The sequence below is a fragment of the Lonchura striata genome, chromosome 6 (assembly GCF_046129695.1).
Source record: "Lonchura striata isolate bLonStr1 chromosome 6, bLonStr1.mat, whole genome shotgun sequence".
Classification (NCBI taxonomy): Eukaryota; Metazoa; Chordata; class Aves; order Passeriformes; family Estrildidae; genus Lonchura; species Lonchura striata.
Window position 1 is genome coordinate 10605512 of NC_134608.1, and position 119389 is coordinate 10724900.

General features: G+C 41.8%; 1 protein-coding gene across 6 annotated transcripts; it reads right to left on the reverse strand.

Annotated features, from left to right (window-relative positions):
• Nucleotides 1-2168: 2168 nt before the first annotated feature.
• Nucleotides 2169-66222, reverse strand: TRAF3 (TNF receptor associated factor 3). Of its 6 annotated transcripts, XM_021541368.3 has the most exons (15): nucleotides 66079-66222; nucleotides 65709-65843; nucleotides 65016-65071; nucleotides 51442-51582; nucleotides 45151-45294; nucleotides 31037-31293; nucleotides 27766-27817; nucleotides 25424-25528; nucleotides 24393-24560; nucleotides 20106-20186; nucleotides 17389-17463; nucleotides 15508-15600; nucleotides 10974-11114; nucleotides 5911-6085; nucleotides 2169-4668 (listed from the first exon to the last, which is right to left on the reverse strand). In XM_021541368.3, the coding sequence occupies exons 6-15, from the start codon at nucleotides 31276-31278 to the stop codon at nucleotides 4097-4099; spliced, it is 1704 nt and encodes a 567-aa protein (XP_021397043.1). In that variant the 5' UTR covers nucleotides 31279-31293; nucleotides 45151-45294; nucleotides 51442-51582; nucleotides 65016-65071; nucleotides 65709-65843; nucleotides 66079-66222; the 3' UTR covers nucleotides 2169-4096. The 6 variants fall into 6 exon arrangements, with proteins under 6 accessions (XP_021397043.1, XP_021397040.1, XP_021397046.1 ...); XM_021541365.3 differs by lacking the exons at nucleotides 45151-45294; nucleotides 51442-51582; XM_021541371.3 differs by lacking the exons at nucleotides 45151-45294; nucleotides 51442-51582; nucleotides 65016-65071.
• Nucleotides 66223-119389: the final 53167 nt, after the last annotated feature.

Consider the following 119389-nt stretch of genomic DNA (forward strand, 5'->3'; position numbering starts at 1 on the left):
CATATCTTCATCTTTCCTTTTCCAAGTAGAAAACACAAGAAAAGGAAATAAACTGCATTTCTTTTTTTTTTTCCCCATGTTTTTAAAAATCTAGCGTGTTTTTTCCATCAAAAGTATGCCACCCACCATTCCCTTTTCCTATTGCACATTCTCTTTGTGAAGAACAACATTTACAGTACAAGGCTGAAATCAACATTGCATATTGTAAGTCAGCAGTTGAAGGTGTACCGTGTAGACAGTAACTGAAACAAGACCCCAATTAATTAGTTTAGAGAAGCAATGCAGACATGGTCATGCATCATAATTGCAGGTTGGTCTTTAAACACCCAAACAGTTTCCTGTCTAGGATTCAAGACTTTCTAGGTAATAGGTGCACTCACTCTGTGCTGAAGAGTGCACACAAAGGGCAACATCCAGATTGTCACACACTGGAATCTCCCTAGAGGAAGCTGGAAACGGAAGAGGTTTGTACACAACTTGGAGCGTCACCGTGAAGAAAGAACACCAGCAAGAGACTTCAGCTGTGTGCTGCTAAGAATTACTACTAAGGAGAGGACAATGTGGTTTCACTGAATAAACTCTGTTCAAAGTAATGCAAATACTCTGGGACCCCCTTGCAACAGTGGCACCCCGCAGGAGTTTGCCAGGATTCAAGAATATACATTACATGGGGGCAGGGTGTTGTCCCATGAATCACTTTAAACAGACAGTCCCTAGAAAACTTTGGATATCTCAGTCAGGAACAAAGAGAAAAAGGATAAAGGGCATTTCAGCGATGAAACAGTTAAATAACTTAAAAGTGTTGAGTAAAGCACCAGGTATCTTTTCCTTTCAACTTAGAGAATATACAGTGGCCTTGTTTTCACAAAATGCTACATACTCCTTGCTGGAAAGCAGAGGAAACTGATTTCTATGTACACAGTAAGAACTCTACAGAGATGGCCTGTGAGTTCTGCGGAGAAAGGGGTGTTACAGTCAAGGCTTCAGGTATTCCACAGCAGGCGGTGTCTACATTTGTGTAGCAAGATCCTGGATTTCACAGTACGCAGGGTTGGCAAACTGGAAATTCTCTGGCAGCTTCATGTAGTTTTAAAAAATAAGTGCAGTAGGCCTCCGTTTTATTAACTGTGATAAAAAGCACATATGCAAAAATATTTTTATATCGATAGCACATTACTGCATTATAAAAGCTGCCCAAGTGAAGCTGAAGATTCTGGCAGCTGGTGCTTTTGGCACTTGGGAGATGTGGAAAGCAGCATAGAGATCTGTGAAATACAACAGTGACTGATGTTTCTGCTACAGTGATCGGCATTTAGAGAGTTAGCAGTGTTCATATTTAAACTTCTCTGTGAAGTTTCTGAGTCAATATCCCACCAAGACGAGATATTCAGATCTCTTAAAGCTACTAGTTTAGGCTGTGTGCAGACTCAGGAAGACTTCCCTATTGGTTTACACATTCACATGTTTCAAAGTCCTCTTTCAATCACCAAGGCTGGAAATGGTTTTTTTCCTCCTCTTTTATAAAGCTTGGATTTAGAAGCGCAATTCTGTCACAGAAGTTGGAAACTGTAGTCACAAATCTGCAGAATATGCCGGGCCCTGCTTATACTCAAAATCTCCTCCAAGTCCCAGATTGAAACAGGATATAAACTGTTTTGAGATGGCCAAACGATTTCATTTAATTTTACAAGACATGCATTAGCAATGGGAGGAGAGTCCTTTGGACATTTCCACTTGGGAATCCTGTTTTCAGTAAAATTCTGTGATGCACAAACACAAAAGCTTAGCTGCCTACATTCACAATTATTAAAATGACACAAGTTGAGCGAACCTTCGCCCTAAAGCGTAAGTGATGGGTTTACTTATGCACCCTGCATAAAACTGCAAGTGCCATACAATGATATCTAGAGATATAGATGCAGGTATATCTATAGATATTTATCTCTTGTGCAGAACATCCTCCTTCCGTGCTAGAAATTAAATGCTAGCACGTGCCTCCATATTTGAGCTTGCACCTGTTGACAGCCACGTACCATAGAGGGAGTACAGTACCCAGACAATGGAAGGCAAGGAAAGGAAGACAAGTTGCTGCTGACGGTCAGGACAGTCAGCAGCAGGCAGTATTCTAGCAGGTGCCTGGAAAACCCATGAAGACCACTTAGCATGCATAAATACTTCTTGCAGGCACTGTGTGTGAAGGCACAGCCAAAAAAGACAACGGCAAAGACAAGCTGAAATACAAAGGCATGAATTCAACTGCACCTTAGACAAAAATTGTGACTATGCCTCAAAAAAGCAGAAAACTGATACAACCTGACATTAAAGGCTGAGATGCAACAGTTTTTTTTTCAAGCCCACAAAGGCTGAAAACACAGTGGTGCAAGCCCGCTCTGCTTAGGCAGGAGTTTAAAGAGCACCACAGTCAGGCTGTGTCTCTGGACTTGCGTGTCACAGGCTATTAAATAGAAGCAGATGAACACAGCAGGTTGCAATCAGCATGTTTCAGGGCTAGCAAATGCTTTTCACTACAGTTGAGGCTGTTACAAGAAAGAAGCCCATGCATTCCCCATTAGGATGCTTGTCTGCTATGAGAAGCTGCCACGAGCATCCATATTCACAGCCCCAGAGCTCTCAGATGGATTAGTTTCAAGTGATGCCACCTTACAGCCACAGGCATTAGAGGAAAAATGTCACCTGCCTTCACAGTGGCCATGGAGACTGTCTAGTCCAAGCTCCATAGGAGCACTGAGCATAATGTTTTGGCACCTTAATAGGATGGATTCCACCATGGCCAAGTCATAGAAGTTGCAGAAGCCAAAGGAGTGGGCTTTGGCTTCTGTTTCATACATTGCAAGGTACCTAAGGGCTCTGAAGACAAGGCTAAACATTATGCCTGAAGTCCAATTAAACTACCATTTCAGATATCAGAATTAATCTGAATAAAAAGCTATGGTTTATAAGCAGCACAGCACATCTAAGGCACATGTATGCATGCAAGCCACCATCACTGTATTAAGACATTGCTGGTTTGTCTTGAAGCAATGGCTGCTAGTACAGAACAAACATAGAGGCTTTTTTTCAGCACTAATCCTCCTCCCCAATACTGAAAACACTATATACTGCTGACAGCATAATGTGCAACATATATAGCTTGATTGGAAAGCATGGGGCAGAACTTTAAAAAATGTACAGGATTCCGTTTAGAACTCCAAAGTTCAACAAATGCCCTATTTTAGGGTGAAAACAATTATAAATCTGATAATGATGCACAGCATCCATGAGTGATTTTTCCTTAATTTTGAAATAGTGTCATTAACTACGACATATATTGTAGGTTTACATTTCTAAAGAGAAATAACAGAATTGAATAGTTTTTTTTTCCTATCACAAGTGATAACCAGTGTTTGATATCTTCTATTTTTTCTTCCAAGAAATATCAGTCTATCAACAGTTTTAAAATAAAATGTTTTCTGTAACAATAGAACTTTAAATAAAAATATGATTTTGATTCAGATACTTTTGAGAAGACATGGATACTTTTCCAAGATCTTCTGACAAAGTAATTATTAAAACAGAGACCAGATGAGGCCTTAAAAAGACAATATACTATATTTCAGACAAGATTGCACCTCAGTTTTTCAAAGAATATCATAATTGCAACATTACTTCATCTTCTTTTAACATGCTGACAATTTCCAGCTAGCCCACATGTGAAGGGTTTTTCTTGTATTCTAGCTTAAAAGAAATAAAAGTCAGTAATTGATTCAGCACATACTGTATATGTCTTTTCACCTCCAATCGACTAGATCATTAATAAATTAAAAAAATCCTCTCTGACCATAATCACTAGCCTGACGAGGGATAAGTGATTCGTCAGAGCTCAAGTGTTGCTAGTTCTATTAAAAAATATACCATGGTATGATTTCTTAATGTGTTGCTACTTTCGCAATTGGACCCTATGCAGTTATGCCTTCAAACTCTTCCATCTGTTCCACAAGGTGGTTCTGTGAGCTTTAGGACCTCTGATTGAAGACAAACTGATATAAAACCCCCAAACGGAGTTGCCTTCTGTTTAATCCGCCTCCCCCAGTGTATGTCAGGGGTCTGGTAGATCCGATGTATCCACTATGACTTTAATAAAAATAGTATCATCTTTAATATACGTTCCATTCTCTAGAACAGTTTGAGCCACAAAGACTGGGCAGCCAGATGCAATGTTCATTTCTCCAGTTGGCTTCTTGAAACTGCTGCTGTTGGGATCTGGCTTGAAAGCATCTCCCAAGTGGCGTCGAGACGGTCCCTGATCCATGAGCATGAGAGTCACTTTCTGTTTGAAGGGCCAAGGAAGCAGAGCATCATATTCTCCACGCATTATGACAAAAAACAGAGACAAGTGCGTCCCCTTTCCCATGCCATCTCCGTTCAGGTAAACTCTGGCACACATCTTGTAGCCAAAGTATCCAGTATAAAAGGGTTGGCTGTACAGGGACAGAGTCTTCCCCATGACTGCTTCTTGCTTCCGACGTTTATAGTCTCGGATTTTCCAAATCAACACTCCGTTGTAACTTGCAGTTTCTAGGACCTGGAAGCGGAGGTCCATGTCAGCCAGGCGGATGTCATGAACGCTCAGCATCTGATCGTGCCTGCTCAGCTGGGTCTCCAGCAGGCCTGGCAGAAACAGAAAGGATGGGGGTGAGAAACCTGCAGTTTACTGAAGACTGTAAAAAACAACCACCAGTGCTGCTACTGTGTATGAAAACAATTTCCTCCTCGAGAACCAATTTGGCCACTGATGAAGCAATTCCTACAGGCTCTAATTTGCTGGCTGGTATCTATATTAGTTGGGATTTTTACAAATGTGGGCATTAATCGTACATGCAGTAAAAGTCAAATATTCAAATCATCAGATTTTTCCTGGTCACTAAACAGTATAACTAAAGGCTTCCATTTTTTGAAAGGAGACTTGATAGCATTATCTGCAGATTGCTATTTAGCAGGTAAGACCTTGGAAGCAGTTACACATCCTGTGTAATCCATCTGAAATTCAGAAGCATTCCTGATCACTCAAAACATTCTTTTTAGACACTATTTGTCTCAGAAGCACAGTGCTGTTGCAATGTCTAAAGTTCTTCATAAAAAAACCACAAAAAATCCAAGCTTAGATCTGTACTATATGCTCATTTATTTAGTTTAGTGTGAGAGCTAAGTCTTCTGCGTCCCCTTTCCCTCTCACGTTACTCTTTTGTTTTGTTGGCAAAATTGGCCAACACACAATACTGAGAAGCAGATGAATTAATAAAGCAGGTTTACCTTATATCTGTCTATTTAAATTTGTGACAATCATTTAAATGCCTGCATGTGCTCACTACACTGATCTGCTGAATTCCAGTTTTTATTCAGAAGCTTATTCTTAAGCAATAACCTTATTCTTAAGTAGATCTTAAGATAATAACAATAACCTTATTCTTAAGCAGATGTCAGTCTCCTTACTATCAAATACACCTGTCTAACAGAATCAGGATGGGTGGTTTCATGCAGATAACCAAACACAAGGTATGGATCCACTCACAAGGGAGAAGAGTAGTAAAAAATGTCAATATACCAAGACGGTATTTAAAGAAGTTGCTGAAAGCTATTAGCTATCAAAGATCAACTGAGAAACTGTTCATAATGAGCTAACAATGCAGTCAAGACAAGAGTCAATAAAACAAAACGGAAGACAATAATCAAGCCTAAGAAAAAGCACGGAAGCAATACCACACTATTAACAAATGAAATACACAATCTCCTACTAAAAAATCAGAAGAATCATCATTATTGATGTTTCCATATAAAAGTCACAATGGGAGCGCCACTCGAGGGACACCGTTTTCCTTTCAACAGCCCCTAGCCTGTTGTGCCCACACTCACTGGTATTCCGAGCTCCTTGCCCTGCAGTTTTATCAACACTTTCCAGCTCAGTCACTCTGTTCTGGAGGGATTCCACGCTGCTCTTCATGCTGTCAGCCTCCTCCCAGTTCTGTCGGAAGGGACGGATTTCTTTGTCCAGTTCTTTCAGTTTCTCTGCTTGACTGTCTATCACTCGCTTTACAAAATAACAGCACATGAGTTAAAATAACACAAAGACATTAATTTATGCAAATTAAACAAAGATTATATTATAAGTAATAAGACTGAATTCCAATATAAACAATTTTTTCTTATGTCTAGTATTTTAATTACACAAACTCTGAAAATTTAAAGGAATAGCCCAGGTATTAATGAAACACTTAAATATTTAGTGCTGCATAGGTAGAGCACAATCAGAATTATTTTAAAAAAGGGACTTGTTAGTGTGTACCTCTTATCTAAGGTAGTTTGATTTTTGGGGTTTTTTTTAAACTTTTCAATATATGAACAATTTTCTGAATGTCTCTACATTGGTATTATGGGCTGATACCTGTTGAGTTTCATGTGACAGTACTTAAGCAAGAAATTATGGGCACAACTTCCTGTGGTGTGGATCAAATGGCTGCCCATGTGTAGAGGTTTATATTGGTTTACAGCAAAATAACTTATGCCTGCAGGAAAATATCATTATTCTTGCACACATGGAACACGAGTACACACATGTGCAAGCTCCCAGCTCACATAAATCAGTCATCAAAACCTAAGTTATTATGTGCCCACAACCATACCAGAAGCCCTCAAGAATGTAAGCAGAATTACCACTTCTATCTCCTTAAGTACCTTTAAAATTCCCACTCTTACTTCCTAAACTCAATAACCCATGCATTTTGAAGGTATTTTCTGTTGAGTCCTTTTTAGAAAACAAACAAAAAAATAGCCCAGCTGGTTTTGGAAAGGCATGAAATATAACACTCAAGAAAGAAACAGACAGAAAGGCCAATATTCTCTTGAAGAAGGACATTGCAAGCACCTTAGTATATTAAAATATAAAGAACATATTTCCCAGTCTATCTGAAATCTGATGCAAGAAATACACAGCACTTCACATTATCACAGCTAATTTGGACTAGCAGGAATTTTAGCCAGAACCCTATAATCAGTTGTGAAGTTCAAATGATAACAAAAATATCTGAGAGAAGAAACTACTTTTGCTACCACCTACAGTTAAATTCCAAATCTAGCTTTATAGCTTTGTAGTTTCTCATCATATAGAGCCAACAAATGTAAAAATGATTTTTCATTTCTTCACAAAAATGAAGTGGCAGTTGAGTACAAAACAAGAAAATAAATTTATTTTGCATCTTCCTTCTGGTTGGCCATGTGGATTCAGTGTTCCCCACTGATGGGGAAAACCCTTCTGCCTCATGCAACTTCCATTTCCCCTTTGAGCCATTTGCTTTTAATCACATGGTTTCAGTTATACTGAAAGTCTGCAACCATTAATTGAAGGTTGTCAATTTGATGAGCCAGCTAGGAACATCAGGTTCTAGGAGTCTTGTTTTTCGTGTCGAAACAACTGGGCAATCGAACATATTTCAGGATTAATTATTTATTTCTATGTTTGTGTTTTAAAACTAGTTATGTATCTCTCACATCCAGAATTAGGGCTTTGTGAAGGAAAGCTGTGCACTGAATCATAAATGCCAGGGGTATGGGCCCAGTAAATATATGAAGCAGCTTGCCTGGACTTACAAAACAGCACCTACCAGCACAGTCACACCCTCCCACCTGGGCTGATGGTATCAGACAGCAGAGCAGGGAAGGGCTGTTAGCCATATAAAGAAGGAAACATACCACAGCATGGCCTGACTGCATGTTGTGAGAGCAGAACCAAAGGATTTGGCCACTAGTTCACAGTTAACATGCAAAAATAACTCACAATATGCCCAAGTCTGATATTTTTCCTTTACTCATATCAAACATGAACTTTCCAAGGCACAAACAGTAACGTGGCTGGGGTTTGCACAGTGCCTCACAGCTTGCATCTCTTTGGACTAGCATCAAACAAATTAAATGATCACATTTTTGTATGAAAGGGGAAGTGCTAAACATGCAGAAGAACTGTAAGCTATTCTTTTGGGAGAAGATTACCCAAAGTTGTTATTAGGGACCCACTTCTCTCCATCAACCTGTGCAACATTCTACCTTTGTACACACATAACTAATTCTGGTTTAGCTGCTTCTGTTTCACATTGGCAAATGTGTAGCATTTTTATCTACTGTACCTTACCATGAGAATTCAAGAGATATAAAATAATCAGAAGTAAGACTTCTATTTAGTTTTTAAAAAGCAGTGGGATCTCTGTCTTTTTACCCTACAGGGAGTCAACCTCCCTCCTACTGGGAGATACTGCTGTACTAAATCTGAATTTAATGCAGCAGTGGCGATTTTCACTCTAATTATTCCATTAGAAAGCACACAGATGTCTCACACTGTACTCATAAATTTTCAAGTAGATATCAATTTTCCGCATGCACTTTTCATTCTAGCAACTGACCTCTCTAGATCATTAATCTTGAGTTATGTGCTTGGCAAACCATTGTGAGTTTCTTTTGATGTTGATTTTCATACGGGGTTTTGTTTAGTATTTCTACCAACTTCCAGAATTTTAGCACTATACTTAATAAAAGAATTTCAGAAAATGTCACAAGGATCTGAAGCACTGTAATGACCTTTCCATTGCAACTGAAACTGAAAAGCTAAAGAACAGACTAGAAAAGGTACTGCTTGACTTGGAAAAGAAATCACGTGTCCTTCTCTGAAGGAATGTATTACTCATCAAATAATTTTATGTTCATGAGGCCACTGTTTCTTTTGTCCCTCAGTATCTCATGTCCCCACCCTGCTTACAATGGGCATATTCACATGCTTCCATTTCCATATGAAAGACTGGATGTGAAAGCTCCTCTCCACATGACAGCAGCCAAAAAAGTACCATGCACTGGTAAAAAGTACCAGTACAAACACTTTCCCTGGAGACCAATATATAGAAAACTCATCTGAAAACAAAACATCTCTAGGCTGAGGTTCCTGCCAGTGCCCAGACTCTGATGCATTTACACTGGCTGTGTCAGATGCCTCACAGTGCAAGTGATGCTCAGTGATGCTGTTGCCACTCTCCAGCCAAAAAAAGTCACCCCACAGCCAATACTGGAACTGTACTCGGCATGGGGAGCATTTATACATCTTGGGGGATGAAGCAAATACCCCGTGCTCAGACCTGAACTGGTTAGTGCAGCATCTCTGGCTCCCAGGTAACCACAGCTGCTCAACACAACCCAGGGAAAGAATGGCTCACAAAAGGTAGCTAATTCCTTCCACTCCTGGTGGGCAACAGAAGGAGGCTGATCATGCTGCCCATGAAAAACAAATTGAGGGGTGTTTCCAGGATACCCTTAACAATCAGAAGGGATCAGGAAATTCTGCTAAGTGGAAGGAAACAGGTTGAAATAGCATTAAAATACAGTTTGGCTTAAAATAACTAAACTGAAATAGCTGGCAAGAGGAAGTAAAGAGCAGGAGGAGGGAAAAAAAGGGGAAAAAAAAAAAAGAAAAAAGAGCAAAACATTTTTCTCCAGTACTTATTACCACCACAAAGCCACCTGTTGGAATCTGCTGCTTTGTAGTGGTTTGGGGTTTTCTTTTTTCCTAAACCAATCACTCGAAAATTGATTTTGCTAACACTTACAGCTCAAGGAAAAAGATATTGCAATCTGTCATTTAAGACAATAATGAAAAACTCTGCTCTATATTTTTTTTTCCATTTCCACTCTCACTGCTGGCCATTGAGACAGCATGTGTAAGAACTCCAGGCTTACAAATTAACTTACCTCCTGGTAGATTCAATCAGCAATATCAGTACATACAAGGATTAGCTCCCCAGTGTCAGAATGCAATATTGCATGCAGGCAGCCACATCCCACACTATCAGACAAGTAACAATGACTAAGGCAGGCTGAGCTGGTTACTAAGTGGGCAGGTCATGGAAAGAAATTACTGCTATAAGGAAAAATGTTGCAGTTTCCAAACTTGAAGGCTTCCTGATAAACCATCATCAAGGGTCTCCAGGATCTGAGCTCCTGAATGTGCCACCCTTTGAATTTTAACCACACACTGGTTTGATTACCTTTATCTTTCTCGAGTTAACAACATTTGCAGTTTATATGCGACGTGAATAATAAGTGAAAAAGATAATTTTATTTACATTCCTTTAAGATGGATGCTACAACAAGTATCTGATATTCTAGCAACAGACATACTACATTAATGTGTAAATGATACCTCCACAATTCCTCGCTAAATATCTCCTGAGGTTTCCCTTAATGTGGTTAGTATCATGCAAGCTAATACAAATTCCCAGCACCCACATCCCAAGTCAGCTCTGAATACAGAGCAAGGAATTTCAGCCTGGGCTAACCACCATGCTAGGGCATCCTGAGTATTCCTAGTTTCATGCTGGCTTGTGGCCAGGTCATTCGAAACACAGAACATGAAACTCAGAGTTAAGAGCAAAGGAATAACTACATAAATTTTCCTCAGGAGGACAGCAGAAATCTGGATTTTTAAAAAGTGTATTCAAATGCATTATGCTATGTTTCAATTAAATCCACACCAGACTGATCTCACTCATGATTAGTATTTTTTTTCAATACCAGCAAGTAGAAAAGGAATATATGTACTACTCGACAATTTTAAGGTACTAATCTTGTCCTTCAGTGGGACTTCCTTAAGCAGTTTCTTTAAGTAAAAAAAAAGATTCTTCATACAAGAGTTTCACTTTGTTTTCAATCTTTTCCCTTTTTAAATATTTTTGTTTTAACATAGGTTAGGTAATTGCAGTGGTTTAGTGAAGTATCTTACCCCATTAAACACAACAAACCAGAAAAAAATCAGAATGGCTCCCTGATAATGTAAAATATCTCCCCCCACTTTTTAATTAGACCACCTCACTTCACAAGTGTAAAGGCACAGAACAGAAGCTACTACCATTTCTGCTTTAATGGGGAGAGTCTGTATTTCTTACCTGTAAATGAAGTATTTTAGATTCATTATTCCGCAGCATTTCCTTCTGTCTTTCAATTTCTATTTCAAAGCTACAAATCTGATTATGTAAAGTTTGTATACTCTTGTTCTTTTCCAAACTTTCATTCTGGAGCAAGGCCACCTGGAAAAAATTCTACAATTACTCCTGCCAAAGTTTATTAAAATACTAAAACACCTGTGTTAGTTTAAAACTATCTTAAACACATGAAGGGATAAGATCCTAATAAAATCTCTCTTCATGTATTGCAAATAAATAAATAAAACCCAACCTTCTGATAGCTATTTTTGCACTTCCAATGTATGGCATTGGTACAGCTTTGGCTTAAGAAAGTGCAGATGGGATACAAAACCAGCAAAGAACTTGTGTCTAAATGTAACATTTTCTTTATTCAGTTGTTGTTTAATGGCTTGGTTTCCTGGTTTACATCAACTGACTTGGGAGTTGCTTGGAGTTTGGAAGAAACAACCGAATCCACTCTAAATTGGTGTTAAGAACTCGAGCCCTGCACAGAAGGGACACCAGAGACAAGCTGAGCTGGTTGATCAGGGAACACTAATCTTCACCTACTCCAATCTGTCCTGATCTCTAGCAAGTTTAAGGAAAAACATCTGCATGGGACAGACTTGGCTTAAAAGAATGTGATGGCGATGAAAACTCTTAAAATGAGTGAATATAGACGGGATCCATGCATTTGAAGGACAATCTAGTGGTGCATACTAGTAGAAAAGACCAAAGAACTACAGGCTGTGAATTATATTCTCTCTCTCTCTGTACTGACATTTTATGAATTTATTCATTAGTGACTCATTCTGTTTTTAAAACATGAGCCTTGTTAAAAGAATATCGTATTATACATCTCCTTAGGGATGAAAGTAATACAGTAAATATTTTCTGTCACGCTGCTTAGTGCTTGTTCATTAATGTAGTTTGGAGAAAGGGGCTGCCTGGTGGTGGTGCATTGCTTTTTTGAGAAATGTAGTTTTTGCCCAGGCAAGATCATTCAGCAGCAAAAATGTAGAAAACAAAACACTTGGCACAAGATAATGTTTGGACATGTCCTGACTATTCCATAGATAGATCTTAAAATGGATATGACACAGCACCATTTCAGACCCCAAAAAATATTGATAAATGTTTCACATCATGACCAATTACTTGATGTTACATGTTCTCAAAAAATATACTCCTGGCCTCTATTACAGGTGCTTGTTTAAGGCTAAGCCATCTTCACCTCTGATGTGGGTGCCACTGCAGAATTCCATCCCCCTAACTGCCCTCTAATCAGACACCATCACCAAATCCCGTGTGTGTCACTGCATTCCTAGCAGAACCTAGCCTATTTGAAAAGGTAATTAATCTCAAATCTCTGAACCAGCCTGAACTAGACAAAGGACCATTTAAGCCCTCAGGCATTCAGCAAGTTCATTAGACAGGGGCCCAAAAATACAGAGATACCATAATATGTGTGGGTATCTACTTTTCAATATAGTATAGTACAGTACATGTGCATATACACACATAGGTTGGTTCTATACTTTATACATTGAAAAACTGGCAAAAGAAACTCAACAGAAATGAGACAAAGCAAAGTCTTTCAGTGCAGAGAGAGAAGCAATACTGAGACTGGAGGAATACCTAGGTACCAGAAAAAAATTAAATTTAAACTAGTACCTCTGCCTCACAGATATTTATGATCTGCTGGGTGGATGCTTCATTTTTTTTGCATTCTCCATTTCCTTAATGAATCAGAGTTCTTTAGTTAATTGTGATCTTTACATTTCCCTTTTCTCCCTGTTTCTTCCTGAGGCCTCCCAATCACAAGGCAGTTATGCTCTGGGCCACTAAGCATTGCATCTCCATTTTTGTACAAGTTATAAAATGTGGGCCTGTTTTGTACAGAGATTTTTCTACACAGCTTTACAGAACACAAGAAAAGTAGAGTTATGTCCTGCAGTCATTAATTGTACAGAACTTCATTGCTTAGTCAGCAATTGTAGTTGTGATTTGTGAATTAAAAAAAAAAAAATCAGTACAAAATATTTCCCCGACTATAGTTTCAGCATAAGTCTTTAGAACTTCAGTTTAAAAAAGGGTGAAGGAAACACACCATCTAATTACAAATTGCATCAGCTTCCTTTACTTAGTTGGCATATTTGAAATATTCCTAGGAAAAAGCATGCTCTTATTCAGCAATTTTGCAAGTTAAGCTGTTGCTTACTGAAGAATAGAAAAAACCATATGCCACAAGAAACTGTATTCAAACAGGTTCCATATTTAAGTCTCGTATCAGAAAAAGATAAGAGTTTATACCAGTTTTCTGTAAGAATGTGATGAAGACACAAAATTACGTTCAGCTGATTATTTCCAACATTACAAAACTGTGGGAGTTCAGTCTGCAATTCTACATCATCACAGAGGGGGAAAAAGCCCTGAATTTTAATTCCCCCTACAAAGTTTTGATTCAGGATTTTACATCTGACCTTCTCTTACTGCTCTTTGCCACCAGCACCATTCAATACCAAACTCCTAACTTAGCATGAGCTTTGCAGCGCTGAAGATCTCCAGTTTGCCTACTCCACATGCACTGTTAAAGAATGTGGTGACTGGGAGAACTTCTCCTTTCCCCTCCAGAGAGAACCCCAAATGAAATCTTGACCCTGTACAAACTAAGAATTCCACTGGCTTCAGTAGGGCCAAGATTTCTGAGATACCCATCAGCCAAGTTAACTTTGCACTGTTGTTCTTCAGTGCATTGATTAATTTTTTCCTCAAAGAAGAGCACAGCAATGAAGTTACAAATCATTTTGTTACCCTTCCCTAGAATAAAGTCACTGACATATGACATGTGGTTAGCTATTCTGGTAACTTGGCACTGGCTTGGGATTTCCAGTGATTCAATTCTTTATTATGAATAGGAAGAAGTCTATAAAGCAGGAAGTAAAAAGAAAAAAAATGGACATATGATGATAAGCAGTTATGTCCTAAATGAAAGTTGAAACAGAAGTCAAGCATAAAACAGTAGTGAAGTATCATCCCTAAGGTCTGTAAGAGACAAACATAGAACCACTGGGCATTTTTTAAATGACAAAGCACCTCTCAGGACACTGAGAAAAGGCAGAACATGATCTATTCTGCAAGTCAAAGGGAAGGTGGGTTTTTTCCTATGATGTGAAATAAGTTGCATAGTTTTCATCAGACTAATGAAAAATGAACTAAGGATATGAATCTGTATCTCTCAAAACTGAAAAATGTAAAGTTCCTAAATTGACAAAGTTTCAGATGCAAAAGCAAACTTATGTTAGGGATCATCAAACTAAGACCTACCTACACATGTAGAAAAATTTGTCTAAAAATATTTGTATTAGAACTCTGCCAGGTTCAATGGCTTCCTTAAGAGGCTTCAAGTTCAGTTCAGGAACAACCATGCTGGGGGCAAAAAACATATTTACACTATTCCAGTTAACGTCTGCTTTAAAACTACAATTCCTGCAGCTGCATGACCTTGCTGGAGACCCAGGCAGAAGAGACCTCTGTAGGACAAGAAAGGAATGTGCTTCCTAGACAGAGTTTCTTGTGATCTAGCTTATGATCTGCTCTGAGATGACAGAAACCATACCCTAATGCCACTGAGCTTACACTGGAACTGCTACTTGTGAACTCATTTGAGAAAAGTCTGAAGGGGGCTCCTCACTCTTGTGCCTGCATTTGTAGAATACTTTGGTAATTCTGGGATCTTTTTTTCCCCTAAAAATACAGAAACATCAGTTTGATGTCCATATAAGATTTTTTTTTTTTTCAATAGGATTTAAGAAAACTGCAATCTGTTCTGAAGTTTTGCATTTTTTAAATCAAAGGCTTGAATTTTATTCACAGAACATGTGGTTAAGTCATTCAAGCTTATTCACAAGATTATAGATGATACAACTCCCAGCATCTCCCAAATCCCAAACAATTTAAAACCTGGAGTCCCAAGGAAACACTGCAACATGAACTTCATGCTGGTCTAGCACTAAAGCAGACATCATCATGCCCATGAGTAACAGTATATTTAATTTAATTAAACTGTGCAAGTCTTAAGGTTTGGAGAGCAAGAATAAAAATAAATAAAATAAATAATCAGTTTATTACACACTTCTGAAGTTATGTCAGGAAAAATTATTAGCAAGCAAAGATACAGCTCACAGTGCTGCCATGGCTTTCTGAACTCTGTTTTGTAAGAAGACAACTCAGAGAGGAAACATAACACTGGACTGTTTATTTATCTGAAGAAAGTGTTTTCATTAAGTTATCAATAAGGAAAATTATCCATGGAGTTGCGAAGCCAAGTTTCTCACAGCATTTTATTATATAGCAAAGGTACAAAGACATGCTAAATGGCTTGATAGCTTTTGAAATCTACTAGTGCTTTAGCTGTAATGTTGAACAGCTGTAAAACAGGAAAAAAGTGCTTCTTCCAGTACTTTTGTATGATTTAAAGAAGTCAATGAAAATTAGAAGTGAGTAGAAGATATACCTTATTTTCTAGAGCATTGCTCCACTCTTTCAATAAGTTAACATGCTGCACTGCTGAGCTGGCTTCATGTGCTTTAATTTGTTGGTTTGTTCCCTGTGACAACAAAGAATTTATACATTTTAGCCAATTCCACTTCTTTTAAACCTACAAAGAAAGAGTATATAAAGACATTGAACCAATACTACATATTTTGGTTCACAGGTCCTTGTTGCAGAACTGTAGAGAGGAGGGAAATCTACTTGGGAATTTACAAAAAATCAGGAATACATTTAATATAGCAAGTGTTTTATACAACTGCTATGTATCTCCATCCAGTGTGCTTGATAACTCAGAAACAATAAAGATGAACAAGATTTACAAAATGAGTTGTATTTTAGAGTCCTTTGTGTAGCTTAGAACTAAACAAAGCACAATAAAACCCTTGAATCATACAAAATCTGAAAGTTCCAATTCCACTAACAGTAATTTAAAACTTCTGTTCTATTTCATTAACAGCTTCATAAGCATTACATTTTCCTTCAGCTGAATATTAAAGACAAATATTTAAGATAAATTTATCATCACTGGAAACTGCCAGCTTTATAAACTACACTGACTTATTACAATGCCTGTTTTGTCATGTTTATGATGTTACCATGATTGTTCCATGATATTCAGATATGCTGCCTCTGCACAACCTATAAGTGCTGTTACAAATAATCACTATATAAAGAGTTTACAGAACACACATAGATTCTATACAGAGTACATAAGATGCAGACCACATTACTTACTTCGTTTGTATTGTGTTGCTTACACCTACTTCAGTAAGTGCTTTGCAATGCAGAGGATAATTAGCTTTGATGGTAGATAGTACTGCAAAGCAACTGAAAGGGTTTCAATGATCCTCAAGGTATGTACTCTATATAAAGTACTAAAAATATATATGTGGATATATGTACATATATGCACACATATACATACATAAAATGAATGGCAATACGTACAACATAACAGTGGGCAGGGTTACAGCATTGATCAGTTCTACCACTAAGAGCATTACTGTTAACACTTAAAAAGATGAATGCTCATTATTTAAGAACCTGGAAATACCTGCAGGACATCTATAGAGACATGTTGCTCTTCAGTGAGTCCTTGTACTTTTAAATAACCATGGGCTAACAAATTAATCACTCTATCACATACACACCATTTTTTTCCTGTCAGCGGTTTCTGAAATGTCCTGACTAATATTTTCATTACATAAGCATCCAAATTCCCCAGGATTTATGGTAAGGGAAGCAGAATATTGGAAGAAACTGGAAGAATACTACTGAAACTAAACTCCCAGGTTTGACTTTATTTTTTTAAATATTGCAGGGATTGCCAGGATTAAAACCTAAAACTTTTTTAAAAAAATAAATTTCATGCTTTGATTATACACCTATGTGCACACAGACATATTAATGCACATAAAAATACATGTTTTAAGTGTGCTAACCTATATGTAACTTCAATTAAAACACACAAATGAGAGAAAATATAAACATACTTAGTTCAAGAAAATGCTTTAATAGAAAGAACTGAAGTTACTAGTCTATTCTCCGAAGAACTAAAGAGACTTTCCTCTTATCCTACATTAACAAGTTCTTCAAATGTATCATATTCCTATTTTGACAAGATACACCTAATACCTGAACTCACAAACCACTGCAGGAATGTGTGGGCTTTTCATGTAGTTTATTTTTAAAATGCAAAATCAAACATCTCCTGTATAATCACTTGGTGCAACTGGATGATTTTCTTAACTGAAACTAGAGACGTCCAGAACTTTAATGTCAAAGAATTAGGTTCTATTTGCAGACTTTCATCAATTGGGAAGTATAATTGTTATATACTGACCTGAAAAGTGCAGCCATAACGCTTAAAACTACAGGTACTTGGGGCATTAATACATTCTGACAAATGTGCATTCAACTGCAATAGGAAAAAAATGTGAGTTTTGGCAAAAAGACTTTGGCATGATAACATAAAGGGCAGAGATTATCAGGTTTGTATTGTGTGCCATTTGCAGAACATACAACACACATGTGTATATTTTCTCCAGTCTGATCTCAAGTGCTAATTCTGTATATACACATATGTAAACCACACTCACATGCCAATACAGTATACAGCATGATACATTAAATATACAGTGAAACTTCTACCAAAGACTATTTCAATGGGCAACCCAATTTTAAAAAGACCAAAACAAACAGAAAGAACATACTCTATAATTGATTTCATTTGACTTTAGTGAATGGCTAATATTTTCTCAAAAAAGGATTTTTTTTTTTACTGGTGCTCTGAGCAAGTCTTAAGATCAGTTTCACTGTAATAAGGTACATTTTTTTCTAATCCTAATTTCATGAGGAACCGACTTTTCAAAACATAACATGCAATTCTCCGTGCCTAAATTTAACAGTTAAACTACACAAAAAAGACTAAACAAGTACTGCATGAAACAGACAAAATTTTAGAATAGGTACAGTTAAGTAACTTTTAAAAAATGCAGTACACAGGATTAAAACTGATTAGTAAAATGCCTGCATTTTTCACAGATTGAGATTTAGTCCAATATCTTGGATTATTATGAGCACAGACCACTTTTCATTTAAAAGTAAACCAATTCACAGAAGCATATACATATACATGGACAGCAGCAGCACAGATGGCAGCAGCTGGATGCATACTGCCTAAAAGTTGGAGCAGAAAGACATTTTTGGAAAGGACAGCCTAAGAAACACTCTCTTTTCAAAAACAGAGTCTGCAGTTTGTATTTCCCACAAATCAGACAGAAGCCAGAGCCTGGCTCCTCAGCTGGCATCACTCTTTTGGGTTGCAGAATCTCATCTGAAATTCCCACACCTTATGCCCCACATGACTCAGCTCAGCCACCTCCCTGGAAAGAAGTGGTGAATCAACACTGCTCTCAATGTGTAGCTCTGGAACAGACAAGAGAGTCTTTAAAATCTCATACTGAGATGCCATCAGTCACTCATCTCTGATTCACAACTATTGTATTCTAAACACTACCTGTAGAAATTCACAGTATCGTTTCAAAAGACACGCAGTGGAGAAAAAAAATGAAATAAGAAAGGGACATGTGGTCTAACAGGTTTTACAAGAATGCCACGTTTTTCAACTTCTGAAAACCAGAAGTCTGCAAAAGAGTTATGAATTAAACATGAAAATTGCCTTTTACTCTACAGTCAGATATCCACTTGTACACTCTGGAATTTTCTCAAACTGTTAGGCAGGCATTTTCCCATTTTCTGCATTAGACTTCTTGTCCCTAATCATGCAACCAAGGAATACATATATTTTCACAGTATTAGAAAAAAAAAAAATTAAGCAACATACAGCAACAGATGATGCAGGGCAAAGGGCTGTTTAAAGTTCTGTTTCTACCCATGGTTTCAAACTTCATTCTGACTCTGTGTGTAACAACCCAGCCTTTAATGGTGCAGCCCTTACAAGCACTCAGACACATCTCTTCTGAAAGTAACTGCTGAAGTCAGGGTTTAAGAGTAAGCCAAAGTGCTCCAAAACCAGGATCTAATCTTGGCAGTAAGCACTGGTAGGGTTGGCCAGTATATGTATTTTCTCTTTTCTTAACAGCTCAATTTCTCTTAATAAATACAGTATCTATCATATATTTTGTATTTCATTATCTTGGAGGAAAAGACTGCATTAAACTTTGGCAGGAGTCTTATGTGCCTTCTGCACTCTGCTACAATTAATAATTTACAAGTGCAACTGAAAAATGGTATGAATCCAGCTTGGGAAGTAAGTAGCACAGGAAAGAGAAAATCTCATCCTCAGATCAGAAACTTCACTTTCCTTAAAACAGGCTTACTGAGTGATGAAGACTTCAGTAAGTTCTTAAGGGAAAAATTAAGTACCTCAAATTTTGACACATGCTACTTTTATCTTTTCATGTACAAGAACATGGATCTCTTCAAAGCCAGGCTTGAGGGTTTTTTTCATTTACATATAACTGGAAGCTTCTACACATCAGGAGAAACTTTTATGCATTGTTGCATCTGCTGTTGGAGTGCTGTACTCAACCTTAATCTTATGCCATTTCTCTAAGTATCAGTTACTATCCCCCCCCCCCCAAAAAAAAAAAATTAATAGATTTAATAGTAATTTAAGTTTTTCCATGAAATTTCACATCTACATTTTTATAGTCTTTACTAACTCTTGTCAACGTGAACTGAATCATAATTGTGTATTTTAATATAAGCTAACTACCCCAAGATGCTGCTTTATGGTGCTGAAACGAGGGAAGGGCAGGGGGAAAGATAGTAAAAACAAAAGCAAGAAGGACATGCACTAACCTTGGACAAGCCAAGTGTAATAATGACTCAAATTAAGAAATAGTTTCTTTTTAAAAAGTTTTTCAAGAACTCATTAAAAATATTTGAGTGTTATCACACTTAACTGTGTGGTAGAAAAAGCTTTTCCTTAGATCTCACATTTTAACAAGAAAATGGCTTCTGGCAAAATTCTTGCGAGATCTTACTAAAGACATTATTTAGTTTTTCAGCACAACACTGGGCATGACTTCTTACCTCGCTCCTCATGAGTGTTTTAACACTACATTTATGAGGACATGAAACCATGACACATGGGCAGTCTGTATCTTCATGTTTCTACAGAGGAAAAAAGTAAACAAACCACAAATCAGATCTTACACTTTAATTAAGAAAGGACTTACCTGCAAAGAAAAGCATCCTGCAATAATTAAAAATCCCACAACATTTTTTCAATTATTATTCCCAATTGCGCAGTTAAAGAACTGCAATTGCTCAAACATAATTTTATACTTTTGATGGAGGTGTTGATATTCTGAAGCAAAACCAAGAGGTTCGTTGTCTTCTCCCATGCAAAGCAAATCTATTTGCTTCCCATTTTATTGGTTTTATTTCATACAATGAAACAGTAGTTAAAGTCAAACTTTAACCCCCAACAATTACTTACAAAATTGGGCATCTTTAAGAGAAAGCAGAACCAGTGCAGATGTCCTTTCTAGAAAGGGCATATACTGCATGGAAAAGTTCATCAGAAATGTACACTATCCACTCCCAGAGATTCTCTTCCTATTCTTTTCTAATTTTGATTCCCATACACCTGATACTAGGACTCACTGTTACACATCACGATGCTGGGCAGGGAGGGATTTTAAGATGACAGGTATCTCAGCATAGCTGTCAAATCCTACCACCCCAGTGAGGGAAGAAAGTCAGACCCAAGATAACTGAATTTACATTTCCTCTGTTTTCTCAACAAAATGAAAAATCTGTTTCCTGTCAAGTGACACATCCCATTCAACTTGAAACACACTGCTTAATTTCTGGTACTTCAGGAAAGCAAAGGAAACAAAGCTCTAGATTTACAAGCCTGTTAGAAAGGGAAGAACAAATAGCATGGCCCTTTTTGCCCAGTAACCAGGTCTATTTTTTGAAAGAAAACTGCGAGGTAAAGGAGATCTGATCTCCAAGATGTGAAAGGCCTTGGTGGGAATTCTGGCATAAATCTGCCACCATCTGAAGTTGTGTATCTCCTCCTTTTAAAGCAGGCCATCAGATGCTGTTCTGAGCCATCTACCCTGCCATGCTCCCCATTCACACTCGCTCACTTGGGACGTGGTGCAGTCCCAGCCACAGGAACCAGGGAACCCTCAGCTGCTCCTCAGCCAGAGAGCTGGGACAGCTCCTGAGCCATCTGCAGTCTGCCCCCCGCAGGGTACCCACCAGGAGCAATGCCACCCCCTCTCCTCAGAACAGCCTGCCAGGGTGACAGCGATGCTCTTCTGACAAGTGGAGCCCCAAAGCACCAAGAGCTGGACCTGGGCCTCTCATTCTGAACACATCTGGAATTGTGCTGAAGGGAGACATCTCACACAACCACTTTAGGAGCCTAATGCCCTACACACATCATTAATTATTTATCAACTACAAAACCAGAAAAGTAATACTCCCTTCTAATGTTCATTCCCTAATTTTCATTCCCTAACCCTGTTCCCTAACTTACCCAAACCATCTGACAAAGGCTGTGACACTAAGTCTTGGTTCATGATAAAAAGGCAACATGCAACTCCTTAGCATTCTCTCCTGTTTTCCTCCTTGCTCCACATCCCAGTGTCCACCCACTGAAGCCACAGCAAGCCTTTCCAGAGACTTCAGGATATACTAGAGTAACCCCAGTCCAGTGGCAGAACTCTCCCTCCTAACCTCAATTCACACAGTGGAGTACATAAAGCCAAACACAAAATGCAGTACAAACCACAGGTCATAGCACATGCAGGGCTCCCAGCACAGGTGAGGGCAGGCCAGGATATTAACACTACTCACAGAAGAGCCAGTGCCACATTAGGAACATGTCTGGCTCCAGAGCAGTGACAGGCAGCAAGGGACAATGTCTGGGGTCTTCCCTGATGCTATCCCAGTCAACCCAGCTGTATTTCAGAGCACTGGGCAGAGCCCAGACTGTCCTGGCAGGGTCTGGTTTATGGCCAGGGTTTCAGGGAGGAGCCCAGGCATAAAACAGTGCTGTCCTTCCAGATCCGTGTCACTCTGCTGCTGTCTGAGGATCAGTGTTACAGGACAAGCACTTCCAAGCAGCTTTGTGGATTATATACAGAAAAATACAGTAATCCAGAAGCATTTCATACTACTAATTTCCATTCTAACAATGCACCATCTTTATCTATCATGGGGTAGAGGATGGAAAAAGTAGGTTTGTGACAAAAAGAAACCCTAAATTTTTAGACTGTTTGAACAAAGGACATTAAGAGGCGAGTGAGCATGCAGGCAAGAAAAATACAATCTACAAAAGCACTCTACTGACATTGTTAACTTGTTGGAGTCTGCCTCCAACAACGGGGATTTCCTACCCCACGGGTCACGGGATTCTATGAAGACATGAACCACATGTTCTCCAGTAAATTTTTTTGTTTCCATTTGCATACCTTTTTTCTCAGTCTGCTCCCCCGTCTCCGTTTTCAGTTCAAGTCACTGAGGCCAGCTTCAGTCATTACATTAGAGAAAATTCCAGGCTGCAGAACCCAGAGATGAACTCAAGTTCATCTTTAAAAGTCCAGTTTTGTCAACGGGGCGACAAAACTTAAATGAGAAGTCAAAAGAAACCTTACAGTACTTAAAGGGGCCTACAGAAAGCCAGAGAGGGACTTTTTTTACAGAGGCATGTAGAGATTGGACAAGGGAGAAGGGCTTTAAGCTGATAGAGGGCAGATTTAAAATAGATCTTAGGAAGCTCTAGACTGTGAGGATCATGAGGCACTGGAACAGATTTTCCAGAGAAACAGTGAATGCTTAATTCCTGGAAGCATTCAAGGCCATGCTGGATGTGGTTTTGAGCAACCTGGTTGAGTGGAAGCTCTCCCTGCCCACAGCAGAAAGGTTGGAACAAGAATGATCTTTAAGATCCCTTCCAAGTCAAACCATTCTGTGATTCTAAGATTCAAACATACAGTGTTATTAAGCTTCTGATTCTTATTACTAAAGTATAGCAAGATAACATTTTAATCAGGTCACAACAAAGAAGCCACGTCTGCATTTCTATGACCACTGAACTTTTAAAAATCTAGGAGAAAGCCCCAAAAATATCAGCCTATCAAGTTTGCAGAACATAGTAAAAACTCACTGATTCTGTCTGTTAAGACACCACACATTTTTTAATATCAGTTTTTGCCTCATGCCAATCCCCAGCCTAATCATAATTCTGGGAGAACAGCATCCATAACCTACCTAAATACATTTCACCTCTGTATTGGAATGTACAAGAATAAATACAGGACAGACAATTTTTTCTGTGTATTTTCACATCTCAGCCACCTGATTCTAGGTAAGGCACAGTTATTGAACTACCAGCCCCTGCAAGTGTGCACTCAGTTAATTGAGAGCCAAATCTAAACCAGAACTTGGCAAGTTTCTACCTATGCCTTTTTGTAACAACATCTCCAAGCAAAGAACACTTCTCATCGTTGTCACACTTCACCTAACAAACAACATACAAGAACACAAATGAGAATAAAACTTTTGTCAGTCTTACTGTAGTACTAAGGTGTGAAATCCAAGTCCATCAAACTACAGAAACTATATAGACAATTTTAAAATACTTCAAATCATACCAAGATAGATTCAGTATATTTTTCCATGTCAAATAACATAAACACAGTCAAAGTTAAAATTCAATGTGTAAAAAAGCATGACTTTCTCAACCTCTGCTCTGTAATTCTAACCCTCAATATGCTGCCTATCAGACAAGCTACTCTGATGCCAAGAACAGCAGTAACTCATCCTTGTCCTGTCATGTACCACTGCTCATTATGCCAAGGTACAATTTGCTTTTGCATTCTTCCTTTCCTCTCATAAGACAGAACTGGTTTTACACTCTTCCCTTCCTCCCATAACAGATCACACAGTACCCAAGAAGGACGACATAGAAGATGTTATTTTTCCAGTCAATTGCAATGCTTATGCTTTTCTTACATAATATGTGATAGTTATTATAGTAGTTACATTTATTATCAAAATTGCAAAAAAAATCTAAAAAGCACAGGAAAATTAACTTCAATATCAATACCAGGCAGTGGATCTGAACTTTTTAAAATAAAATATCTGAACATCAGAATAAAGAAAATATTTCCTGTTCAATGCACTTTTTTTTTCAGGAAAAAGACATGTTTTGAAAGTCAGCCTATTTTCTTTTTTGAATTATTAATTCTGGCTAAAGGGCTAAAGCTCTTTTGGCAGCTACAGAAGGTCAAGAAAAGTTGTTATTATTCTACATTAATGTAGGGAATCTTGATGTATATACACAAGAAAATACTGCACCTGCAACATAATCATTGGGACTTGGCTTTTACAGTATTTACAGGTTGTCTCCCGGTATTTACAGGTCTTCTCTACATGGTCTGGCAAATCTTTTCTCAGTATTTTTTCTTTGCAATCAGCACGAGGACATGGGAGTTCTTCGAACTGACAATCAGTCCTCAAATGCATCTGAAAGATTAAAGGAAAAAAAAAAGTCAATCCAATTAAGTTTTGTGGATGCCTTCCATCCTTTGAAGACTTCAGAACCAAAGTAAGGAGAGTTATTTTGTGAACTGCAACCCACAAGAGCAAACACTGATAAAACTATTCAGGAATACATTTCTGACTGTACAGTCCCTTTAACTGGACAGCTGATTTCACTGCATTACAGATGTACATGAGCTACTCCTACATTAAAAGCATTCTAACAGCACAAAATTCTACCCAGGCCATTTAAAGAAAAAGTAAGCCCCTTTTTTAAATGGGTATTATTCCACATAAACACAGATGCTGCTTTAAATTGTTTAGGTACCTGTGCTTGCTCACTCAAAGCAAGAATCTACAAATCTTACTGCAAACTGCTGTGCAGCCATACCATACAACTGCTGAATTACTGCTATCTCATGCCGTCACCAAAACTGCTACAGCTTATTTTAACAACTCTGGAGAAGCTAAAGGTTTAATTTAAAATATAAACACCACATGAGAGGATTAAGATAAATAAAAACACACAAAAATAGAAATCAAATTTCTCACATTTGTCAAGTACACACTAAGATTCTTCACTCTTCTATTTCTCTTTCCAGTTCTCATTTGGTTCATACGTTTATATTTCCAAGCTTTAGTGCCAGACAATCACATGATTCTTTTAGAATTCCTTACAGTTTATAAAAAAGCTGAGTTTTAAAACAATTTAAATCTATCATAACATTTCTAAATCACATTAACCACCAGTGTGAGTAAGGTAAGAAACTGACTGTTATTTTAATTTGCAAGAATTTTTAATCAATCTCTAACTCAAAAGAAAGTTTAAGACTGTTAGATTAACTCACCAGTAATTGACCCAAAGATAGCTGCTCCTTACAGCCCTTGTTTTCATTTCTGCAATATATCTGAAGGGCAAGTAGTTCTCTCCTGCAACAATTATCTTTAAATACCTGAAAAATCAAAAATCACTTAATTTTATAAACTGAAAGCCATTCAAGGATATGCAAGTTCAAATAAAGTAGAAGCCATGCAATTCAGCTACAACAGTGTCAGTCAATTCTAGATTTATATGCCAGAAATAAAATCTTGCTATTCTATTTTTCTAGAATGTGCACAACACCAAGGTTCCTCAGCAGCAAAGCAGCTCAATGAAAGAGTACTTGGACAGATACTCTACTACTGTTTCAGCTGTACTGTAAATACAATAAAGGGAAAGGTACAAGAAAGAACCAAATTTGGTTTTTGCTTGTCAATATTAGGCCTGCACAGGCTAGAACTCTCCCCATTGTTTGGGGAGCTGCTGTATTAGGCACAATACCATAGGACAAAAGAGACTGAAAGCACAGTAGTTTGGGGAGGAAGCGTTTCATCAGTTGTGGTCCCAAAATTAGGAGACTGGGTGGCTGGAATACCTACCTGCACATCAGTGGTGACAAATAATTACAGATATTTTCTAAGGTTTTGGATGGAACCTTATTCACAGATAAGCAGGTTTTAACTATTTCTCAATTTTAATACTTATAAGCACTTTCAGCATTTTTGTCCACAATAAAACTGGAAGAAGTTACAGCTAGAAAGGTTGGGGTTTGAGTTTTACCCCATGAGAGACAACACAACTGAACTCTCAAGGAGCCAAACTGCAAAAGGCAGGAACTAGACAGAGACAAGAATTGAAAACCATTAATGCTATTTTAAAGTCCAAAACTAAAGAGATAAACTTCTAATTGTTTTTCAACTGCTTTAATAGCCATTAAGAAATACCTAAGAACCAAGCCCAACCCATGACTGCTTTTCTGATAAACAGACTCCTGTGATAATGTGCACACTGCAGCACACTTGCAATTATGGAATGGTTCTGCATGCTAACACTTAACCAAGAATTATAATCCACCTGCCCACAGTGACTATGAACCTATTCCCAGTATCAGTGAAGGAGGGAACACTGCAATCACTCATCTGATCCCATCTGACACAGGTCACTGATTTCTATTTACTTTTCAGAAGCGTGTGGGAAGTTTAATGAATCAATAAGTCTCATTTAAATAATCAATTGGCTATGCTGCAGTATCTCTTCCAAAGTAATTCACAGGGTCAGTATGCAGAGTTTTGCTGACTGAAGGTAAGGTAAGAAGACAACCTTTCAAGTTTTTCAAAGACTATCTAAAAGCATTTCTGTGATTTAGGACTTCAGCATTTTGTGGAAAGAGAGGTTTCCAGTTTCATGAAAAACACTAATTTGCAGAGTTAGTCTAATAAGTATTTAGTATACATCGGCCTTCTTGTCCTTTTTTAAAGATACTTGAAGTTTCATAATAAATGTACATTTTTATGTATATTGAGAGCCAGAAAGTCAAGAGTTAAAAGAACAAATAAATTAGGCATCAATATTGTTGGTCTGAGCATCTGGAGAGTCCTTTCATGTCAAAACTAAATTACACTGAAAACTGTTCAGAGAACTGTTCTGGATTAAAACAAAGACAGATTAATGTACCCATCAAACTTTTCTTCAAAATGGTTATGAACACAAGTATTCATTTGGGCAAGAAAGACTACTAGCACAAAAACTTTACTAAACACTTTAGCAATAATGTAAAACCACATAAACCATGTACTAAGTCAAGAAGTTTTTCTACCTTCAACGTTTCAAAGGCAGCAAAAAGTTGTGATGTGAAAACCAGTGAAGAGGGTATCACTGAAATAACTTATGCATATAAAAAAGAATCTGAGTCCATTACCATTACTGTAACTCCCCACTGTCCTAATTCCAGTGGGGTTCACTGAACACCACACTGTAAAAGAGATGAGTGAAACAGCAGCCAATGGTCCAGAGCCAAATCAGTGTTCACCTAGGCCTGTCACATCCCTGCATCTACAGGAAATGGAATATTTTCTTATCCTCTTGATTGATGGGAGGACAACTGCAATGTGTTGCTGCAGCTCCCAGCTATGAATAAGAGATGTGACACCTGTCTCGACATTTTGGGATGAAGCTGTCATGTTTTCTACCATGAGGTTAACAGGAAAAATGAGCCACCTACCTCTATAAATGCATGGCTTAGGTTTTATGACAAACCTACCTTTTTAGGCAGCTTATTAGGTCTATGAAATAATTACCACATAACAGTAGCACAATTTGTGTATGCCACACAGTTCAATACTCTTGAATAAGAAACAATTTTAACAATACCTTATCTTTTACTATGCTTTCTTGACATGCTGTACATTTTGGACTAGAAGACCTGAAGAGAAAAGAGAAAAACTATTTTAGCTCATCTGAATTTTTGTAGTACAAGAATTTCAGTTTATGAAGCACTTAGTTTTGATTATTCAATATATTCTAAAACCATTAAAAGTGGATATAGTTAATTGTAAGGAGAAAATACAACATTATTTCAATAAATTTGAACATTTGAGTTTTCAGTGTAAATTGGAAACTTTACTTTGGGCATATGGCATGCTCAAAGTAAAATGACCACAATGTCTCCAGACAACTGCACAGTGGTTTTCAAATTAGCAAAACTCATTCCCTGTTTTTCAGTCTGCATCTGATCCAAAATAGTTGCCATTTCTCAATCTGTGCAAACAGGCAAAATATTGTTTCTTCAATTATTGTTTTTCAAACAATACCTAATGAAAATTTACTTTCTCTGACAGTCAATTATATATCCTTAGGGTAAAAAAGTATTTATGTCCATCTCCTTCAAGTCTGTTCTGGTTTTAGCAACTGTTACAGATGCTTGCTGCCTCCTCTATCTGAACTACTGCCTTATAGGTGTCTTGGTAAACTAATTATTAAACTTGTGACCTTTTGGACAACAGGCAGAATCAGGAGCAGGGCAGATTGTGAAGAGAAACTGGAGTGCAGAAAAAGCTGAGTTTCTACAGCTGTTTCTGGTTCTGACCTGCCAACTGTTGTAGTGTAAACCCCTTAGAATCATAGAATGGATTGGGTTGGAAAGGAGTAAAGCTCATCTGGTTCCACTGCCCTGCCATGGGGAGGAACACCTTCCACCAGAGCAGGCTGCTTCATTCGTGGTGGAGTCACCATGCCTGGATGTGTTTAAAAACAGACTGGATGTGGCACTTGGTGCCATGGTTTAGTTGAGGTGTTAGGGCTGGGTTGGACTCAGTGATCTTGAAGGTCTCTTCCAACCTAGTGATTCTGTTCCTTTTTAGTTCCTTTTCCCCACATAAAATGGGAACAGTGAAAATTATTTCCCTTCTAAAGCACAGAGTCAAAAAGCACTAGGTTAAAGCTGTGTGAATTCTTTCATAAAGCAACTCACTGACAGGCTACCTAAGCTGTGGCTGCCAGCAGCAGTGCAAATCAATGTCAAAGGCTGAAAAAGTTAAATTATGTTATATATTCTGTATAGTTATTTCAAATCATCTTGCTGGCTTCTGCTTTTCAAACCAGCCATTTTGTGTTTCATCACATTTCTGAGCATCTTAAGTACCTTGAAGCTTCAGTATCTATAATGCTTTTTATAAGTCAGAAAAAAAAAAGGAATCTAAACTACATCAGGGCATATAGTGTTTAATACAATGATATGCTTTCCTTGTTCTTACTGAATTCATTCAAGCATCCAACTTGCTTTTTCAAACTACTCTTGCATACTGAGCAGACATCTTTACTGCTTTAGCTCCACTAACTCCCAATTCCTTGTCCTCAAACAACCCTGGAACAGAAGTTGCTAGCATATAATTACTGTGTTTGTATATGCAGCAGAGTATCAACACTGAGTGAAAAAATTTAGTGCCAAATACAGGAACAACATAAACCCATTTTACTCTCAGTTTTAAGGTACTCTATTTGTTAAAAAAAAAATAAAGGGGGGTGTGTAAATTTTATTTTAATAACGGATTTGTTTACAACAAGCACTTAAATAAAGTGAAATAACTCAATGGCCTTAAGCACGTGTCCTTTTCAGTAACAGACTGGCCGGAAAGTCAGAAAGATAAAATTACACATATTCTGGCTACACTGTAATAAACACATGTGCATGTCTCACATTCCCGCACAGCAGGGAAGGAAAATTGCCCAGACTCTAGCAATGCCAGAATTGTTACTGCTTAGATTGTCAAGGATCTGCTCTGCCAACCTGTTCACATCCAAGCATGGCAGGTGTTTGGTTTTTTGCAGTCACTGTTATTAACCAGATAAGAGTCTTCCAAAAACACATACTGAATAAGAAATAATGGCATTTCTTAAATACCACACCTCACCTCTCACTGTGTGTCAAAAGAAAAGTTGGTGGGTTTTTTTGTTGTTGTTTTAAATTTGAAATGCTGTAGGCACAGAACCTGCAGGAGTGCATTAGTGAGCTATGGACCCTTATGTTTGCCCAGTACAGAGATTACTCCTTATCAGGAGATTGAGTATTGCAATAACTTCCATACTCTTTTGCCATACTGCATGTAGCCCTGACTTATATATCTAAGTATTAGATATCAGATTACAGTATTTCCAAGTGGCATATAAACCAACATCTAGAGTCAGAGTGGTCACAAAAAGGAAGCAGATCACCAAGGCTTCCAAAGTTAAATGCTCTCTCTGATAGTAGTCCAGTATACAACATTCATCCAGCCAAGTATCTTCTGTATTTCTGCTTTTCCAGTAGTAAATGAACATATTCGGTGCTTATGTACCCCAGGAGACTGAAGTGTGCTGAATGGTCTCCAAACCTTACACAAAGTTTTGAAATCACATTACTGAATACAGCCAGCAGTAATGCACCAAAGTTGAGAGGCAAAGAAATCTACTGATGCACAGGCACTTAAGACCTAGATACTGCCTGAATGATTGCACATGCATTCTTATATAGACTGGGAAAGATTGCACTTCTCAGTACTCATTTTACATCTGTATCATTCACTCACCTCTTTGCACTCTGGCCCAAACAAATCTGTAATAGAGATGCCAGCCTTTCTGACCCTCCTGCAATCTACAGGACATGCCAGTCCCATAACAAACAGCTGGAAGGGCTACAGGGAAACTGCTCCACAAGCAGGTACATTTATCCAAGGGTCCCATCACCCATTCCGAGGCTGGGTCCACGCCAGGTTAGGTATCACCTTCCCAAGCAACATGTACAAGCTCACTTCCTCACACAACTACTGTATGTATTTGACACCAGATTACCCAAGTTAGAGGTCTTGTGAAACAGCTACTCCATTTGGCCTCCACAGGGAACTAAATTCTTACCTAACACATTTCTACACAGGATTGCACCACCTTAACAACTGTTCCAACAATAGTGATGGAAAGCTCAGTTGTCTAACCCTGACGCAGAGTAGAGCAAAAATGTTTGCACCAGCACACAGATGATAACAAATACTCAAGCAAGTAACAGTGGAGGGCTCAACATATTCCTAAAGCTACAATGGTGTTCACAGTAATGGCAGTAGTTCACAATATTTAAAGTTATCAACATGCTCTACCAGAACAAATGACATACCTCAGCAAGGCATTCATGCAGGTTTCACAGAACCTGTGTCCACATTCAGTCTGCTTAGGATTGCATAAGATGAGGTGACATTTTTCACATTTGTACTTATCTTCCACAGCATTCACAAATTTCTCTTTGTAGCCACCTTGCTCTGGAACATAGATGGATGCTGATGGACTGCGGTCAGGATTGGCCCTCTGCTGTACCATTTCTACAGATAAAGGGGGTTCTGACTTCTTACTGGTGTCCATGCTCTAAGATAGTTTCTGTGAATCAAAAGTGAGAAAAACTGAGAAACGAGAACCTCTTTTGCCATTTAAATAAAACAGAGCATTTGAGAGATTGCATAAAATCAGAAAGCATCAAGAACAGATCTGTGTCCACACATCACGTGAATGTAATACTTGCATTACTGCCTGAGTATATTTAGCATAGCGTATCTGTAAAATAGTCCACCTATTCAAAGACCCTAGAAAGCAAAGAATCAAAACCTGCTCCTGAAAACAAAATGCTAATTATGTCCATGAGTCTAGGAATACATGAAGGGATTCTTTCATAGCTTTCTCTCTCTCTGGAAAGTATTGCTTAATGTTGAAGTCCAACCATTTCAGGCAGCAAGAGGTGTAGTGAGGAAGATGTTCTGGTACAGTACTGCACATGATCCTGCTCTAATCTACTGCAAAAGCACACAGCCACCAGTGTCCTACACAGGGTACCCACAGCCTGCCCAATTCCCCTGCCCACTTTTCCTGTCTATCCCTTTGCAATAGCATAGTGTAAGACAGGCTGCTTTAAGTCTGCTTTACAACAGAAGGGTTTACCACAAAAGGGTTTTACACATTAGATACTTTCCAACCTTTTCATGCCACATCTTCACATGAAGAGAGCAGCTGAGCAAAGTCTAACTGACAGCAGAGAAGGACCTATGTAATGTGGCCATTTGATCAATTTACCAGCGCTAAGCACAACTGGCAGGTAGCTGAGAAAAGAATTAATCCATTTGAAGAGTAAATTACAGTACCTATTATCTTGGACAATCCATCTTCTAGGTCAGCATGCAAAGCTTCAGCAGAGCAAGAGGAATAATATCCCAGATTATGTTTTAAAATTTGTTTTCAATAATTTCCTAGCTAATCTTGTAGTCACACAAATATAAATGCTCTTAGAAAGGCTCTGCATATCCAGGAGAAAGCACAGTTGGAGGAAGCAGAATGAAGAAATGAGGCTCAGTTCACTTCTCAAAGTATGTCCGCAAACACCACAAAAGGAGTCAAATGCCTCACATTCCAAACACACAAACCCTCTCATACACTGTTTTTGTGGTATCTCACCTTCCCTTGCTAAGCCCAAAACCACACACTTGTAATGAAACATATTTACTTGTAGGTAATTTCTGCATCTGTAATTTTGGTACAGAATTCTCCATGCAAACTAAACGGATACAGAATTTTCTTTATTTCTGATGCCATTATTGACAGAAACAAATGACAAAATCATTGACTCAATGCTGAGACTATTTCATGTTTTTACAACACCAGCTGAGCAAGGGTAGAGGTGTTGAGGGATGAATTCTCACTTCATTACCCCCTTGCCCAGGGGAAAGCCTCTCTCATCTCCACCAAACTCAGAGAGAGCCCAAGTAACCCATCCTTGTAACTTGGCACACAGATCCAGTGATTGTGTCTTATTCTAAACCAATAAAACAAAAACACACCAAAGGGGAAAAAAAAAAAAAGAGAGAGAAAAAAATAAAAATAAAAAACCCAACACATTCTATGAACTGCAAAGCTACTATAAATTCTGATCCAACATTTGTATTAATGTTAGTCTATTCCTTGTCTGCTCTTCAAAGACTGCAGAGACTTATGTCTTGACTGAACAATATGTGAAAGAACTGAAAAAGTCTATGCTGAACTGAAAGTGACTCACACTTCTCATTAATGAGGAAATTCAGATTATTTCAGACCTTAGCTAGAGTTTCACCACCAAGCCTAAAAACTCAGCAGGTAATAATGACACTGAAGAGGCAAATCAAGATTGTAACCAGCACAAAGGAAATGAGATTGATGTTGAGAACATGATTCAGACAAGGAGGTTCACAGAAGTGCCATGAATGAGAAAGGAAAGCAGCTTACAAAAGTAGTCTAGATTTAAAGGCTGCCCAAGGTGTGAGTGCTGCTGCTGTACATCAGCGGCTGGACATGGGGAAACGCAGTCATGAGCTTAGGACCTAACACTTTTCTGTGGTTGTAAGAGACAAGATTAGCAAGGGATTGAAAAAAGTGCAACTCCCTAAGTATTCATACTGTTGAAACTTAGCTACCTAGGCTCTCACTTCCTATGTGCGACTGGAAAAGCTTCATGTGCTTTTCATGGAAAAGCTGCAAGTGGCACTTGCAGTTTAGGAATCTGTAAATGTTTCAGTTCCTTTTATAGATACTAATACCTCTTTCTCTAGAACCTCTGCAGCTGCATATTTTTTTAAAATAATATTTAAGACCTCCACTGTTCTGGCAATTCTTGAATTCAAAAGCCAGTTTCAAGCATGTTGATTTGTAAGACCAACACAGGGAACATTACTTTCCTTAAAATTACAGAAAGAACAAGGTATGACCTGCTTCTAACTCACAAAAGAAATATAGAAAAAGAGGTACTAAAAGAGATGCTGACAAGACAATTGTCAAGTCAAGAGAGCACAAAGTTCCCAAACTTGCAAGTTACAGTCCACAACTACTGAATGTCTGCTTCCCCATTAAGTTTCTTCTGAACAAAAAGAAGCTAAAGATGATTGGAGATGTGAACTCTTCCAAAAACATTATTTCTTCAAGGAAACTGAATAATTAGTCAGAAGGAGGCAGGCAAGGGTGACAGGAGAATATTCAAGACTTAACAAAGACAGCACTGAATGCCAAATGAGCAGCAGGTGAGAGTTTCACAGAGATCTGAAACTGTTCCAGGCTGGACTGTCAGCTGTCAAGACAGAATTCACACCAGAATAAAGTGCACAAGGTGTGACAGGACTCCACTTTTGGAACTGACATCTTGGATATCTTGTCACAGAAAACAAGCAGAAAGCACACTGACAAATAAAACATACTATGTGACATGCTTAACAGATTTGTCTGACTTGAGTTTTGTATTTATTTTATGAAGAAGTATGTCAGACCAGAAAAGCTAAACAAGCTCAGCAATAAAGCAGCTAGATTGGTGAGGAATTCTCTTCCACAATACTCTGAATGCCAGCATTTTCTTGTGTAGCAAAACTAGGAAGCCACTCATGAAGTATTGTCATAAAATACAACAGAGCATTGAGCCTGCAAGACCACCACCTTATTACAATGAGCAAGCTGCATTTAACAAGGGGATGGGGAAAAGTGATATCTGTCTGTCTGCACAGAGCTTTGCCCTGATGCATATTAGTTACATGCTTCTGCACCTGCATGTGGGATCAGTGGTGAACACAAGCACAGAAATAAAAACATTTCAGCTGCCAACCCTTTGGAAACAGCATCCTGTTATGATTTCCATGCCACTACAGAGTGTCAGCAGCAACTCTTCCTTTGCAAGAACCTTTAACAGCAGGACTCGGGATTATTCCCCCATAATCATGTTTCAAACTGCCAACAAGAAGCAATTTTGAAGTCACACCTCAGTAAGGTACTCTGCACTTATGGCAGTGAAGTTAGCATACTTCCAGAGAGCAGGGAGAGGAGCCTAGCCAGCTAGGGCATCCAAGATGGGCTAGTTCTGGTGAGGGTCTCTGATTCCTAAAGGCATGACAAGGTGCCATCCAGCCAAAGACTCTGGTTCTAGTTCAGCAAGCTAAATATTAATGCCTTCTTAATCACCAGCTAGTTCTTACACTCCAGTTTCTTATCTGTGGGAAAAGATAATCACAATCAAAAGTATCTGACTTTGAGATGTCTTTTAAAACTGTTAAACCTTGGACAATCACTTTTCAGTACAGATAAGCACATAAAAAAAGAGGCACAGTTACCCAGGTTGGTTCTGCCCACTGTTGTTTGTCTTTCAGCCACCTCTCCTGCATCCAGCACATGCTAATATTCACACTTAAATGGGCATTGTTGTGGCCATCAGACAGGTGACACTGTGACACTGCTTGCTCCAGTTTGGTCACTACTCTTGTTCAATACAAATGATCTTCAAGCAACTGGGGCTGAACCCCAGCTGGTCCTTCAAGGTGAAGGTCAGAACAATTTGCTGGTGCTTAACTAATACTAATATCAGTACAGAAACCTAGAAACTGGAAGCAAAAGTGAGTTTACCCACGGAGTTGTTCCGAGAATTAGGAAGCACGGGAATTCCCAAACAAAAGGCACTTTGCTCTTTCCTTGTTCAAACAAGCATGTTGTTCTCACTGCATGAAGAGTAAACATCCTAAAAATCTGCACTTGTGTTCTGTATTACCACATATCTTTATGATTTGTTCTTTGGGAATAAAGCCAGTTTGTGACATAAAAATACAATAAAGCTTCTATAAAAATTCAAAATAAATTTGCATCCTAAAGAAAACAGAAAAAAAAAAGTAACTCTTCTATAAATCTAAAACACCCCTAAAAATTTGATTGTACTAGGTACCATGGGATTTGGAACCTAGAATACTCTGCATGAAGATAGTTTCAGTATATTGACAATAGGAAGTAAATAGGCTTTTGCCAAAGTTTAAAATTCAAAAAGAGCAAAAAGCTATTAGAAATAAATGTTTTCATTACAGTACCTTGGAAGAGAATAATGCATGACACTTTAATTTGGCTATTACTACAGGACAGCAAAGCTTTTTGATCAAATTACAATTTGCACTGAGGACAGGAGTTCCTCCAACAGAACAGCACTGCATGCACAATATCTAAATTAAGTTCTGAAAGAGAAACCTAAAGTGGGACAGGGAGCTCAAGATCAGAGCAGAAAAGTAACCTTCCCTCTTCAAAAAAAAATTTGTATCTAAAACATGTAAAAGCACACAAACTTCATCTCATCCTAACTAGGTAATTTTTTTGGGTAGTCCAGGGTATAATTTTTCAGTCTCGCTTTTAATGAGATAAGGGATTGTGATTGTGCTGTCTCCTCTCAGCCCCCCAAACCACATCAGAACCAACTGGACAGCATGTCCATGAAAATGAACAGCTATGAGGGGAACAGAAACTCAGCATAGTGTCCCAGTGAGCAAGAGGCTATAAAAGTGCAGCCCATGCTCTATCAGTCAGCCAGTGCACAGCCACATACAAACCAGACAAGGACACTTGCTCCCTCTTATCCCACCAAGCTTCATGGCCTCAGTCTCCTCCTATACCATAAAAGAAGGCATTGGCTGGCAATTTAGGGGTTTTTGTTGTTTTATTGCTTTTTTTTTTGGGTTGGTTTTTGTTTGGGTTTTTTTTTGGTTTTTTTTTGTTTTTTTGTTTTTTTTTTTTGTTTTTTTGGTTTTTTTTTGAGGAGTAGGGGTAAAAAAAGGAATATAGAGCACAGATTAGAAGGAAAACAAACTTCATCAGTTTCACTGCTCTTCATAGAATTTTCTTCCATACTCCACAGGATATCCTCAGAAAGCCTGAGGTACCAGGAGAGAGATTTCAAAATCTTCAGTCTTTCCAGCTCACTTGCTTTCTATCATCAAGAATTATTGGTTCAAGTTAGCACACAGAAACATTTATCTTAAATTTAAATTATTAAAACAATCTGAACTTTTTCTCTGTCTTATATTTCAGCATTTTATAGTTTCTAATAAATTCCTAGAACATACTGAAAAGAACGTCCATCTTTCTTTCACCATCTCTAGACAAGTCTTCTGAATTGGTTCTGCTTTTGAGTGCTATTAAAATATGCAAATATATTGGCATACTCTGATGTCTTATTAAAACAATAATGCAAGCTGAAAGCAGTATATTGGTGACAATACAATATCAGTTTACTCAGGGCTCACATGTCAAAATTATTAAAATAAGTCTGCCACGGAAATCTTTACTCTGGAGCTGTCAAGCATGAAGGGGTCCTACTGCAGAGTATCATTCTCACAGCACCCACCACACCTCAGCCTGGCCTATGGCAAAGCCCCACTGCTGAGTCTGAACAAGAGATAAATAAAATGCAAATGGCTTGAATCTCTCCAAAGAAAGACTCAGGCCATGAATGAGGCAGCACTGGAGTGGCAGGTTTGAAAGCAGAAAATCATCCATCAAATTTGTTTTGTGTGAGGTCAGAGGTCTTGGCACATCCACTCATGTTGTTTGCACAGGGGAACTGCTGATTTATTTATTCTTACCTCCATGCATTTTTCATGCTGGAAGTGCTATTTACTATTTCTCCAGAGAATATATATATATAGGACCAACTAACCAGAGGTTTAGGTATTTCTAGGACATGCTCTGAGAGAATATTCTGAGGAGGGTAAGGAAGGGTTGCTAAGTGACCAACACTGATACAAATTTATACAGTGAGAAATATGAGACCACTCCTCACCTTCTTTTATACTTATACTCAAATAAAAAATCTAATTCCTGTACAGGAATGAAAGCACTGTTGATATTTAAAACTTTTCTTCTCCGTGCTAAAACAAATAGGCTATTTTAACTACTTTAAACTTTGCCTTGTGATTTCATAAACATGTACATGGAGATCACACATATAATAGAACAGACCAACAGGAAATAAGCAGATATAAGGCCAAACATTTGAAAACACACAGAAGACGTGCACTGAGTATTCTCCACAAAGGAAGCTCCTGCCACTTGCAAGCTCTGCACAGCCACTCCTCAGTGCACCCCCAGCTGCTGAGCTTGGAAGGCACCTCTGGAGGGCATCCAGCCCAACCTCCTGTTCAGAGGAGACCATCTTCAAGGTCAGGTCAGGCTGTCCACTGCTGAGTTTTCAAAACTCCCTGGGGGAAGAAACTGCAACCTATCCCAGCACTTAACATCCCCCTGTCAGGAGTTTTTATTGTAGCAATTATGATCTGATATTCTTAGGTAGCAAAAAGGCCTGCTCTGATACTTGAACTGCTGTGATCTCAAGCAATTAAACCATATTTCACCACAATCTCCACAAGCTCTAGCCTGTAGAAATTATTGAACAAATAGGAAAACTATTTTTGGTTTGGAAGGTACAAACTATTCCTTCTTTTCCTATCTGACCTAGAAAATCAGAAGCATAATCAAAATATGCTATCATTATATTATTGCAAAAGAACAACCGTGTGTGTCACTTGAATCACAAACATTGTGTATTTCCCATGTTCTAGTTTGCAAGATGACTGAAGAGCTGAAAATAAAAGGTAAGTTATGCTTTACATTGTTTTATTCTTTTAACTTATTTATTTCCTTGGTTGTATTTCTTTCAAAAACAAGTCTACACACCCATGTGCAATGTCTTAGAGGATTAAACAAACCAACATCCCCATACAAGGGATCTCAATTTAACAAGTCTGCTCGACTATGCTGTCAAGAAAAGAGTAACATATACTCCCTCCTGCTTAGTGTAACAAACTTCTAGATTCTAAATAAAGGACAGATATGGAAAGTAATTACATCAGCACTAAGAAGTTATATTAGTAATAGTTATAAGCAATAACATAGTATTAACATAGTTCAGAATGCCCAAGAAGCCAGGGACCGACACTTTTAGTAACTATCCAATAATATGCTGAATACAATTAACATCCAGTCAAACAGGTATTTCCCCGGATCAGAGAAAAGAAAAAAAATCACAAATTTAATGGGCTTAAATTTTATCTATTAAAAAAAAGACAGCAGAAAAGGTAAGTCAGTGCAATTAAGGAAAGCTCATTTTTATGTCACTTTATGTTCAACTCTTATTTTTTTGGAAGTTTACAGCATTCCTTTGAATCATGACACATGGGTTGGCAAAAACAGCTTTAAGATTCAGCCTGAGGCAGCAGTAAAAATAAAGTGTTTGTATTTTGACTTACACTTGCTATCTACAGCTCTCAGTAATTACTTCCTAATCTCACTGGGCTACCAAGATACTGTATAAAGTAATCTGAAGTGCAAGAAATCAAAAGCATCTTTTAGGAATCAAAAGACCTCTTAAGCTTTGAAAGCTTGGGTCACAAGACAAAAGATAAAGAAAGGCTGTTCAAGCTTACAATGAGTATTCTTCTGCATTTCCAATTCCAATTTGGGTTCCTGTACATTTCCTCTTTTCTCTTGTGCACTCCTAGACAAAGCTCTTGCATTTCACCTATGAAGTTAACCCCCAGCTGTGATCAGTATTTCTATACCAGGCTTTTAGTAGAAGCAGATAAAGAACAGAAAAGATCAAAAGATAATCAGATGATCACAGAACAAAGTATACTTTAATCTCTTCCTCTGCTGTTTAGGGGAAGTCCATGATTGAGATACATATGACAGTCCTATGTGAGGGAAGTGGCTGAACACTATGAATTTTTTATTTTTTTAACTTCTGGCCCTGTTTACAAAGGAAACGTTTTATCTTCTGCAGAAGAAATATACTCAGATAAAATATTCCCAGAAACGCCATGAAAATCATCATATTTGAAATTAAAGGTAATGTTCTCTTTTAAAATGGTTTTATATGTGCTTTGAAGAAAGAACTATGAAAAGCCAGCTTATATTTGCATTCAGAGTACTCTGTTTTTATGGAAAGCTATTTCCATCAATCCAGATTTCCTCCAATTCCTGCTTTACTGCAGGTCTAACGCTTCCTTTACTTTTGCTGCACAGCACACAAGTCTTTGGTTCACATGATACAAGTGTCAAATGACAGTCACCCAAAAGCCCCACTGCCCACTGTGATTGCCACTTCTGCCTCCTGTGACAAACCCCAGGAAGGATCAACAAGGATAAAGGCAAGCAGCATGTCCCAGTCATTCTGACCCTGGCATACAGTCCTAGAAAATGATGTCTCATCTTCTAGTGACCTTAGTCTAGTGCCCTTTTCCTCCCAAGGTGTGCCTTCAAAAAAAATCTGCTGCATGAATAATCAGTAACAACTTGCTTATAGCAACTTAAAGACAACAAGGTCTCTTCATCTCCAAAATCACCAAGTAGGAATCAAAAAATTGCAGTATTTTGTCAACCTTTTATTTGTTCTTAAACCAAGACCTACTGATCAATGTTATTCTTTTACTTTCTGTTAATCAAAGAGATCCTCAGCTTCATATTTAACAAAATTTCAAGTCTATCAGAACAGCAGAAGATATTCCTCAAATCAGAGTCTACCTATCTACACTGCTGTCTGCCAAGTACAAGAATATTTCTGTATTGGCAATTCCTGGCAGATCTGTGCTGTCTCTTAATGAATCCAGCCTTGAAATCTCAGCAGAGGTAAAAAATAGGACAGGTAGTACCTTATCTTTTACAATTAGAAGAAAGTATGTGAAGGCAAAGGTGTCAGAGACCAGCAAATAAAAAGAAAAAAACCCAAAGCACTTCAAGAAGCTTATTATAAATAATTACTGCAAAACTGCCTTCTCAAGAATACCTACGAAATACAACTTAATTAATTTTAAAATGCAACTCATCTTTAACAAAAATAGTCCTCCCAGGAAATTCGGAACACAGCAGAGTTTAGAGGAATCTGGTAAATGAAACAGAATGCAACTTCAAGTATGGCTTGACACTTTTTGAACTCAACACTGAAATGAGGAGCTGTGCAAGAAATGACCATACCAGAAAACTAAAGCCACAGTATCTCACTTCCACATGAAGTTCTTTCCACTCTAACTAAAGTATTTTTTCTAAGCCTATACCCAAAACTCAAAAAAAAAAAAAAAATCTATCTAACCTTTCTTTCATGGAAATTAACCCATTCTCATAAAACATTTCCTGCTCTTCCATTTTATCCAGTGAACATGGCACACTATGAATGTAGGTAAGAAAGAAATACTTTTCACTGCCCTAAATACTAATCAAACTCTAGAAATGAACACAGCATGTGACATCATCAGAATATTCCACTGAACACTGAACTGCATGGAAGACATTTATTCTTGCAAATTCAACCTCTCACTAATCCTGAGTAAAATTCCCCACCATTCTAGATGATGCCTTCAGCTTTGCCTGAATCCACTGCTTCTTAATCAGGAAGGAAAAGGAAAAAAGACAGTAACTCTCTTTTCATTTGCCTATATTTTATTATTTATCAGAATGTGAGGGGAAAAAAAACATTGTTCACTTATTTAATGAAGTGTTAGTGAGTTTAACGTCAGTGATTTCAATGTCTACATTGTATATTTTACTGTTAGATTGTATTGACCAACATCTTAGAGTTTGGGAAAGAAGTGGAAATTTTGTTAAGATTTTTATATTAGATGGGAAAAAAACCCAAACAACCAAACCACATCGGCAAACAGAATGTGGAAAGAAAAAAATACATTAAAAAAAAATTAAAGCCCTCTAAACCACCTGTGCTAGAATTTCTAGTTATACTAGAAATTTCAGTTTCTACAACTCTGGTAAATAAGTATTGCTGAAGTTGAGTTTTCAAAAGAAAGTCACAGACTCTTTACCCAGACTTGTCATAGTATTCATAATCCCAACTTCACATTCACTGCTATATAAATAATTTCTTACCTTTATTAAGGTGTTCATGGAGAAAGCTGTGCTTTCACAGCAATGTAAGAAAGGAAGGAGCATGTAGCTTCCTCATGTAGTAAATACAGACTTTATGAATGTGCTACTGGAAGCCAAGTCCACGTAAGACACAAATGCCTGGCTGGTGCATGACAGTGTTCATTATTCCAACTGTAAAGTGTCATTAAAAGACTTTTACCTGGAACCTGCATACAACTTCCTTGCTTCTCTCACAGTTTCTCCTAGTTTCTCTCCTTTTTGATTACTTTGCCAGGTAACAAACTATGGTATTATTTTGTCTTGCCAACCCCAAGTGTTTTATTTGCTGCCTGCAGGTTTACACCAGCTGCAGTTCTGGAGGTTTCAGATCAATAGATATCATTGATATCTTGAGAACAGGCCACCTCCACAGCCCTGGGTCAGACAGGACCAAAAAACCTCAGGTCCCTTTGAAGGTTTCTCTTGTACTGGATTAAGAGAATTAACAAAAATCAATGAGGATGTTATCCTTCTACAACATACCTAGTGTGGAAGTTGTAAAAGTAATTTATAAATTTTTCTGACTGAATTTCACATCACTACCCAGAACAAAGTGTTTATCACTGTTACACAGCCAAAAAAGTTTAACACAAGTGATAACAACCTTTCAAAGAAACTTCTGATAAAATTGTACAGTACTGCTGTTTCTTCAGAAATCCATTAAAACTGGTGCATTCCACACCATCCACAAGGCCTTAAAGAGATGTGTCTTCAGATTTGGAATATGAAGTTGACAGTTCAGTTGAAAATTCTTTTTGCGTGCTTATTGCCTGAGGGCTTCTTTAGTTAATATTAATGAAATCATGTTCACTTCTACCAAATAAATACTTAATAAAGCAATTCTGTTGAATGTATTAATGGCAATCTAACCTTTAAAAATGCATTTTTATTTTTCAAAATTCAAACCTGAAAGCCTCCAGGTGTTACTCTAGAAACTAAATGAAAATACTCAGATTTCTTGGAAAACTTATGCTTATAAAGAATTATCTGCTTGTTATAAAGATTCATATAGGCACAGTCTAGATATGCAGAATGAAAATAATTATTTACAACTGGAGCAAATGCCAGATTTAAAAGTATGCAGAGGACACTCACTGATAGAGTAAGGAGCTTACATCCTAAGATTAGAGCCTATAGGATTTTGCATAGCTAATACACTTCAGAGCAAAGAGTGTTGATTCCCACTTCTTGCAAATAACTTGTACCTAGGCAATGAAACTTTAAATATTACAGCAGTAGTTTGGATTTTTTCCCACCAATTTTACAGAATTGCTACATGATTTTAAGACTTCATCACTTTGTTTCGTCCTAAACTGTATAATAAGCAAAACACTTCTTACCTTTAATAGCATTCCCTGGCCTGAAGTGTTCTACATCAGGAAGAAGTATTATTTTTGGACTCTTCCAGCAAGATTTGTCACCACTCTAAACCATTCTAGAGTCTGGATAAAAAGAAATAACTTGCCCACACTTCTTAAGTGTACTCTTTTCCATCATTATACAGCATCTACAATACACTATTGGATAGTCAAGAGGAAAAAAAAAAGAGGCAGGGGGAAAGGTAGCTCCAAAGATTCTGTTAAGAATAATTCCTATTTCCTCTGTACATCTGCTAAATTTACAAGCAATTATTTTGAGGCCAAGAGCAGCATATTCTTACTGTTATCTCAGTGAGTTCTACAGGTTAGACAAGCATCATAGTGTCAAAAAGTGATTTTTTTTTTTCTCTTGGGGCTTTTAAAAACAATTTTCTATTTTTCAAGACAGTTATTCAGGGAAAAAAAAAAGAAAATCATTAAACTAGGTATATGTAAACTCACACTGCATTTTTATCTTTATATGGTCTTACTTTGCTAATTTATTCTCCGGGGCATTGACTGCACCAGAGTTATACTTATTCACTGACAGCTGTGCTGGTGATAGCTGTGATTAGTTACAGTGAAGGCTATTCCACTTTGGAACAAGGATGGGTTTTGTTATCAATCCAAACAGCCTCTGTGTCTCAGTGAAATAAGGGACTTCATCAGTGCACTGACACAAGACAGAGGGCTGGAAACAGCTGTAATTAAGGCAAATCCAGAGTATCTTAAGTTCAGCTGAGAGAGGACAATCCTAAGTTTCTCTCACAAGAAAATATTGTATCTTTAATGATATGTCATCACCCAGTTTTTTAAAATCATCTCCAGATAAATTTACTTTAAAAGTGGCCTAAGCTGAATGTAATAGGCACATAAGAAATCATCTCTCTTAGTACAAACTTTTTGTACTCATACACTTTCCTTTATATAGCCCTGTTTTTCTCTCATCTTCTCAGTTTTGACCAGGAATTTCAATCAAGCCCTCCACTACCTCATTAAAGGTTTACTTTGACGAACTACACAAAAATCAACACAGATGCCAGGAGAATATATTGTAAAAATCTATTTTTCATCATATCAGCAGTGCAATGATGAATTGCTGAAAGGATTGCACATGAAAATTCAGACCAAGTTCATCAAAGTAACTGCTCATTCTCGCAAAAGACTGTATTCCATTTTTTGACGTAGAAGAGGAAATATGTGCATGACTAAAATTAAAACCAAAGGAAAACAGATTTTCAAGCACCTACTTCATGGCACTAGTAAGACTGCTTAGGTAAAATGTTCTCTTCTACCCAAATATTCATGCTTTAGGAAAAAAAAGAAAATTAAAAAGAAACATCATATCCTTAATAAATGTAACAGCAATTTGTCTCCTAACAAGTACCTAGCAAGCTTTTGAATTTTGGATAGAGTATAGCCCAGTTCAGCCATGCACTCAAACACAAGGCAAAAAAAAAAAAACAACCATTGAAAGTATATCAAACTGTAATTCCAAATAAATCTCCTTCAGAGTTTACGCAATGCTGTCAATTTTTCATATTTGACAAATGTGAGAATTTTCCCAGAAGCCAAAAAAAAACCTTACATTAAAAACAAAAGGAAGGGTTTTACCAGAGCAGAGCCACAGAAAGCAGTGGCAGTGCCACTGAAGAACAAGCCACATATGTGAATAAAGTTTCAGGTAACACACAAGTTACAAGCATTAGAAGTGTAAAGGTGAGTGTCCAAATTCACAGTAACACAATTCCATTAAATGTATGTGTTTTCTCAGGCTCTAACCTTTAGAAAACGTTCACCTTAAGAACAGGTTACAGGACCCTTTCCCATTTAAATACCTCTTCAGTACCACAGCTGCTGCCAGAACGGCATAAAGGCTGAAATCCTTTTCAGCTCTTGCTCAGCCTCTGTTCTTACTGCTTTTTCTAGCCTCTTCCCCAACTACCTGCTAACATAAACTATCAGTCTGAAAACTGTATGATCCTACTCATGTAACACTTCTCCTTCACAGATAACTGAAGAGACTATATTAAAAACTGAGTTATTAGCCTAAATAAAAGCTCTTGATTTCCAAAGTCCATGAAGCAGCTTTCTTGATCAAATCTGTATACTTTTCTTCCCACACCTCCCCCAGATTTGGAAGACTCTGATTGCTTACTTTTCTTTTGTTTTATTTGAATCTCACTTGATCCGTAGCTTGAGAAGAAAGAAGACTAGACTTTCTCAATGCTCTGATAGAGTTCTTTTTATTTCTGCCAATAAAGGGAGCTTAGCTACAGTCTGCCTGGTTTCTTTCTTTGCCCTGAAGAAAGAAGAAGCTTGAGTTACATTACCTTCATTCAAAAATGCTGTAACAGGCTTCTCAGAATCTATCAAGTTACTTCTTTAGTTTCATTCGACCATCAAACTAATTCTTAATGATGAACTTTAATAACCTACACGTAAGATAAATAACAAAGAACAGTAGACAAAACATATCAACATGATTTTTAAACTATTTTTCTTCTCCTCCCCTACTGACCACAAAGGACTCAACAAAACAGCATTAAAGGAGGACATGCACAGTTAAAATCACAGCTATCATTTCTTGCTTTCACGCACACAAAAACTTCTCCACACAGATACACTGCAGGTCATTACAGACCGTACAAAATCTTCACATTTTCTTGGAAAGTCTGATAAATTCCATTTGAAAACACCAGCTCAATTCTGGGAAAGCATTTAAGTGTTCTGCAGAGCATCTCTTAAAAAACCACCCCACAACAATATTCTAAGAGGTCACTGAAAGTAAGCAACTTAAGTTTGGGGGAATTGATCCTGGAATTTTTACAAGCACAGATAAAAAGAAGAAAACTGTCCAAAAGCATAATGAATACAAATCTTCATCAATATCTACGTGCATTCTGAAACGTGACAGTAAAGTTACCACAATGCCCAGGTCACCGCCACACGAAGCCTGACACCCCCACGGGCCTGTCTCACCCTTACACGCCAATTTTTGGGAGCACACAGCAGCAACCTCACCTGGCCAGGTACAGGAGAGAGCCAAAGCCCATTCCACAGGGATTTCAGCCGCTCAGCTCTTGTCAGTGACTCTGCCCCCACCCAGCCCAGAGTCCGGGATGCTGTGGCCAAGCCGGGCTCCTCCGCGGTGCCGGCGTTCCCGGGGCACCGGGCGCTCCCGGCTGCCATCCCATACACACAGCTGGGGAGGTCACAGCATCACAGAAATGCTTACCTGACCCTAAACACACCAGGCTTTCGCTGAAAAATTTCATCAAAAAAATCCTTACCTGACCTTAAACACACCGGGCCCCTTGCCGCAGCTGAAGTGTGGGACTTCAACGCGAGACCAAGACAGCGCTTAGCCGCAAAGGAGGAACGCCACAAACTCGCAAGGCTATAAAATGGGGTTTTGTGGCTTTCTGATTTTCTTTTTTTTTTTTTTGGATCTTGGTCATGTGCTGCAATTCACCTTTGGTCCTCAGGAAGTGGAAAGGAAAGGCTACTGCTGCTAGCAAAGCAGCAGCAATGCCACTTTGGACCGTAATCACAGCAAGTAACGTGCTAAAGAGTGGTTATGGATTCTGGCAAAACACACAGGCCAATGAAAGCCCAATCTGGCTCATTCTAGAAACACAGTACCTGGAAAAATAGCCATGCACTGAGATTTACAGAAAACTCCAAGAATAAATGCTTACTCAAACAAAAAGGAGATCTGCAACTGTATGCTTTCCCCACCAAAACAGTATATAAATTACAAATCAGCCCATTATACCTACAGCTGTCATGAAAGGAGTACAAATTTCTGTACTAAACATTTACATATTAACTCAGCAAAAAACTGAAGTTCTAAAACTCTTAGCTCCAATATTAACTTCAGACACCAATCATATCAATCACCCTGGGCCACTGCTCCTTCGTATTCTTAGGTATAAATCCAAATTTAGTACAGGGAGTTTTGCACTTTCAGCCTCTCCTTTCCCTCCCAAGACACCAACCAACCCCTTCCAAACCACAGAGAATTAAGGTGCCTCCAAAGTTTCATTCTTACTAAACAAGTGCACTCCACAGCTGAACAGGAGCATTGTGACATTGCTACACCCTTAAAAATGTGGCATGATAAAAAAAATCCAGAGATATTGGTAAGACATAGAAAGGATTGGGGATTTAGCTCCTAAGATTAAAATTTTTAAAAGGAACATTCTCAGAACAATTGCAAATAATTGATGTTGAAAAATAATTCCCTATTATATTGAAAAACCAAAGCAAAAACTGACTAAAAAAGAATCTTTTAATACTAATGAAGTACACATAACTGTTTCTCAACTTGAATGAACCAGATAATTCAGGGGAATTATCACACAGAATTTCAATGTATTACAAGCAATAAAAAAGGCAATCAAAACTTTTACTTGCCAACAAGCACAGTTATTGTTGCATGCTACAACATACAGAAATTACTTCCATTATCCTTTATATGTTAGTCAACAAAAAGTACCTTACCTTATTCTCCACTGTCTGAGCACAGAGGATTAAAAACAAAGTAATAGGCAGAAACTGCAGGTGTTTTGTATCAAGAAGAAAACCCAAGCCACTACATCAATAAGCTTAGTGGCTACCCAGCATGCCAGGCACACTCTAGGGACATTTAAGGGAAACTTATCCACATCCTTTTTTTTGCAAGTTTCCAAATCAGAAACCCAAAGGCAGCTGTTCATTACCTCCTCCAAAATGCAGATCTCAGCAACACCACACTGCAAGAGGAGCCACCACAGCTTGATTTTCCCTCCTGGTAATTCCCTCCTTGCCAACTACTGCACTGCAGTCTTCCCGAGGGCTGTGCAAAATGCAATCAGGAGAGCACTGAAAGAGCCCAGCAAAGAAGCACAGCTACAGGAAAGTTCTTTCCAATCATTTCATGACTTCCTAGTCGTGGGTTGAAAGGCACAAGCTACAGGGTTTGGTGGGATCACTTAGCATTTTCTCTGCTGTTCCTCCTCTCGTGTTCCTGCCTACTTTTTATTTTTCACAGGATAATTTGAGGATAGTATTTTGTGGAAAAACTAGAGGGAATGAGAAGAAAATAATAAACAACTTTATTATAATAAAGCTCCTTGAATTCTCATAACCATAATATTTTAAGGGATTAAAACCAAAATGTCTTTTAAGGTTTAGGATGTTTTGGTGTTTTCTCAGTTCAGGGAAGGGGGAGATACTGGTGGATTTTTTTGATTTCATTGCTTAAATTGGGGACTTTAGTCAATTAACTACTTAGCACTTGGATGCTTTCCCTATACAATTAAAACTGCCGTGATTACACAACAGCAGTATTTGTGAGACAAGTGCCCAGCAGGGGCATTTGTAATTATTCCCCAAGTGTTCCACAACAGCAGCAAAAGAAGGCATCCAAATATTAAAGAAGCTTTCACAGAGGCAGTGGGGATGGAAGGGACATCTGGAGACCATCCAGGCCAGCCCCCTCTGCCCAAGCAGGGTCAGGCAGAGCTGCCCAGCACAGCCACCCATCAAGTTTTGAGTATTTGCAGAGGGACTCCACCACCACACTGGGCAGCCTGTGGCAGTGTTTGAGCACACCCCCAGCCAAAAGCTTTTCTTTTATTAAGATGGAATTTTATCCTTTTTTTTTCTCCCCTTAATTTATGCCCACTGCCTCTCTGGACACTAGAAGTCTAATCTCTGATTTGAGTTATCTCCATCCCCCTCCACATCTGTGTTTAAGAGCAAAGGGAGCAACAAGGAGCCCTAGGTGTCAATCAGCCAGTTGTTGGCTCATTTGAAACAATAGGCTCATCACTGCTTTCCACCCCTTCTTCCTTCTGCATCCTGCAGAGCCAGGCTCAAGGCCAGATCTTTTAGCTCATAGCAGCTGCCTACCATCAGCAACCTATTCTTCCTGGAGATCCAGGTCCTCCTTGGGGGAGCATCCTGCCCAGTCTCCTCTGGTTCAGCCTCACTGGAACATTAGGCAGGACAAGGACCTGGGAAGCTCAGAGACCTCCACAGCCCTCTGGCACCTCCCCACTCCTGTGCAGCCCCAGGAGAGGGGCAGCAGCCAGCAATCAGAGCGTGTTAAATGGGCTTGAGCAGAAAGGAAATGGGAGAGTTTAGAGGGAGATGCATCCTTTGGGGGTTTGGCTCAAAGCTAAGTGCTAAGGCTGGCTGGTTTTAGGGGCACGTTTGAAGGTTTTCCTTTCCCTTAAAAGGCCAATAATGGGCAACATAGGTATAAATCAGATACAATGGAAACAACTACTACCCACTCCCCCACCAACAGATGGGAGAAGATTAATTTCTCAAAGCTGTGCACAAGTCCTTTGCTTACTCTTTGCAGGGGTTCCTGAGTTCCCATGCACTGAAACAGCAACTTTATAGTTTTTCTTCTAACATGGCTTACCTAACATTGACATTCCTATAGTGGATAATATATCCCCAGTTTAGCCTCCCAAAGAAAATTTTACTTAGTTTTATTTTAAATTTTTATCTATTGAAAAGAATTTACCACTAAAGATCATCTTCAGCTTCAAATCCCTTCCTTGGTTTGCAGACCACATGACATACAACATTTTAAAAACATTATCACAATTCTGAAAAGGGGAAAGAGTGGCCTGTGGGCTTTGAAACAGAAGAACAAAATCAGGAAAGCTATCAGTTCTGTGTATTCCTATTCTCCTTTGCTGAGGAACAGATCCCCTTTCTCTGATCTTACCTGGGCACCTACCAAGCTCCCATCTCTTCATAAGTATTACCTTGTATAATACGACTTCAGTCTTAAGCAGGGAACTGTCACAAGTGAAAAAATAACTAGAAATAAGGAACACAAAAACAATTATATCTTGATAAAGTTGGGGAGAAGATGGACCAAAAATATCCATTTCCCCTAAAAATGAAATTAAAATAGGAAAATAAGATCTTTAATTATATTTTTGGTTTCTGCAGTTAGTCTAAGACTAGCACCTTAACACATCTTAACCTGTTTTGCTTCAGGACAGTGAAAATTACTTCAAGACAGCCGTGTACAGCCTAGCTGCTTTCTGGTAGGAACTTGCATTCCAGTAAAGAGGCACTCAACATTTCTTAGGAAAACACCAGCAAACACCTAGCACCAACTTAGAAGATGTGGCCAAGGGGAAAAAAACATCTTCCAGAAAGATAGCAAGTCTGCTTCATAAATTGTTCATGGTCCTGTGTGGGAGAGCAAAAGAGAAAAGGCCAAAAGAGTGCTCAACTATTCCAGCAGACTACTTCCTTTTCTCACATCCTTCAGATGCTACTTCTAGATCACAACCTAAAAAGGACTTGTTATACTGTCATGTGAACCTACAAAAAGAACTTATTGTGACAAGAACATGAACTCCTATATATAAACACCATCATTAATTCACATAATTTATTACCAACAACAAGTTCTTAGGCACAGTGCTTAGCATATGTCTAGTAATAGTGTACCAAAAAGCTTAATTTTTATCCCTTTCCACAGACAATTTTGAAAGAGCCTTTCTACCTTCCAGCTTTATAAAGCTGGACCTGTTCTGAGGAAAATGCCACTGAGTAGTCCCAGAGCATCACCTGCTGCTCCTTGCAAAGACACAACCCCCATCACTCACCTGAAGGACTGACAAATTTCCTGTGATCATGTCAAGAAGTTGAAAAGAGAAAGTTTCACTTCTTTTATCAATTCCTAATTTAAAGCTTAAACTGAAGGCAAACAGAACTAGTTTTTTTTTTTTTTTTTTAGAAGCATAGTTTCTTTTTAAACTCCAGAAAAAGTAGAGTGGAACAAGGAAGGAAAGCACAACCCCAAACATATTTAAGGTACTGTTCTAAGGGATTCAGGATGTTTTCTCCTCTTGCAAGTAAGTTAAATGCTGACTGAGGAAGCAGGTTACCACCTATGAGTTCTAATCATATTTTTCATCTGTTTGAAGTCAAACAACTGAGGGGAAGATTTTTTGTGAAATAGAGATAATAATTTGCTTACCTTCCTTGCAAGTACAACTGATGAAACAAAAAAACCCAGCCTCCATATACAATCATGCAACTTAAGTCCATCAGGCAGAATGCAGAACTTGCCAAATAGTCCATTCTGATTGTGTGCAAGGCACACAATGAGACAGAACAATGCTACAAGAGGATTTATTTATAGAAATGAGAATGAAACTTGTTTTGACTTTTGAGGTATCACCTTCATTCATAACTAAACAAACCCAGGCAGAGAAGACTGTTAAATTAATATCATTAACTTAAAGATGTGAAAATGCAAAGGAGAACGAGGTACTTTATGGTGTCATGCAATGATACTAATACTAAAAAAACCACACCAAAAACAACTAAAAAATCTCAAAAAAATACCCCCAACTCACACTACTGTCATGAGTTTTCTCAACATATTAAAAACATACACAGCGGAAGAATAGTTCCTACCTACCTGTTTACATGAAAAAAATTCACAACACAAACCCCAGTGCCACACAGGACTGCAGTCTGTGCTTCCATAGATTAATATATAGTTTCCCACTGCTGAGAGCTGGTCTTGACTCAGTTAAGCCTAAGCACCCAGGCTTTCCTGCTAGGAAACAAACAAGTCAAGTCGGTTTCAAGCATCTCCTATTAATACAATTATTAAACAATTCTCGAAGCCTGAAGGCAAAAAAATAGTAGGTAAAGGCTACGCTAAACCGTAACAAACTATAGCAAATCAAAAAGCTGCACTGAAACTTACAACTTCACTAGAAAATTCATTGCAAAACTCTGTTTACTTCATGGAGGAAGCCATCAGTGAGTCAATATCTACAAGAATGCTTTACATAATGGGTAATTTTTTATTGGCCAGAGGTTCACAGTGTTCTTAAATTTCCAGAAACTGCAGATGTAAAGATACTTCTGTTAACCTAAACCAAAACCAAGAAAAGAAACTATCCGAGATGACACTCCATTTTGCAACACAGCTCTACTGCTCTTCAACCTTCTCAGCACAGGAAAGACACTCTGATATTAAAGGGTGGAAATGTGAACACTGGAAACAGAGGTAGCTTTTAGACTACCACCAAATGGCATTAAAACGTGTTAGCCAGTATAAAATCTTGGTTAGCACATTGTTGCCATTTCTGAGCTGTGACACTAAGAACTGAAGTAGTTTAAGGAACCAGTTTTAGTCTTGTAGAAAATTAGTGAGCCAGTCAGAAGGTATTTACAAGAAAGCATGATACCATCTTAGTCCTTCCATTTTCACTTTACTTGTAAAAGCTAGTAAGAGAGCCAAGAATCATTAGTCAGTAATGAACTGAAAGGAGTTCCTTCCTTCTTTTAACAAGGAAAATATGCTGGAACACGACTACAGTGTAAAATCCTGTTTGCTCAAACTAAAGTAGCTTGAATGAAGGAATCCTTCCTCAATTTTCAGACAGCTGATAATAATTGAAGGATTATATTTAAAAACCAAAGAGTAAATTCAAAACATTGCACAGGTTACATTATTCCTCTTAATCTGCTAAAAATTACCAATTTAAAAATATAAATTATATTTTAGTTGCTGCTTTTAAAATATTTTGAATGATACTTAATAGTAAGCATTTTCATGACACAACTTTTAGGAAGTTGGAAATTAAATAAATATTTTTGAATTAATGTCATGGATCATACATGCACAAGTATCAGGATTAGAGTTCTAAAAGAGACTTTAAATTGTGAAGCTGCTCATAAACTAAAGCCTATGTGGTAAATTTCAAAAGCACAGAGATCACATTTGTTTTAGTACTGAAGTAGTATAATTGTATTACCATGACAGTGCAAAACAACTCTCCCAGCAGGCTACAATGCATTCAGAAAGTTAAATTCATATTCAGCCAACCCTTAGTGCTGGCGTTCCATAATGCAACATATGAACAATTGCTTCTATAGTTCTTTTTTTTTTATCTGCTTTTGATGATGCAAATCCTTTCTAAAGTATTCTGTTCTACTGAAACATTCTCATCCCCCACAGTACATCAAGACATCCCATCTTATTTTTCTTCTCATAGACAATTTACCTATGTATTTGCTAGCAAAAGCCACGTTGATGGGAACAGGAGAATGAATGAGAAAGGTCTTCTGACTCTAGTAACAATATGCTTCTTTCTAAATTGAAACCTAGTGATGGGGGCTGCCTCCACTGCCCTACAGAACCAACCTGTAATTATGGAGAAAGACAAAAAAGCACAGGCAGAACAGAAAACAAAAAGCATGTTCTTTTCTGTTATCTGCTGATGCATTCATTCATCTAAAGGCCTGAATTCTATGCCTGGAACACACAGACCATGACCAGCAATGCTGCTGCATTGCTGAAGTAAAAAGCAACATCTCCATGTAGTAATTACCAAATCATTCTCTTGAGTCCTCAGCACAGCTCCCCATGTGTCCATCAGTGCACATGGAATGAAAGCAGCAGCACAGCTGTTTCCTGGGATAGTGAACACTGCTCCTCACCTGCAACCAGCCCCTTCTGGCCAGTCTTGACAGTGCTGTACTTACAGGATTTCATCTTTATCCACACTTGCATCAAGTGCTCACCCTCCATCAACTGGCACGCTGTGCTCCTGATTTGCCTTACTTAAAAAACTACAGCCAGAAAAATACTGGCTTTTGTGAGTCTGCCTCAGGTCTTCCACTCAAATCTCAAGAGCAAGCACAGCTCTTCCCATCATGTTAAACATCTGGAAATCATGCTGGAGCAAGCTTAATCTGCTGCTTTGCAAGATGGCCCAGCAGAGCTCAGAACCCTTGGAGCTACTCTTATAAACTAAGGTAACACCATAAAACACCATTGCCTCCATTCAGATAGGAACATAATGGCAGAGAAGCTTCAGTAATTCTTGTCTAATGCTTTATCTCCACATGGTACAGGGAAGAATCTCAGTACAGTAATCGGAAACAAAAAACCTCACAGTGCAAATTAGGAAAAAAACCCCAAACAAAACAAAATAATCACACAAGAAATAAAATACTAATAAAAAACTTAGAGCAGAGATAAAGGATGAATTAGAAAAACAGATCCTTGCAGAAGCAACAAACAGCTGTGTTCCAGCCTGTAGCCCAGCCCCTGCTCTAGGCCTCTGGTGAATGAGAAAAAGGAGATGATGAAAGCAGGCAGAACACCACTGCACACCTGAAAGACTCCTAATTCTGTAATGAAGACTTGTGTCTTTCTACAGCACTCTGCCTGCTGACAATGTGCCCTGTATGGCATATTGGCTCCCCAGACTTCACACCCCCAGTCCAACTATCCCCAAGTCTAAGTACACACTGGAGACAGCCCTGAAGCCTTCTGTGTTTAGACAGCCACCAGAAACAATTACAGCTGGGCAGACTGCAGGCAGTGGTCACTGCTGGAACATGTGGAACACTCCAACATCTCTCCCCCATGCATTTCTCCCTCATTCGGTATTGGCAGTAGATCAGTTTTATCAGTTAACATTAAAAATTCACCAGCCTCATTTCAATTCTCACACTGCCTGCTTTTCCCAAGTTAGTTTGGATTGTCTAACTAGTTCTGCCACAGTCACAGCAAAGCTGTGATACTGACAAAGAGGACAGTGGGTATCTGCAGGAAGAATGACCCCAAGTCACCACTCATCCAGATTCATAGCCTACATCATCTTAGAACAATGGAAGCTGAACTCTTCTGTATTAATTTGCAGCCATTGTACACTAACCTCTTCACTCTTGCAGTGAACATCTGGATAAGAAGTGTAGCTGTAGGGAAACACCACCTCAAAAGTCACTTGTATCCAAACATTAAAGCTTTCTTAAAAACATTTCTATTCACAGGAAAATGAGTAGACACCAGAAGAACAGAGAGGCATCAGTTTTAAGGAATGCATCATATGGGCTCAGGGAGCTCTAACAGGGAATAAGGCCATACAGAAATCTTATTAAAACACTCACTAAATCCTCATTTCTATCTGATTTAATGTCTGTAATACTTGGCAATAGGCTATGATGCTTGAGCCCTGGTAACTGACTACAATATTAAGATATTTGTACATCTTTATTTGGCCTTCCTACCTCTTCCTTGGAATTTATTATGCTTACAGTAGCGAAAAAAACCAAAACAAGACAAAACAAAACCCAAACTAAAATAATTACAAAATCATGTTTTTTACCATACACTTCAAAACATCATACAACATAGAACTCGTGTTCAGCAGTGATTTAAACACTAGGTTTAAAGGTAGAAAGTGAGTTCCAGTACTATGCAGCTCTGAGTGATGAAGACAGACAATTTCATTTTGGTGTCAGTAACAGCATCAAGCCTGACACATCGCATTTAGTCTTAACATCAGGCTCTAGAATTTCATTTAATAACTCAGGGCAGCCATCCACATTTATTATCAAGAGCTTTCCTCTACATCAATAAATTCTTGCCCAGGCACACAGGACATGTACTCATTTCTCAAAAGATACCTGTGCAAATACAATCCTCCATTTATGCAAAATCTTGTGTTTGATAATTTATTTACTACTTTTTTTTTTAAGCAGAAATATACCATCCCACTCATTTTTGGTGGATATACCACAACCCTGCTCTTATCACACCCTAGGCCTCCCCTCACTTTCATTCTTCACCTAAAAAAAACAAGGCACAACCTCAATACACTACAATATTTTGTCACTACTTCTCTGTCCCATGTCCTCTCTGATCAACGTGACAGTGAGACATGCTGTGGGATGCCATTTTGGCTGTAGGAGCAACACTCCTCAATCAAGAGTCTAAGCACAGCAAAATGCAGTGACAAATCCTGCTAATTGCCAAATCTTAGCCTGTAAACACAATCTCCTAACCACTTGAAAGTCAAGGTAGGAGGAAGAAGCAAGGCTAGGTTTTGTTAATTTTTAGGTATGTACTAAGACAGTGCAGGATACTATCAGCCTTCTCTCCATACACTATCCTGGACAATGTCAGAATCAAGGCTTTCTATTCAAGGTGACCAAGCACAACTTTCATCCTTCCTGATTGGTTTCCACCTTCAGCTTTGGCCTCACTCATCAAACCAATCAATAACCAAGCAATGACAAGCTCACATTTGATACGACGTCGTATGGCTGGACATCATAGCTGCTGTCTTTTAATTGCCCCTTTAAGGGTTATTATTAGCCAGCTCTAAGTTATTATTAGCAAACTGATAAAACACTAATGGCCAAGTTCTCTCACGTGACAACTTGTCCATTTTTCCACTTATCACACCGAGTTATTCCAAAATAAGTGATGAAGAACGAGGAGAACTATCCCCCTATTACTTAAACCTGCTGTATTACTTACTGTTATGTTTTGAGGAACCAATAGCATCTGACAATCACACATTTTAATCCTGGCCAAGGTTAGAAAGCCAACAAAGATTTTTGCAAACTCCTCTATTTCTCTTTAAAAACAGAAAATTGCATGTGATACCCACTGGCTCTCTCACACCACTTCAACAGCTGTTAAACTCAGGTCAAGACTGTTAAACTAGGCTTCCAGCTGTTAGATCTGAAATAATTTAAACTTTCTAACTCTAAGAAGTGGATTTTGCTATGCTACATCTTCTTCAAAAGAAAGAAAAAAGGATTAGTCTCAGTTTCTTATGAAAAATTGCATCTCTTGCATTTCTTGCTCAGTGCATTTTAATGCTACTGAACTTTTTTTGCTAGCTGGTTATAGTTACCTTGATTCTGTAAATCACACTAAAAATACTTCTACCTGTAATGAAAAGAAACCAAATGTGACTAACTTAATTGCTCTTGGCTAAGATCCTTTCTAATAATTAAGTTTGGGGTTTTTTTTCCTACTCACAGCTCTGTGGTCTGGTAGAATTCAGCAAGACCTCAGCAACCTCATTCCACTATCTCTGAAGCAATCCTACCAGCAAGGAGTACTTAAATTTACTTTTAATTTAGTTCATATCTCAGCTCTAACTACTGCAGAGAGAGTCAAAGGTCTAATCACAGGTGTTTAGTACAATTCCAGATGCCAAGTCCTGTGTAGAACTGGCAGATAAAGAGTTTAGCCACATCTCATACTTTTTGAGCATCAACTTCACACCACAGAGGCCAACCTACAGCATTTAAGATGGTACTCAATGCCTCTGTGTGTGTAGGCACCATCTTTGTTCCCTTAGGTTCTTCTAAATTCAGTAGTCAGTCAAGGCTTAAGCAAAGAAATACCACCACGATGTGTTTAAGTTATAACAGAACTCTTTAAAATTAAATGCTAGTAGACAGGGTAAAAGAGATCACAGGAACTCAAAAGATTCACAAGAGTGTTTTTGCTATATTAGTCAAATTAATTTTGGGATTTTAAAATAAAATATTTCTTGAGACTGCAGTTCTTTAATGCTACAGTATCCCCATCTACAAGGCAGCAGGGTATGAACATAATGGAGTCAACACTTGCACAGATGAAAGCTACAACAGAGGCAGCTGCTAAAATCTAAATCACCCACACAAAAAGCATATGATTGATTCCTTCCATTCCTCCTTCCCATGATGACAGCCTGATTTTTTAGTATTTTATCTAATCACTTCAAACTGAAAAAACCCCATACCTTAGCAAGTATTCCTGCCTTTGAAAAGTTTATTTTAATAAAGACCTTAAAAAGAAAAATACAGACATGGAAATAGTTCTAGGCAGAAGCCTGCTTCTATTGGGTATATAAATATTTCAATCCCAGCAGCACCACCTAATGGAGAGCTCACCAATTTTCCCCATTCTTTAACATAACAAATATTTGAGTTTGGAGGTGTTAACAACTGATACTTTAGCACATGGCCTAATTATTCCCCTATAAAATCCGATTAGCAACAAGAGAAGCCAAACCATTTCTCTATAGACAATCACGGTCCTTTTTTCTGCACACACCCACATTAGTCATACAGAAATTTCTTAAGTACACAAGACCTTTGTTTAACCAGGAGATAAGATTTTAGGAAGATTTTAGTTAGAATTTATAAAAAAACCCAAACAACAATAACTGTGCAGTAGTTCCAGCTACCTTAGGCATGCTTCAGCTTGTCCTCAGAAAGGAAAACATAGATGTCACTACCTCTGAAGTGTACAGAACGTTGACAAACCCCAACCTAAGATGAAGTTATGCATTCCCAGACATCTTCAGGCTGCAATTCTGCTATAAAACACCCTATGGGAGATGTGCAGCAATTTATTGTAAGCATTAATAAAGTGTGCAGCACAATGCTTGTAAACATCCATCATTTATCTCTTGCCAATAGACATGACAGAACTTATGTATAACTGGATACACAAGAAATCGGTTTTTTCCTCACCACCTTTTGTCCTCTGTGTTTGTTATATAAATCACAACACTAAGTAAGGGCTCAACTCGTTGAACTTTTCCAATTAACTCAGCATATGGACACTTGTCCTGGAATAATTCCCTTTTTATGTATGGCTCAGAGGACTTTCAAAGCCTGTCTGCCCGAGCTCATATCAAAACAGTCAGCTAATATACTGAGAGTTCATACTGAAAAAAAAAAACCAAACAAACAAAAACACCACCAAAATCATAGTCATTAATTCTGCAAAATTACAGCATCATACTTTGGCTATATGTACTAAAAGCTTTATTTACACAAACAGAATAATTCCAAGCTTCTTCCTTATTCATTTTGAGAGAGTCTCCTCTGCAAAAATACATAGAATGCAGTGGGTAGATATTTATTTGCTTGTCCTAAAGCTTTCTTTAAAAAGCAAACAAAAGCACACATAAAAACAAGCTAACAAAAAAAAAAAAAACCAAAAAACAAACCCAATACAATGACAACAAAAAAAATCTCAAACATCAACCAAACCACACAAACTACCAAAAGAGTAAATCTCCCAAAATTCCCTCAAGATCTTACTGGATAAAATACTGAAAGTTGCATGTCTAAATAATCCTTTTCAAAATGAAAGTGCAGTTCTCAGGAATTTGCAAGAAGGAAAGAGGAATAGGGGAAATTTATGGTGCCAACTAGTGAAAAATGTCTGATGAAATTCAATACTCAAATGATAATAAACTTGTTTTATCTTCCTAGATATTGCAAGAGAATTCTTCTGTCTATGCTCAAAACCACACTGCTACAAAAACCACCTGTCAAACAGTATGAGCAACACAACAGCAATATCTACTAGCTGAACTTCAGCATAGGATTCATTGGCATTCCCATCACATATTGACACCGCGGGTGAGTAGTGAGATGTATTTGCTAATCTGAACTATAGCAGGCTCAGGTTCTGCAGATTGAAACATGATTCAAATCCTGACAGAGAACAGGATACTACTGACTTTAAGGGATACTGCATGCCATTAATTTCAAATGAAGTTAGCACAAATCCTTTATTCCCTGCTCCCCACCAAAATACTAAATTGGAGAATGGAATGAAAATGCTACTGCATCAAAGGGTTCCAAAACTGCTGGAGAGGCACACACGCAACTCAGCAATCTTCATTTATTTAGGTATCCAACCTCCTCCTACTCAGACTACCAAATGGTAACATTTTGAGAACATGGCATTTTACAACTACAAGCACTTTTACCTTCATCTACCAAATACGGAACCGTACTCTAACCAAGTTCAACCACAACAGCTGTAATGATAAAAACATTCCCAAGCACAACATCCTCTCAAGGATGCTGTGTTGAACAGAAAAGAGGACAGTGGAAAGGATGGAATAAGAACAAGTGTAGAATCACAGACTTATGCACTTCAGACAACAGTAGGGAACACTGCAGTCTATCTTTGGGGACCTGGAAGAGAAGAGTGTGTTAATTCACCTGGAGTGGGAGGTGGGGTAGAGAGGGACTCACAGAAGCACATAGCTACAGAGAGGTCAAAGAAAAGTGGATTTTGCAGACAGAAATTACTTGCCAGAGTGTGAAAACAGGTACAATCCTGGAAACAGGTATTCCAAGAAAAAAAAATAATTACATGAATGGAAGTAAAGGGGAGAATGCAGTTACTTTGCTCAAGTGCAAGGATAAAACCACCTTGGAATAAAAGTCACCCATTAACAACTCTAAAATTGCGAGAAATCTGATTGAAAGCAGGTCAAAATAAGTCATTTCTAAGAATCAGAAGGACCAGCTGGGGAAATCAAGAGCATTTATTCTGTCTGGACAAAAAAGATGGAAGAGAAGCACAGCACAGACAAGAGCAATCCATTGGTAACTGAAGAGCTTAAATGCAGAAAGTGGAGTCACTTGGGATGGTTTAAAGGAGATTAAAAGAAGAAAAAGTTAAATTAAAATTATGAAGTTATGCTTCCTGTGCAAAAATCAAGGCTTACATCTGCGAGTCATTAATATACAAGCCTCAACATACAAAGCAACCCACTCTCACAAGGTTCCTCTATGTGTAGACACAGAGTGGGCACAGTCAATCTGGTACAGCACACAAGATCTTCATTATAAAAACCTCTAATAATTGCTCTAATTATCTCTCTTGCATGTAGAGAGATGAGGTTACAAAACAAAATCCATTCACATAGCTAAAATTTGGTTTATGAGCTGAGCTTTGCTGTTACAAAGTGGCACAAGTGCCACCCAACCTGGCTCCATAAAATAAGTAAGAAAATATTACTTTTCTACAACATTCAAAGGAGAAAGCCAGGAGCAAGTACAAGCACGGGAACAACTACCACTGAAAAAATTCTGTCCTGTACACTCAGCTTCATAGAGCCCTGCATGTTTGCTGTGGGCATCAATGGAAGAGCAAAGCAAGAGTTGTTTCCTGTCCCACAAGGCTGACGGTGCAGGATGGCACAGCTCTGCAGACAGGCAGGACTGGATGCCTCCACACAGCACTTGTAATTCACTCACTTTATCAACAGATGACGCTTGCACTGCCCTGCTGGGTCTCAGCACCTCATCATTTTTATGTCCTCAGATCATAGGAAAGTACCACTATTCCCATGTTATTACAGACTAGGAAAATGGTCTGTATATGGAGCAAGCAGCTAGACTCAAAATAAGCCACTAGCTGCATCAAGGTTATTTTCAGAACTCCAGTCAGCTACCACCTAAACCTGCACAACACCCAAGTTTCTCTTTTCTCTCCCAGCATATATTCCACACTTAAGAAAACATCCTGACAAGGCTGATAACCTCAGGAAGAACATCAAGTTCAAATGCATGAGAAAACAATAAACAAAACAACTGTGGATGAAGCATCAGCAGACTCATCCTGGTAATCCCAACAAAGTCCTAACCACTTGACTGAGACATCACACTTCCTCTCACTCTGTTTCTTAGGCACACCGAGTTCTGATTTTTCCTGGCATGGCAAAAAGTTTAAAGAGAAGGAAGTGACACTACTCTTAACTGGCCTGTGGTTTGATGATGAGAGTACTCCCCTGGGAAGGGGGAAACTTGGACTGGAATCCCCCTTCTGCCCCTGGGACTCGGACATGATGTCACATCACTCAGCTCTGCGACATCAAAGCCCCTTGTTGGTTTGGCCCTAACTGAAAGGCCCAGGTACACACATCTACAGGAGTGACAGAAAGAACACCAAAGCCCAGCCTCCAGGTCTCCTGGTTTTACACTGGCACCTGCAGTGGACCATCTTCTCTTTCTTGATAGATGTCAAAGCTTGCAGGAACAAAGTGGCAGCCAGGAAGGCACTTCTCTTACACTAGCATCTGCAAGACACTTTTCAAGACAGACAAAATCCAAATTACTTGTTTTCCTAGACACCCAAGAAAGCTGTAGAGATGCATGGCATTTTGAGCTTGTCTTCCTTGCACATATCTTACTTTATATACAAAAGAATGGTTTTCACATTAATGAAGAAACCAAAACATGAGAAAAAAGTCCAGTATTGCTCCAAATATTAAATTTTTCTAATCATGAGCTACAATATAGCCATCGCTAAAGCATGTAAAATGGAAGATTCATGACTTCTTTCACAAATATTTTTGAGAAGCATTTACTATTTGTGTGTGAAAAGATTCACTTTAGAGCATCTAAATTACTACAGAATTAGTAGCAACTTTTTGATGGCAAATAATCTACAGAATGTTTCCTCTACCCATCAAAGAAAACTATTTTAAAAATCAACATTTTATGAAACTAAATTATTATAAAATAATACCAGAACTATGAAATATTCCAACTTGAGGCATTCCTGATATGCCCACTGAGGTTCTAATGCCTGCAACTGGCAAAAATGCAAATCTTGATGTCCAAATACACAACACCCCAAGTTTCAGTAGAAGGAGTGAGCAGGGGATGGAATCCATCACACACATACAATACTGAACTTCTGCACACACAGACACGTTGAGACTTTGCTTCCCAGGCTGCCTTGACTAGATGAACAGCAGAACTTGAAATTCTACCGAAATCTCATTTTATACATGCAGAGTAAAGCAGTGGGGAAGAACAACAGAGTGGAAATCAAAGGCTTAAGATTTTTTGGGGGGTGGAGAGGATTAGTGACCTACAGTTGTAGTATATAATTTTAGAGACACTTGCCCTGTTAACCTAGATACAAAGCCAACAGTCAGGAGCAATTTGAAGTGGCAACAATATTTTTCCGTCAGGGCTCCAGAAGAGAAGATCTACATGAAGAAAACAAACACTCCCTCAAAGACTATGTAAATATCTCTCCCTCTCTCACACACATATGGAATTCTCAATACCAAATCACCTGTTGCTTCATTTTCTCCTTAAGTCCTAAGATGTTTCTACTGGATACTCTCCTTTCTTCCCTTAGATATCCCAAGAGCTTTTTAGCACTCGTTTCCTTTTCTCTTCTTTCCCATTACAAAAAGAGAGAGACAACACATCTTCCTACATTGTCAGCACCTAATGATAGTTCATTGTCAGCTGACTCCCTTTTTTTCCCAATTCTCTAGTCCCTCCACCTGCTGTAAGAAAGAAGACCAGAAAAAAATGAAACTATTTGTCAAAACTGAATATACTCACCTTAAACTACTCATTTATGAAGGCATGGGATTTCAGCAGGCGGAGCTGGGAAACCAGTTATATTCTCTCTGCCAGACCTTTACTACTGTAAGTTTCTACAGCACCACTTCATCACCACAGGTTAAAAAGTTTAAGATAAAAACTAGTGCAAGTTCAGCACTCCCTCTTGTGCTACAATCACACCTTTATTCTGCTGCACAAAACCACACAACTCTCCCTCCCCTGGCTTATGTTCCCCACATTTAATTTTGAAATCTCCAATGTCTCCCACCACTTCTGGTGTTCCTGAGCCAGACACCAAAAATTCAAGGAGGTTTCAAATACAAGCATTCTATTCAGAAAGTAGCCACAGCTCAAAAAAAACAAAAAACAAACAAAAAAAACAAACACACACAAACTCAAGCCCTGGCAATTCTTTAAAGGAACTGTGCAGCAGTATACAGACACCTGAAATCAATGTGTAATGAGCAATATTCACACATCATAACATGCAGCACCTTCAACTAAGACATACTAAAAACTCTAATGAAATCCAGTAACTACATCATCTAAGATAAGAGATCAGAATGTTGTGTTTTTACTATATCTATTCATACATATATCTATTCATTCATGCCAGTTTAGGATATTGGAGTAGATTTAAGTAATTCCTATTTTTAAACTGCCTTTTCATCCTAAGAACTATGATCAGCTGCTTATCAATCAAAAATCAAGGGTTTTTGCTTTTTGTATTTTCAGAGTTGCCATATCTACTATATAATAGCTGGACTTCAGTACCAAGAAGCCATTCTTCTTCTCTCTTTAAGTGTTCATTATGGACAAGAACAAAGACCTGAAATACAACATGATCCCAAGATGATTTAAAAGACAAGCTCAATTAACATGGACTAGTAAGACTTCATAAATAATCTTTGGTCACTGAAGCTGATGTATCAACAGTACATATGCTTACACGATACTCAAATTCTCTGAATCCATGCAAAATGGCTTCTCAAAATTGGTATCATCAAACTTAATCATAGGAGGACTTCAGGAAAGCCTAAAGACTGGAGTCATTTAGCACCCCCTTTGATTAGAATTAATTTGCGTTGATAGTGAATGCACTTTATGATTCTATAATCTAAGTCCAGCTATTATCAGAAGCAACTCACCAAGTCATATTTCAGTAAAACACCTACCATCCTTGTGCTGGAACACCCCAACTTTTCTAACCCCCTAGTGCCGCCTGCCTGCAATGCCCCAGCTCACTGCACATCACTGTTTCCGTTACCAAGCTCTATGACAAGGGGTTTCCCAGTGCAGCCATCAAAAACTGATTCCGTCCAAATGTTCAAGTATTTCTCACCTTAAATGAACAGCCCTCTCCCTAATCACCACAAATAGCATTTTGATCTCAATCCATGTGTGGCATGAGCCAATGGTTCCTTTAAAAGGACAACATGTAGTGCATGCTATGGTCTCACCAGTTCTGAACAACCATCAGTGCAGCCTTTTAACCCAGGCTTCTAGGCAAGTCAATAGCCATTTTAAATGCAGATTTTTACTAACTACTTCAAATTATACTATTTCATTTGTCTAAGCTAGACACTGCTAGTGCACCTTTGCATCATGCACTAAACTCCTTTCCAGTCTGCGAATGCAAGTTCAGATTAGTGCTCAATAATGCTACGTGCATCCTGTGGGACAAATCTGCAAGGAAAAACACACCATTCTACTCAAGAAATAGAAAACATGTCAATTACAATATACAGTACATAAGGCTCAAATCTCAACAAGCTAGAGAAGTCACAGACCCAAAGAGACAGCATATTTCAAATTGTATCACTGGAACTTCCCACATTTTACTACTACAGAAACAGCAAAAGATGAAAGATGCCCTAATGCATGGTAAAGATCCACGCAGAGGAGCACATACAGTCCGTCACGTCACATACAAGCTCTGATCGACAGAACATGAGATTACGCCTCTTAACATTAATACAATTTATCCTGTTTTTCTGCAGGTAATTCAGATCTCAGCCACTCAAAAGCAAGCACAAATAAAGCAAGACGTAAATGCCTTACCTTCCTATTTTACAAGCCACTGCAGTTCTCAGATTATGAGTCAGTCATAGGTTAATCTGCAGAGGAATGACTCAGTATAAACTTTTAAACATTCATTATTTTTTCTAACCTACAACACGGCGATTCATTCAACGCGCTAAAACGCGGCGTCGCGAACCAGCGCATGAAATGAATGGCGTGAAAACAAAACACTTTTCTTTCCGCTCACGGCAGGCAGACGGGGATAGCGCAGCGCCGGTGCGGGCGGGCGGGCTTTGCGAAAACACAACTCCGTGCGCGCCGAAGAGGGGCAGCTCCGCTGGCGGCAGCTCCGCTGGCGGCGGCTCCGCTGGCGGCGGCTCCGGGCGCAGCCCCATGGCCGGGGAGCGGCGGGGGCTCCGCCGCAGCGGCAGCCGGGGGGACGCGCAGCCGGGACCGCGCTCCGCGCCAGGCGCGGCGCTGCCGGCAGTGCCCCTTTAAAGGCCGTCGGCCCGCCCCCAGCACTGCATATGGAGGGAGCCAGGAGCGAGCGAGCCTTCTGCATTCAAACGACACATCAAACGCCACAAGCGCCGCCGCGGCCCCCGGCTCCGCTCCGGCCTCGCCTCCCTCCGCTCCCCGCACGGCGCACACGCACCGCGGGGAGCGGGGCACCGAGCGAGAGGAGCAGGGGAGGGAAGGGGGAGGCAGGAATAAGTAAGCGAAAAGGGGCACCTGCGAAGCCCTGGAGTGCGAGTGCGTCCGGGCAGGAGAGTCCGCGCCGCTCCGCCGCAGGCTGATCTATCCCCGGGCACCGGCCGCCACCGAGGTCCCGGCACGGGCTGCGGGTGCAGCGCGCTCGGCCCCTGCCTGCCAGCAGATGCCCCGGTCAGAGCTCAGTGCCCCCGCCGCAGCGCCCCCGGCTCCCGCCGCCCGCCCGGCCCCGTCCCCCTGCCCGCGGCGCCCGAGCGCGGGCAGCGAGCGCGGCCGGTGCCGGAGCCCCGCGCGGGAGCCGCCGCCACGGCGGCAGCGGAGCGCCCGCCCTCCCTCCTCCTCCTCCTTCTTCTCCGCCGCCTAGCCGAGCCGAGCCCCGCGGCCGCCCTACCTGCGAGCGTGTGCGGGGAGCGGGGCGGCGGGCGGCAGCTGGAGCCGGGCGAAGGCGACCGCCAGCCCGGCGGAAAGTCCCGACCGCTGTGCGCCGTCTCCCCCCGCCCCGCACTTCCTCTCCCGCCCGCTCGGGCTGGAAATCCCCGGCGAAGCCCGCTGCTCTCCCGGCTCCTCCCAGTCACCGAGGGCGGGCCCGGCACAGCCGCTCAGCGCGCAGGCGGCAGCCGGGGGCCGGGCTTGCCCTGGCCGCTGGCCCCGGCTGCACCTGATGCTGCTGTCACCCCCTCCCGCGGGCACGGCTCGGGCGAAGGGGCCCCGCGCCCGGCGAAGGAGGCGCGGGCTGGGCTGCGGGGGACGGTGCGTCCCGCTCCGGGCCGGCGTGGTGCCGGCGGAGCCGTGGGGGCTCGGCCGGAGGGCGGGCGCTGCTGCTGGGCGCTGGGGGAAGGAAGGGCGCGGGGGATGGCGCCGGGACGCGGGGCTCCGGGAGAGCGGGAGAGCCGCTGGCTTCCCCTGCCTGTCCCGAGAGAGGTGCAGCAGCCCCGCTCAAAGAGGCGCCTCCAACACAATAGCGTTTCTTAAACAAAGAAAACGCCAGTGGGAAGAATGGGAGGGAGCGAAAACAGCGGTTGGGAAGCGGGAGAAGGGTCTGGAAGAGATGAGGAAAGAGCAGCGGGCCAGAGCCGCTCAGCCCCGGGAGAGGCCGGTCGGGGCGCCCCGGCAGCCGCCGGCCGTAGGTGCCAGCCCCGAGCCCCGGCGGCGGGCAGGGGGTGCGGGTGTTCCCTGCCCGGCGCCCCGGGGCTGCGAGAAGAACCCGCGTCCGTCCGCAGGCGACCGGGGAAAGGGGGCGGCGCTGGCAGCCCGTAGAACCTGTCGCTCCCGGCAGCCAGGTGAAATAAATGCCTGCGTCGTGCTCCGCTGGCTCCGCGGCGTGTCCCGACCGGAGGCATTTGTTCCGCCTGTACCGGCGGTCACGCTTTTGCACGGGGCATCGTTGGCTGTCGTGGCTCGTCGTGTCTCCGCCGCCTCACCGGGCTGCGGGGAGAGAGGGAGGGAGGGAGGGAGGGGGAGAGGCGGCTCTGGCGCAGAAGCAGCGCGGGGGCTCAGCCGGAGCCGGGAGCGCCCGGCCGGAGCTGGGGATGGGGGGCTTAGCCGGACCCTTGGTCCATGGTGGGCTGGAGGAATTGCCCCACAGGGGCATTCGCAGCCCTGGGTGCAGCGAAGAGGCTGGCAGCCGGGAGAGCCGCAGCTCTAAGGAATGTGCAGAGCTGAACACGGAGAAATGTGTGGTGTTTGGCTAATTTCAGTGGGATGAGGTCACCGTCCTTTTTGGACGCTGTTTATCGAGGGATCACTAGGGAGGAACAGTTGGATGCGTGATCCTGAACGGACAAGCTTTGCGTCATAGTTGCCGCTTGCAGCATCTCCACGCGTCCCGAAATCCATCCTGACCCTCCTCGATGTTCATATCCCCCGGCTCTCCGTGCCGCCCACGCCACGCTGCCCTGCAAACCTAAACATCTCTAGCTCCGGCACTGTCCTCACCAGCCTCTAAATCACGAAGCTTGGCCGCGCTGCTAATTCCCTCCTGTGTGCTGTTTTTCCTCCTCATCCCACTTCTCTGCTTTCTCTCTTTCCCCCTCTCTCCCGCCTTTGCTGCTGTCCCCAGTCAAAGGCTGGCTTAGCTGTCAAGACAACTGCGGCTTTTGAAACGATGCCGTGAACCTGCCATCAGAAAGACAGTCTCAGATGGATGTCTTACGTGTTCTCAGCACTTGTTCAAGACTGCTTGGCTCTGGACCAGCAGAAAAGATTGTGCACCAAGCCTGGATTTCTCCAGCAGCAGGGCTGCAAATAAGTTTCTATCAGAGACAAACCTGCAATTTCCTCCTTTGCCACTCTTTTTGCTGTTGTATTTGTGTCCCCTTGTTTTGCCCTAAAAGAAAAGAAAAAATGGAGAAAGCATAATAGGATTCCAGTGCCTGTAGCTCTAGCAGCTGTGCTGATGTATTCTTCCCCAAAGAGAGAAAACAAATTGACATCCCGTTTAAAGATGTCAGAAGCCTTTCCACATTAAAAAAAATGTCTGTTGATGAAGGGATTAAATGATTATTTGATGAAATACCTACCATTTCAATTGCTTTGATACTTTTTTTCCATATTGTGATTCCAAAATTTTAGAGATTTCTAATACAATTATTACAGCAAGATATGTCACCAATGTTTAGTCTTTAATTGGTTTAGAATTCTGTGTTATAAGCAATATTCTCTCTGGGACTTAAAGTGTTGTCTCAATGCTGCTGTGATATGCAGAACACTTCTACTTGGCAATATTATTTAGAATATAGTCATTGGAGGGGTAGCTACTTAAAACAGCAGAAATTATAGTAAAGACCATGGAATAGCTCTATATTTTAGTAAATTGTTTGAAGAAGTAAAATAAAAGTGCATTACATTGGAAAATCACCTGAGAGGAAAGAATAAAAAATACCCACTGAGAGAAGAGCGATAATCCCTTACAAGCTTGGACAGGGATACGTATCTCCAAAAACTATTTGGAAGACATAGAAGAGCAAATGGCATGTGATTATGGGAAACTAATTTCTCAGCTACAGACTGGAAGGTACCACTGGGAACTGGTAGGGCTTAAATGTTCTGGAGTGTTGTAGAAACTCGATTTTTCAAGCAAACAGTCCATGAGAGAGGATGCTATTTTAGGACTGGTATTAATAAGCGGCAAGGACCTTGTAGAAGGCCAGAGTGTTGAAACTGATCATGAACGGAGTGATCACAAACTAATCCAGCTGAAGTTAAACTGCAAGAGGGACAAATGCAGATATTTGACTAAGACTTGGGATTGCAGAACAGCAAACTTAGAGGAATGGGGAAAATTCCTAAGGCTGACATGATGGATGAACCCAACGATGATTTTTACCTAGAGATATGGGAAGAAGGAGCAAATAACAATTGCCAAAGCAAGGATTTGTTCAAGTTGAAAAGGCTAGAAGCAATACCCTGTGCCTAAAACAGTATAGTGAAAGAAGGAGGGTGGTGATGCTGGTAGCCTTGGGTCTACTGCTCTGACCTTACTATGGGGGTGAGTTCCTCCATGAGAAAATGACTGTGAGCTGCCAGCAGAATGGCGATGGAAAAGACTCACTTGAGTCTATGATGCACAAAGTATGGTATTTTTAGTAGAGAGAGGGAAGTATTAATATGGCTTTACACAGCACAGCTGAGGAACTTCGTTTGGAAAATTGCGTCCAGTTCTGGTGATTTACGGTCAGAAAAGATTGACTCAGGTTGCCACAGGTGCAGAAGGGGAATACTGGGGTGACAAGGGAGCAGAATATCTGTGTTCTTGAATGGGAGCTGCAAGCAAGCAAACTTAGCTTCCTCAACTAGCCAAATTAAGCCAAAATAGCATGATTCAGGCAGTAAATATCAAGGAAAGAGTATCCTTTAAATTAAAGGATTATGTTAAAACAGTGATGCATGGTCATAAATTGGTCATGAGTATACTTAGATTGAAAAGCTTTCTAACCATTCCAAAAGCAAGCAAACAGTACTCCAGGAACAAACACCTACATGGTTTTAAATCAGGGCACCATGCTTTGTTGTGTCCAAAGGGTATCTGAAGACAGCTGAGCTGCTGACCTTTGACATTGTACTGTAATCATTCCCAAGTTTCAGGCCTACTTCTGGTCCTCTCCCCCATCTACATTTGGCTTGTGAGGTTTTTTCAACTGCCTCTGAGGCACTGGAAATTAGTCAGAGACCGGATGTAGAAAGGGCTGGTGACATTAAGTCATCAGGTGGTTTGTGGTGGATCTTGCTCACAGGCATACTGTGATTGCCAGATTTGTGTCACCACAAAACCTTTTCCCTCAGGTGTTCCCCTTGCCACCTTCTCAGAATCTTCTGGGAGATTTACTTGGTAAATATCTTGTTGCATGGGTACTGGTTATAGTGTTTTCTGATATTGTGCTTGAGAGGTTTAGCCTTTTTTTAACTGCAGCTATTAATTTTATTACCTCTTACCAAAAGGGTTTGGTGACTCTTGGTGAGTAAGGATGCAGAAAAGTTATTGCTCTGAGATCTCCTAAACAAAATGGTCATCATGTGTTTATAGAGGGGGATCTATTCCCAGTCCTGTCTTCTCAGAGGTGGCATCAACAGGTTATTTTTAATTCTGGAAGTAAACCTGAGAGAGGGAGAGAGAAAGAGGGCAGCAAACCATTGTTTCTTGTGTGAATTTGCTTATTGCAATTAACAGTCATTCAGCTGAACATTTGTAATTTGGAATGGTACAGTACATCTTTATTAACCCTGCTGTTTCAGGTGCAATTTGGCACTGCTTCTGTATGGAATGCTAACTCTTAAGTGTCGTAGTTTGTGTGCTTCACATGGCTTCTCCACAGTTTCTGCAGAAGGTGGTTATGTTTTTTTTCCTAATCAATACCTATTGTGGATCTGAGCAACACGAGGCAGGAACCACTTTCTACATTTCTGGCACTGATGCAGTTTTTTGACTTGCAGCTTCCTCATCCTATGCTCTAGATTGGAGATGCTTATTAACCGAATAATAAAAACATTACATTTATATTCTTTTTTATTGCTGAAGCAATGCCCAAGAGGATCTGTATTGTGGGAATACACATTAATTTATTGCATCCTGTACATGAGATAGGGGTTCCTCAGAGTTTATTTCAACTGCTACTAGGCAATAATGTCTAATGTGATAGCCCATTTATTTAGGGGAAGAAAATTCCCCTGCCCAAGCTATGATTTTCTATTTTAATTTCCTAAAAAGTAACGGTTTTCCAAATGACAAGCATTTAAGGAGAAACATTCCTCAACTCTTCCAGAAGTAAGTTATATGTGCCTTTGTGCATTTACTATGTAACATTTTTTTTTTCTTTCAAGTTAATTTTAATTCCCAAGTCAACTTACAGAGCTACTTGACACTTGGCAAGGAATATTAGTATGGCATAACACAACTGTGTCTCAGTTATCTTAAGGCCTTCTTACTCTCTTGTTGAGACTATTAAAAATATATTGAGGTCCCCAGGCTCCCCTATTATCAAGACTGCCATTGTGCCCATGCCAAATTGACTTTGGAGTCAAATGACATTTTGGAGGGCACGTCAGTGGATTCCCAAAGGGGCCTGCAAAGTGGTTCACGTGAACTCTAAGCTGTGCCTGGAAAAAGAGACAAGACACAGCTCCACAGCAGGGGATCACTAGAGCATGGCAATGCCTCAGCCATACATCTGCCTCTCAGTATGGCTGCAAAATCAGAGCCGTGATGGGAAGAGTGCAAACTCAGCAAGATCAGCTCTCCACCATATGGAGATTTCCCCGTGACAGCTGAAACTGAATATAACTGATAAAAGCATCTTAAAGGCTGCTTTGTGCCTTTAGAGCAGCACAAAGAAGCTTTATCAGGAAGAAGGTTTTGGTCCAAAAGATTTCTCCAGACATAAAGTGTCACTTATTATGCTCGTTTGTAACTGCAAGGACTCTGTTGAAACCTGGCAAAGTAAAAGGCTGACATGAATATAACAGCTGTATTGATTTATTCAGATGCCCTCATTTTCTGGATGAAACATCCTTAGGTTATCCTGATATTCTTAGGATCTTTTGTCCACAAAGAATCTCAGAATCTAATTTTACAAGAGAAAACGCCTTACCTAACATTACCAGAAAGACCAGGTGGGTATACTTTCAATGCTGAGTGTCTTTCATTATTGTAGAAATTGTTACAGGCTCTTCTTCAGTAATCAATAGCAGCTTTTCCTTCAGAGTGATGTAACTACTTTTGCTTTCACCTTTTCAGCATGTAGTCATGGGAACACCAAACAACCTGTGAGAATCAGGCTTAGAAATAATTTGAGAAGTGGTCACTGTATCATAGTTTTCCTGGCTGCCAGCTTAGCTGTGTGCCTTACACCCAGTGTTGTCAGAGCATCAGAACAGGTCTGAGAGGTTTTTCACCCTCCCTTTTATTGACAATGCTCTAGGTAGTTCTAAAGGGGTATTTCAGAGTATTCTGGAAGGTTGTTTGAGCCTCTGGCTGTTCTTTTGCTGTAAGTAAACTGTCTGTAAAAGGTGCATTTCCAAAGCCTGAAGTATTCTGTCCTGAATTCACGTGCAGCCTGACCCAGGCAGACCAGCCAGGCTTCAGTACTGAAGAGATGACACAGGATGGGACCTCTGTGTTTGCTGTCCTGGCAGATTCCTGAAGAGTATCCAGTCAGGAGAATCACCATATAAAGAACAGTTGTTATAGAAGCCTAGAGGAAACCACTTCTCTTGTCACAATGTTTTCCTTTGTCTTAACCTACATCCAGCCCTCTAGTGGATCCACACTTGTGGGATTCAAGATGTGCACACCTGTATGACAGCATAAAGTCCTTCTCTCTGGCTTTTACCTTAAAGCTTGTAGTCCCTTGTTGATCTACCTCATATGACTCCACAGTTTTTCCCACTGTTCTTTGCAATTTTCTCACCTTGTGCAGGAAAATGGTAATTCAGATTTACAGTTTCCCAGGTACCATTCATTCTGTCTCATGACAGTATGCATAAAATGAGGTTACTAGAGAAGCAATAATTATCCAGCTGTTTGTCTGAAGATACCCCTGAGCTGGATTCACCTGGGTCTTGAGATTTAGGAGACATCAGCATATTCACTGGATGATATTTAGAATGATTTCACTTTCACCTATAATTTTTTATCACAGGGGTTGGAGAGGTTTCCAACCTGTGCATATGAACAAAATGACTAAAAGTGCTCCAGGTTGTATTGGGAAGAGAGTGGCTGTCTTGGGATGAAAACAACTGGCTGTCTTAGCAACCCCCACGTAGTGCATTGCTAAAACCCAAGGGCAGGTATCTAGTTTAAATGTATCTTCAGGGAAGCATGATTATATTCAAATATTTTCCTTGCTGAGTTTCAGCAGTCTCTATATTAAATATGCTCAGTTTTCAAGTAAAAAAAGTAAAATCCAAGTGCTCTCAGGACAATTTCAGCCTAGCCCCTATGAATCAAGCTTCCCTTCTTCTCCTTTCTTACTGCTTATGATGAATGCTCTGCAAGCCACATTACACCCTAATCAACATTTGCATAATCTTTACTATCTCTGTGATTGCAATATGAGGGGGTTATATATAAGCTAGACAGTAATTAACAAGAGCTAGAAAGAGCCCAGTTCCAATGATTAGCATGAGGCAGCAATGATTCAAGAGCTGTGAGTCTTTCATGTGCAGGATTTGGAAGAGAGCTGCCCTGCTAAGGGAACTACTTTGACTTTCTTAATCAGGAGGGACTATTCAGATTTTTTGGTTGCACCTGTTGGATATTGTGTTTTCAATTACTGGCTATAATCTCCTACAATTCCACTGCAGAGGCTGCTGTTTTGGTATTGGGGGGATAACAGAGAAGTTCTGTTGGCATCAACCCACACAAGAGCCATGTCCACCAGAGAAGAAGCCCTTCCTGCTCCCCTAGATGCTGAAAGACTTGCTGTGGAAGTGGTGAAGCACCAGCTAAGATTCTGCAAAACTCTGAACTGGGAGGATTAGAAAAAATCCCTTGGAGCCATCAGATGATTGGAAAGAGGTGAGCCTGACAAAAGTGGCTTGAAGATTTTCCACAGTAAATATATGCACTACTTCTCTCAGCAGGGGTCACCTGCTGTAGCCATGGGTTCGTGTCTCAGTCACAGGCATCTCCCTGCTGAAAAATGGGCAGAGGAGAGTAACACTTTGCTCTAGCTGTCCTTGAAACTCAGAAAGGTTGCTTAGGCTGCAGCTCCATCAAGAACTCTTGGAGAAGCAGAAGACTTAAGGAGTGGTCAGCTTATAGGACAAACTTAGTAATCTGCTGCCAGTGTAGAAAAGGATTCTTTCCAAATCAAAATTAATTGTGTATTTATTTGTTCATAAGAACAGATACTTATAGAACAGAACCTGTTGTCAAACTGCAGGCAAGCCCAACACTTGTAATTTTAGCAGATGGAGCTAAAGGAGCCCCAGAATATTCTAAGGACAATCCTCTCACTTTAATAATAGCAGGCAAATGTTGTGAGTGGGTTTGAGGACAAGGAGCTGCTGTGTTCAGCCTCAAACAGAACAGCTCAACTCTCAGGATCCTCAGGGAGCTGAGACAATGGGACTTCACCTTTCCCTAGGTCACACCACAGCAGTTCCCAGGTCCTTCAGTTTTTCATCCTTCCTAGTTTGTATCCCAGAGAGATAAAAGAGAGATAAGAGCCTTTTTCTGATCCTGTGCTGCTTTCCTGAGTTCAGTCTTCAGTGTCTGCTCCAGCTGCTAAGAAAAATGCTTTCACATCCTGAATTAAATGCTCCTCTGTTGAAGACAGATGCGAGTTAAAATGCACAAAATCTTACATCATCTTTGCACTGAATTAAAAGCCACAAAAAGCAAATTCTTCTTTGGCCTCATTCTTACCTAGGGAATGCTAATTTGTCTTTGTGCCATTGCTGCAGTCTGACACCAATGTAATCCAGAGCAGAAAGAGGCTCCAAACCTCTCCTGGGCTGGTTAAGATACTGCACAGTCATAAAACCAAAACCCAGTATCCCTCCCTCCTCCAGTTCCCCCAGGGTATCAGGAAACATTCTGGTCTTAGGTCCAAAGTGGAAAGCTGTGGTATTTGCACTCACTTTCTTGGAGTTACTCCCAATCCATACCACTGTCAACTCAGCTGAGAACAGAACTATTTTTCATTAACTGGGCCTCCCATTTCAGTGGCTGTGGAGAGCAAAGGTGGCAATCTGCATCTTTCCCTGCAGAAAGAGAAGTTATTTCCAATGGCATTGCTGCTAAAATATAGCTTTGCATCTTTTATAGACCTCAGGAAGTTCTTTATTTATAAGAAGGGCATTTCTAAGCCTCAGACACATCGGAGGAACTACAAATTGCCAATTCTCTCAATCTTTATTGTAAGTTTTGTGATATTTGAGGCTTTTTCCTCAAAGTACCGTCTCTTGGAATGTTGTGATTATGTAAAAACTCCCATTTTTCTTTCATTTAAATGAAAAGGCAGTAATTTTCCTGCTCTTATGGTTGTAGACAGAAGCATAAAAATATAAACTGAGCACACTGCAAAGGCTGAGGACTCAGAAGGCAAAGCAAAATTAATTGAACATATATTGTCTCCTAAACATTATAACTAGAAGCCCCTTTCCTACTTCTTTTAAAAGATCTGACTCATTATTTTTAAATTATTCAGCTTGGCAATACCATATAAATTCATTATGCTCTTGGATAAAAATCTTTGTCATGCTAAAGTCTGAATTGAGCCAAAAGTAAGTTCACTATAAACAATTACATGTATTGTCTATTCTCAGCTTTTTAAAAACATCATTTACCCTTTACAAAAACTCTGTAACACAATGAGTGTTTCATCTAGGCAAGCTCCAGTATGTGACAAATATAAAAATTGAAAGGCACAATGGAAATAGAAGCTAATAAAACTTGAAATAGGTGAGATTTATTTCTTTAAAGTCTCACTTCTCTGATACCCACAGGACCACAGTCTGTTCTGGGTTACACTAGGGTAAACCCAGAGTAAATCCAGCAAAATAATCTGACTTTATTGTCCACAAGTTATATATTTTGCAGTGAATAGATATCAGTTCTGCTTAGCGTATTTGTCATTCCATTTCTACCACTTATATGAAAATCTAGTAACAACAATGTGACTGGGGGACTGAAGAACTACTAATATTAAGCCTGTGTATGCAACTTCAGCTTGTCTGATATCCCTCCTGCCCCCGCTTCTGAATGTGTATTCTGAAGCCCTTAGTGATGTAATGACATTTTTTCCACAGGATCTGCTACCTCTCTGAGTAAGAGATCATTCTGAGGAGGTTTGGAAATGAAACATGCAGCAAGAGGGACTCCTGCCTTCCAGATCTATATTTCACTTTATCCTTAAAGAGGAACTTGGTGCTACAGAAACCAAGACCTATAGAAAATAGGTGAAAAGTGGGTATTTGCACACTCAACTAGTAAGGAATCCAGGACTGTGCTTCAAACACCTTCAATGAGAAGGGAAAAGCATGCAGCCTGCAGAAGAAACACTATCCAGGAGTCATACTTGCAGTCCTCTAATTCATCATCAGAAGGTGTTATCCATTACGCTACCAGAATGCTGCTGGCAAGGTCTTTGCTTGGATAGATGCACCCTATAATCAAAGTTGAAAGATGGATAATGAAATTTATTTCTAAAACCCCACCTAACTTCTCCCAAAAATAACAGCGCAAAGTGAAACCCTTCCCAAGCTGATATGAAGATCAATTGAGTGTTTGTGAAACCCTTAAGAGCAGCAGTGATGAATACTAGAGAGAAGATTTTAGGACTTGAGCTAGCACATCGCTGACAAAAAGTGAGAGGAATAGAGGTCTTACATGGTCACTCTCAAATTCTCCAAAGCCAAGAGCACTTATCCCTCAAACCCTCTTTTAAAATCCTGTTTCCTGCCTAAGAGAATCATCCAGCTGGGATTCAAAGGGCAGAAAAGAGTATGTACCAGAGAAAAACAAATATATAGCACCCTCACTTAGGAGGAAACAGATGGCTTTTCAAACAAGCCTGGATAACACAAAATAAATAAGTAGGGCACCACACATTAAATGCTGCAGATAGAACAAAAGTACTAAGAGGTCCTCTGTCCATCTTGTATATCAAAGAAATTCAAGTTCTTCTGAAAGAATAGTATCCCACTAAGGACTGCATCATAACACCGTCATTATTCTGACATTTTTCTGAGTCATCTGTATTTATGAATCACCTGAACTTCAACCTCATTGTTACTTGTTCATGTGGATTTCTATTTTGGGTTGAGGGCAAGGAGAGTGACAAATGGTTTTTTGGTTTGGGTGGTTTTGGTTTTTTTTGGTTTTTGGGTTTTTTGGGGTTTTTTTGTTTAATTGTGTCATCCAGAGTAATTCATATTCTCATGCTCAGATAGATGAGACTCTTTACATCTACTCCACAGACTTCTACTGCTTGACCTAAGAGAGCAGCTGCTCAGTGCTGCAGCACTGGGTGCTCTGGAGGAAGAGCTCCTCTCCTGCCACCACAGCATCACTGCTGTTTAACCACAGTGAGGCTCAGCAGCCTGGATGCTTCTCCATACCCTGATGGGGGGTGTTGCACATCTTGATGGGACCCTAAAATGGACCCTACTTCCTCTCATGCTGCTCATTTTTCCTTTTGTTTTAACTTCCCTCTCCATTTCTCAGGGATCCCATCCTCGTCCCAGTCTCTCTCTCATTATAACTTTCAATTCTTGATTTTCCATCCAAGTACTGATCTCTTTCTACACCGTCAATGCCTTTGCACCAAACACCAGCCATCTTTTAATCATGTTCATTCCTGTTTTTTCTCCCCTGCTCTTGTACAGTTTCCCTTTCCATCTCTGTCACCTCTAAGCCTGTGCCCCACACCAGCTATCATTGTGACATCTTTGCCAAAATAAACACCCAGAGGTGGGTTATTGGAGACAACCATGCTGCAATCTGAACCTTAGTTGGTGCATTAAAACTACAAATAGCACGAAGTGTTGAAATATGATAAAAAACCATGCAGGAGCAAGGGACAGTGTGTTTGTCTATTGATTCAAGTTCACAGTTTCATTGTCCGTCATGCAGTGCACTTCACCTGCACATTTTAAGGTATTTCTAGGAGGGTCCAGGAAGCCTGAAATCTGTCTAGAATGGCAGGGTTCAAGAATCAAGAATTTTAAAATGCTGTGATCTGCTGAAGAGAGCAAAGAAAGGGGGCTAATTGAGCTTGACACAATTTTTCCTGCAACTAGGCTAAGTTTTACAACCTAAAATAGAATGGGAATATTCTGGTGAGGATATTTATTGAACAGGAAGTAAATCCATACTCAGTCCATTCTATACCCTTAAAAATTAGGAAAAAAATACAAATATCCTCAGACTTCTCATGGCATAGTCAAGGTCTTTTCTCATTGAAGAAGGTCAGGAAAACAGGTTTGAAAATCTAAAAGTTACTTAATTTTTAAAGAAGGAGAGGAAAAAAGACAACACCAGATGATTTTACCATGAAGCATTAAAAGATACAGGTGCAAGTAAAAGGGACAAAGTAAACACAGCATAACCTGAAGCCTTCAAAGGGACAGCAACAGCACACTAAATAACCAGTGTCAAATTCTTATGCCTTTGGAATATTCCAGTAATAACTGGAATAAGACTGATTTTTGTCTCTAATCTTATACACCTCCTTCCCCACAGTTCAGAGAAACCCTGCTGTCTGGAATAAAGTTCTGAGAAGACAAAGACTGAACACGTCTTGGCATGACTAGCTAAATTAATAGGGATGGCCTGGGATGCTGAGACTCAGAGATAGGTACTGTAATATCTGGAACAATTATTCTCCCCTTTGTTGTCCCTCAAGAATCTCTAATTAGTTCATGCAACAGATAAAAGCTTTGAAAGGTCTTCAGGATCTTCCCTTGTAGCACAGTTCCAGCTCTGCCTCAACGCTCTGCTGATGGACAGGAGGTGAATGGATCTCTTTGTCAAGTGCTCTAACCCCTGCCTCTTGTGTCATCTCCAGCAGCTGACACAGAAACAGCACAAACAACAGCCTCACACAATAAAGCAAAGTTTCAGGCATCAAGCTGCAGTTTGAATTCTGAAAGGAGACAGGCACTGCCTGGTGATGTCTCTCCCATGAGAAGGGATGGATTTAAAGCTTTGGTCAGGTGGCCTCTTGCAAATGTAACTGTGGCAGTGTCAGGAATGTCCTTGTCCTTCAGCTGCAGCTCCTGGCCTGAAAGTTGTTGCTTTCCCTTAGCAGGGCTGGCAGAGCTGCTCGTGACATAACTGGGTGCCTCAGAGGAGGGCTGGTCCAGCAGTGCCCCGGGGCAGGTGAGGAGTGCTCAGGTGAGGAGGATTCCTGTGGTGTGACAATGGTAACCTCAGGCAGGGATGTGACCAACTCAAACAGCTGAAGGGATGATCATGTCTAAAATGGATGCAATTTCTTCTAAAGTGGAAATGTATATCCAAGGATGTCTCCTCTTTTCAGTGTCTCCTATTTTTCGTAACTGGAATCTCAGTATAGTGGTTTTTGGGATCTTCTTCTGATGTTACCTTGACACCTCCACCCACTGAGGGGGCAAGGGGTCTGCCACAGAGCTGCAGAACCTCCTGTGGCTGGTGTGCAGAAATGTTCTAAGTACCCCATCAGATGGGCAATCCACCCTTCACAGCAAGAAAATGCATTAGCAACTCAAAGGCACTACTAAAAGACAGGAAGGAGGCCACAAGGAATTTTTTTCCCCCTGTACCAATCTCACTACAAAGTTGGTCAAGTTTAGCCAAGAGTCACTTGTATCTAAAGAGAATATTCTTTAACCAAAGTTAATTGTAACTCTTAAATCATGATCCAAATAATAACTTGAAATCAGTTTTTACAGAATTAAACCAAAAGCAGCAGAAAGGCTTGAAGATGCCAGATGGTGCTTGCCCAGTCTTTAGGGTTCCTAGACATGCACAAAGCCAGCAGGCTGCCTTTTAAACCTTGAACGTCTTCACTCTCAACTGACTTTGCCTTCTCTTCTGCCTCCCTCCCTCATCATCACTATGGTGACTACTGTATCACAGCCTTTGAAACTCTCCTTTATTCATTCTTTTCCTGTGGTAAGCACATTTCTCTCTCTCAGGATTTTTCATAGAGGTGCACAGAGAGACAGAAAGAGAAGATTATTTCTATTTCTGCTCCTGTTTTTCTCATGTGGAATGTGCTTGGAGAATTGTTTACCTGTGGTGATTGCTTGATTGGACTCTGGTGAGGATTGTTTGAGTCTGGTGGCCAATCCAACCCACCTATGTCTAGACTCTCAAGGACAGGGTCCTGAGTTGTGAGTTAGATATGATAGAGAAAGTAGGTATGTAGTTTTAGTATCTTCCTTTATAGAGTATATTAATGCATTATAGCACAGTTATAATAAAGAAATCATTCAGCCTTTTGAACTGGAGTTGGACATCATAATTTCTTCCCACAGGATTTGCCTGCATTTACAATATTTTTCCTTTAGCATCCCTTTTCCTTTTGACCCAATCCTGCCCTTTAAATGATAGGATCAGCTCTGGACTGAGGCTGAAGTCATCCCAGCTGTCCAGCCTGTCTCTGCTGCATGCTTGTCTCATTGCTCATCAATCATCTCCTGAACTACCTCGGTTTGCCAAGCAACATTTTAAGGCAAACTGAAATAAGCAACAGTTCACCTTGAAACACACCCTCCCAACCGTGACAGCCAAAGACCTGACTGACAAGCAGCTGTACAACAAAGGGGAGGGGAACAAATGTCCTAAGGTAAACTTTTCCTTCTCTTAGAACAGTCTCCTCCATAATACAGGTAATGAATGCTCATCCATCTTCCTCTTATTGATTTAATCTTATGTCAAACCTACCTTTTCACATATTCTGGAAGAGACCCTGTTTCCCTCCACGTGTCCCCCAGCATCAGTAGCGCAGTGGCTGATAGGAGCTGTGCTGCTTCTGATGCAAGGCACGGCCCCAGGGGCCCAAATGTGCTCACTCAACTTCAGCTGGGCAAATGAAGCCCGAGGCTTCAGGCAGAGCATCTCAGCCCTGTGTGCCCCCCTTAATGTATTGGAAGGGAAAGAAAGTATTAAAAGCATCAGATATGTGAAGGATCAAGTACAACTGTTATTTTAACGTGACTTGCTCCCTTTCACATTTTATACCGATTTCCTATAGAAATAAAGCTTCTGAGATCAACTGGGAAATGCACATCTCTCACCCTTCAATCTTCTTTCCCCCATTAGCCAATTTCAAGGGCACTTAATAGAAAGTAAAGTCCTTCAGGCTTAAATTAATTTTTACAGGATTTATAAAAACCAGTAGCCAGGTTTTGGACTTTCCCAAGCTGACCTCTAATGATTTTGCTCCTGTCACCCTATTTCTAGAATATCACTTTGCTTTAAAATCTTTGTCGGGGGGAGAGGAGGGGGAGGGAGTGGGGTGGCAGGGGTGAATTATGTGTGGAATGTTGTAAGGGCAAAGCAAAGGGGAAATACAGTGCCATGGTGAGAACACCAGTGCATCAGTTAACCACTAACTAGCCAACTAACTAGCCACTGTGGTGCTATTGTGGGGGAGGCCAAAAACAGGATCCTCAAAGCCACCCTCGGGCAGTATGCCATGGACAGGCACAGGAATAGGAAGGGAATAGAGCAAGATATTGCCATGCCAAAAACAGTGTGAAAAAGCCAGGAAGCCTCATGTAGCTGTGTAACTGTGGTCACACTGGTGGGACCAAGCAGCTTCTCCTGAGCAGCCCACCTTGTGGTCCAGTCAAGGACTAACCCAATCCTGGCCTAAAGGTCTGAAGTCTGACTTAATAAGAGCCATAAAAGGATACTGTAGATTAGAGATATGTCATTCAGGAAATGTCTAAATATAGCTTTACATGAAATGAACACGAGGTGCTGACAATGACTGCCATGAATGCACGACCTTAGGATAAGGATGAAAAATTAATCAATTAAAAATGTATAATAAGAGATAGCAGCCACTGAGGAAGTGCACTGCACAGTGCAAAGGGCTGATTTAAAACCAGGGAGCAGCTGTGGCTCAGTTCTTCCACCTTTAGCTGCTGTGTTGTGCAAGCCCTGGTAGCAGTGTTAGGAACTGTCCCCGCTGTCGAGTGCTGGGTGAGCCCTGCCTAGAGCTGTGTGACAGAGCTGCACAGTGGCAGCAGCAGCAAAAGGACATTCCCTAGCTGGACTGTGGTCACTGCATGGATGGCCAACAGTGGAGATGGGCTGTTGGTGGGTCCCATCTCTGGAGCACAGCAAGTTCTGGAGAGTGTTGTGGTTAGTGGGATGTGAAAGACCTTGAGAGCTCACGGATTGTGGAGGAGTGGGGTGAGGTATTGCCCTGTTTCCCTGGAGCTCCCCATGTGCTGGGAGTTGTTACTGCTCAACCACAGCCCTGCTGTTATTTATGCTGACAGCAGCGGCTCACACAGCCCCTCAAAGAGAAGGTTCAAATCAGGGGAAGGGATGAGTTAAAAACAAGGAGGGAATGACAAGACAATCTCAAGAGAAACCTGGAGCAGCAGAAAAACACAGAGGCTGTAAAGTGCAGAGAAGATGGAAAGGAGGATGAAAGGCTAAAGGCAGCAGAGCAGCCGTGGGGAAGTCAGGAAGGCAGAGTGGCTGAAGAACATTCAGCCAAGAAGTTGCAGGGCATGACATGCTTTATGCTTTATGCAGAGATAACAGTAGATTTGAGTATAATTAACTTAAAAGTCAATACTGCCCTTTACATGATAGGAACATAGGTCTGCAGAGAAACAGGCTTCATTATTTTCCCTGCTTACAGGATGACCTACTCTCAGGGAAAATCACCCTCTGACTGGCTCTTGTAAGGTACCAGAGGTGACAACAACTGTCCATTTTGGCAAAAAGGGAAAAGGTTAAGGGAAAGGTTTTAAATGGACCACAGGAGATGTTATTCTCTTTTGTTTCTCCAGAGCTAGAAAAATAAAAAAGACAAGAGCACAGAAATGGAGAGCAAGAGGGAAGAGCTGCAGAAACAGAAAAGACAGCAACTGTTGTGGTGTTGACTCTTCCTCTCCATCTCATTGTGAAAGAAAGAGCACAGCTCACACTCTTACCATTTCCTCTGAGAACATTTGTACCAGCATTGGGCTGATCAGGGCACTGCTCAGCCTTCCTAAGCACCCTTGCAGTACTCTAACAAAAATGCAATCTTGGCTGCTAATCCACACTCTGAATTAGGGGCACAAGCAGACAGAGAAGAGGAAACAGGGAGAGGAAACAAAGAAAATAAGAAACTGAAGCCAAACAATGAAGTTATTGGCTAGATCCTTTCCTTCAATTTCCCTAACTACATAACTTTTCTAAGATAAAGTAGATTACACCCATTTTAGTAACTTAGTTTTTTCTGGGATTTGATAAATGCTCTGGCAGGGCAGACCTGAGAGTTAACCACTCCCCCAGCAATGTTTACTTCACGTAGTGCCCACTGCATTTCTGCCCAATAAGGGCAGAAACCTGACTCACTCATTATTTAGCCTTTATTAATGACCTTTTAGTTTGCCATGTGAATCTACAGAACCCTGAGTCCGTGACAACAGGCCTTTTGTGCTAATCAATTATTTGTTTTTTAAATAATTTCATTGCTTTTATTTTTAAAAGAATCTTGTGGGAGGGCCTGAGTTCAGTCCTGGGTAACCCCAAATACCTTATATCTGTTGATTTTTATGTTTTCACCTCTCTCTATTCAACCACAGTTAGTTCTGCTATAATTTTATATTGTGGACTCTTAGAACTGCTGCATTTGGAAGTGCCCAAGAAAGTCCCCATTGCCCATGGCTGGAGCCTGTGTTTGGGGCATTTTGTTCATGGTGGTTTTACATGATATGCTGTGGGTCACAGCTGCTAACTCCTCTCTCCCTGCATTTCAGTGGTGTCAGTCCCACCTCAGCCATCCCAGCACAAACACTTACTCTAAGAGTACAAATGCAAGGAAAAATAAGTTGTTAAAATATTGACCCTGCAGTATGGAGTGAAGCAGAGAGTCTCCTGAGAAATCCTCCTCTGCTGCATTTTATTAAACAAAAATAACTTGCAGAGGCCAGAAACTTGAATATTTGCCCAGGCCCCAGTGAAGAGATTTGATTTTTATTGTACTCTTGCCTCTTTCCTGTAAAGGAAAGAGGATTAAAACACCTCTCCAGACTCCCAAGGCAGTCTGAGCAGGGCCCAATGTCTGGGTGAGGCAGCTGACAACTGGGGATAGTGCTGGGGCAGGTGGGGAAGAAGGGCCAGGAGCAAAACAACCAGACAGGCTTTCTGCATCACTCAGTGTCACACCTGCATGAAGTCACCCAAAGGACTGATCCTCCAGGACATTTTATACATCTTAACTTTATGCCAACAGATATGAAAGAGAGCTTAACAGATATTTTCCCCCACTCCCTGTAAATTTTCATGAGTCAGCTAGGTCTTTGTTTTGTTTTGGGACCATCCTTTTTCATAACAACCTGGTCATTGCTCCAAGAGGTGCCTCGGAGCTGAGGGACTGTTAAAGCTGAGGAACAGAGGTAGGCAAGGAGCACACCAGCCCAAGAGTTAAACAGCCCAAGAATTAAACCAGTAGTCCTTGACAAAATGAAATCATTACTTAATACTTTTAAAATACATTTTATTTCAAAGTGTAGAGTCCAATAATTAAATTAAAGTTATCTAGAGACTAAAAGATAGCACTGGTCTCTCTAGATTCTCCCCAAGCCCCCAGAGATTACACCTGTGATACTGGGAGTTCAATGGCCAACACTCACAGAAAGACACCAGCCCCTTTTAGTTCATTTCTTAATCTTCCATGGAAATACCTTACCCCTCACTTCTTACCCCTCAGGCAGTTATCTGCATCTTAACTTTGGAAGGTTACTTTGGGGAAATTATTTAATACTGTGCTGTATTTGGGATGTTCAGGAGTTTGCAGTGAGGGCTGGCCCATTCCTTTATTTAAAAAGGAGTCATCAGCAGGTTTTCAAACTACTCAAGCACCAGCACGACCTGAAGTGGTCTTTTCTCACACATCAGTGGCCAAACCCAGCCCAGAGCTGCAGCTGCCAAGGTGCATGGCAGCTTCCTACTTCTTAATCATCAGCTAAAATAACAGATTACAAGGCAAGGCCCAGGTATGATTTGTGCCACTAACATTCAAAATGATCGACTGCTTGCGGGTGACCAAAAATCCTTCTTTTTCTCTATCTAAATCTTATTTCTTGGGTTATTACCAAATCTTTTTAGCCTTCACATGCAAGAATTGCAAGAGGAATTTTTATTTAGGTGACAGAATATCCCTGGGAGAGCTGGGAAGCCCTTGTTTCTACAAATATTGGAACATGGGTTTCCACGGGCCTGCACTGCTTGAGACTGTGTGAGCAGTGTCTGGGGAAGCTGAGACACTGCAAAGGAGCTGCTTTCCTCCTGGACGTGTAGTGTTTCCAATAAAAGGATGTTCTGTTCTCTGCCACCTCTAAAAACAACACTGGTTCTGTCATCTCCATGTTTGTTTTGCTACGTCTGATATTTTTAAATTGTTTATTAAAAACACTGCTGATTTAATTGGGTGTTTGTAATAGCAGGAGATGTGTGCCACTGGCTTGAGCCAGGAGCCCAAAGGCTTCTCCCGTCCCACTGACATTTCCAGGCCTCTGTGGCTCACAGAAAACCCCTGCCAGTCATCCAGTACTAAACCTCCTTCATGTGATTCCATGACCATCACCAACTGGGGTGAAACCACTGTGAGAATCTGTTTCAGAGTCTGAAACCATACATGATATCACCTCCCTTTAATTTCACCATAATTATCAACATTTTTCTTCAAATTCTATTGCAACCACAACATAGAAACAGTTTACATAAAAATCTTCTCATTGCATTTGCCAGAATCATGATGCTGCAGTGCCATTGGACTGGAAATTGTTATAAGGAAAACTCATTAAATTTCATTGCAGAAGTGATCAAATATGAAATGTATAGAGCAAAATAATTTCAAGGAAAGATCCTCAAAGAACCCATTTCAGGAAAAGGAAAATGCAGCTGTTTCCATCTGGAAACTGAAGAGAAGACTGTGCTTATGCAGTTACAATGCTTAAACAAATACTAATAAAATATGGAAATCATCTTTGTAATAGTTAAATAAAGTTATTGCTAATTGACTGCTTATGCAAAATACACTAAACAATATTAAAAATACAATATTAAGACATAAATACACAAAAGGGGAATTCTAAATTAAGTCAACTCTTTGCTTAATGCAATTCTTACAAAAATTACACTTTTCCAGAAAGATACCTAATTCCCAGCACTTAATTTTTCTCTGCACCAGGCTATAGAGTAAGAATGAATAAATGGTTGTTTACACAGTTTAATTAATGCTCCATATCTCACAACCACAGATAAATGTTTGGGACTCATGGTCTCCAGCAATGTAAACAAGCTGCCAGGTCTCCATTTCACTCTGTCTTTCTTCCTGTCATCCTGCATAGTCCAAAGTCATTTCTGCAGAGGAATGGATGATGTTGATGTCCCCCTGTCCCATGTTTTCCCCAGAAACATGCCATGAAGCCTGTGTCACCTTCTCTCCACTGCTGCCCTTCCACACAGAGAGGATGGGTGGCTGCCTTACCCCGGAGATGGCAGGGTTGTGTCTGAGCCCATCAGCAAAGGGACAGAAGTGACAGGGAATGCACACAGCCAGGTTCCACAGAAAACAAAACAGGAGGCCAGCGGGAGAAATATGAGATAGAGAAAAGGATGGAGGAGGCAAAAGTTGAGGAAAGGAAAGTGAAACTAAGAAAAGTACTTACTCCTCTTGAGGAGGTGGCACTGGCCCCTGGAAAAGTCCCTATTAGACAAAGCCTTCCTTCTGTTTCCAAATTCCTTATGCAGAAATGTGGACAAGAAAAATTTTCCTCCTGTTCTTGACAAAACAAATTGTGGTTTGCTCTATAAGGAAAATTCCTGAAGGAAAGTCAGCATTGGCACAAGAACAAATGGGTCTGAGCTGGCCACAAATCCGTTTAAGGTGGGAGCAAGAAGCTAGTGGCTCCGAAGTGGGAAAGGACTGGAGCCTAATTAAGTATGGAAAGGAGTTTGATGCATTCATTAAAGGGATTATAGGGTGTGATCACCTCCAAAGGCAGGCAATTTGTTTCAACGGTACCCAAGGCCCCCACTTCTGTTCCCAAATCCCACTGTACCTTCTTTGCCTCACTTTTGCCAGCCTCTCATACTTTCATGGACCCACATTTTCAGCACCACATTTCAAGAATAAAGCACAAAAAATTTTGGATGCTATTAACGCAGCACCACAGAATTTTATACTCTTACACAGGTAAGACCAACTCTTTCACTTAGAAATACAGGGCCTACCAAGGACTGCAAGAGTACATACAGATCCATCCCAAAATAATGCTTTCTGTATATTTCAGGAATGAGCCTTAACTATACTTAGGATAAGGAATTTGTCTTCATGTGATGAGCGTGACCTCATCTTCTACAAAGGGAGAGGTTGTGAGAAAGCGGACACTCCTCTCATCTGCAAGGTCCAAATACCAGTATATTTCATATATTTAAAGTACTGATCTGGAACCCATTGCTGTAGTGTCTGGGTGCCTCATAGTCTGCCTAAAAATAAACAAATATCAGTTACCCAACTGGGTGACTCATAATCATACACGAGCCCCTTCCAGTGTGAGCAGATTGGCTGGTTAATTAACTTGAAATCTGACTAACAGATGCTCCTAATACTATCCTCAAACTACCATCAAAACACTTAGTATGTGTAAAAGGGTCAAAGTGCACAAAGCTACTGAACTAATTGCCTAGGAAAATTTCCCTGTTCCCATCCCAGAATTCATCCTTATTGACAAGAAATGTTCACATAGGTCTTTCTGTTCCACATTCAAAATATGGACAGAAGGACAGGTTTTCATCATGGTACCAGTGAAAACCATTCACCAAGGCATGAACCCAACAAAAAATTCAATCCACTCTTTAAATACTCACTGCAATGCTCATATATTTTGTTGCTGATGCTTCTGATGACTTAACCTCATCTTCCATCCTCTCCACTCTCCTAAAAAATACAGTCTATTGAGAGAATCCTTCTGAATCTTGATCTCATGGAAAGTATTTGTTTTAAATAACCCAAGTATTTTTAAATGAAAATGTTTCTGAATGAGCAGAGTCCACTGCGACTCCATAAGTGGTTAATTTCCTTGAGTTTACCTTTTGGTTTTTAAAAACTCCTGTCTTCCTATAGGTATACAGACACACAAGAATAGATATAGATGTATAGGGATAGATACAGATATGTACAGGTATACATAAAAATATATAGGGCCACATGGAGCCCTCTTTGCCAAGCCAGACTCATCCCAGAGGGAGCTTTGCTGGCAAGCACAGGAGCCTTTGCTGTCCTTTGACTCAGTAGCAGCCCTCACATTGCCAGCAGCATTAGTTTAGTTACCATTCAAAAGTGCAGAAAAAAATATCTGGACCTAATTTCCTTAGAAAGCTACCAAAGTCAATTGTTCCAAGAAAAATAAAATTCATCCTTGGGGAAAAATAAAACCACAAAACAAAACAACCCCACAACCAACCAAACACATCTACAACAGACCTTGTGGCATCGCTATGAAGCGTTACAATTGGCCACCTTTAAAAGCAAATTGAAGTTAAAACCATGTCTTAACTCCACATGCTGCTTGCTTTCCAGTCTAAACAACTCCTCTGGGCTGGAGCAGAAAGCAAGGGAGATCCTGAGAGACACTCCTTATCTATAATCATCACCTATAACTGCATTTTCCTTTAGCTGGCTCTAGCATTTTCCTGGCTAAACCCCACCATTCACATGCAGGGAAGACTCTTTGGAAGTCAATACAGAACTGCAGCTCTAAAGTCATCCTGAATTGACTTTTTCAGCTTCCCTGCAGGTGCCAGCCATGGTTGCTTTTTGACATCCCTACATTACATTGGCTTTGTTTGTATAAATGAGTGAAGTTCTTCCCTAGTGATTGATTTGAAGAGACTTATTACTACCAACAGCTGCAGGAACACTCTTTTTGCTCAAGACATAAAAATGTGGAGTTTGGAGCCAAACAACCAGACAGGCAAAGAAAAGCACACTGAAGTTGATGAGAAGACTCCTACTAGATTCAGTGGGACCAGAAATTCACCCTTTCTCCTGGGGGCTGACAGGTGTGTGCAGATGTGCCTTGGATTTGGGGTTTATTTCCAGCTCACACCCCCCAGGTCCAACTGTGCAGCCCTGCAGCACTTGCACACAGCAGGATGAGGTGTAAAACCAGAGCTCACATCACAAAGAGATCTTGTATCTCCAGCAATCCCAGCATTTTTCTGCTCAGAATTGCATGCTGGCCAGCACTATTTCATGAAGGAGAAAAACATCTGGTCTCAGAACTGCTCCTGTGGGCTCCATGGAGCTGAGCTGAAGCAACTCTTCACAGCTAAATGTGCATGTACAATGCTCCTCTCGGTGTTGCTGCTTGAGTTTTCTATCAGCCTTCCAAAATGTGTGAAAACAAAGATAATTCAGGCTTTCACCTTGCTTTATTGACTGTTTCAAAGTGATGTTCACCAGTGCCTACATAATTATCTGAGTGAGATAATACAGCAAACACCTTTCAAGCTGCAGGGCTGCACCAGTGGATGAGCTGTGCATATCATCTGTACTCTGAAAAATAGTGTTGAAGGAAGTAGGGATTTGTGCAAAGTTATCAATCAAAAGTTTTTGGCATTTCTGGGGAAGGCTTTTTTTTTGGTTAGGGTTTTTTTTTTGTTTGGTTCTTGGTTTTTTGGGGTTTTTGGTAGGAGTTATGAAACTACATGAAAACAAATGGAAAAGTGTGTTGTAGAGGCAAACACAATGCTCACCACAAAAGAAATCCCAAAGAAAAAAAATAATTCCCAACATTGTGTTATGTGGGTTTTGTTTCAGGAATAATAATTAGCATGAATAGCGTAAATATGAATTTTCTGAACTGACAGGAATCTGAACAAAGGCAAGAATATCTTCAAGTTTTGGGGTTTTTTTTAAAGATTCTTGTAAATGCCATGGGATATTTTCAGCCTGGTGTTGGAATTGGGACAGAAAAATGCAGACAGTTTCATGTGCTACACCTGGCCCTTTTCTCTCCACTGCTTTTCTGGGTATATAACTGCAGTTGCCTTTTGGGCTTCCTTCTTGCTCTAGAAAAGATCTACACAGAACTACAAGGGGAAAAATAGCTGATTTTACATGAAAATAGCACCAAAAGTAATTATACAGTGGATGTGGTCAAATCTATCCAGTGAATACACAAGAAAAATAGAGACATTTTAATTATTTTGAGTAAAAGCAGTGTGATGATGAAACTGGTAACATCCTTTCATGATTAGCAAAGGCTGCCAGTCTTTGCTGGGGGTCAGAGTCTTGACTCTATGTAATGGGGATTTCTCACTGAACACAGGTATACACACCCCTGGTCATTGAGCTGGGGTCTTTTTCTTCTTCCTTTAAGTAAAACAGGAGATGAAATAAGAAAGGAGATAGCACAAAAACAACAGATGTCTTTAAAAGGCATTCAGACTACAAGTTTATGTCTGTCTAAACTATGTCATTTGTGCCAATGCACTGTGTGCTGTGACCATTACACTGCAATAAAGGGAATTCTGCTGTGAATGTTACTAAAGGAAAATAGCTTCTATTGTAACTCCCACCTTGGGAGTTGTGTCTGGATTTGTTTTTTGAATGGAGGAGTTTTCTTCCTTGCTTTAAAGTTCCTGTGTGAAAAATACTTTCGTAATTTTTTATTGGTTTATTTTTAATTGATTTCACTGCCTGAAAAGAAATGGATCCCCTTTGTTTGGGTGAAACCCTGTGGTGGAGTAAGCCCCATGCTTAGAGGATTGCCTTTGCCAGTATCCTCAAGATAAGCTTTTCCTTTTGTTCACTCTATGATTCGGTGACATATCTTAACAACCTGGGTTTGGCCCCTCTTGCCTTTGTATCCTGAAGCAGCAAGACCAGCGAGTTCTATCTTCAGAGTCTGCATCAGTGCCCTCCAGCACACAGGGTTACACTCCACCCATGCAGGGCACACATGCTCTGCAGCATTCCAGCTCATGGACATCAGACTTTGCTCCACATGGAAGCAATTCCAGGTGCTAGGCATGGATGGCTGAACCAGACCAGAAATAGGTTCTAAAGTCCACAGAGACCTCATAACTGAGAGAACTTGGGACCAGGTTTTTATCATGGTACCAGTGAGAGAGGGACTAGGAACACTTTGTGATCATCTGGTGATGAAGAAAAGACTATCCCCCAGCACTGCTGCTGTTTGGGGTCACTGATGGCAGGCAGATGGATTTCAAAAATCCACTCCCAGCCCTGGACCCTGTGATTCAGTAACCAGCTGATGCTGCAACACCCGTGCCAGCCCTGTAAGCCCCAGAGGCATGTCCCCTCCATGCCAGCAGTGTGTGCCTGTGTGACACCCAGGCCATGCTTCCCTGCCTCCCTCTCATATCACAGCCCTGAAATACCTGCTGAGCACCACCAGCACCAGCAAAACCACGTCACTTCCCACACTGGTTTACACCAGCAGCACAAACTCAGGCTTTGAGCACAATCCTGAGGTATTCTGGAACCTTGCCAAGAGCAGCGTCTAAAGCTGCCTCACCCTCTTATTCTTCCAAAATTCAAGAGAGAAATTACAGCCCATCATCACCCTGCTTTCTACTAATCCATAATCATCCAAATTTGACTTTGTTAGCATCCTTCCCCAGGCATATTCAAGCTGTTGTTACCTTTCTTCCCAGTAGACTTACACACCAAACAAACTGGCAGGTCCAGGTCAGGTTCAGGCAGGGTTCTCTCTAAACTCACTGGGTTTTGGCACAGGCAGCCAAACCACTCTGATGAATTCCAGGGCTGTCTTGGTTTGTATCACCTGATTGTTCCTGTTCCAGGCCATCACCGCTGGTCAGCATCTCCAGGCTGTGGTACAAGGTTTATCCATAGGGGATATCTGAAGAGCAGCTGCTCCTCTGTTCATCCCTCTCCTGCCAAAGCACCATGGCTTGACAAGGTCCAACACAGATGGAAAGGCTGCCCTGCCTCTGGGCTTTAAATAAACCTTGAGTTTCAGTGTCATAGACCCCTGCTTGGGATCTTCATACAGTAAAACAGACAAGTGCAATCAATCAAAGAAACAGGTAATACTGTGTACAGCAAAAATTGTGTTTTCTACAAACAACAGCTTAAAGTGAAGCTCAGTTCTTACAGACACCTAGAGAAAGATGAAGTGCTGTTCCTTTCCTGTGTTAGGAGTGGTAACAGGTCTTCATTTTCATGGAGCTCAGTATTTCTGAGGTCCCTGACATTTTGTCTCATTTGGTCAAATGAATTAAAAATCTGAAGGGGACAGAATGACAATATGAGCACATTGCATAGTAGCCATTTAGCCCCAGTCACAAACACCTTTCCTGCAACTTCTGGTCCTCTGTGAGAGCTGAGAACAGGACAGCAGGACTTGTGCCACCTGGACCTTTCATGATGGGAAGTGGACAAGAACACAGCAAAGTGTGTGTCACAGACCTCAAATGGGACATCTCTCTGTGGGCATGAATTCATCCCTGTTTTTTCCCTGCTGGCCCCCTAACACCAGGGGGACAAGTCACAACCAGGGACTCGCATTCACTGCTGCACAAGTAGTAACATCCTGCAAAGCCTGGGGTGGTCCATTCATGCTTCAAACCACCACCACAGGACTTCCTAGAGCTCCTCTGATAAAGCCCTTGGTCTCTGTGACTTAGTGGTTCTCATTAATATGAAACTGCTCCTCCTTTCCTGTTTTCAGTTTTCCAGCACCCACAGTAAGAGCAGAGGTTCAAAAGGCATGCAGGAGAGCACCCCAAAAACCTGAGGTTTGTCTCCTCATTTTTTGTTTCAGTAGCAAAAATGCATATGAATTTACAAGTGGTTGGTTGATTCATGTTTTCACAGGCTATCTTTTCCAAGCATCCCCACTGTCCCCAGATACGGGTCACAGCTCTCAGCAAACACCCCTAAGGAAATGCAGCTTATTGCAACCTCCTTCAGCTGGAATATCTCAGACTGGCTCTTAAGAGATAGCAAACAATGCCAGCAAAGTCCTTTTCAAGTGATACAACTGCATCAGCACTGGGACATTTGCCAGCAAAGATATTTTCTGGCAAAAGAAGAGTGAAAAGCCACTGCTCCAACCAGCATTACAGCACTGGCAAAACAGCAGGACAGACCATTGCATCCCTGGTAACATCCATCTCCTCTGTCCCCCTTTCCCTGGCCCCATTTTCTCCCACCATCACTTACACACAGTTTTGGGTCTGCCCAGGAAGGGGAGGGATTCACTGCTATCTTCTCATGTAGCTAAAATGTCTCATGAAAAGAAAGGATCTATGGGAGATGTGGGCTGTGTGCTTGTAAATCGATTCATTCACTCATCACCTCGTTGAGCCCCTAACCCGACAGCATCTCCTCGGATCTCATCTGACTACAAAGGCTTTGTTTCAAAGGGGAAAGCTTTGAATGATCTTCGTGCAAGAAAAGATATCCCGTTGGCACTGAGAGCTGCAGCGCTGCTGCTGCTCGGTCTGTGGGGCGCTGCTAAAAGCCCCGAAGAGCCAGAGTGGCTGCAGCCCTGTCACTTTAATGAGCGGGGAACTTCACCGGGGAGTTGGGGGTATTTCATCAATAACATTTGCCCCCCTACCTCCTGCCTGTGAAAAAGGAGAGAAGTTCAGTTTTGGACTCTGCACTAATGCAACTGTAAAATTACAGTTTAAAAAAAGCTCAGAAAGGGGAAGCTGAGGGGCTGTTTCAGCAGCAGCCACAGTCCAGCCTTGCTGCAGTGACCCAGGTGGGTTCCCCTGGGCGAGGACACGCTGACAGTGTTAGAGCTTCCATCATGATGCTTTGGCAGAGCACAGAGCTCAGGGAGGCTTGGCACAGCCTGAATGCAACTTCCAGAGCCTCTGCAGGCTCACACCTTGGCTCTCCTTTTAGCAGGCAGCACATGGAGCTGCTTGACAGTGCCTGGAAGGAGCTTGTGCCATACATGCATGCGAGCAAACTGAGGAACAGGTAGGAAAAACAAAGTATTTAAAGTCACGTCGCTGCTGGCATGCAGGTGAATCCTGGTGACAGACTCTAATCCTTCTTGTTAACATACCTACATTTCTTACTACCATTTAGCAAGTTGATGCTATTTGGACAAAATGGCACAATCAACATATAAGTTGGCAGGCACAGGAAATTTAAAAGGCTTTGAATAATGTTGTCCCAATTCCTGGCTTGAAAGCTTATAGCTTACAAACAACATAACATGTGACAACACTGTGTATTGATTTCATTAAATAATAGCATCGGGTGGGGGGGAAATTGCTCTGAATAGCAGCTTTTAGGAAAATCACTTTATAGTCCATAGCATCTGATAAAATACAGTGCTAGCAATCGAGACCAAGGGGAGAAAGAGCTGAATCAGAGGCCCTCGGGATGCAGTGCCAGTCTCTGCTGCAAGGGTGTGGGAATCCTGCAGCAAATTTTACTAATTCTCCTCCAGCCCTGCAGTAGCAGCATGTGACTGCAATCCCCCAGCCCTGCTCTGCCCTGCGGCCCCAAAAGTGCTGCTGAAATCCTTCATGGCCAGGCACAGCATCAATCCCCCTGAGCAGCACTTGTGCTCAGGCTGGGCAGCTCGTGCTACAATTAATTATGCCAGAATAAAACTCTTCAGACTAAAAGGGGGAGATTTAGATCAGATGTTAGGAGGAAATTCTTCACTGTGAGGGTGGTGAGGCACTCGCACAAGTTACCCAGAGAAGCTGTGGCTGCTCCAGCCCTGGAGTTATTGAAGCCCAGGTTGGATGGGGCTTTGAGAAACCTGGAAAGGTGGTCTCTGACCTTAAAGTCCCTTCCAACCCAAGCCATTCCATGATTCTATAATTTGGGTAGGGGCTAGAGCATCACTGGTGGGGTTTTACCAGGACAACTAGACCAGACTATCTCCAAGCAAAGTTGTCTAGGTGCAGGTGCTGGTCATCTGCAAAAGTGAATTTCTGTTACATAAATGTACCCAACATCTCCTCTGTTCCCCTCACTCCAAACAAGCGCTAGTAGGAAAAAAGCTGCCTAGTGCATATCCAAGTGGCATTTTCTATCACTTCTACCTCCATTACCTGCTGGATCTCATAACACTTCCAGCTGGTCTGGTTCTGTGGGGGTAAGGCCAGAGCCTGGCCTCAAGTAAAGCAAGTGGGAATAGCCTCAAAAATTGACAAATTAGCTCATGCTCAGAGCAGCACGAACTGTGTTGGATCTGTGAGGCAGCCATTTAACCTCACCATTAAGTTTCCATCAGGTGACACCACTGCCCCTGCCAGAGTGGATCCCAGTTAATTGGGTTTGTCACCTCCCCATCCCTGGCTCCCCTCATTCAGAGCAGTCTGTAAAGGCACAGACCTTGCCAGCCAGAAGCACACTATTAGTAGCACTAGCAGTGGCACTGTTATTATTAGCCAGTCTTGTCTTTATTTTTTAGGAAGTTCTACTGCTGGACTGCAGACCTGCCTGCAATGTTCTTCCAAGGGGGGAGGCTGGGGAGGGCAGACTCCCCGGCACCAAACCCATCATTAATCTATTTTGAAAACAACGTCGTGTTTTCCAAATAGCTCTGCATGACTCGCTTCCACTCTGCCAACACATTTTTATGGTGGTTTGGGATTTTTAGGGGGTTTCTTGGTGATGGGGGAGGAGCTTAATGACTGATAAGTGTACTAGCCTGCCTGCAGCCAGCCAGGAATAGAGCCTGTGGCCCTCACCCTGTGCTGCTGAGGGAGTGAAGGCCTTCTGCACGGGCTGGGCAGCAGGAGCCCTCTTCCCAGGCACTGGCTGCAATCCTTTCCAGCTCCAGATGTGCTCGCTGCACTTCTCAGCAGTGTCTGGAGGAAACAGCATCACTGGCCACGCACACATGCCGGGGTGCCGCCTCTGTCCCTGCTGGGACTAAAGATGAGGCTCAGTGACAGGCTGTGTGTCAGAGCTGCTCGGAAGGGTTTACAGTGCCTGGGCACAGAGCAGGGCTCAGATCCGGGCGGATTTGCCCTGATCCCAGCGCACAGCTGCTGCTGTTCAAGGAGATGTGTGCTGTCCAGGCGGGAGAGCTGAGCTGGCTGCCGGCAGGATGGGGAGGGCAGGCACAGAGCACTGCAGTGAAGGCAGCACGGAAAGCGAAACCCCAGCGTTTTACTCATAGCTCTGGAGCCCTCTGGGGAATTCCCAGCATTCAGGATGCTGTCTGCTTCCTCCCGGGGTCCCCTCGGGAGACTTGGGGCGATTCCAAATGCGCCCGGTGAAGCACAAAACCTGGCTTCTCCTGGGGTGGGGACGCAGCCTGGTCCTGCGGCGAGGCCTTGCGGAGCCCGGAGGAGCCGTGCTCAGGGTGGGCCTGGGCTCCAGCCCGGCGCTGGTGTGGGGAGCAGTGCGGAGGTGAGAGCACAGACCTACAGCTCAGGAAACAGCAGCTCTGCTCCCAGCAGCGCCTTTGCCTCCGGATGATGCTGTACAAGGCGCCTGGCTCCATGCCTCAGTTTCCCTCCCTGTAAAACGGGCTGGCAGCCGCCCCTCTGGCCAGCTCTGACCGGCGCAGGGAGAGGGAAGGGGCTGGGTAGTGTGCCAGCTCTGGAGCAGGAGCTGCAGAAAGGACCTTAGAACCTGGGCTTCCCACAACATTGATTTTAAAAAACGAGGAAACGTGGGTGAAGGGAAAGAAATTAAGAAAATCAGGTGAGAAGTCAGGTGGCTAGTGAAGTCACACTACTCGGGAAACTGAGGCAGGGACAAGCTTCACTTGGGAATCAATTTACTGACAGTGAAAAGCCTTTTCAGCAGAGGCTCTCATCCACTCTTGAGACTCAGACAGTCCTGCCAATGAGAATTCCATATGCTACTTCTAAATATTGCAGAAAGTCCCAGCTGCTGCAGGGAAAGGAGTCTTCCCCCCAGGACAGAGTCGGGCTAGCTCAGGAGAACGTGAGTGTGCTGCAAAACAAATCTCTGAGAGAGGCTACTGGGTGCTTTGCTCATTTAGAATGGCATTGTGCTTATTCATCTTTGTGCAATGTCCCCTGTGATTGCACACGGCTGCATGCAATACCAGGGAAGTTAGGAGAAATTCAATTATATTGATTTACGGAAGAAAGAGACAATAACAAATGTAATGGGTAGTTGCTATTCCATATTTTATCGTGGGCCATTAAGACTTCGGGTTCTAATATCCTCTACCTTTAGAATGAAATTAAAACAATCATTTTCAGGATGAGGTGCTTCTCCACACAGAGCCTGGAGCTGCGAGCTAACCAAGCGTTGACACTCATAAATCAAGACCTCCTCAAATCTGGGTGCCTTCAGATACTTGCTGGAAATCAATTGAAGAAGGCTCCTCTCAGCAGATGTGCTTCTTGGTGCAAAAGGTGCCAAGCAGGTTGCCCACTCCTATTGCAGACCAAGTCAGAGGCTGCATAAATACACAGTGGGAATCTGAGTCTGAGGAGATGTTCAGCGTCCATGCTTCAAAGACCTACCTTCCATTTACTGCTTAGGAGAGCAGAGTCTATGGCAGGGAAATAGAAAACTCAAAGTTAAGCTGAAGCAAGCAGAGAATTGTACTGGTCTGTAGCATGTTCCAGCTCCCAATGACCAAAACCTGATTGATTTTAGGGGAGACTTGGGGGAAAAAGAAAGATTTTTTTGATAGGGGTAACAAACCAGTCACCCAGAACTTGAGGCTACCAGGTGAGAAATGCCTGGCATCTCCCACTGCTGGATACACATATCACTAGAGGCAGCATAATGTGCTGCTGCTCTGACAACAGGTGTACAGCTCCATTCCCACAAGGAATAAATCCCTGAACCTCTCCTAACCAGCTCTGGCTCACCTTTCATTAGGTTTTGCAGTACCATGATGGCCCAGATGAAAAACAAAGTGCAAGTGACTCTCCACAGCTCTTCCTTTTCAGCAAGTATGGTGTGAAACCACCTCATGGAGAGGTATGCTTCCAGTGGAGAAGTTTTCCTCTCCAGCATTCAGGGTCTGCTGGGGAAACACAACCAGGCAGCTGCTCTGTCTAGCACTGGCTGAAAATACTTGCTCTTTTTTATGGGCAAGGGCTAAAACACTGCTGAGACACATTCCAGCATTGTAATATTGCTCTGAATAGAAAACAATAGAATAAAACTGGTTTCTTGAAGTAGAGCATATTTCTGTTAATCGTGGTTTAGGAGCTCTGTTCAGGACTTGAGTGAGTGACAATTTGTTTGCATCATCTTAAGCTACCACTGCATGCAGTTTATGGCAATTTAACAGAGTATTTATAGCCAAGGTTAATGATTTCCCAGCAGTTTTTCTTTGCTCCTTGCCACCACCTGACACCTGAATGGCTCCTGCCCACCCGCTGCCTGCACCGAGCAGCGACGTGCTGCCAAAACAGCACCGAGGCCTCTTCCAGCTCACCTCTGCCTCAGCTGAGTGATGGGAGCAGCTTCTGTCGACCTAAAGCACGGCCCCTGATCCTATCAATGCTGAGGGCTCCCCAAAAGCCACCCTTAATAAACACCACAGCAGCCTGCACACTCCCTCAGGGGCCTGGTGGACTCTGGTGCAGCTCCCATGGGACATGAGGAAGACTGTGAAGGCACCCAGCCTTCCTCCAGTGAGCAGAGCGGGGTGCTGCTTCAGCTCACAGCTGTCTGGCACACCTCCAGGTGATGCTTGCTTGCTTTTCAGAAGCAAGCCACCCACAGCCAAGTCCTACCACAGGGGGTTTCCCCAGCTCTGGCTTTCTGCATGAACCCCAGAGGCAGCTCAGGGTCCAAAAGCACAGGTGGGTGGAAAGTGACCACCTGAGCCCTGCATATGGGCACTGCCCAGAGCTCTGCTCCTGCAGACAGCCTCCAAAGGGCTTGTGGTTTCTACCAGAAAAGTCCTTTCTCTGGATGCAGAGAGCCCAGAGGGCAGCTACCTCCATCAGGCTCTTCTCTGCCACAGAGCTCCTGTTTCACACCCACTTAGGTGGATGGATGGGTGGATGGATGGATGGATGGATGGATGGATGGATGGATGGATGGATGGGTGGGTGGGTGGGTGGATGGGTGGGTGGATGGATGGATGGATGGATGGATGGATGGATGGATGGATGGATGGATGGATGGATGGATGGATGGATGGATGCTTCAGTGCCTCCATCTCCTCAAGGATGCCCAGCCCCTCCAGGCCAGCTCACTGAGGGCTGTCTCTGTCCCATCCTGAGCCTGAACCTTGCCCCTCCAACACCTTCAGGTCATCTCTGGGGAGAGATGACCTGATGTTTGGGTGGAAGCCAGGCAGGTGGGAGGGGGCTCTGGGGCATCCCGGGTGCAGGGCAGAGGTGTGAGGGGAAGCAGCAGCTGCACACCTCCCCTGGGGAGCAGAGAGCTTAGCTGCAAGTTTCAGTGCCAGTTTCAAAGGCAACGCTTCTCACAATTAACCCTCTGTCCTCCCCGCACGCCCTGGCAGGGTCAGACAGCATAGGTTGCTCAGCTGGGCTTTGTACATCTCTGAAGGTATAGATGCTCTGAGGGCCCTGTTCCCATGTTAGCCACTGGTAACATCCATAACATCCAGGCAGGCTGGAATTTAATCTTAGTCAATATGTGAAAATATTATCAAAGCTGGAACAGAGCTGGCCACTCTCAGCTTTACCCCAAGCCTCCTCTGTTTCTGTGCTGTCACCCTCTGCCTGGCCTCAGTCCAGCTCTGCTCCTTGGGAGCCTGCAGCATCAGAGCTACACCAGGACAGGAGACAGTCCCTCAGCTAGACCTACTCCCCTCTCTGAGCTCACCATCCACGTGATAATTCACAGATTCAAATATCCTGCCTCTTGCCATTTAACCTTTTTCAGTAAAGTTAATTTGCAGAGGCAGATTGTGAGCTCTGTGGGACAGAAACCACATTTTTCTACTGTGTCGTACATAGTAACAGTTTCTATGTAATATTCCATAGAAATAATAGTCTTTATAAGACAGGCTAAATATAACAGCTCTAATGAAGTTACCTCTGGTCTTAAACATAACATGCCACCTTTCCAGCCTGCGGGGCTTCAGCATGCACATTGTTCCCCTTCAGCAAAAATAGGGGAGTAGGATGGCTGTTTTTCTGTCCTCAGGCAGCTTTACACACTTGCTTTTTGTCCTGAAAGCTGCTTAAATACATCCTTTACTTTCTAAATATCACATGGTGACCCTTAGGCATGTCACATTTCTCTTTTGCCACCTCCTCCTGCCCAGGCCGATGTCCAGCTCTGTCCCACCACTCTATGACCCACGCCATGTCCCACCACTCTATGACCTCACCCTCACCCCTGCCACTGCTTTTCTTGGCATCTCCATCCCTCACTGACATCCCAGCACTACACAAACCTCAGCAGAAAACAAGTCTGCCACCTTTTGCTATGCACTTCTTTATTTCTTAATTTCCTGTGAGTATATCTAAAAATGAGGAGATAAATCTTCTATGAAAGAAAACAAAATCATCCCCCAACCTCAGGATAAACAAAATTAAGCCTTTTCTGGTTAGCTAGAGCAGAATTGAAACTTCCTTCTAAAAGCTGTCAGCATAATAGCTTAAAAACTAAGGAAACTAATAACTTCAGCTGATGAATTAGGCAGCTCAGGTTGATTTCTACTTGTGAGTTACATGGCATCACACACAGTGCAGCAACACAGCCATCCAGACTAAAAACATCCACAGTCATCTCCAGGGTTGCAGACAGTAATGAAAGACAAGGGATTCCTTCGTGGCCTGAATTGAGAGTGCCTTGGATCACTGCACCCTAAAGATGCAAAGTTATGAAATGTGTTTGCTGGGACCATCTGCTCCGAGAGCTGCAGCAGGCAGGCAGGGGAGGCTGCCTGCCATGGTTGCTTGTCTGTAGCTGCTTATCTGGAGCCCGAGTCACAGTTGGCTGCTGGTCCAGAACTGAGAAGTGAAAGACACCCAAATGAAATGTAGTCAGCTCGAGCTTTGGCATTTCACTCATGGCCTACCTTGCTTTAAATCACTTACAATTTCTGCTACACGTACAGAGGAAAAGAGCACTCCAGAAGTTACAGGTACTGTACAGATACACAAATCAAACAGTGGCATAGCTAAAAATGAGCATGGATGTGGGAAGGTGGAGCAGGAGGGAGAACCCAGTATTCTTATTATGCATTTCAGGCTCACAGATAATAAGAGTCTCATTTTCCTTTCCTATTTACCATCTGCATTCTCTCCCAGTGCGGGCAGTGTCGGGAGAACCCAAATAAGCAAAGAGTACCCCGATGATGTGCCACTACAGATGCAGTGGTGGCACTTGCTATTTGCACATAATTGCCTTTACTGTGTAAAACTGACTTCATACTCTTCTAAAACAAGCCAGAGACCCTGTCCCACACTCCTTCATGAGAGCAGGCACACCTAGTCTAGCTGCACCTGTAGAACTCTGCTCTAGCTGTACCTATAGAACTCTGCTGTAGCTGTACCTATAGAACTCTGCTGTAGCTGTACTTGTAGAACTCCACTTGTTCTATAGGCAAAGAAGGTACATTCATTATTTGTATCCAAAGATGGGCTGGATGAAATAGGGCAGCAGTTCCCTTGAAGTACCCACTTTTCCTTCCCTGCAAAGGCCAGACCAGGCAATAGCACCCTGTACCATGCACTGCAATAGGCTGTGGATCACTGTGTGACATGGGGCTGTCCTGCACCCTACCAAGCTGCCCAGGAGCTAGAGACAGGAGACCTTGCTGCCTCCAGGTAACCTGAGGGGCTCAGGGCCTGCAGAGCACTGTGCTCTCCCCACTGCTCAGCCCAGGTCATGAGGTCCCTCTCTTGGCTGCAGTGACCAACACAAGTCACAGCCAAAAGCCCTGTGGCTGAGGTTGTTTCGTGCAGCCTCTGTGACACCCTTTGCAAAGGGCAACCAAGCAGAGTGGGGGCTAATGCTGCTGGCCAGCTGGCTGGCCCCTGAGGAGTGTTCCAAACAGCACTGGGGGGTTACCTGCTGGAGCAGGCTGACCCTGGCTGGGTGCCAGGTGCCTATTCAGTCGCTCTATCACTCCCTTCCCTACTGGGACTGGGGAGAGACTAAGATGGAGAATGCAGCAGGGTGAGATAAGGCAGTTTTATTAGAGCAGAAATAAACAAGTGGAGATCTGTGTGTGCAAGAGCTAAAGAGAAAAAAGGTCAGTCTGTACTTCCATCAGCAGCAATGTTCAGACACTTCCTGGGAAGCTGGAATCGGCACGCAGAACAGTTCCTCTGGAAGGCAAACACTGAAAACTCACTGAAATGAAACTCATTGAAATGCCCCCACCCCTTCCTCCTCTCTGCCTTAGCTTGTATCTCTGACCTGACATCATACAGCATGGATCATCCCTTTGGCTCATTTGGGTCAGCTGGTCTGGTTGTGCCCCCTTCCAGGATCTCACCCACTCCCATTCCCTTTGGTGGGGGAAGCAATGTCAAAAGGGCACTGCTGCTCAGCAGTAGCCAAAACACTGCTCTGCTCTTACCAACACCCATCCAGCTACCAGTGCAGAGCACAGCACTGTGAGGGCTGTGAACTCTGCCTCTCTCAGACCCAATACACTGCCTAATGGGATCTCAATTTGGGATGTTCAAATTGCAAGTAGCAGGTCAATTTAGGGATCTAAACCTGGAGCTCTGTGCTTGCAGGAGTTTGAAAGGCTCTTCTGAGCATGACACTGTCATGAGGAACCAGCCACCTGCCAGGCCCAAGGTCTCCAGGCTGGGGCTGTAACTTGACTCCAAAAAAACCAAAAACCCATGTAACATTCTCATTTTCTGTCTCACCACTCAAGAAATGCTGTTTTTTCTCATGTGGCCAACAGCACCCAGCTGTCACTGCAAGTGAAGGCAGCTCGGGAGACACAGCCACCCTGGCACGCCAAGCTGAGAGTGTGGCCACAGCCAGGGGAAGAGTAGCACCAGGACTGTGGAGAGGCAGGATCTTCCTTCTGCTTTGCTTTGTATTCAGTGTTTTCTCTTTTTATCACTTTCATTCCTCCCCTAACCTTTTCCTTCTGTTTTCTTCCTCCTCACTCCTTGATCATGAACCCACCCATGGTTCCTATCAAAGCCAGTGGGTTCAGCCTCTGACATTTGGGACTCCCAACACTGATCCAAGCTCTGCTCTCTCTCAGGCAAGGATCATCAGCTCCCCACCAAGGCTGGTCCCCCATCTCTGCACTTCATTTCTCCCCACAGCTTTTTCCTCACCAGTCCCCAGAGTCACCCAGCTGTCTGGGTGGGGTTAGATTTGGAAACTGCCAGCAGATGTCCGTGGTGGCAGAGGACAGCCTTTGGCTGAACCACTGGAACAAAGTGCTGTGGCTGCCTGAGCTTTGGTGCCAGGTCTGCCTGTCCCTTGTGGGGGCACATGGTGCATCCCTCTGTCCAGCTGTGTTTGGACTCACAGCTCTCCCCTGCCAAGCTGGCATCTCTGCTCATCTCTGCTCTGCTTCCAGCACTTGCTCCAAGTCAGAACATGCTCAAAGTCAAATGACATTCACAGTGATTTGCTACCTATGTCCTTCATTTCCACTCTATTTCACTATGGCACAGTGAGAAAATACTCTTCAGATTCAGCTTAGTGCAAGAAATTCTTTCATTTAATGCTCATTCTTTCATTTAATCCTCACCTTATCCATGCTGCTTATGCAGTGCAGGACTTGGCATTAATCCAACATGCAGCCACCAACAGACCAAATTTGCTGCTAGCAAACATGCAGAAATGTCTGGCTGCTGATGCATCCATGACCTTGTCTTTGGCATCACAAGGAATTACTGTTTTCCCTTTACCTGATGCCTTCTGTTCTATTTCCCAGGATGCTGAACAATCAGTCATGGGGTGGGGAGGGAAGAGGGGAAGTAAGGAGCTGCAGGACATTTCCAGCCCAAGTAAAAAGCATCAGGATAACAGTCTGGCACCAAGTCATTCTACAGAAAAATTAGCAACAATCCCCACTGCAACAGGAACAGGAGCTGGCTGGATATTTGTCAGGGTTTTGGCATGTGTGGGTTGGAGTTGATTGGGGTTTTTTGCTTTTAGACAAATTAATTTAGAAATGGAATTCAGAGGTGCCTCTTTTATAGTAGCTCAGCTCAGAAAAATGTTGATTTGCAGTTTTTGTGAGGGTTTAGGTGATAATGTTCCTCTTACTTGCACTGTAGCAGCTCATTTCTACACCATGGACATACCAGGTTCCTGCCTCTTTGCTCATTTGTGAGGAATATATGTCAGCTATATATATGTTGTTTGCTTTCTGTGTTTGTATTTCAGACCTCCTTTTTTCCCTCTTCAGGCAATCCTTATTGACAGACTAATAAATACTACAGCCTCTCTTTCCTGTGGATTAGGAGGGCTGCAACTATCAGTTCAAATGCTCAGAATAAGCCATTTTTTCACTGCACATAATAGGGGAGGGGAAGAAAATGCATCATAACTCACCAAGGGCAATCAGGCAGGGGAACAGCATGTACACAAAACACTCTGTGGCAGCTCTGGACTTACACTCTACCTGTTCCTGAAAGCTTCATTTGTCGATTTTGTATAGCAGAGGATCCAGCTGCAGGCTTGAATCACTGTACTCCCATCTGGGCAGCTCACAGGAATCATGCAGGAGGAAAGACAGCCACCACAGGGTTTATTGTTTGCAGCAGGCCAGGTAAGAATGGGTGTGAAGCAGCAGCATGCCTGTCAGTGTGGACACACAGAGCTGGGTCCGAGGTTCCTGAGTCAAGAGCAATCTTCTGGTTTTCTCAAGCACCCAAATATCTCAGGATGCCACAGCCTCACCTGCTCTCCCATAGCCAGTGCTGCATAAATTAATCCCATGCTGCAGTGTGGGACAAGACAGGGGAAAGCCACATCAGATGTGCAGGCAGGATTTGCATCACTGATGTATTATGGCTGCAAAATTCGATGCTCTAGGAAAGGCCAAGGCATTGGGACTTACTAAAATCACTACTTTTCCTCCAAAAAAAATTGTTCCTTGCCTTTCCTACAGGGAAATTACCCATAGGCTCATGGAGCTTTGAGAGCACAGGGAATCAAGCGGATAAAACTGACAGGAGTAAAGGAGAAATGAGATACAAAATTAAATAATGGATTATAACACTTGTCTCTTGTCTGTAAGAATTTGGAAAATAAGAGACAGGAAGGTGCCCAGCACCAGAAATACCATCAATAAAAGCTCATGCAAAATTTTATTTTTATGAAGACATGCTCAAAAGGAAGACAAGCAAAGCATGGCTCTAAAACAAATGTAATTTTTCACAGTCAAAAAGATTAGTCTTGCTCAGTAGTCTACAGCTAAGTGGGAAGAGCTGGTAATTAGGTGACACTGAAAAAGAAAGATAACACTGCAGTCTTACAAAAAGTGTTGGAAGGATATCACTCTCATATAAAGACAGAAATTTCTCAGGTCTAAGATGGGAGATTTACATTTAACTCAGTATACTGAAATGCCTAGTTTAACAGTAGGTTATAAAGGCTGTCAGAGACACCAAACTAGAAAAGGCTTGCTGAAAAAAGCCCAGTAAGGATTCACTGTTGCTGAGAATCACAGCTGCAAATTCTGACCAAACCCACGGTGGACTGAGCGAACACATCCCAACACCAGGGGCTGGTGCAGAACCAGAATTTCAGGACCCAAGACAGGATTGGCAAAGTCCAGTGTCTTTGCAGGAAGGGTTTTCCATCAGTGTGAAAGTGCACGTGAGCTTCTGCAGCTCTGCTGCCCTGACAAGAGCACAGCTCAGACCCACAGGAATGGACCTGGGGAGCAGCCCCAAACCTCACCAGCACTGGCCCCAGTTCAGAGGGGAGGAGGGGAACCACCTGCAGGGATCTCTCCAGCAGTTGAGGCTCTCAGTGAGTGAAACACCAGTGTGAGGGTCTCATCACCTGGATACTTCTGTGAGTGGGTAGAGGTTCAGTACAAGGCCTGCAGAGAAAATGGGATCGAGCTCATTGCTGAGCTCAGCTAGCACAGTAGGAAATCATTTCTGTCATAGGCAGAGGCAAGAGGTGTGAGGAAAACAAAATGTTGAGCAGTTTGTTTCAAGTAGCAAGTTTCTATCCCAGAGCTGAAAACATCTTAAGCTTCAGCACCTGGACTCCTCTCCCCCAGCTTGGATGGAAACCTGAGCCTGCACTGACTGTCCAGCATCCCCCATGGGTTAAGGGAGGAGAACAGGCACATTTGGGATGCATTTCAGCTCACCTAGTTTAGAGAGCTAACTTAGGAGAGCTTGAGTTGTGTCCTAGAAGAGGGTATTTTTCTTCATCAAATCAAAAGGGAGGCTTTACAACATAGGTAAACATGAATTGATCACATGAGTGATACGGTCTACTCATTAATTGGACACCATCATCTGAAACCAGGATGGGATTCATCTCATCTTACTGAAGAAAATTTCCTATCATAGTACAGGAGCCTGCAGAGAAAAAATAAAGAGAAGCAGAACCAAACAAGGGAATAAAACCAAAATGAGAGCCCAATTCCCAGTAGCAGGTAAAGGCAATGCAGGAAGAAATATCTCTAAAGTAAAATGAAAAAGAAACAGAATAAAAGAAAAGCTTAATCTAGTGTTTCCGAATATACTGGAGGAAGCCAGATTCACAGGCCAAGGCTGGCAAAAGCCTGCTTATTCTGGGAAAATATATATATTGATTTTGGATCACTGTCCTTAAAATCCCAAAATAGCGTGATTAAAGATTACAAAACAGTAACCATGTGTCGAAAGTCTATCTGCCAGTCACAGCATAACAACTATGGAAACAACAGATAAACAAACCACAGCTCGTGTGTTACAAGTTAAATTGTTCCGGTGTGGGGGGAATTATTGTGAATAAAATGCTCCGAGCCCAAAGCGATTTGGCTCAGTCTGGGATCTCCAGCTTACCTACCTCATGGGAAGCAACGCCTGCTGTCCCAGACCAGCATACAAAAGTACTGTGAGGTGTTACTCTGTGCTGGTGGGCAATTCCACCCTCCTCTAAAGGGATTACTGGGGTAATCAGTAAGAGAACGGGAAGCCCTCACCAGGTTCATCCAGGGAAAAGGGAGAGGGCAGCTCCGGCTCTCTGGGCTGGAGAGCGAGGCTGGACAGGCTCACAGCACCTGCAAGGGCACTGAGGGGGCAGCACAGGAACACTGGGGGTGCACAAGGGTGAGGAGGCAGCCCCAGGAACAACCAAGTCCTGCAGAATTGCTTGTTCAATGCAAGTCTGTCCTTCCATCCCTCCAAACAAAGTGGGGCTGAACTGCAGTGTCCTGGAGCAACCCAGCCAGGGCAGTTTTGGGAACACCTTGAGTCTGCAGCCAGGGACGAGCAGAAGATGCCTTTCCTCAGCTGGCAGGAGGATTTTTTAGATTTATCTCATACACTGTGAGATGCATCCAAGTCATTACTCCAGTCAGGCAACGTCCCCCTCCTACATGTACTGCCTGTGGAGCACCCGCAGCTGGGCACCTCCAGCCAGCACTGTGAGCTCCACCACAGCTCCCTGCAGGGGGAACCAGGCTGCTCCCAGGGGATCCAGCACTCTGGCCCTGGAGCTGCAGCTCCTCTGGGTCTCCAGTGGCTCCTCTGCATCCAGAGCACTGCAGCTTCAGGGTCTGCTGCAAGCTTGATGTTCATGATTGGAAACCAGGAATTTTTAGCCCGTGGAACAGGCACGAGAAAGAATGGAGAAGGGAGAGGGTTGGAGAAGAATCTGATGCTGCTGTGAGCCCAGTGAAAACTATAGAAAGAAAAAATAATCCTGCAGAGGTAGAAAAACTGATTTACAGCTGAGCTCATGTTTAGAGTGGCAGCCACCAACATCTGCTAATGGCAGTGAAGGTCCTCCCACTTTGGCTACACATCAGCTTCTGTACAAACTCATCTGAAGGCTGGCAGGCATTCTGGGATGGCTCTTCCAGTATGTTTTATTGCTTTGGCGCTTGCAAAGGGAACAAATTTGTGTTCCTGATGGCCAAGGGCCACACATAACCTTCAGCCTCCCTCTCACAGAGACTGAAACCCGCCCTGCATCCCCTGTCCCACAGGGACTCGTTGATGCCCAGGCTGATGAGTCCTGGCTCAGCACCCACCTCCACCAAGTCCCTGCCTCCAGGAGCAGGATAACAGCACATCCCAGCTTCCTTCCACCTGGGCAGGAGGAAAGCTCGGGTAGCCAAGCCCAGGGCAGGGATTGCCTGCAGCACACAGCAGCCACGCAGGGCACTGCCAGCAGGGCAGCACAACAGCTGCAACTTCTGCTCAGATTCCTCTGCAAAGGACTCAAGATGCTAATGGGTTTTAATTTTCCATGAATTTGCAAAAGCAGTATCCTGTAAAGCTGCAGATGATTGTTCATGCTTCCTCACATAGTCTAACATTTATTATATTTTTCAAACAGACATTAGTATTAATTTAATCTTGATTTTTTTTTTCCTGAAGCAGGCTATAATTAAATATGCTTTTCCCCGTGACATTTGCTGGGATATAGTGAGGCCAGGGCATTTTTTAAAGACTCATTCAATATAACTAGCATTTCAATTAGTGTAATCACATGAAGTAAACATTTAAAAAAAATCAGCCTAGTCATTTGAACTCATCCACATGGGACAATTTGATTTTTAATTGACTGCAGTTTTTTATTTTTTCAAAGGATAGGAAGTCTGATTGAGTGCTGGAAGTCCTAGCAGAGTATGCATGCTAAAGCATGCTGAATTACATCTCATTTTCTCCTCAGAGCTGTCATTTATTTTCCTTTCCACAACTGAAGCTTTATGTTGACACTTAATCTCTGTGTTCCTGCCCTTACTTGGGGAGGCTTTCATGTAGGAAATTTCCTACTGATCAGTGCTGTTTCACTGAAGAAAGCTTCTCTTTTGGTCCATCCCATCAATATGCCTGAGCATCGACTGGGAAAAGCATGAGTAATATTTTCAATGGCTTACCCTTCCTCTTTAAAAACAGTAACAGAGAAATATGATATTAATCTCATTCCTCTATTTCAGGGAACATCTCTTAAAAAAATACCATAAAGGCCTCCTTCGGGAGTTCACAGGTCCCAGCTACCTACTGAGAAGTAGGTTATTAAAGCAAGAGTCACATCTCACTGTGTATCAGTGCAGCATCTCACACACCAGACCCCTGACCTTGCTCGGGGTGCTGGGCAGGAGGCAGCAGCACTCTGCAGCAGGAGCAGCCATCCAGCCTTTAATAAGTTGTCTCAAATTACCATAGGAGGCATTAAGGAAAGAGACATTTAATTACAGTTCTCTCTTAAAGAAAAAAAAAAACAACCAAAAACCCAAGCATCATTTTAATCCATCTCCCACAAGCATGGGAAAGGAAGGCCACCTTCCCTGTGCCAGGCCTCCCTTCTGCACCACGGTGACTGAGGGTCACTGGGAAAGGACACCAGTGACTCCTGCAAAGCAACCTGGAAGGCTTTACTTTTCCAACCCACTACAAAGGCAGCTGTAATACAGCACTGGAAAGGTTCTCCTGCTTGGAGAATGCTCCCTGTGACCCTGCAAGCACCTGATGTTTGCACAGCCCCGAGGGTGGCACATTTGTCAGAGAGCTCTAACACTTGTGGGCTTGTCACAGGAGCCACAGGGAGAAACTCTGGCTGAAGCTGAGGGGGCAGGCTTGGGGAAAAGGTGAACCTGATCTTCCCCTGCAGGAAGCAGAGGCCTGGGGGCTTACAGAGCAAAGGGGGCATGGCCCTAAAGTGACTGCTCAAAGGCACATGCAGGAGGCTCCCACCAAGGTAGCAGCAGCTCGTCCTTGAATAAACCAACTGGGCTGCAGTAAATTGGGCTGGTCTTTGGCTCCAGTTCTCCCCGAGACCTGGAGAAACATGGGGACAGCACTCAAGAAGAAACTCAGCATCTGCACCATTATCTCTCTTCCCAACAATACTGTTGCCATACCAAAATGAAGCATGATTACAAAAGCCAAGAGTGTTTCTAAAAATAAATACCAGTAAATGCCTACATGTGAAATGCAGCATTTTATCTAACGCTCCCAATTGAACTAAATGCTGTGCTGCTCACTCTGCCGTTCCCAGGAAAAGCACAGCACATCTCCAATTGATTTACCCTTATTACTCATTTTGTACTGGGGTTTGCAAATTCCTCTCCCGACACAGAACAGAATTTTTCTTCATTGCTGATGAATGGCAGCTGGCTGACTGATAAATCCCACTTGGTCACTATCAAGTATCTCCACAATCATTCCTCCTAACCCAGTGGGTGAAACACTGTCGGCACTGCATTAGTGAGAGGTAATTTCAGTAGTTGCCTTTGTCCTTCCTTTAGCCTCTTTCACAGTTCCCAGAGTTTTTCCATCATTTCAGATGCTGGAGATGATTTCCTCAACTTAGGTGCAGGAGGAGATTTGAATGCCATCATCTCTGTGTGGAAAATCACCTTTAGAAAAGCTCAACCCAGAATCATCAGCCTCTTCCAGGAGGAACAGAACATCCCACTGCCCTTTTCCTATTTAACCTGGAGGCTGAGCTGGAAGCCAACAGACTCCATGGCTGGAGTAAGATTTGTGAGCAGTTTAGCACCATGTTTGGTTTTTGCTGTTTGTTCCTACACACTGTCATGTGTCCTTAACATGACATTTCTGGGGCTGGCATTTCCTGCCCAGCAGGAAAATTGCTGACCCAGAGGCCCTTACTAATTTATCCCTGGCCATGCTCAATATTTGCTGACAAGACCCCAGAGCGAGGGTCCACGCTTCCTTTTCCTGGGTGTAAATAACTCACCTCCCCCTTTTTTTGATTGAACTTGCAGCATGTGAATACCAGAGATAAACAGGGTAGAAGGAGCAAGATGACGAGTTAAACATGGAAGCAGACCTGCCTGCCATGACAGTGAAGCTCCTCCACTGGCAAACCACTTCCCCACCTCTCCCCGTGGCAGCAGAGAGGTGGCACAGGAGAGCACCACAGGGAATGCAGACCTGTGAGCTGTGTCTCCTGGTGAAAGGTGACATCTAGAAAGCTCCTTGCTGGAGGAAGAGGTGGCACTCCTGGCTCACTGTGCCCCTGGAGCCAAGCCCATCCACCTCCCTGCCCCCTGGGCTGGTTTTGCCTTGAGATCCTGGTGCCCCCCAGGCCTCACGAGGAAACCACGTTGTTCTTTTCTCAGGAACACCTGGGGCCTTGCCTGGACTTTGCCAATTAGAGGCAGAGTTGCAGAGATTGCAGAACTGCTCTCATTTTATATTTCATTTTTTCATTTAGATTAGTTCAGGGATCAGAAAATGAATGGGCTTAGCTCAAGTCCCACAAGCCTGCTTTTCCTCCAGGCAGCTAAACACGCTGCTCGCCTTGCTAGGCAAACATTTAATCACTCTCTGCACTCAGCATCCTCTGTCACACAGGAGGTGGGCTCTGGCATGGCTCCTCAAAGAGGCAAAGCAGCCACACAATTATTTCCCAAGCAAGTTGTGGCCGATGCACGAGGACGAACACAAAGACAGGAAATCACCTTTTGAAAAGAAGAAACCTTGGATTGGGTTAAATGGATTTCTTGACTTCCAGAGCATCTTCAATGCAGCCATGAAACAGGAACCAGGGAATTGCTTTCAGCTAGCAACCCACCTGTCTGATAATTCATTCCAGGAAACACAGGAGAAGGGAGATCCACCTCTGCAGGTCACCAGTGCCAAATCCACGTGTTCGCATGGAGGACATTTAAATTCTGTAAAGTCCTCCTTTCAATGAGAGCAGCAGCAAACTCACACTACTTGGTTTATCCAAAATAAGACTGGGGTGTAGCTGCCCCCTCATTTACAAGTAGCAGGCTGGGAAGAAGTGTCTGATCAGTGTTTTTAACTTGGCAGAAGGCAATGCAATGAGATATGCCAAGTAGAAAACAAAAAAGATGCTGGGCAAATTAAGGCAGCAAAGGTAACTTAAAATTGAAGCCACTTGCTTAGGGACCTTGTGAATTCATCATTGCTTGAAGTCAAACCTGGGCATCATTCCAAGAGCTACGTTACAGCTTGAGAATAAATTACAGGTGTGACAGAGCTGATGTTCTGGAAGCGCAGAGATATGATAAAGGCCATGGAAACAGTCACATCAAGCAGATACTATTATGAATAAATTGGCATTCCTTACCTGATGGGAGCTGCTGAAGTCTCTAGGAGAGGAAAGGGGAGAAAGGCATAATTAGGGCAAGCTCCCACAATTGCGTGTGCAGATGGCCTGTCCTGAGACAGCTTCTCCCAAAGAGAACAGCACCACTTGGCCTGGCAGGTTGGATGAAGCCTTTGAGGTAAATACCAGCAGTGCTGGCCTTGGAAGAGCACTCCTCACTCAGCTACCAAATGCCAAACACATGCACCATCTGCTCCCTCTGCTGACCTGGGCAAATGGGGACCTGCTCTGTGGGACCCTCTGTCCTCAGCTGGGCACATCGGGCTGGCACCCAACACCTGCAACCTACCACATCACACGTGGTAATGTGAAGGCAGCTGCATATTTAAAACCCCACTCTCTCGTTTCCAGCCTTCAAAACCTACAAGAAGTCATCCCACTTGATCATTTAGCATTTAGCACTAGACATGTGGGTCCTTCATGCATCCCAGCGCAGCTTATGCCTCCCCTTCAAATTATATTCATCTAGACTTTTTTTCAAAGAAATCCCCCAAATAAATCATTAATGATTCATAACTCATTGAAACAGTCCCCAATTCTTTGGAATAGGTATTGCTTAGGCTGTCATCTGACAAGATTAATCACTTTCCAGGGCCACCAGGAACATCTTCCCCATCCCTGCCTCCTCAGAGCTCTGGCAAGGTACAGGCTGGAGGTGCCACCTGGCATTCCTGCATTGAACACAGGCTGTTGACAAAAAGTTTCTGTACAAAGATAACCAAACTCAAAGTTTCACAGCAATAAAGAATGTGGCACATCTGTCACTCAGCTCTGCTAATGATTAATTCCCTTTGCTGCCTCATTTCCAGGACTTTGTCAAGAGCTGATTTCTAGCCCTACCACACGGCCTGGGCTGAAGCATCCACCTGTTCACCCTCCCTGGCCAAAAAAACAGAGAGTTTTTTTTGCAAAAATAAATTCTCCTGCAAAAATAAATTCTGTCAGTTCAGGGCTCCAAGCTGCTCCCTGCTCCAGGGGCACAGCCTACACCCAGTGCCTCCTTTCCATCCCCCAAGGACTCACACCACCTCCCTCCAGCCCCTCACCATTCCTGCCATCGCCCTTCTGCAGCCTCAGCCTCACCACTGGACAAGAAGTGGATTTTTTGCCAGCAGATTTCAGTAGCTTTGAATGGCCAGAGTAATGCAGACTTATGCCAAGCTTCCCACATGGAAGGCCTCCTGATAAGGGGGACCAGGAAGGAGTGCAGAGGAAATGCAAGGACACATCTGTGTCCCTTCCTCCTGTAGGGTTGACAGGTTCTTCCCTAGCTTCTGCACACACTGCCCAGCTTCCAGCCACAAACACATGGCTTCCAAAGGCTTCTGTGAGCATTAATCAAACACTTCGGGACACACAGTTTTCACATACTAATTTACTTAAATGACATGTTACTTTGTCTTCTCATCTGAGACACCTAAACAGCTGAACAGAAATCACAAAGTGAATCTCAAAGGAATAATTAGTATACAAAAAAATAAACCAAGCCAAGCTAAAGCCACTCAGGCAAGTGGCCCTTGGGGGTCTGCCTGCAAAACAACTCATTTAGAACAAAATAGTCACACACTGAAGCATTTTGGACACTGCTCTCCAAAGCTCCAGCTATTCTAGGAGAACAACCTGCTATAAAAGACTGTCATAAAAAAAAGGGAACTTGTGATATGCAGCCAGACTCAGCAGGGAAAACAACCCAAACTTTTCATCCATTACTCAGGAATGGCCTTAGAGACAGAATCATGGCAGCAGTCCCAAGCCCAAACTCCCCCACAGACTGTGATGGTGCTTCCACTGCTCCCAGTGTAGGTTCCAGGTACCTTCTGTTGATTTCTAGACACCCACGCTAATCTGCAGCTGGAGCACAGCCCAGCAATCTTGTTAATGTGTTTAATATCAAGACGTTCTTCATGTGCTCTCCAGCTTTACTCTGTGCTTTGATTATGCCTGGTTAGGAGTTTCCAGAAAAACCTGCTAAAAATACCATCATTGCCAGGGAGCAAACCAACACCAAGGGCAATATCCCTCCAGTGTCAGAGAACTTCAGCCTTCAGAGAGCAAGTCCATGCTCACATCTCTCCAGAACCCTCTTGCATCCAGCTAAGGACCCATTCCTCCAGTCTGCTACAGGACCTTAGCCTGTGATATTTCTCCAACAGGGACATGCAGCTCAGGTCAGCCCCTTCCCACCAGCATTGACTTTTCGTGGGGCTTGTCTTACACCAACCAAAAATAACCCTTTGCAATGTTAGACAAGATTCACCACAAAACTCTTTTACAACACCTTGCTTGATCACACTGCCTATAATGGCAATTCTTGGGCTTTTGGTAGCCATGTACCACAAGGATTAGGAAGTATCTCTTCCTTAGGTACATTAATGGCTTTTCTATTACTGTGAAACATTAGCTAAAGGTTTTACCTCCCAAACACCCACAGGCTGGCAGTGCCAGCCCTAAGTGGTCATTATTCTAGGACTAATCCATGGGAAGGACACACCCTCACACTGCCCATCTGCAGATGTCAGCTCATGGGTGAGCTAACCTTGCCTTAGGTTTGGCAGAAATTAGCAGCAATTATAGTTTTGCTCCACCTCCATGAGCATGTGAGCAACTTGCAGCAATGCTGTGAGTCCCTTCCAAGCAACCAGCTTTTAGCAGGTTCTCAATTTTTAAACAAAGGCGTATTTTCCTGAGGGTTTACAGGCCATTAAGTAATCATTTAACTTTTTAGTAAAATGTAAAAACATTGAAAACCATCTCAATTACTCAGCTTTCATTTATGCAGCACTGTGACCTCTCCATCCCAGGAGGCTGTAGAAACAAAACTTAGTTACTAAATGAAAAAACACACCTTTACAAGAAAAACAGAGATGATTCCACTGCTTTATGGCAATCTTTAAATGCAAGAACAGCAACAAAAATAACAAACACCCTCTTTGCTTCATTTTACAGATAACTTTTCTTAACAGAATCAAAATACTGCAGAAGGATGGAAAACTGGACCACATTCACTGCCCCCTTGTTAGTACAATTACTAGTGAAATCCTTGAGATTACCCAGTTCAAGCCACAAAATTACCATCTCCAGTGGACAAAGTGAAAAGGAAGATGCTTCACGAATGCAACATAATTCCCTGCTGTGTCCTCAAACAAAAAAGTTGTCCCAGATTGAGAAGCAAGATGTTTTCTATTGCCATCTGTATAGCAGCTGTCTTCTCTTAAGTGAGCAGTTTTCCTTATGTCTATCATGACCAACCCTCTCTCGGGGGAGACATCTGCTGACAGTGGTCTATTGAACATCACTGTGTGACTGATAAGAACTGTAACATCCCATTGTGAGATGCCCCACCCAGAGGGAGGAGCCAAGAATTCCTAACTGGATATAACCTGGGGTTTAGGGTCATCAGAGTCAGCCTTCCCACAGGTTTCCAAAAGGAACAGCTGAGGTTTTTCCACTGGACCTTCAGAAGAAGACTACACCTTTCTGCAGGACCACTGCTCCAACAGAACTACATCTGCCACTCCAGGACTGCAGCCACTCCAATGTGGACTGCTACCAACACACTGGCCAAAGGGGTGTCAGGTTGTATTGACTGTCAGTGCTTTTTCTTTTATATTATTGCATGTATTTTGTTTCTTTTCCCTTTTCCTAATAAATTGTATTTCAGACTTAGAGTCTCTCACTAGTTTTGTTTTTCAAACCAGAACACAGGTCCACCAACTAACCAGGAAGCCATTTGAGGAGCTGGACACTCTCTCTCGTCAATAAAGCATTGCTGAAACCTTGCTGCTCCTCAAAGCACATCCCCTCATTAGCAAGGCACATCTTGTCAAGTTTCTGCCTGGCTCACACCTAATGAGAGGCTGACAGGTAATAATTTAAAACTGCATTTGCGCTAACATTATGAAGTTATTTACTATCCACCTGATCCAACTCTCCCTGCAGATTATATAAATACACCTAACAAAGTTTGCATTAGGATCCCTTTTTTTTTTATGCCTATAGCAGGGGCTACACACCCTCATTTGGGGGACTTATGGTTTAAAGCATTAATACAAAAATACCTTGGGAAATCCAGAAGTTAGGCAGTCATAGGCTATTTTTATATATACATACATACACACATACACAATCAAGTTTTCTCCTCTTATTGTAAGAGATTTTCTCTGCACCTTGAGAGCCAGGCTGGCAGAAGACGACTCAGTGTATTTCTCATCTGGAGGCCCTAGGCAGTGTACATTTGAGGGAAGAGAAGATGCAAGTCAGTTGATATTTATTATGATCTTTTTTCTTGACACTGAATGCTGAACCACAAATCTGGAGCCGTGGCAGATCCCAGTACTCACTGCTAACAATGCACTAAAATAAAACTGAGAGGAAGAGAAGTTATCCATCCATGCCTTAGGCTGAAGGCATTGTTCATAACAAATTGCTTGACTAGTTTATCTTCCCTGTGTGCACGGAACAGTTCTCTTAAATTATTTTTCTGTTGCTAAATCCCACAGTGGTTCTGGGTCACTCATTGAAAGTCAAAGCGAGAGGCTGCTTGTGGTGGAGCACAGGCACAGGGTGTTGTTTGCTTCCCAAGCAAAGCACAGTGCTGAACCCATGGCCTCCCCTGATTAACTGCAGAATCTGAAATCTTTATTCAAATACTTTTAAAGGAAAATTTGTTTAAACTTAAAAGTTATCTTCTCTGAATATTTGTGCTAGTGAGACTTGACCGTAAAAGGGGGAGAACCAGTCACGCAGCAAAAGGGAATTAACTTAAAGGAGAACATCCAATTGGCTGCTTTTGGGTTTGGTTTATTAATAGTTGGTTTTAATTTATTTTTTTGGGAGTAGTAACAGCACAGCATATTGATAAGAGACACAAAGCTACTTTTGGCATTAGAGAAGCCGCCCATAAAGTTGTACTGGAAAGGCTAAACATGGTGGAAAATATACCATTACAACATTTTCAGCATTAGTGACACTTCACAGAACACTTCTTACCTGAGAGAGAGGTGGGATACAGGGCTCAAAGGAATTGGAATTTGGCCCTCTGGGCCCACACAATAAAGCTACATTTACAGAACACTTACAGGGTTCAAATCACTGGGGAGCTAGTTCTGTAATCAGAGGCAAATTCCAACAAGCAATGAAAATCTGGGATCTTGAGGACATGCTGGTCTAGAAGCTCCAGAATTTTCCAACCATCCCAGATTCCCCACTGTATCTTGTGTCAAGAACACAGTACCCCAGAGGAACTTTCCAAAGCATTGATATGAGGCATCCCCATTTCTTTGTCCAGCTCCACGCACAATGCCCAGCACTGCAGTGAGGGGCCCAAGTCCTTGTCCCCTCTTGGGTTAAGCCCAGGCAGCCATGGCACAGTGTGGTTAATGGCCAGCTCCCACATCAGAGACAGAGCCCTAGGCTCTACCGTCATCTATAATAAGGAGGGGAATAAGCACTTTCAGGATGTAATACATTAGATCAGTTTTCAACATCTAATTTAGGATTAAATTAATTATACCCTAGAAAAGCTTATTTCTCTCTAAGGGATTCTGGACAGCAAGCTCAGACAGTGATATCCTTATCCACTGATGAATCCCTGCACCTTGCCATAGACCAGTCAGGCACACATGGATCTCTGGCAAACCCACTGCATCCATTCTTTTATTTCATTCACTTTCCACTGTGTCTTATTCTAAACCTTGAACACACAAGGCAGCATCAAGAAGTCTGCAGCTGTTGAGATCTCCTATTCATCTTTTTGTAATAGAAATCAGTTTGGTTTTATCACACACAGTCTTAACTTCCATTTCAAAAGGAAACCCAGATCTTGCTAAGCTATGGTCTCACAAGCTCCATGTCATACACGAGGTCTGTGCCCCCAGGGTGTGCACAGAGGGAAAAGCATCTCCCACTTAACATTTTATTGCCATCATTCCACACACCTTCTCCTGTTGCAAACTACCTTCATGAAAACAAAGAGCACATCCAGAATCAGAACAAACAGCTCACTTCTCCCTCACCCTCATCTCCAGCTACAAACAAGATATCAGAATGACCTGACTTCCACTTCCTGATCTGCCCAGTGTGAACTCCTTACCTGGTCAATGTTTTCACCCAGATCAGAAAATCCTGCCCTTTTGTGCCCTTGTTAGGCTAGGCTGCAGCCTTCCTCCATACAAACTTCTTCCCTTTCAGTAGGGGAAACTTCCAGGTGATTTCTCCATCTCTCAAAGTTCAGATCTCCTCTACACTACTCTCCTCCATAATTCCTTTCTTGATAACCTTAGAAACTTTGTTCCCATAAAATTTTACAGTGATTCCTCCTTATTTCTTCTGCAGCAAAAGAGAACCATTTCTCTACCACTCTCAGCAGGCCTTTTGCAGAAATGATTTTGTTTGTACACATACATTTTGTTGACTGTTTACTACAAACATGACCAGAAATTACATTTGCTCTATTTCAAAGGCTATTTGGGTGGCTAAGCCAGAGCATGCTTTAGAGGTGAATAATAGGTTTGATACCTGGTTTTCTCTCTCAAGCATTAGTCTGCATCTTTCAGACTGGAAGATGGTTTATGAAATTAAATCCAGGTTTATACTGTTACTTCATAAAGCTGATAGTTGGGAATCATATTAAGATCTTGGCACACTTAGCAGCACCAAGAGTGAGCTCCTCCCTTTCAGCCTGAACTCCAGCTTGTACCACATCCTGCAAGGCAGCTCCTACTCTAGGGAGAAGTGCCCAGTGCCACCATGTTCAGATTCCAATTTGTTTATGTAGGACAGGCTATAATACAGCATTAATTCAACACTGCATTCCCATTTACAAACACATACCATTACCAGGCACAAGTACATCACCTGTGTTTCCAAAACCAGTGCCATTATCCCTACTTTATCTTTGCTTCTAAACTCCTCAGAGGAGTACGTGTTCAGGCAGGGGAAATCCCCGTTTCCTCATCTTTTTGTGCTCCCTGACTAAAAGAAGTTCTTTCCTTTTTATTTCTCTTTCTTTTACTTTGGGGTTGGGGGGCACGTGGGCAAGAAAGGCTGGTTTGTAATGAAGATTTAAGTGCTTGCAGTCAAATAACTCCCCTAAGAAAGCAGACTGCTACTTTACATTATTGGTACTGTATTCTGTACCAGCAGGAAAATTACAAGGAATGCTTTCCACTAAGAAAACACCCTCAACTCTCAAAAATGCTGCCTGTTCTTCTAAAACCACAAATCAGCCTCCATCCCTACCACTTTGCTTTACAATATAGAGATGCCTAATTCCTGCCCTCCATAGCTGCAGACCAGTGTCCTGCTGTAGGAGTTCTGCTGCCTTTAACACACATGAGCAAAGCACAGAACTTC

Excerpts from the sequence above, each read along its gene's own strand:
- TRAF3 (XM_021541371.3), bottom strand. The coding sequence starts at position 31,278 with ATGGACACCAGTAAGAAGTCAGAACCCCCTTTATCTGTAGAAATGGTA. Across the intron at positions 27,818-31,036 it reads TGCATGAATGCCTTGCTGAG|GTCTTCTAGTCCAAAATGTA; the intron begins GTATGTCATTTG and ends TTTTCTCTTCAG. Across the intron at positions 25,529-27,765 it reads AAAGCATAGTAAAAGATAAG|GTATTTAAAGATAATTGTTG; the intron begins GTATTGTTAAAA and ends TTGATTTTTCAG.